The sequence below is a fragment of the Haliotis rufescens genome, unplaced genomic scaffold (genome assembly GCF_023055435.1).
Source record: "Haliotis rufescens isolate VD_foot unplaced genomic scaffold, xgHalRufe1.0.p SCAF_4, whole genome shotgun sequence".
Lineage (NCBI taxonomy): Eukaryota > Metazoa > Mollusca > Gastropoda > Lepetellida > Haliotidae > Haliotis > Haliotis rufescens.
The window spans coordinates 21,326,403-21,462,928 of NW_025964112.1; the positions used below are offsets into that span (position 1 = coordinate 21,326,403).

At 40.4% G+C, this 136,526-nt stretch overlaps 1 protein-coding gene across 7 annotated transcripts; it reads left to right on the forward strand.

The window, feature by feature from the left end:
* Positions 1-739: 739 nt before the first annotated feature.
* LOC124132153 (disco-interacting protein 2-like) lies at positions 740-101,427 on the forward strand. Of its 7 annotated transcripts, none has more exons than XM_046495877.2 (42): positions 740-929; positions 41,458-41,532; positions 42,785-42,874; positions 45,086-45,211; positions 54,950-55,183; positions 57,025-57,159; positions 57,641-57,696; positions 58,299-58,359; positions 59,674-59,747; positions 60,129-60,252; positions 61,032-61,123; positions 61,444-61,569; positions 62,117-62,240; positions 63,372-63,472; positions 64,127-64,229; positions 64,657-64,721; positions 65,041-65,134; positions 66,274-66,393; positions 66,907-67,021; positions 67,514-67,653; positions 67,999-68,135; positions 74,427-74,507; positions 74,908-75,035; positions 75,700-75,784; positions 76,579-76,677; positions 77,517-77,658; positions 78,634-78,669; positions 80,236-80,348; positions 81,533-81,613; positions 82,115-82,238; positions 84,180-84,221; positions 84,409-84,548; positions 84,814-84,975; positions 85,377-85,507; positions 86,041-86,132; positions 86,799-86,875; positions 87,447-87,617; positions 87,985-88,104; positions 88,553-88,627; positions 88,972-89,146; positions 93,645-93,768; positions 94,584-101,427. In XM_046495877.2, the coding sequence occupies exons 1-42, from the start codon at positions 845-847 to the stop codon at positions 94,834-94,836; spliced, it is 4,728 nt and encodes a 1,575-aa protein (XP_046351833.1). In that variant the 5' UTR covers positions 740-844; the 3' UTR covers positions 94,837-101,427. The 7 variants fall into 7 exon arrangements, with proteins under 7 accessions (XP_046351833.1, XP_046351832.1, XP_046351836.1 ...); XM_046495876.2 differs by lacking the exon at positions 78,634-78,669 and adding an exon at positions 79,227-79,265; XM_046495880.2 differs by having other exon boundaries at positions 77,517-77,649.
* Positions 101,428-136,526: the final 35,099 nt, after the last annotated feature.

Below are 136,526 nucleotides of genomic sequence, written 5' to 3' on the forward strand. Positions count from 1 at the left end.
AATACGTTGAACGTCAAATGGCGAATTAATTAGTCACTGGCGCAGTATATAATTTATAACAGAAAACCTGTATAAAATGGTACTTTTTTCTTCTTCTTTGGGTACTTATTTCTTCGATTGATAAAATGGTACTTCATTCCAAGGAGTAGGGGGAGGAGAGGAAAAGGAGGATGTCATCATTAGGGATTATATGAACAATAATGATGAAAACACACAGCATTAATGATCACCAGCATCCATTCATCAGCATGTTTATATCACACATCCGTCGATGCTCAGTCGCGCTTGGGTGATCTTTATTGTCATGTACCTGTTGTCAGATTAATTAGTTACACAATACAATCAGGAGTCATCAGCAGAGAAACAGTGGAACCGCGGGCGTTATGGCTGGTTATTGCATAACTATACCTGTAATCAATCTCCTATAGTATACATGCTTGCTGTATATTGTCAGTACAATATGTAGTGTTTACCTCATATACATAAGTAGCACGGGATGTTTATATGGTCGATAATTCGCAGTTGTTATTAATATAACGTATCGACATATATTTAACCATTGTTTGGACTTAATATCATATGCAATCGATCAAATCCACCTTTTCATTTAGATGTCAGTAATTTTTTACTTTATGCAAATGAATGATTGGTCTAAATGGTGGGCGACGGTGTCAGAATTTCACTAGGCTGCTGTAAAAGAATTACACCGGCTTGTCAGATCTCGTTCGAAATCGCGAGACTTAGGTGTGGTGGAGTACCCAAAATGGCGACGGGGATCAATCATAATTCGAAGATGTAATGTAGAAGACACAACGTTTGTTTTAGTCGCTCAGTAAAAACAACTATGGCTGATATAGAAGTGGATATTACCCTACTCCCCGAAGATGTCAGAGAGAAGTTGGCAGAACTCGATCTTGAGCTCTCGGAGGGTGAGAATGTGGAAATTTATTTCAATGTTCGCAAACCGTGGGATCGGTTTTCATAATTTTTTAGGGCAATTCGTGCCCTCCTTTTCCATTCTTTTGTTTCGTGCACATGAAGAATTTGTCGCAGTGTTTTGTACACACAAACCTAATATATGCTAACCCTATGACTAATACAACCACGCCAGTATGATAATTCAGTGCCAGTGACAAGTCTCACGAAAATGAGGCAAACGATAATTTGCGAAAAAATCACATCCTTCAGACAGTGGACTGCAGACATATTCCCCATATTAGCAAATTCAAGACCATCTAAGAGATAGTTAGTAAGTCGGATATGCATGATGTTTCAGCTGCACCCTCTACCTGATCCTGGTTAAACCTAGACCTAGAATGACCCTATCCAGACAACAACAGTGAACTCACACTTGAACATCAGAATCATTGTAAACAATGGTACTCTTCAGATCTGTCAAAAGTTGATGTCTAGCAGTGTGACAATCATTACAAGTTTGCATCTACAAATTGGATTGTTTGTTTACTGTGAATTGAAAATAGGATTACAAATCTATGATTGTCTTCCCACACAGGAAATAGATTCATCATCATAGCCACACCTTGAGTGGAAGCTATACTTGTGTCAGGTTGATACATCTGTCATATGATGAATATGTTCCTTGTACTGTATAGGATGGTAAATGTTCAGTATTCTGGGGGAACTACATTATTATCAATGTCTGAATTTTTGTACATCAGTGTTCAGAATGTGGTATTAAATTCAAGAGGTCCTTGTCATGACCCTAATATTAAAAAAAAGGTTTTAGGGGTCTAGATACTAACAAAACCTCAAGGAACCCATCTCTTCCCCCCTTTTATTCATACACTATGAATATTTAAAAGACATTCAGGTGAAATATGCTGATATGTATGATATGATAATGAAAATAGAATCACTGTCCCTCACCAACAGGAGTACTAACACTACCAGGCTGTAATTTGTTTTGTTCAGGTTGTCTGCTGGTCTGGAAAGTAGTTTTCATTTTCAAACAGAGGCATCTTTGCCTCTCTAATACTGTATTCATAGTTTCAAGCTACTGAAACTATATCAGTAGCTGTGATTCCATTGTTCTTGGTGCACCTATTTCCTCATGTATCATATGCACCTTTTGCAATAGACGCATGTAGGGAAATCACTCACTTTGTAAATGTTTATGCATGAAAGTATCATTCTGTGCAGAAAACATTCAAATCTTAAATTCATCCTCACCTTGAAGTATTGACATTGTTTGAAATTAGAGGAGGCCACTGAGATTTACTGCTATGATATTTGAATCTAGAAAATCCCAAAATCTTTATTATGTTGACATTTATCATGTTCATGCTTAATTTCGACCTTTAACATGTTTAAGAGGCATAATTTGTAGTAGGTTGGTGATATTATACATGTAGTTATAGGACTGTTATTGGTTGTGTTCAAGTGGAAAGAATACAATGGAAAAGGAAATATATTTGCGGTTCTTTGAAAAATATGTGTGGTAATATTTGCTGAGTCAATTACTTTCTTGAAAACATGTAATGTTTGTAGTCATTGTAATTGAGGATGTGACTTACAATTGTATTTTCAGTATCTATAGTGTGAGGCAGACCATTTGTTATTATTACTTTGCTGAATTGGCATTTTCATTGAATGGATACAAGCCCCGTCCCATTGTACAGTTTCTTTGGAGTACTTTTGTTCAAGCAGAAACAACCTCCTTTGTCATGAAATGAGACAAGTTGCCAAGTCTTTACTAAAACAAAACTATTGTGTACATTGTTAAACTATCCAGGTTCATATTTAAAATTTATGAAAAAGTAAACTAAATGCACAAACCTGATGTAAAACACATCTACAAAGTTACTGAACTGTAATGATAGATACATGATACTGAAAGGCTTGACTGAGTTGGTCGATGGCCCTGTGGGTTTGTTTTGACACTTGATCTAAACCCCTCATGCTGTGTAGACCTGGGTTGACTCTATGAAGAGATTGTGCACACTCGGATGATGTTGTAATGTAAATAGTTCCCATCTTTGAGTAGACCAGATGTGTTCCAACTTGAAGGCGTGATATCATATTCCTGAGAATTTCACATTGGGTGGAGAATATATTCTTTGGATTTGTCAGTTTATGTACACTTTAACCATTATTTTAATAAAACCACATTGATGTTTATGCACCTTTACTTTTAAACCTCATCATATTGATTTGATGGACCTGCTTATGTTTCTATGATTTGACAGTTTTTACATACCTGTAAAACAATCTGAAAAAGCTTGACATAAATCAAATGTAAGAAATATATATGCAAATTGTCGGTATATTTATCTTGGCCATTACATGAAAGGGTACACTGTTAATGGGACTACCTGTAAGCCTCAGGCATGTGATCCTGTGACCTAATTATGTAAACACCAATCAGTCTTGTGTACAAAAAGTCATTATTGTTCTTACATGTGTTTCATTGTAACTGCCTAAGGCTGAATCACTTAGAGTCCATGAAAGTTCAAAGGGAATCAAATCATTTGGCTCTTGGAATGCAAACTTTCATCAGGATGCTTTGTTGTCACTAGGATATTTATGGTCATGTACATTTCAGATAAGTTTCAACAAAATGAGGTCATAGTTGTGTGCAGTTACCCGAGTGCACAATGTATGATTGTATGTATGCGTGTAGGCATGGATTTATGGATGGTCAGAATGACTTGTTGACCCAAGACAAACCATTAGCCAAGTTGATCCTGACTTAACATGCTTAAGACATACATGTATGTTATGTTGTAACAAGGATGTCTGTAATGATGTCAATATCACGCATACACACACACACACACACACATTGATTTCACCCCTTCCTGGTATGTGCATCCTCCGGACCCACGTCATCAATCTTCATCGTTACTGTGGCCACTTGAAAGCATTCTTTCTCTGGTCAGGCCAGACTAGCCCCCCTGCTCTACTGGACAAGCCTGTTAGCTGTCTGCCTTGCTGTCTGGTCAGTACTGTTGTTTTCATGTCAGACTGACCACTGGTCACTAGCTGAGATGTACAGTTTCATATGTACTCTTGTGTAACCAGAGCTACCATTCCTGTAAGCTGTTGTCAGAGAATGTAAGTGAATATTGCTATTTTGGTATCTTGTGTTTTTGTGTAATCAGCATGATTTATTGCAAGTCAGTTGTGTTTTGGCCACCTTGCTGCTAATTAGGAGATACAGGATGTGTAGTGTGTGTGAAACTTGCCAAATCAGGGATGATATAGGGAACAGCCTGGCTCCAGCTCTGGATTGGGAATACTGGTAAGCCTTGTCATACCCTTGCTCTGCCAATCGTTTAATTAACTCCAACCAATTGGGACCAGATAATTGGCAAAGAAAATACACAAGATATGTGGTACATTCTTTGTCAAAGGTCTTTCATTGTTTAGCAGATTTGTACCAAGTCTAGACTGAATATACACTGGTCTTTGACTGTTTGAGTCACTTTTGGTGTCTTATCTAAACCTTCTTAACCTTGCCATGTTCTCTATGTTACCTTCTGTTCAGCCATTACCTTATTTCTTGCCATCAGCATATGTTTTAACTAGGCGTGGTGAATTGGTTGATGACGAGTCATCGTAAATTGACTAGGTGGATTGTTGTTCATAATATCCTTCCCTGGATTGATAGGTCAGACTTGGGTTGCTGACTGGTTGGTCTGGTGTAGATGCAGTTGCAGTTGCAGGTAGTCGCAATGTAGCTGTTGTGCAGCTACATTAGTAAACATCACTCTCCCATTTAATACACTGTTTCTTGAATCACAGGATCAGGTTGAGTCCCAAATGGGCTCTTGAGTTCTTCAGAGGTTTTCATGTGTTACAAGTCACGGTGGTGGTTGGATCTATTGATTGTATACATAACTGGTCCAAGTATTTCATGATTGTGGTGTGCAAGTAGCTGCTTGGTTTAGTGGGAAGACAGTGAACATTTCACTTCTCCATGTTGGAAACAACTGATTCTCTTATCTTCAGGAAGTTGTGTTCCTCCAGAATGGTCCACCTTCTATTCCTTGTTCTACATTGTGTGTGGTTGTACCCAGATAGCGTTGATCTTTCCTCATGCACTTAGCCTCTGGTTTGCCTGCCCCAGACTCAAATTGTTTAGGTTGCCATGCTATTTCTGTAGCTAATGTAAACAACATTCACAGACTTGTGTATAGTGTTCAAAATTCAATTGTGGGTTCTAGTCTCTTTGAAGTTGTTTTACTTGGGTATTATAATCATAGGATCCCTTAGTCTTGAATAGGTAGACATGTTAGCATCACCAAGACACATTGACTGTCCCTAGTTTTGAATGCTAGTTTGAAGGAACTTGATCTGTTGCTTTAGAGGTTAGACACAGGAACTGGCCTAGTGGGGATTCCTTAATACATTGAGGCATGTCACTGTGCAGAGTTGCCTGCCTTAGGCCTCCCAGGATCCTACTTTGGGCTTTCTCCTCACACTATGGTAACATTGAAATACTGTTGAAATTATTATTAAAACCAACCAACTCACTCACTCAAAGTTTTTAAATATGGTTGATGACTAAAACTTGCATTTATCAAAGATCCAAGAAAGCAGGTCAACTGCTGTAGGTCATTCTATCAGCAAACAAGGTTATTAAAACAAGTCCCACCATTCCGCAAATAATGTAACCGATTTGTGTTTAGGGTGAGTCTAGTAGAACAATATACAAGGTCATGTAACATACTTGTCTCGCCTAAATCATTTCCTTGCTCAGGATCTTGAGGTCAGCGTAACAAACCTGAGTTAATCAGACGGAGCAGGTCAGCTGAGTGTACAAGTCACTCTGCATCAGGGATGGAGAGAAGGTTTGTGTCAGCAGGAATGTTGGTGCCATACAGATGGACATAGTTTTAACCCTGCCACATTTGTTTTTCTGGTGGCACTGTCATGTTTTGTACATATGCTACCTATAGTGTTGATGTGGTGCTAAATAATGTCCAAGGCCCCACCTTATTTTATGGTTTCCAGAAAAACAGTAGTTGTTTTGTGGTCATAGCCTAAATTCATAATGCTTATGTATCCTTACATGCCTTAGAGTTGTAGTAATTACTCATATATTGAACTTTTCCTGACATGATATTTTTGATTTTTTTCCTAATATGTACAATAATTTTGTTGAAGACAACTTTTTGTTAGATTTCTGCTATATCATTACCAAATTTGAATAAAATCTTCAAGATGTATTAGAATACAATCAATTTCATAGAAAATTAATATGTCTATACATCATTATCAGGACTTTCCTGTCACTTGTATGTTAGTTTCTAGTAAGAAACTCCTGCCAGCCAATTTGGTTTGGAATGCTTATTCTGATCAAATACAACACTGTTTGCAGTGTCCTGAGATGACATTAATGCATTTGAACAGTCATTATTCAGTAGGATCACAGTTAGTTTTTGTAATTGTATCTTTTTACTTTTCAAACAAACAGAAGAGTGAATCCTATGATTGTTATATACTACTCAAAAGAAGTTAAGGATCACTCGATTCTTTCATAATCGTAAAGTAAATCTGTCATGACATGAAGATTAACTATAGTAATATGAAAGAATCAGGTGATCCTTAACTTCTTTTGAGTAGTATATTTTGTGTGGGTCTTGGCTCCTATCGACAGACTCAGTGGACCCATGATTGTATTGCTCAGCCTGCCATGTACCGTTGATCCATGGCTGAGGTCAGCTGTAACTGATACAGGTAGTGGAGAAAAGAGTGTTTTGAGTAGTTTGCTGAAGGTTTATGGCTACAAGGTGTTATCAGTTGTATTTAGATGATAGCCTTTTGTGTTTGGCTTTCTTTCATTCTTTCTTGATGGTGAACTGATAGAGTATTTGAGTCATTCAGCCTTTGTTTTTTGTAGATGGATTGCTTTGAGCTGAGAGTAACAGATATTATAGATACAGGTGTTACTTGAGGACAAGGTGTTCTTATGGTATAGTCTATTAGTCTGTCTGAGTGAAGGTTACTCATGTTGTGGCAGGTCTCAACAATTAAATGTAATCAACTCTGAAATTAAGGTATGAGCCAGAGCCACCGCTTTGACCAAATGTTATTAGTACTGCAAATAATTAACGTAAGTCTATGTTAAAGATTAGTGCTAAGATTGTGAAAGTTGGCCGAGGCTAGTAAATGGTGTCTCTACTGGGGATGACTATCGGGGCATTTTGACTAAACTTGATTTGTTGAGTCTGTGGTAAATTGACCCTTGACGAAGAAATACATACATGTGACAAGAGTCTAGTGTTTCCAAGTGCAGTGATGGTTGGTGGGTTTGCATATATATGTGGCTTATACAACACCAAAGTCTCAAGGGTAAGACTAAAGAGGATATATTTGACTATTCTTTTTGCATGAAATTTATCTCATTGAGTGACGGGACACAGCTGACATTTTCAAGTGTGGCAGAGTGGGCCTGAAGATGAGATAAATATGTCATTTGACTGGAAAAGTCAAACGTCTTCATAATCTGACTGTGAAAACCACTGCACCATTGATGCACTGAAAGTGGTTCCATTATAAAGGGTTATTTCATGTGAGTTAACTATCTATTTTATATTTTCACATAAATTTAGTATTTCGTCTCCATATACAAAATAAAGGGCATTAACTCATGCTAATATTAGCATGCATCATAATGGCAGGATATCTGCCAGCTGATTGTTGTGCTGAAACAATGGTGATAACACAGGAGCATGTTGTGCATGGGGAGACCCTGTGACAGTGCATCATGGTGACTGGACAAAATAGTGCTGGCAGGATACTCTCATCTGGGCAGGACACGTGAAGTGTCAGCAAAATGTTGGACAAATATTTGTCATTTTGAGTAGTGGGCTTGTCATTCATATGACATTTGGTGACTGATTTTGTTAACATTTCAACATGAAACAGTGCCTTGTAAGGTGTAAGGTACCCAACTTAATGTTGGATCACTCAACAATGTACATGATGTAAGCAACTTGCTGTCTGAACATACGCCTCATTTATTAACCGAATACAATACAAACTGTTAATATATGATATCATTAAGATCAATAAGTGATGCTGTGTTTGCTAATTAATCTTTAAATATTGGCACTTGAATTTCATCTAAAAAGCTTATATTCAACATTTAACACTGTTACATAATGATTGAAATTAATGCACTTAGTGTAATATTTTACACATATGGTACTGTCAGAGTTTCCAGAAGTATGCCATGCAGGGATATAGGTACATAGCTGCAGATGAAGCATGCCAGCGACCAAACTCTTGAGATCTAGTTCCTGCAAATGTCAAATACTCTGATTGCCAAATTACTGAAGCAGGTGGATCTACTATTACTACTGTACTGTTTGTCTTAGATTGCTTGTGTGTTGTTGAGGAATATTCAGTTTCACTCACTCACTCACTTGTTAGACCATGAACATGAATAATTACGTTTGTGTCTCATCTGAAGCACATTTTCAAAATCACCATGTGTTTCCTCTTTGCTTTCTATCTGTTGTCTAAGAGTGGAGGTGTATCCCTCAGGCGTGCCAGAAAACAGTGATCATCCGGGGTTGAATACCAGAGTCGCCCTGATTATACTAACTTCTAGGTTTGTCCATGTTGTCATTACCTTGCTCGGTAGACATCGCCTGTGCTGCATCACTTTGGGGTTTCTTCCGACATCTAATTGATACACCTTGATTTGCCTTAAATGCTGTTCAAAGAGACATTAAGCCTTACTTATATGTTCATGGTCTTTTTAGCCTGAATAGGAGTGTATCATTATATCATGAACAGTCACAGTGAAGTGGGTATGGCAGTACATCAGAGGTTTCGGGAAGAGACTAATTTTATGATTGTTAATTTTATGATAGTGAGCAAGTGCACAGACATAATATTGAACATGTTACCTTCTCATGTCTTTTGCTACTCCTGGCAGAGACGAGTCTGCCATAGCAACATTAGGTCATTATGACCCACTTTTCATGTTAGTCTTGTCAATGGTTTCTATTTTCACTCTGTAGTGCTTCTCAAGTTTGTGGCTTTTATGGTTTTGTGAATGCTTTAGGTTGAAGTGTCAGAATGGGAATTAAATGTCATTGTCCATTATAAGATGTTTTAGCTGTTTCAAGTTGATAAACCACTCTGGTGTACATGTTATGTGGTGTCAGGAATAGTTCAGCACTGTTGCTGAATGGCTTGTATTGTGAGTTTAAGGTTTTGTAGCTGAGAGTGTGAGCTTGTTGTCATGTCGTCATGTCACACCTGAGCAGTGCAGCTGACACAATGCCACCAGTGCAGCTGACTCAATGCCACCAGGGCAGCTGACACAATGCCACCAGGGCAGCTGACACAGTGCCACCAGTGCAGCTGACTCAATGGCACCAGGGCAGCTGACACAATGACACCAGTGCAGCTATAGTCAGTTATAGTCACTGTATGTCAGTTATAGTCACTGTATGTCAGTTATAGTCACTGTATGTCAGTTATAGTCACTATATGTCAGTCAGTCATAGTCACTGTATGTCAGTTATAGTCACTGTAAGTCAGTCATAGTCACTGTATGTCAGTTATAGTCACTGTATGTCAGTCATAGTCACTGTATGTCAGTTATAGTCACTGTATGTCAGTTATAGTCACTGTATGTCAGTCATAGTCACTGTATGTCAGTCACAGTCAATGTATGTCAGTCAGTCACTATATGTCAGTCAGTCATAGTCACTGTATGTCAGTCAGTCACTATATGTCAATAAGTCATAGTCACTGTATGTCAGTTATAGTCACTGTATGTCAGTCATAGTCACTGTATGTCAGTCATAGTCACTGTATGTCAGTCACAGTCAATGTATGTCAGTCAGTCACTATATGTCAGTCAGTCATAGTCACTGTATGTCAGTCAGTCACTATATGTCAATAAGTCATAGTCACTGTATGTCAGTTATAGTCACTGTATGTCAGTCATAGTCACTGTATGTCAGTCTGTCACTATATGTCAGTCAGTCATAGTCACTGTATGTCAGTTATAGTCACTGTATGTCAGTCAGTCACTATATGTCAGTCAGTCATAGTCACTGTATGTCAGTTATAGTCACTGTATGTCAGTCATAGTCACTGTATGTCAGTCACAGTCAATGTATGTCAGTCAGTCATAGTCACTGTATGTCAGTCAGTCACTATATGTCAATAAGTCATAGTCACTGTATGTCAGTTATAGTCACTGTTTGTAAGTCATAGTCACTGTATGTCAGTCAGTCACTATATGTCAGTCAGTCATAGTCACTGTATGTCAGTTATAGTCACTGTTTGTAAGTCATAGTCACTGTTTGTAAGTCATAGTCACTGTATGTCAGTAAGTCTGCTGTCACACAGACCCAAAAAGGAAGTTTATTTTTGCGTTATATTACTCTAGATGATAATCTTTCATTGAAGTACAAGACATGGTGTTTTTGATGTGTCTATTTGTTCTTAAGTGTTTCAAGATTTAATAATCTGGATTAGATGCACTTGAGGACAGGTTGCCAGCCTTGCCTAATGTTTTAGCTAATAAGAGAGAAATTAATCATTGATTCTTCAACCACAGGAAGTAATTACTGGTAGTTTCGCAATGAACATGTTAATGCATATAACAAGCATATAATTAGCTCTTCATATGCAACCATCTCAGCAAACATGACGCACACTCGCCTTGAAAAACACTGAAATCTATGCCATATGGATTGTCGCACATTTTAAAAGTGCATGAAATCTGTTTCTCAAATATTAACATTTGCTTTTGTATGTTTGTTATCTTTCAGAAAGTTGTTTGTTTTTTAATCTGAAAGCAGAAATATGTGCATTTCACAGGAAGAGTGCATGTTGGTGTTTGTTCTCAAGTTTAAATGATACACCTAGGAAAATTAAAATACACGTTTTTGGAGTTCTTTCAAAAACACCATGAAGGATATATTACCTTCACTATCTTTGAGCACACATGTAATTGCATTTCACATAAAAAACAGAACTTTTTTGTCTCAAGATTGAAACTGAGAGGGTTTCAGTGAAAGTTACAACTGTAGACTGGTCAGAACTATACATCTTTGCCATATATATGTCATATCTTTTTAATTCTTAGAAGTACAGTGAATTTGTATTATATATCATTATATCATATCATGTTCACACAGATACCACAAGGGGGTATATACTTGTTATCATTCTGTGAGGTTTACTGTTTAGTTGCTGCAGATGATAGCAACATGATTGCAGGATTGTTGACCTACATTTGCTGTGATTGGCTTGTAGCCATTTTTCTGGAAGGTATGGTGTCAGTGAAGGACATGCACCATATTTTCTAAAAAAAATGGCTTTTAAATACAGTGTTTGGTTCATCTGAGTATATGGATAAATGTTCAATATATCAGATACACTTCTCAAATTGTCTCAAGTGCTTTTTCATTGTAACTGTTGAAATATTACTGAGTGATTGTTGTTCTGGCATACTCAGCAGGGAAAGATTCAGCCACTAGTTCGTTAGTCCAGGATTTTGAAAATGGGGGACTAGTTGTATGTCCCCAAATCTAAGCCACTAGTCCGAAATGAACTGCGGACTAGTTAGATTTGACAAATGGTTTAATCCCTTCTCTGTAGTATTGCAGCGGTTTGACAGTGGCCTATATCAGTGTTTAAAATACCCGCCTGACCGAGACGATCTATTTTTCTGGCGGACAATCATTTTGGAAAAGTGTCACACCGGGCAATTATTGTTTTCCCTAACTTACCTAAGCAATCTAGATTTAAATCAATGTATGAGGTAGATTAACTGTCAACATTAAACACATTATTCAGTCACATCCACGTACAGTGATCCCTCAATACAACGCTATCTATGGGGTCCAAATAATTGATGAGTGTAATAGACGAACAGCCGTTTAAGCAACCATGGTTGTAGGGGGTGACCAACACAACAGTGCTCGGCCAACCTAACGATCTATGCCTTGCCTCGCACATTGCAAATCAGAATTTGAAAAAAAGACATAGGAGTTGTTTATGGTTCATAGTGTAAAAATAACTATATATCCGTCATTTATTGGTTGTTTGCCATTATTTACAAGCCTTAACTATCACCATCAATGTGAAAGTTGTCTACTTACCTCAAAATATCAATCGATAATGGTAGCAACAGACGCTGTGAGTAAAGAGTCAATCATATTCCATTACACAGGTACAGAGTGTTTCAGTCTTGTTGATTAATCGTGCTGTTATTCCCTTAAATAAGTTAAAATACGGAAAACACTGTATGTATGTTAATATCAATCTTCTGTCCTCATACTATAATTATGTTACGCTTTTTTTACTTTTGTTCATAAGTCTAGAAATTTTGGACTGGCAAATTTTTTTCTGGCCTGGTAACCTTGCAAAGTTGCCAGTCCGGTTGTCTGACTGTTTTGTGTCTCATTGTAACTTCCCAATTCCCATTTTATATGGCATTGGGTACTGGGGATTCTAGGGCAGAGTTGGTCCCCACTAACCTTTGCTTGTCATCACAGTCGACAAAAATGGATTGGGTGATCAGGCTGTTTGACTTGGCTGATGGTGTGCCTGAGTTGTTGTATGAGTTGTTACTCATGCTTTCACTCACTGGTTTGCCTGGTTGTACAGCATTCACTCACCAGGGGTAGATTTAACAACAAATTTGTATATAGCCAGCAGGGCTTTCTCCTTTCAAAAGTTACTGGCCCTTTTCCAAACTAACTGGCCCACAACTAAATGATTGAGGCCACGATGTGGCTGAACCTGAGGTCACGATGTGGCTGAACCCGAGGTCACATAGCAACTGAGTTACCAGGGGGACCACGAACATTTTAGAACTCCTCACCCCTAAAACATCTTTTCCTGCCCTTTGAGATTAAATCTTGGCTCCCATTTGCCTCATTTTGTGGTGATTTATGAGCAAATATAAGATAGCTTTGCAATAAATCTAAATCGCATAGAACAATCAAGAACAAAGTGTGGTTAATTTCACAATAAAACATTGTTCTATCATGATGTCATTTCTGGAGAGTCGAACATGTGCACGCAACTTGATGAAGTCGTATATTGGACAATGTTATTTTTGAGAGGGGAGTGAGTTGTTCCCCATAGATGTAGTAGGGCAACATAGATAAAAGCTTTGAACGATTGCATTCAAGAGTGGGCAAGTGAGTGAGTGAGTGAGTTTGGTTTAACACTGCTTTTAACACTATTCCAGTTACATCAAATCACGGCGTATAAGCTTAATGTGGGAGGAAAGCTCGAAGTGATGCAGGTCTCAGATGTTTACCACTTCGGTGAAACCCATGAGCACGGGTATGGTGCTGACAAACCTAGAAACATAATTGGGGCGAACAGGGATTCGAACCCACAATCATAGGTTTCTGGCGTGCCCTAGGGACACAACTCTGCACAACGAATCATGGCGCCTTAGACGACTGGGCCACCCGTGCCCCCCAAGAGTGGGCAAGATATGACTATCGATATTGTGAGAATCGACACGGTAATCAACATGAAAATTGTGAGAATATCCAAGAAATACCAAACTTAACCCCCCTGTTCACTAAATAGACTTGTCTGACATTACCGAAGTTGGATTGTATTCCAGGAGTAATCATTATTTAGATATGGGTATATATTTTTACATTTTCTCATCATCCTTTAAGAGGCCGTACATAGTGTTGACATCCCATATAAGAAATAAACAATTCCCACTCACAGTTTATTTCTTAAATAAAGATGTTGTTGTACGCAACATTACAGAATGGCCACCGGTTGTGTCATTGTACAAAGATGGCACAATGGGCCAGCAGATAAATCGACCCCTGGCATGCTCACTTTAATGGATGACTCTGGTGACTTCTCCAGACAATAGCAGAGGAAAAATGTCGTACCAGGATCGACTCTCCTTTTGGCAGAGACATCTTATGAATATGAAAAGGGTTATGTCGCTTTTATTCAATACGATAACTGCCTGATAGTTATTTCAAGTTGTGTGTTGTCAGTTTTATGTGCTTTAAAGCGCCCAACGACAATCCCTGGCTCTGAAGTGACTTCTAGTTAAACCATGAAATCTTCTCCAAACATGAAATCAATTGCTTATCGATAGCCTTTTATTCTGCCACATACTTATCTCCTCAAAACTCAGTCGCCTAGATTACAACTTAAGTATTATCATCCACATCAGTTAATTATTCACAGATAAGAAGCGAGTACAAACAGGTTGCAACAACCCTGATTCATTAGGGCAGAGAGAGCATGTCTATTTATGAAATCTTAATGATGTCTCTGTCTTTCGTGGCAGGCTGTTCTGTACTTTGTTTATTTCTGTAATGCACATGTGAAGACTGCACCACTTGTCTGCAGCAAGCCTCTCAGCTGGGAGTAAAATATGCCATTGTTATCAAGCTTTGTGATGGCTACGTGTTAGGGGAGTAGACGGCCGGTTGTCAGGGAAATGGGGGAACAGAGGCTCAGGGTTTAGGTAGATGTAGGTGTGCATATTTTTAAGGTTGAATGATTGGTGTACACACCTTCGCCTTCTATTTAGTGGTTCATGCAAGAAGATGAGCTCATTAAACCTTGTATACTCTGCGGGTGACACATGCGACTACTCTCAGAGATGACTCTCACTGTACCCTGACAATATGGATCATTGCTCATGAATCCAGGCCACAGAACATAGTACATGTTCAATGATTAGCTGCCATATAACTGACATAGTCATTAAACTCCAGGAATGTAATTTGATGTAATTGCTTGATCACCCTCAGATATTTTTCGTTATGGAGATTCCCTGGATAAAAGATGTATGGTTGTATTGAAGGCTTACATAGTGACTTGTCTGCTGGGGCCAATCTGAAGATAGGCTTCAATCCTGTTTCTCACTAAGCTGCAGTGTAAAGCTACTGCCTGTAATTAGCCAGATCACTAACACATGGCAGCTATCTGACTTTGTATATATGTGTACTCATTCTGTCTGTGTGCTGTAATTGATCATCACAGCAGAGAGGACATAATCCATCTTGCATACACCGCTGATTGATTTTGAGGGGGTAAGATAAAGGACTTAAAGATGTATATCAAGCTCTAGATGCATATAATGCTTGCTTCTTTAAACTTTGAAAGTATCTTTTGGCTTATGTGCCCATAAAATGTTATTTTGGGGACTGGAATTGTAGTGATGTATGTGTAAGTGGCTATCTAGTTATAAATAGAGGCAAGTGACAGTACCTTACTGGGAGACGATCATATTGATCCAGAGCATGTTTTTATGGGTCAGTCCTGATATATTGGACATACCTTGATGTTCTGATAATGTATTGTCTATCTCAGGGTACAGTCAAATATACATCTTACATGAAACGCATGTGTGGCATGTTGTCCTAAGACCTTTACTGTTTCCAACATGTGGGCTATGTTTCACAGCTAAGTGTATCACATTTCCTGTCTCAAAACAAATCGTTCATGATTCACTTGACTTGATTTTGTGATTAAAAGGTACAGACTCAGTGTATTGTCTGTGTTTGGTCAGCAGTGAGGTAATATTTGTGAACATTAATATTTTTTCTTAATTTGGAACCACTTGCTCACAGCATTTTATAGGAGATGTAGTTCTCTATCAACTGGTCAATGCCTGATCAAGACAATCCTTTCTATTGTTTTTTGTAGCAGCTTTGATGAAGTACACAGTAGTTTGAAATGAGGAATGAAAGTCAAGGGTTCTTTGTCATGACCCTCATGATGAAGATTATGGATGTAGGGGCTCCGTGGATTCAAATACCATGACAACAAACGTTCAGATCCAAAGACCCCTCTTAAATTCTAACATGGAGATATCTACCCTTGTCTGTTGATCCGAGTGCAAGATGTGGCCAGTATTCTTGTTGATCTTGGAGTCATGATTGGTCCAGTGGTCTGAGGACACCACAACCTGCTCTCCTGAATACTGTCCACTGGCCATACCAGGATGTGCTGCTCACAGGTTCAATTCCTAGATTGACATCAACAATTTTCCCAACAATGTAATCTTTGGTTTCATTTAAGTATCAGACCGCCTCTGTGGTTAAGTGGTTGGGAGTCTGCCTGGAGAGCAGATGGTCTGGGGTTCGATTCCCGGCCACGTCATACCAAAAGACGTTAACAGATGGTAATTGTTGTTATCCTGTCTGGGGCTTGGCATTTAGGGGCTAAAACAAGAACTGGTCAGATCAGTCTGTATACTGTGTCTGAGTTGAACTTTGGCATGGTATCTCACTGGGCTTTCTCTCTCTCTCTCTCTTTCGCTCTCTTGCTCTCGCTGTTGGCCTAGATGACTGCCATGTGTAGAAGCAAAACTACATATGGAAAGCGATGTGATAATTTTCTGTCATATTGAAACGACCCAGGCTCATGCAGTCTAACAATTTTGTGCTTTGTGTAGTTTCAGAAAATAAGGAAGTAGGAAAGTGTCGTTGAACTCACGTGTGTCAAACCTATGGCTACTCAAATTTTTTGAGGACAAATAATCTGTTATTTTGTGAAAGTTATGCTATTCATTTCTAATGGTCATTTATTGTGAATAATGGCTCATCTAGTAACATTAAGACACTGTCCATTAGCAGTGAGTGAGTGAGTGAGTTGGGTTTAACACCGCTTTTAACAGTGTTCCAGTTCTATCACAGCGTCCATTAGCAGTGGGTCTATCCAATTATTTACCTTGGTGCACTGTTGTATCATGAACATCACTTTAGTAAAGTCTGCTTTTTAGTATTTATATTTTACAAATAATCAGTGATTTACCTGTTCTATGGATTTACAAATCCTGGGGATTCTTTGTACGACAGTTTGGATGTCCGTAGCAAGTAAAATATGTAAGTGTCATGCCATAATAACTTATTATGGGTGGGAATTTGCTAGTTTGAATCAAATGTACTGATTGAGTGATGAAAATCTGTCTGACTCATCGATTGTATTAGAAGAGAAATATATCAAATAATATGTGTAGGCTTCAATTCAATTATTAGTTTCAATGATTTCAGCATCCATACTTTGTTTCCATTGGGACCATCATTGATATTATTTGCATAATTTCATAAGTTGTAAAGTTCATAATTTTTAAATGTATCGGACGCAATAGTTTTTGTCTGATAAAACCCTGAAAGACAAAAAGATTTGTGTGGATTAGTTTAGTCTGAACAAGAAGAGTGATTACTAAGTGTAATTTTCCCAATATGTCAGTACTGAACATGCTGAACAATTACAACAAATTTATTTGATACAAATTTCAAATTCTAATGATTATGTTAAATATTAGACATGATATATTCAGTTTAGAAGGGTGTAACTGAACATTTCAGATGAGGAAATGGCCTTATTAGATTTTCAGAATCATCGTTAACATATTCATCACACTATTTTCTATTAGCACCAGTGCTTAAGTGCCTCTCCTTGAGCCTTGGGATTTGTTAATCAGATTTTGAGAACTGAAGGCCCAATTAAGCAGTCATTCTGTAAGATTTATGGCCTTGAACAGGATTTCAGTCATCCTCCATGGCCCCCACAGCATGACTGTTTTACGTGACCCTTAATTATGCACAGGTGAAAGGTTGTATATGCAGAGTTCGAAATAAGATAAATTGTCTGGCTGCCATCAGGACCCAGAGACTTAGAAGCTGCAGGCCCTGATTCAACTCTTCAGGCCTTCATTAAAAGAAACTGCAGCCTACTGTGACAAATAAATAAACACGTAATTTACTGCAGGCCATAAGGACCCATACAACTTTACTATAGCCTGACACGATATTCACCTGCCACGGGCCTACGGGCAGGCGCCTATTTCAAACACTGCGTATATGTACTGTTACTGATTGGCCAATCATATATCAATATTATGTGTGCATGATGGTTCTGTATTTATGACTGGATTGTAAATAGTTAGAGAAGCATGGTCCAAGTTTTTTATATTGCATCGTGAGATAATATTATAATTTTCTCCATGCACTAAGCATCCTAAATACTATAAATCGTGAAATTAATGCATCTCCAAAAGAATGCGACCACTGGCCCCTAGCCAAAAATGTGACTCAGTATGAATGCGACATCCCCCTCCTCTCAAGCAAATGTCTTATTATTGATATAAATGTGCTGTTTATTAATGCGAACAAAGACCAAAAGCATTTTTCGCATTTAATTCATGCTCACGTTAATTTCAAGATTTACAGTACTTTAAAGTATGTTGTGTTCACTGATAAGCAAGGATGAGGTCACATTAAGTGCATATGTATTTCATAAGATTTTAACAATGTTATATTTTGTTTTCTTTGTTCACATTGAAAGTGTCATGTGTTACTATGGAGATTTCCTCATGCAGACTGGTTGCTGAATGTCCTTGTGCACAACACCTTTATCATGTTTATCATGCATTCTCTTTGCTATCTATTCTGGATCTAGTATTATTAGCTTAAACCAATGTTGGGTGTGATGTTTTTTTTAAAGCTTTTTAAAGCTTGATATTTGAAGTAAATTCTGTGAATGAACGTTAAATTTTGTAATCAATTAGAGCTAAATAAATAGGTGAGTAAGTGAGTGAGTACAGTTTTATGCTGCTTTTAGCAATATTCCAGCAATCTCACATTGTGGGGACACCAGAAATGGGCTTCACACATTGTACCCATGTGAGGAATCAAATCTGGGTCTACGGTATGATGAGTGAACGCTTTAACCACTGGGCTATCTGACCGCCAAATAAACATGTAAATTTGTAACGGGTCACATTGTAGAATATTATATTTTGGAATCAAGTAGTAAACGAAAACAGTTTCATCACAGGTTTGATCAATGTGTATTCTGTTCCCCCTGACCATGCAGACTGCTGTAAAGAATAATAGTTGTTTTTGTCTATGGTTGAATGCATTATTTATTAAACAATGGCAGATGTTTTTACTGTTTATATTAATGGATACAGAATTGAGGATTTACGCTGGGTTTCCATCAATTTATTATGATGGTATTTTGCTAATATAAACTCTGTGGAAATCTGTAAGGAACTAAAGCATACGTAAACATCACATTGTTTTCTGACATGGAAAACATAACTTATATGAAGGAGAACAAATATATTCATGGGAAAGCGCAGACATCAATCTTTCTGGTGGTTTTGTTGTAGCAAGGTTTCAAACAAACATGTTTCAAAATGTCTGACTTGGTGGAGGCTGTCCTCACTGACAAGCTGGACAGTGGTTTTACAAGTATGAGGTCATAGCTTACATCAGCATTATAAACAGCCCTGCAATCCCAAATTTGTTTCCAAAGGCTGTCCCAGATGAAGCCTGGGGTGAATTCCCTGACCAGTCTAGCAAGACCAGGACTGGAGCAGAGCCGGCCCCTGTTGGTACAGTGTAGATATAATTGCTCTGTGAGTGAAGAGGTTAGCAGACCAGAGACTGGAAACGGTCATGTTACGGTTTGTAACATTTCCCCTTGACAAAACAGTTCCCTTGGTGTAGATAATAGTGGCACTGTTGTGTGTGGTGCTATCTGGAGATTGTGTTGCTGGATGGAAGGCAGATAGTGGGGTTAGATGGAGGGAGGGGTTAGATGAGGGGTTACATGTAGGAGGTGACACGTTGTAGGTGCTGACAGATGAGATTAGTCATTTGGGTGCAGTATGTACATCTGTGTTTTCCTTGTCAATAGCGATGCATGTCAGGACAAGCTTACCTGTCAAGTATAGGATAGTTTGTCAGTGTTATGAAAAGTTAACAATGTAATTGGGATTGACATGGATGCAGGGCTTGCCTTTGTAATGGTTTGTTTGTTGTTTCACACCACACAAAGCAATATTCCAGCTATATGATTGGGCCTGTAAAAAATCAGGTGTGGTCCAGACAATCCAGTGATTGATATTATGAGCAAATCCGCACCTAGGGGTACAGTGACATGCAATCACCAGCAGACCACTAAGTCTGACCAACTGATCCATTATGTTGCCTGTTACAACCAGCATAGGCTGCTAAGGACCTGCTATTCTAGACCTGGAAGCCCTACGGGGACCTTTGTAATGAAATGGGAGAAATAGTAAGAACCAGGATTGTTGTTTGGAGTACTGTAATGTCATTGTTTCTACCTACCTACCATAATCAATCATCTAATAAGTGATGATATGATCAATACTTGGCAGCTCGCCCTGTATTAGTGAAAGTGGTTCAAAATGGGAATGTTTGATTTTAAAATGATATTCAACAATATGTTTAATCTATCTATAATCACAATAAAAATTATCCATAAAAGATGGTAGTTTATTCTTTTATGTGCAAACAGTCAGGCTTTTTGGCTTCGAGGAGTTGGTTTTTAATAGAGAATTATTTTTTTGTATGGAAACAGGTGCAATGACAAGTAAATTGTGGAAAGTATCAAAATATTAGTAATCTAATATTATTGAAGTTTATTTTTAGACTAATAACAAGCTTATCATAGAGTCACCATTAGTTAAGGTTTTGAAAAAAATGATATTTTGTCACTTAAATATAAAGGATCTTTCATGGCAAAGATGAGGTAGATAAAAATTCACACTTTGTTCTGGAATTAACCTTTCATTTTAAGTGGTTGGCATTCTGATAACTATGAGGTAAGGCCTTTTACTTTTGGCCATTACAATCTGAAGCCCTGTTATTTGTTGCTGGTAGATGTCAGGAGATCAGACCGCCAGAGGTCATTGTGACCTCAATAATTTTTTATCAATATGACCTTAGGTAACCATGACAATAAATATCCTGACCTTTATAAATTTTGCACTGCAAACTAATAAAGGACTTGGGTTTGAGTCTCAATGGATCCAGTTGTATAGTCAGGTATGGGCATCTCAGTGAAAAGTGATTGAGATTCCTGTATTCTGCAATACATTGGGGTTGGAATGGCATATTGATGCACCAGTTAATCCAACACTATATGTAATATTGATACAGGGGTGGAGAGGTGGCTTAGTGGTTAAGGCCTTTGCTCTTGATGCTGAGGCCCAGGTTTGATTCCTCACATGGCTATAATGTGTGAAGCCATATTTCTGGTGTTCCCCATCGTGATAATTCTGAAATATTGCTAAGTGGTGTAAAACCATGCTCACTTACATATTGATACTGACACTTTCATATTGATACTGACACTTTCATATTTATACGCTCAGTTTGTTTCTAAATGATAAAGATGCATGTGATCAGTGATTACTACTTACAAAGTACAGCACATACTCCTATTGTGGTATTTATCATGTAATTAGACATGCCATATATATCAGTTTAACTAGATATTTCAACAAGACATGTATATCAAACGTTGATTCAAACTGTGTCTGCCTAGAACCCTGCTGCAGGTGTCCCTTTAAGAACATAATAATTCATGTAGTTATCTACTATACACAGTATGTGTGAATATGGACTATCAGCTGGCCTGACAGGCCATTGACATACATAAACAGCAGGAGGCTGCTATTTCTGCTGGCCATGGGCCAACAGGCCAGCAGTTCAGTTCACCCCTGATTCCTGTGTAGGACATTGTCATTAATATTTAAATCTGAAATTTTGTCCACAATTGATCAAGTCATTCCCCATGGTTTCTTATCTGACTCTGAAACTGAACTGTAGCTATGTCAAAGTTGATAAAGACGATGTGTTGATAACATGATGTAAGCCCTTTCTGGCCATTTTAAAACAGGTTTGCCATTCTAAAAACAACAAATTTACTATGTCAGTGTTTACATTGTACATGAACATGATGAAAGTGATTTTTGTATGGGATATTATCTTATGGCATTCCTCTGTACTGTATGAGCAATATGAAGTAGGGTTTAGATGGAGCTGACCCGAGGTCACAATGAGGTCAGCAATGCCCATTAACACTCAATTTGGAGCTTCAAGTTATCTCCATGTGAGCTGGTTTCCTGGTAGGAAAAATCGCTTTGAAAAGAGCAGTGTGCATGTTTTATGACCTGTTCTTTCAGTCTCCAGCTGAGAGAAATAGTTGATAACTCATTGCCCTGATGACTGGGTCACGAGAAATGTACAACACAATGAACAAGGCCATGTGGATTTCACTCACTCCAGACTACACAGTTTATCTGAAATAATTTGGATGAGCATGTTGTGCAGTTGTAAACAGCAAATGTAACCCAGATACAATCTTGTGCTTGTGTTCTGTTTATGGGTTTATTTTCATCATGAAATTTTTTTTATAGTCAGTTGCAGTCTAATTCGAGGAAACTGACATATGGATCTGTGAATATATAGTCATTGTTATACAAATTATGGACAAATAAATATTTTGGTTTAATCATTGTTATGATGATAAATAAGGGGGTTATTTATATCATCATCTTCAAGGATTATCAAAACTGATAAGTGATTTCATACATTTGCAACTCTGTTGTTTTGTCAAAATAAATGTTTCAATTAGTTTCTTCTTGTACACTATTATCATGATCATAGAAAGTAAATAACATGAGATATGAATCCCATAAATGATTCACAGAAATTCTTTTATCAGACAAACTTTGAACGACACTTTTTGATAATGATAATCAAGGAAAAAGGATTAATCTTTATTTATTCATGTTTTCATCCATCAACTTCTTACATTCATGTCACATTATCACCATGACAACAGAAAATAACCAAATTATGAAAATAATATGTTTTTCTATTCATGGGGTATCTAGATTTGCAAAATCATTTATTTTCCAATTCCAAAGAAGGACACTGATCAAACTGATTTACATTGAGAGAGGTTAACAGCACCCACAGCTGCATGCTCCGCAATGCTCCACATTGCTCCACATTGCTCCATGTTCTATGATACAAATCTGGAGGAATGCTCAATGACACAGTAACTCTGTTCAGCGTTGATGGTACTATGACCAGCCCTACAGATAGATCAATAGTGAGATTATTACCTACCCAACATACCAATTCGTAGAGGAGATACTAACAGCAAGTATTTATATTGGAATGAATGCAGTTCACAGTGGTTTTCCATCGTGCATAGGAATAACCCATTAAGCAGGCATATGTTGCAAGATGCATGTGTGGTAGTGATGGTGAAATTGGTAACATTATGGTTTTTCAGTACCAGGCTATTTGTGATGGCTTGAGTATGGCTGGAGACACATTGGGGCATTGTTTTGATCAATTACTCCCTAAACATAGTCCACCTACTTGCCATTTTGCAGCATTCTTGCCTAGGTTTGATGGTATTGTAACTCAAGTAGTACCATTTCCACCACTGTGAGAACACCACTACCTGCTTAGTGTGAGAATCTTGGGTGTGGTCCTCTTTAGCGGAAAATTGACATTTTTGCCAGATAATTAGTTTTGGCTACAGCCAGTTTCCTGCAGTGATAAGGTTAGTTTCTACTGGCCACTTAGCCACATAGTTTTCAGTCTGTGCCACAGTAGTCTGCAGCCTCAAACACATGTTTTGGTATGTTTTCAGTATATTTAGTCTTAGTATATTGACTAATATGATTTAGTTGTAAAAGCCCAGAAGAAAAAAGTTTACTAGGACAAGTTACTAAAGCTGCAGTACTGATGTTTGTTTGGGCATTCAAAACACCCAAGGTTTGAAATTTGAACCAATTTTGTTTCTCATTTGTGCACTATCAATATTTGTCACAAGGAACATCTATTGTGCATCATCAGCTGCAAGCAGAACCACACTTGTCAGTTCCTGTCTTCTGTAGTTCCCGTGTCATGTCTGTGACAGTACAGTCATGCCAGCATCATGCTGGTGTCATGGCTAGTATGCTTGAAACTGAACTTGATGATTAATGATTAATTTGATTGTATTTTTTATTAATGTCTCAGAGTTTTTAGTTTGAATTGAGCTGGATTCAAGATATATATTAATTTGGAAATATAGAAAGATTGTTTTGTGCAAATGAGGTTCTGCAAAGATTCTTCTTATTGATGACAGGGTTTGTTTGACCAGCAGTAAGCCTCACTCTAAGGCTCTACTTTTTCAGTTGTTAGAGGGATGACAAGGCTCAATATAATTATAGCTCAGTATTGTTGACTGGAGACTGAGGTTGTTTCAGCTGAATGGATAGAGACATATCTAACCCAGATTTAAAGCAGTTTAGGTTTCAGTACAATAACAACATTTATCATCTTGCAATGACCTGATGATGCAGTTATATTGATGCACATGTTATGCAACATTCATATTTGTCATTGAATTCAAGCTGTAAAATATATCTGTGCCAGGAAGGTCAGATAATGTCAGCTAAGTAAACCTATGAAGTCTTGGAAAGTGTAAGCTTGTGTTGTAGTGTATAATTGGGTATTTGCATCTTGGTGTATTTTAGGTGAACTGATAGAGGTTTGTAATTATACTGCATTACTTCTGATGGGCTTCAAGTATTCAAGATTTAATTTGATAGCTGGCACCATGTTATGTTAACCTATGATTAAATAAACTCTTCTGGCTGCAATAAGTACATACCTTTTTATGTGGATATGATTGGCTGATTCTAAAAGAAGTTGGTCTTAATGCACTTTGGGTTCACTCACTATGCCCATCATATGAATAATAATTGTGGAAATTCAAAATTATTTGTAAAGATGAAAAATACTTAATATTTTTGGGAAATTAAAAAATAGAAATTACTTGAACCATTTCTATTATTTGTCTAGGTCTCTTCCTCTCTATTGGTTAGTGTGTATGCAGAAACCATCATGAAGAAAATTGGACTATGCAACATTTCAATTCCAGTTTGAAGGATTGTCAATCAATGCACATGGAAGCTGCCTGCAAATCTGTGTTGGTGCCAAAAAAGGAAATAATCGACCAAGTCATAAAAATCCAGCAGAGGTATTTTCACAGAAAATAACATCTTCAAACTTCCGAATGATTGGTGGAGACTCGGATGCGTTCAGTCAGAAATAAATATATTTTGGTGTTTTTAGCGCTTTTTCCAAAACATTTTGAGTGATTCACTGGAGTTATTGATTGACCCAGTTACGTTTGTCTGGGTGTAATCACATGTGACTCCTGCCCATCTTTTATAGGTGATGCTAGCTGGGTTAGTTTGCTTTAGTTTCAGATACGTTTCATATTCCTGTATAAGCCATCAGAAGCTAGATCTCTTGATGATCAACATTGCCGCTGTGTACAAATACAGAAATATTTGGATTCCTGGATTTATCCGAGCCTAGGTTTTTGTTACTAATGTTGAAGTTTGCCTTCATTTATTGGTATCAGTCTTCACGCCCAGGTGCTTTGGTATCAAATGCAATGTTTTTCGTAAATGATGAATTTAATTTCTGAAAGTGATCTCAGTCTGCTCTCAAATCTATTTTAGAATCGTCAATTGATTGCATCAATCAGTCACAGAGAATTGTTGTAGTGGATTTGGACCTCGGCTTTCTGTTTTATCCATAATTGTCCCAAGTGATACTGGATTGGGGAAACTTGTAAAGGACATTGCTATTATTTCTGTCTGTCTAGACGAGAGATACATTGAAAGGAATACTTCTTTATGATGCTATTGGAGATGGTGTACACTTGATGTGTGTCTAGTGCTGCAAGGAATATGCTGTCATTGTTGACAACAAACACATTGTTTTTAGTGTGATCATTGGCTGGCTTTGGAATCTTTAACATCACACCTCTAGGAAGTCTCGCATTAGTTGAAATTCTTAAATGTTTTAATGTTAACATGGGCATAACTTCATTTGTGATGTTTTGTTTGTTTTCAAATAGGATTTTTTACAGTTATTAAAAAAACCTATTAAATGAATAATTTGTTATACGTTTACTATCTGAATGAGATATTAACACTAGTCTACTACTGAATGCTAAGCTTGTGGCGAGTAAAATATTCAAGAGGCTAGAAGAATGCTGAAAGTAATCGCCTCACACAGTAACCTTGACTTTACCTTCTCAGTGACTGCCAAACAGTAAGTGATTAGTCAACTTCCAGCACTGACCATTCAGCTTACATCATTACAAGTTGTACTGAAACATTCGTGCAGAGTCAGATTTGTGGAGTTGCGTAGAGCGATGCTCATGATGTCAATCACTGGATTGTCTGCTCCAGACTCGATTATTTACAGAATGGCATCATTTAGCTGGAATATTGCTGAGTGCGGTGTTAAACTACACACAAAGAAACAAAGAAACAAAAAAATTCAGTTGTCTCCCCAGTCGTAAACCAATGATTTGCTTACATCAAAACAGGTGACATGATATTTGTCTCTATAGTCTACGTTAGATGGGGGAGTCAATATTATAAAGGGAGTTTAAGCACCCCTGTGGAGAATCCATGGCAGAACATATTCCCAGTCCCCTAAGCTTGTTACTGCAGATCTAAATGAGGAGTGGGTGGTCACAATGTATGACTGTTCATGTCACTAGGTTTACACAAGCTTGAAAAGACTGAGTTCGGCAGTATCTTGAAATTCCCTGAAAAGTCGTGAAAAGGCATTAATTGACCCTCATTGTTACCACTACTGTTAAATATATTTATTCCTTGATAATTAGTGTTGAAATGTTGTGTGTGGACCTAGGACCTTTATGTATTTGCATGGTTTGGATGAACAGGGAACCATTCTGACATGAAAGTCATCTCTGGTCGAACATGTTGGAAGAAAACTTTGAGTCTTGAAAATTGTGATCATTGGCTTGAAAAGGCCCTTGAAAGACTGTGATGGCTCAAGGATGAACCATGTGTAATCAACCACTCAGATTCAATTATGTATAGAGTGTAGGGCTGGGACGAGTCCAAATTTACTACCCAGGTACCTGCCCCCCTATTACCCGCCCCTACCTGCTGTAGGTCATAACTTTGGCACAAAATGTTCAGTTGGGAATTGTTTTACCGGCGCCCTGGCAAAAAGTGTGTAAATATAGTATAAAACGATCTGATTGTTTATACACTGAAGTTGACTGAAGCTTTGTCTTTACTCAAACAGAGAAAAGTCAGAAGAAATGTGCCCATAGTCAGAAAGAAATGCGAACATTGTATTGTTATTGTCATTTAACCATATATCACGTGACTAACCACGGGTTCGGGTAGTCCTGTGGGTACCCGGGTCCTACTCAGGACCCACCCACCTACCCAAGTTAACCATCCCAGCCCTAATACAGTGCAGTGATACAGCTGGAATAAAAGACTCATTACTTATGTTGGTCTTTGCTGAATTTTCCACAAGTGTATTTTTTACCTTTGTAATAGAACTGATTTCTCCTGAGGATGTGTTCAGCTACTTAACATTTCTTATTTTCCATTTGGGAGAAATGTAAGACATTCCATTTTCATAAGCAAGTAATTCACAGAAGTAACTGTTTTAAATGAATGTAATATTTGAAAACATCACTTTCATAAACATGATTGATTATCGGCTAAATAGTGTTTGTTTGTTTTATATCTGTTACATGGAGGTAAGCACTTCCTCCTAATTACTTGTTCACAAGCAAGGAGAATAACTGAAACAGTTATGTTGTATTCAATATTTGTATTGACTCACAAACCTACTTGGTGCAGAGCTTTCCTTGGAGGGATTGCAGTACTTGTCTGATGTACGGTACTTGTACAACACTCAGGTGTACACTTTGCATTTGGCTTGTGTAAATATATATGTTTGTTTTATTGATTCTATATATTTATTTAGCCCTTCCTTAAATTTACATAGAAGAGAACTTAAAAAAATAATAATTCATATTCATTTATTAAAAAAATTAATTACAAAATATATGTTTCCGCATTTTCATTTAATGTGTAATTCTAATATACACCGACTGATATGACCACAAAATGTGACTGTGACATGCATGTCACATTACTTCAAGGAGTGTGTTCACACCATCAACCCCTAGTTTGTCTGTTTGAGCCTTGTGACAGCGTGGAGCAGCGTCCTTAGACCCCATCATGTAACTATCTGCACACCGGAATACATATTTCAGCGTTGAAGCCATGTTTGCTAACAGTTGTGACACCATAGAGTCTTCCATTTTCTGTGTCAACATTGGGTGTGTTTACTTATGGGTCCTACACTTGTGCAGTGCATTTGTAAGGTCCTAGTTTGCAGGGTAGGAGAGCCAGTCATATAGTTGTGACAGTATCACACACGGGGGAGCCACAGCTTCACTGTAGATCAATGAGGCGTTCAGGAGATCTATGAGACAGCTTGACACAAAGAAGCATATTCTAACACTAACAGTGTTGTCAAGATTCTGCCCAAACTTGTTTGGTGTTTGTGTGTTATTTAGGACCTTGTATGGCCACGGTTCACAGATCAAGGCTGTAGTACAATGTGTGTAAAACAGGAAGGAAATCACCATGTATAAATATGCAAGAAAAATTGGGAAATAACTCAATAAGTTCCATGTACTTCCCGGTGTCACTGTGGGTACGGCCACACTAACAGATGGGATTCGTCAAAATTAAATCAAACAAATTTGAGGTTTTTGTTTTTCATGTCATTATGTTGTTTTAGTCCGTATCTAGATTTTTAGAGTTTAATTATGGTAATCATAAATTTGATCTTATTAGCTTTTGCCAGCAATAGACCCTTGAATGACTAGACATAAAGATTAAAGAGGTGCTTGTCATGAGTGTGGACTGAGTTGGTTTGCGTGGTCAGGCTCTGTCAGAATTGTAATTTAAATGAGTTAGAGGATGAATTCAAAATTATAATGAAATGCCCATGTTTTAATGATTTGAGAAACCTTTTTGTACCAAAGAAATATTTAAGCAAATTCACATCCAAATGTTTTGTTTATTTAATGAATGATTATGATCCAACTATAGTAGAAAACTTGTTAAAATTTTGTAAGGCTTCACTTGTAAGGAGAGCATGTTATCATTAATATTAATTACTGAACACTGTTATCATTGAATTATTCAGTTATGGCCTGATGAGACTCGTACGAGTTGAAAGCGCTAGCCTATTAAAACTGTGTTCAATCTTACTCCACTTATTTAATTATTACCACCCACCCACCCACCCACCCACACACACACACACACACACACACACACCATAAACCGCCATATCCCTTGATATATATTTTGTATTTTTGTATACTTTGTATATGGGTCTGAGGCCTCAAGTACAAATAAAGATTGATTGAACTTTCCTGATTGACTGGCTTCTCTTGTCCAGACTTGATTATTTACAGTCTGCTGTGATATGCTGATTACAGCATGAGACAACAAATTATGAATACCAAATTCTTGTTAATCATGTTAATATCAGGAATATGAGGCTAAGGATGCCTTGACATTAACTCCAAACACTGCTTGTGAAACTAAAACAGTTATGACATGAAGTAAAATGCATGCATGATGAGTCTTTGATATTTCCAGTTATATAAGCAACATCTTGCAGGTATTAGGCTATTACGTTTCAAAGTCGATACAGGAACAAGCCATAGATCAAATTCACAAACAATGGTAAATCGTGCCACCTCTTCTCCTTGAACGAGCCGAGCTCCCCTTTACATATGTATTTGTGTGAATGAACAAGTTCATCTGGAGACATATCTAGACAGCAGTCTGTGACTTTAGCCACTTGTCCAAAACCCCAGCCTAGTCAAATTCAGTGTGGCCTAGTAAACTTAGCGTAATCATAGTCCATATCAAAACTCAAAATATACAAGAAATGATACTAAGAGCCAAGACAGGACAAGTAGACTCACGGGTGTTTGGCACAGACTGAGACAGACCTGATTCTTTATTTACACATTGATGGGATTCACATGGGGGTAATAGCTGACAATTAAGGAATTTGACATGTGATTCAGATTGTCTCATGAATATTCTGTGCATTGTTCAATCATTCCACAGTTTGACCTGGGATGTTTTTGACATGGTGAAGGTTCATGTCCTTTTAGATTATGTCTGCACTGAGATATCTGACACACTGAACCTATTTAAGTTTTGCTGTTGGAAAAGTAGGACACACTGTGACCCAGTTGCATGCAGCAGCGTAGAGTGATCACTCTGAAAATAACATATAAGCAATACTCGAAATACATCTTGTGGATGTGATTCTGGTTTCTTTACTCTAATATATATTTAAAGAGCCACATATTTTCTATCATTGTTGTTTTTGCAAATTCTGTGTCAGAGATATTTCATCTACATTTATCATGTTCATGACTGCATGTTTAAATTCACACTAAACACACAAGCCCAAATTTACTGAAATTGCGCCAATGGGTGTTGCAGAAGCAACTGGCCTGAGTGTATATTGTGAGGGTAACACTGGTTACAAGAGGTTGTTATAATTAAAGCAGGGGTATAGTGCTGAGAAACAAAGGGTCATAATCACTGTATCCTGGCCTGGCTAAGGGATGCAATTCTTCATAGCACTTTGAACCAGTGGGTCATCCATGTCCCCTTTTAGTATTGAAAACTTTCCTGACAATGTCATGCTGCCAGATTAGAGTGACTAACTCCTGCAAATCACCTTGAATCTCACCTGTCATTTACAACTAGGTGCATTGTCACAAAACTTGAGTTCAGAGTGTCTCACACACCTGGTTGCATCGCGGACAAACTGTTGTTTACTCAGACATGTGGAACATGTCGTTATGCTGTCTGCATGTTGTCCAGCACAGTGTTGTAGATGATATACTATAAGCTGCTGTATAGCAGATGAGGGTCAGGAGAAGATTGTGGGGACTGCCTCTCATGTTCACTCTCCTGTTTATTTTGCATCTGATGGGCAAACAATGCACATAAGATTCATTTTAAGGATGCTGAAATAGGAAAATATTTGCAAATTCTCTGCCACTCTGAAAAGGAAAAAAACAACATTAAGCATGTTTAGAATTCCAGTTCGAGTGCTCTAATGTTGAACAAAGGTTTAGATTGGCCGCCTTGACATTGCCTGTGTATCTTAGCAATTCGGTGCATAACGATTTAGGTGATGTTATTATATCCCTTTAAAAACAAATTTTACTTTGTTAATCTATTACACTGAGTGCAGTGATTGTGGCCCAAGCGATTTTTGTTGCTGCAGTTTCGAGTCCAAACTGTATAAGCTGTGTAATTCAAGAAGAATAAATTTGCTTTGCTTTTACACCTGTGTAGTGTTCTATATGTAATGTGAATGAATCAGGATTTTGTGAATCAGGGTTAATTTGTTCATGTCGCTTGGCATCTCGGGACCGCATTCACCTATTTAAACGAATTAAACGGATTCAGGCAAACCTGGTTGGGTTGTGAAAAAAGGGAGTTTGTTCTTTGTTGAAAAACATCCCTAAAAGCACACAGCGCAATAGTCCGAACATCAGGCTTCGGGACAATGGCCTGACCCTGACAGTGGTAGGTCTGTAGGTAGATCTGAGGACGGTTGGCAACAAGGTAGGTGAGAGTAATAGGTGGGGTGGAAGGTCTTGCAGGGGTGTTCTGGAGGTCAGCTTGATAGAGGAGGAAGGTTTGAAGAAACGTGAGACAGATAGTCAATATGTTTGTCTTTACTTGTTAGTTTTTTTGATTAAAGGGAACTGTCACTGATCAAGCTGGACCAAAGTATTGATGTATTGGTCCTGACCTGTATTTCACTTCAGTGTTAATTGATTTTCAGTTTTAGGTGTGGTGTTAAGTCCTTGTTTGTCACAGGATTCATTCATCCAAATGCATGTACCTAGAAAAATCTCAACATATGAGTGAGGGAGAAGGTGGGGGTGCAGTAGTGCAGCGTTAGAAATTGGCGCTAGTCCTATAGTCCTTGCCAAAGTGCCCAATGGTAAAGGTATCATAAGGACTAGTAGAAATTTGTCCTTTTTAAGGGTTTTGCTATATGTTATCATTATAAGGACTAGTGGATGAAAACTGTTAGTTTCTAACCCTGTAGCGGGGTAGGTGTCTGCTTTGGGTGGGTTTTTTTTGTTTTGTTTGTTGTTTAACGCCGTACTCAGCAATATTCCAGCTATATGACGGCGGTCTGTAAATAATCGAGCCTGGACCAGACAATCCAGTGATTGATAACATGAGCATCGATCCACGCAATTGGGATCGATGACATGCATCAACCAAGTCAGCGAGCCTGACCACCCGATCCCGTTAGTCGCCTTTTACGACAAGCATAGTCACCTTTTACGGCAAGCATGGGTTGCTGAAGACCTATTCTACCCCGGATCTTCACGGGCCCTTTGGGTGGGTGCATGGGTGGGTTAACACAGCAATCAGCAATACTCCAGCTTTATTATAAAAGCCACATCGGGTTAGTAATCAAGTCTATTTCAAGTAGATCAATGGTTAATAAGATGATTATTCTGACTATCACATGAACTATTTTTACTAATTCAAGGATTTTTAACCTCTAAAAAAAAAGAAGAAATACCATAGGAAAGGCCATTTGAACCAGCAATCCACTACCACCATTCTACCATGTAATCATGGTTCTGAGTACCCCGTTTACATAACCAAACTAATTGCAGTGTCTGCACAGTGGATACAATTAGAGCCGGTTATCAATGCTTCAAGTTGACCTACTTTCTGCCCAACAATGATTGGATGTCCTTAAATATAGTCTGGAAGCATGTGGGTGGAGATCAGTTTAATTATTTTCATTGCCTAATTGAAATTGGATCCCTACCTTTCTATGTGCTAGAGCCACTGCAGTATGTGAAGTACAACCAGTAGCAACATGTCTGACTAATCCCCAGCACTAACATCAGTCCAGGGTGATACTGCCAGACACTATCAAATGTACTGTGCATTGCTCTATTTGCTGGTAGCACACTGTCAGGCCCAGTCAGGGGCCATCATTTCACTGATGAGGTCAGATACAGGAGCTGGAATGGGGAGACAGAGGGTTTTGTGTTGAGGAGAGGGTTGTGTGTTGATTCTGAGGGTTGTGTGTTGATGCGGAGGGTTGTGTGTTGATGCGGAGGGTTGTGTGTTGATGCGGAGGGTTGTGTGTTGAGGAGAGGGTTGTGTGTTGATTTGGAGGGTTGTGTGTTGAGGAGAGGGTTGTGTGTTGATTCTGAGGGTTGTGTGTTGATTCTGAGGGTTGTGTGTTGATTCTGAGGGTTGTGTGTTGTTTCTGAGGGTTGTGTGTTGATGCGGAGGGTTGTGTGTTGATGTGGAGGGTTGTGTGTTGATGTGGAGGGTTGTGTGTTGATTCTGAGGGTTGTGTGTTGATGCGGAGGGTTGTGTGTTGATGTGGAGGGTTGTGTGTTGATGCTGAGGGTTGTGTGTTGATGCTGAGGGTTGTGTGTTGATGCTGAGGGTTGTGTGTTGATGTGGAGGGTTGTGTGTTGATGCTGAGGGTTGTGTGTTGATGCTGAGGGTTGTGTGTTGATGCTGATTGTTGTGTGTTGATGCTGAGGGTTGTGTGTTGATGCGGAGGGTTGTGTGTTGATGTGGAGGGTTGTGTGTTGATGTGGAGGTTTTGTGTTGATGCTGAGGGTTGTGTTAATGCTGAGGGTTGTGTTAATGCGGAGGGTTGTGTGTTGATGTGGAGGGTTGTGTGTTGATGCTGAGGGTTGTGTGTTGATGCTGAGGGTTGTGTTAATGCTGAGGGTTGTGTTAATGCGGAGGGTTGTGTGTTGATGCTGATTGTTGTGTATTGATGCTGAGGGTTGTGTGTTGATGCTGAGGGTTGTGTGTTGATGTGGAGGGTTGTGTGTTGATGTGGAGGTTTTGTGTTGATGCTGAGGGTTGTGTTAATGCGGAGGGTTTTGTGTTGATGTGGAGGGTTGTGTGTTGATGCTGAGGGTTGTGTGTTGATGTGGAGGTTTTGTGTTGATGCTGAGGGTTTTGTGTTGATGTGGAGGGTTGTGTGTTGATGCTGAGGGTTGTGTGTTGATGTGGAGGTTTTGTGTTGATGCTGAGGGTTGTGTGTTGATGCGGAGGGTTGTGTGTTGATGCGGAGGGTTGTGTGTTGATGCAGAGAGGTGTGTTAATGCGGACGGTTGTGTGTTGATGTGGAGGGTTGTGTGTTGATGATTGTTCTGTGTTGATGCGGAGGGTTGTGTATTGATGCGGAGGGTTGTGTGTTGATGCGGAAGGTTGTGTGTTGATGTGGAGGGTTGTGTGTTGATGCTGAGGGTTGTGTGTTGATGTGGAGGGTTGTGTGTTGATGCTGAGGGTTGTGTTAATGCTGAGGGTTGTGTGTTGATGCGGAGGGTTGTGTTGATGCGGAGGGTTGTGTGTTGATGCAGAGAGGTGTGTTAATGCGGAGGGTTGTGTGTTGATGTGGAGGGTTGTGTGTTGATGATTGTTCTGTGTTGATGCGGAGGGTTGTGTATTGATGCGGAGGGTTGTGTGTTGATGTGGAGGGTTGTTTGTTGATGCGGAGTGTTGTGTGTTGATGTTTGTTGTGTGTTGATATTGAGGGTTGTGTGTTGATGTGGAGGGTTGTGTGTTGATGTGGAGGGATGTTTGTTGATGTGGAGGGTTGTTTGTTGATTCTGAGGGTTGTGTGTTAATGCCAGTTGTTGTGTGTTGATGTGGAGGGTTGTGTGTTGATGCAGAGAGGTGTGTTAATGCGGAGGGTTGTGTGTTGATGTGGAGGGTTGTGTGTTGATGATTGTTCTGTGTTGATGCGGAGGGTTGTGTATTGATGTGGAGGGTTGTGTGTTGATGTGGAGGGTTGTTTGTTGATGTGGAGTGTTGTGTGTTGATATGGAGGGTTGTGTGTTGATGTGGAGGGTTGTGTGTTGATGTGGAGGGATGTTTGTTGATGTGGAGGGTTGTGTGTTGATTCTGAGGGTTGTGTGTTGATGCTGAGGATTGTGTGTTGATGTGGAGGGTTGTGTCTTGATGTGGAGGGTTGTGTGTTAATTCTGAGGGTTGTGTGTTGATGCTTAGGGTTGTGTGTTTATGTGGAGGGTTGTTTGTTGATGTGGAGTGTTGTGTGTTGATGATTGTTGTGTGTTGATGTGGAGGGTTGTGTTTTGATGTGGAGGGTTGTTTGTTGATGTGGAGGGTTGTGTGTTGATTCTGAGGGTTTTGTGTTGATTCTGAGGGTTGTGTGTTAATGCCAGTTGGCCAGTTGTTGTGTGTTGATGCTGAGGGTTGTGTGTTGATGCCGATTGTTGTGGTCTTATTTTTCCTAAATTCTGAGGTATAATTTCAACATTGCTTCAAGTGCAATAACACTCGTAGTAAAACTAACCATTTGAACCTCTTCCTCTTTGTTCAGTATTCAGGTCCTGTTGTCAGTGAATTGCAAATTACCTCTAGACAGTCATGACATTAGTTGCAACTATGTTAACATGAGGACATTTTTAATTTGGAATTTTCACTGACATATGCTGCAGACTTAGGACCGAATGTTTGACCTCTCAGCATTTAGATAAATTCCCAGGGATGTTCCTTTGTGGGCTACCGCTTTTACCATTAGGTAGATAGCACTCTTGTTGCAGATCATTTTTATGGACTAGTGGAAATAATTTTTTAAAAACTTCTCACCCTGTAGTGCATGTAGTGTAAGGTGAATGGGATGGATGGAAAGGGAATTGGTAATTGGTCAGACATTTTTGTGATTCTGTTGCCTGGGCAAGTATCTTGGCTTGGTGTAGGTGGAGATCGGCTAGGATATAGGTAATGAGTCAGCGATGATGGCCTGAACTGTAGACAGTCAGCTGGAGTGAGGCTGCAGGGATGCAGTGGAGGGAGAAGATAGTGAAAGGGAAAGTTGTTAGTAAGCTTTTTTTTAATTGTCTGATCGCTCTTACTGTCCATTCACTTGGATTCTGGTTTGAAATTTTGATTTATACCTGTAATATAAAGTGTTTTCATAAATATCAAGGTATAAAAAATATCCACCTGAGTCTGTTATTATTATCAACATACGAACAAAACTAAAAAGTAATCTGTGTTAGCAGTAATTCCTCTAACGTTTTACATGTCATTTGAGAACTCCAAACACCACATACATTTCTTTCAGAACTCTTTTTTAACTTTTTTCCAAACAATGATACTTGTAAGCATGTACTTTAGGTCACTTTATGAAATGGGTTTGTAAAATATAATAAAATATTTGGTTACCACTAACCTTAAGGTTTTAATATAAATTATTCATAAACCAAACAATTAACATGATTAAATCAAAAAGTTCAACTCAATTTCAGTGACAGTGACAGTGATATAGAATTCCTGAATGGAAGGAAATCCTGTTTAAAGGTGATGAGTTTTTATCCTGATTAAATTGTGAAGACCTGTTGATACACAGCTGAAATGAGCAAAACAAACACTTAGGGATGATAGCCATGATAACATGACTACACTGTGACTTGATGAGCTCAATAATAGTGTCCCGTTGAAATGGAGATTCACAGATCAGTGTACATTTTAGTGCCATGTATATTCAAGTAACTATTGTGTACATGTAAAGGCTTCAACAGAAGTGAGGTGAGCAGGCAGAGACATTGAGCCAGGCATCTGCAGCCACTGTGGAGAGGAAGGAAGGTACAACTAATGTGTTGTGCCCACCAGTGATCATGGAGGATATTTGTATGCGGAGAGATTTATTGTCTACATTGTACATGTTCCAGTTGTCAGATACAAGGATATATTGAACCTGGCTTAACAGGGGGACTCAGACATCTGAGGCGCCATATTTCAATGTGTGTGCCAAAAACCTATGATTGTTGGTTTGAATCCCAGTTCACCCTGCCTATGTTTCTAGGTTTGACAATGTCCATGCTAGTGGGCTTCATGAAAGTTGAAAACATCTAAGACCTGCTTCACATCAGGCTGCCTCCAACATCAACATAACTCGCTGTGATAGAATAAAAATCCTGTACAAAGCAGCAATAGACCCAACTCACTCACTTCTATCACAATGTATTAACAGTGATACACCTATCAGCATAATCAGGCAGTGCCAGACATTTTGATTTAATGACGGGGGGGGATATAGCCATCAGTATGTCCGTCTGTCTGTCCGTCTGTAATCATTGTTTGTCCGGAGCATATTTCCTAAACCATACAACCTAGCTTCACAAAACTTGGTACACTTACCAATCAGGCTCAGTAGTAGTGCCTTTTGCTATTTAGATATTTTTAGAATTTTTTATTTTTGTCGTTTCCATGGAAATATGATGAACTTAGGAAATTTGAGGGTAGTGCTCTTGTCCGGAACATATTTCCTAAACCATACAACCTAACTTCACAAAACTTGGTACACTTACCAATCAGGCTCAGTAGAAGTGCCTTTTGCTATTTAGAGATTTTTAGAATTTTATATTTTTGTCGTTTCCATGGAAATATGATGAACTTAGGAAATTTGAGGGTAGTGCTCTTGTCCGGACCATATCTCCCGAACCATACAACTTAGCTTCTCAAAAGTTTTTACACCTATCAAGCAGGTTATTCAGTGGTGCCTTTTCTATTAAAAGATTTTTTCTTTTTTTTTCTTTTTTCAATTTAAATTGAAAATTGATGAACTTAGGGTAATGTACTCGCCTGGAGCATATCTTCTAAACCATGTGACAGAGATTCACCAAACTTTTTGCACATATCAATCATGTTCATTAGTAGTGCAGTTTGTTATTTATAGTTTTTAATCTTTTTAATTTGTAGCCCCTGACATATGATTCTAAGGTGTACGATTTACCGATATCATATACTATATATGATGTGAGCTACATAACCTAGTACATTCTCTTTATGCCTTTGTGTCATGAGGCTACTACAGAGCTATTCATATGCGAATCTGCGAAGTTATTGTTATTACAATTTCATGAGATCATCAGAAAGTGAGCTACATGAACCGATATTTGATAACCTTCATTATATTTCTGGTTTTGGCATCAAGGAAAAAGATTTGTTTGCCAATCTAAATACATTTGAAGGTACACACAGTTTACCGACATGCCACGTCGGGGGGGGGGGGGATATGTCATCTTCGGATGACTCTTGTTAGTATTGTACTAGACTAGTGGCTGAAATCTCCGACAGCACCTGTACCTCCGCTCTCCCTCCTGTTACCCATCCCTTTCGGTCCACACATTGTGCTGGACATGGAACCTAACTAGATCAGTTTTCGATTCATTCCCTATGGCTCCTGTGTGAAGTGGAACTAATCGAGTCTGAATGTTAATGATATTACAATATGCTGCAGGTTGACATCCTTATACCAGACGAAGCCACCGGCAATGTATATTGCTAGGTCTCAAGTGTTGGGTTGTATTTATTTGTGTTACCTACTTGAATAGTAATTCATTTCGACTATCAAGCACCAGTGAGTCAAATGTATGCTTCTTCTGCCTACCTTCCTTCATGAGAAAGTTTTGGAAAATCTCAATCAGTCATCAAATTCTTGTCAACAGTTTCTTAATCATGTTAATGATATTAAGTGCAAGATATTGGTAAAAGCAAATTCTTAAAATAAAAATTAGCTTTTCTGAGTTAATACTTTAATTTCAAGTTTGAACAACAAACAAGACTTACCTGATCCTGCTGGTATGAATTTTTGACAAATTGTCTTTTGTTGTTATTCAAAAATCCATGTATTTGAACACCCACTTTCATTATAAGTGTTGAGTGATCCAGTATGAAATGACATATTTAGATTTTATTACCAAAGTGCCAGAATAGTACATTAAATGCATTCTAACCCCCAACACAAAATTGCCACAACCTGTATGTCAGTGTCACTCTGCTGGAACTTAACACTCTCAATGGAACTTAACAAGAAACCAGTAAAAGCTGTTGTGCAGGACTATTTCTGTGGGCCAGTTCACTTTTGAATTACTTTTGTACAAAATCAACAGTTTTACTTATATGTGTAAGAGAAATTGTTGTCCATAGTAATGATGACAAAGATGATTAACAGTTTTGAAGTGAAGTTGTACCCAGTAGGATGAGATGGTTATGTGACTGTTTACCTTTGGGCACCTCACAGGCAGCTTGGGTTCCATACTGCCCAGGGAGCTCATAATGAAAATCTAGTGCACATTCAGATCCTTTGACCGGGATAATAATGTTGCCATTTGATTTGGCACATAATAATAATAATAATAATAATAATAATACAACAACAGTTATTTTAAAATCAGGGCTGGGTGTCCATTAATAGCATGTTTACCATGTTTACTATGTGAATTATTGCCTGTATAATTTTACACCTCAGTTATGCACAAAGTTAATGCACTTACACAATGTATACTGATAGTAGATGTTAATATGAAAATGTTGTATTCAAACAAATACAATTTTATCAGAGGATGTGTTTAAATTCACTAAACTTTTGTTTGTATTAGTGCATATGTGTGTGTTCAACTGTTCAACTGTGTATCCTTCAAATTAGGTACTGGTTCACACCTATGTCTCTCTGTTTCTGATAAATTAAGAATGTTTCATGTTATAATATATCCAGCACATGAGGCAATATTGATGATAGTTGTCCTGCTGGTACTTAGTGATAGGCTATTTCAGTTACACAGATTTTAAATGTATGACTTCTCAGGTCAGTCTGCACATGCATACACATTACCAAAAGGTCTTGTGTTGGTAGATACTTCAGTAATGTGATTAAATATGTTATTGATCGATTAATCGATTAGCTCTGATTAATTGTATTCATATCATGATCAGTGATAACCAGAAGAACTTCACCCATTGCTCTTAACATGCTTAACACCTGAGTTGTAATTCAACTTCTGGGACTTGAAAGGGTTCTTTTCGTGATGTCTTCCAGTTGATTCTATGATGAGACTTGTGATATTTGAGAAGTAGGTGTTATTGATTGCCGCCATTGCTTTGTCCTGCATCATATCAAAGATATCTAATCAAAAATTATTCATTAGAAATTTCACAGTAGACATTCATACAAGACTGATGGTTTCCGTATGTGGTTGAGGTGGGCAGGAAGTTTAGTTTTGCCCTCTGATGTTGACACAATGTCAATACAGAAATTTGTACCCTTTGTCTGAAATGTTAAGTGAAAATATTGCATTCATGTTAGATATATTTGGAGTTAATCTTTGAAAATGTGTAGAAACTAGCACAAGTCCTGTAGTCTGAATCATTATGCCTTGTGTTGAAAGAAACATAACAGTTTATTACATTATTGCGTGCAGTTTAGTTGTGTAAGATCAGAGAAAAATAGCATTAGGACATTTCTATGACTTTGTCAACTTCAGATAGAACATTCTTCTATTTCAGTACCAAATTTGAAAAGAAATCTGTAGAACATTCCCCCCCAAACGTCAGTCAATGAACTGAGCTAAACGTGTTAAGGGGGCATGGGTGGCTCAGTGGGTTTAGAAGGGGACTGTGCTCCACAGTTTGTTGATCATCTAAGTCTTGGTCCCAACATTGGAATTATTGCTGCCATGTATGAAATGAGACATTGTCTTTGTGTAATTAGGGTTCTAATTAACAGCCAGACTGATTGACACATAGATTGTCAGTTAGAAGACAAACAAGTGGGTGGTCACTGGTTTGATTTGAATGCAACTTGCTATGACTAACAAATGGCTTGAGACTTATGCCCTTTTTAGGTGCTCACTATAGTAGTATCGTGAAGGGTATTTGTGGTTCTATGCATCCCATGGCTTGTATAAAATGACTGTTTCAAAAAAACACATAAACCCAGAGTGATAATGCTATGATGAATTTATCTTACTGACATGCTACAATCTGCTATTGCAAAAGAATTAAAACAAATTGAAAATTGATAGAAACCAGCTGTTCGATTGAGCTGAGGTTAATTTGTGCTGTGTCACGGGACTTTTATGGACTCGTATGCAATGTGCATCTTTTTACTTCATAGCAGGATATAAGTTATAAGGGATTTATGTATGGAAATCCATGTGCAGCCTTTTTCTATGTGGCGGGGTAAAAGGATTTGTGCTACTGCTCAGAAACTGATTTCCCTCCAAGGTGTAATACATAATATTTTATGAAGATCACCTGAAACAGTCAGATCCCAACATTGTGACATGGAGGTGAGATAATACCCATTGTTGGCCAAACATAGCTCTTAATATCATTTTCAGTACAATTTAGTGTGCTTATATAGATTTTTATTAATTGAGGTTTTAAAATGAGAACTCGCCCATAAGACACTTGATGATATGAACATATATCCACACAGCAAAAGAATCTGAATACATGTACAGCAAAAGCATGTGGAGACATGAGGGAGAATGTGTCCCCAGCATGCCATTGTCTAGTCTAAGAGACAAACTAAATTGGGAACCCGTGGCAATGGGTCCCGTGCAACTTGAGCTGGTCGTAAGAAGTGAGTAAATGGATTGGTTGGTCCGGCTCAGTGACTAGGTTGATTGTGTCAATGATCGTGTCAATGTGCCAAAATATGGCGTATATTGTAGCTCAATCACTTGATTGTTTGGTTTGTCATATAGCTGGAATATTGCAGAGTGCGCCGTTTAACAACAAACGCATACACCGCAAAACCAACAGTGAAAAAACAAAACAAAACACGACACAGAAATGTTGTTAGGAAAATACATGATGCTGATATGAAATGTGCAGTTGTTTACAGGCCAATATCCAACTACTGTCATGTCCTGTTTCAGGTGACATCACACGGAAAGGTTATGAGAAGAAGAAGACTCGTCTCCTCACACCATATATGAAACAGCAGCCTCCAGGTAGGTTTCGTTGCACGCTGTTGCTGCCGCCGCCACTGCTAATCCCAGTACTGCCGCAGTTCACTTCCCTTTCTTGTTATTTAATATTTCCTGTAATTTCTGTACTAATAACAATTTCCATTTTTTTTAATTTTTGGTTTACTTTTAGCAGGGAAAATAATGCTTCATTGCTTCCTGCGTGACTTCAGAACTGATACTAGCTAATCAGTCACCACAAATCATTGGAAGAAACTGTCAGTTTTATAGAAGAATGAAACTATCCTATCACATGTTGGACAATATCACACTTTCTGCATATACAGTAATTATTTGGTTATTTTTTATGCAGATTTTGTGTAATTGCTCTTGATGTATTTCAACTGTTTTCTTAATTGACATCTGTGACTAAATCGTGTTGTAATAACTGTTTGAAGCATTAGATTATAGCAATATTGTACTCCTACAGTTTTCAGAAGGAAAATTTATGAAATAATCCCTTGGATGAAACAAATTTCTGAGTTAATAGAAGAGGATGATTCTTTGATGACAAATTTGAATAGTGTGAATAGTGCTAAGTCCAGTGTAAATGCATGTTGTGTACAGTTCCTGTAAACATCTGCCTTGCATGCACGGGGCATGCCGACACTCTAGCTGGTACATAGCTGTGGCTCCACCCCATCCTTTCAGTGTCATCTCATCATCAGTGCCAGGATTACTGGATTCTTACAGTAGTGTCAAGTGTACAGGGAGGAGATATTGGTCTTTCTCTTTTCAGATAAAGAAAGATGGAGAATATTTATACAGAGATGTCACAACATGGTTTTTACCGATATTTTTTTACAATTATGTACAGTTTGTTTAAGAAAAAATAGCATTTTAAGTTTGAATTTATAGTAAATATTTTCTATTGGTTTCGTAGGAAAGTTTGTGATTTTTTAAATAGGATTTCAAATGTGGATTCTATCTCTCGTCATTACCATTCAAAGGAAAAAGATAACCAAATTCTTACTTATTGGAAGATATATGTTTTTAAAGAATGTATTTCTTTGTTCAGTTATTTAACTACCTTTGAGGACTTTCTTATGGCACTGTACCTCCTGATACTCCGTACGTCTGTAATAACATCCCTGCATACTGTATCTGCAGAGACAGGCCTAGGTTTGAGGTACGTCAAGAGTTAGATGCCAGTTGATTATCAAGCTGAATAAAGAGAGTTTCTTTTCAGTTTTGTCACAGATTGATTTAACTGAAAACTTTTCCTGAATTTTTGTAGGCCAGGGGCCTAGCGCTCCAAGCCCCTCAACAGCAGCACAACGTAAAGCTCAACGTCGCTTAACTCGAGAAGATAATCGATATCATTCCGGTAAGCAGGGAGGCACCTGTTGTTACTAGTATCAATGCTAGCGTACTAGTATGAATACTGATGTAATGTATAGCTAGTGTGAAAACTTTAATGTCATTGGTTGAAGGGAAATTGGTATTTTCTCAGTTTCTGAATTTGTTCAAATAAATAGGCAACTATATGTTTTAGTCATTTCTAAGGTCATGACAGACATTCTAACACTTTTAGATTTGGACAGAATACGTTTCATGTTCTCTTCATTGAACGGCATTGATTTTTCAATTATCTAACAACTAATTGCTATGTGGCAAATTACTAGAACTTTGAAGTATGTTTCAGTTTACTTTGAGTATTAACACATTGGGCCAAATACTAAACATTTATGTGTAAATAGCAATTCTTGGTATATGTTTATTTCAAACAAAAACTATTGTCCTCATTTATTGTTGTTTACGTTTGTCCTGTCAACTTTTGTTTATGGAAGAATGGCTTAAATAAGACACAAATTAAATCTCAAAGTTGAGAGCATTTGTCAAAATATGAAATTCAATTTGATATTGAAGATACTGATACATATTTGCAACTTTAAATAAAACTTAACAACAAGACAGTATTAAGGTATTTAAGAGCCTCCATCTTGCTTGTGTGTGTGTGGCTTTAGAGACAGACACTGAGATTGGTAGTTGATATTTAGTGAGATGCCATGGAAACTATGTGTGTGGGTGTTGACTGTTGAAATGTTGGTATTTCTTGTTGAAATTAACACTTTGTTCTCATTTGGTTTTCATTGATTGCAACAAAAATGTGTGAAACATTCTGGTCATTACTGGCTGAATAAAAACTGAAATGTTCACTTTGGGGGATATTAGAACTTTAAACCAAATACTGAATTTTGAATTTAAATTTCAGATTTTCTGGAAATGATTTTTGATTTGATGTGATTGATAACTTGATAATTATTACATAGCCTGTTTTAAAATTTTTGGTGATGAAGTGTTCATGTTGTTTTGTATTGTACTAATATCATCCATCTTTGTGACAATAACTCTGAATTTTGTCAAATTTATGTATGGATATAAGTGATATAAAAAGTTGAGACATGTTTTTTTATTGAATATGAAACTTTTCTGTCCCTTTTTCTTCAATCAACTAACAAATAGATTGTATGAATGTTGGATGTTAGTAATTGACATGTGCAGGAAGGAAGAGATAAACATGTTGTTCAATGGGTACACATTTTACTTAGATTACATAGATCTACAAGATTAATTGACTTCTTACTTCATTTTGATCATCATTCTTGTGCATGCTACCTAAACAATGTCATCATCTTGTACATGTATGTGGTTGTGGGTGTTCAGCTGCCAATCTACATTCAGCTTTGGCCTTAATATATATACACATGTATTCTCCATGTTACTGCTCCCATTCTAGTCTGTAGGAAGGGAGATAACTCTTCACGAGTTAGGGTGAAATATTTATTATTTAGTCAGTTCATTGTTCACTGTTGACATGTTGGATGATTTTGTGGATTTCCTCCCACAATAAGCTGACTAGCCGTGATTTATACCCAATTCACTTACTTATTTGCTAAGGGATAAATTTTAACAGAGTTAACATTGCATTCTTAAATGTCTTGTAGGAGACTCAGATAATTTGTATGGGACTTACCATATTCAATGTATTACCCTGCTCCAATGAGCGCCCCTGACCAACTTCTCGACCAGTCCGTAAGTAATCATTATCATGATTATAAGCTTCCCCTACCAAGACCAAAATTTTCATGACTGTCCATATTTTCTTTTATCACAGATTTTTAACAGAAAACAGCAGTGTAGAATGGATATATTTATGCTTAGTAGCTATTTTTTAAAACATTATAGTTTTTTCACTACTGCTTGATCACTGACAACAAATTTAACACATTAAGCATCTCACTTTGTCAATTTTCTGAGCACCTGCGGTGCTTATTATGGAGATTATGGTATCTTCTTCATTAAAGACCAGACAACCAACAGAAAAAATAAACCTATGTTAAATTCTATTTGTACATGGTTTTGAAGTTGACTTATTTATGATGTTAGATCTATGTGTGGAGAGCTTATTGCTGATGTTCAGCATGGTTCATTGAAGACCCTGCTTATGGTCTGTCTGCTTGGTCTTTGTCTTACAGTGTGCTGTCCTGGTATAGTCTGTGTGAATGGTTTTCTATTGTATGGTGTGCCATTGCAGAGATTCGAACAGAGGCTGTGATGCAGGCTTTGGCGATGCATAATAAGCGTGTTCCTGTGATGCCATTGCCGTCTAAACGGACATCGGTCAACTACCATGGCCAGCAGAGGAGAGAGAGACATGGAGGTAATTTTCAAACAGTCTTTCAGTTTCCCCAGTAACTGCTCTAGAGGGGAGACAACCAGCTAGGTACTGGTCAGCCAGGTCCATCAGGTTAACTGCTCCAGACAGGAGGACTAGGCACAGAATTTGGGGCTCTTATATTCAAATTATGTTGCACCAAACCTCAAAGACCCAAGCACCCCCCTAATGAACACTAGAATTAACCTGTGTTTACAATATACAACATAACCATGGTAACAGAATTAAGAATATAACAATGATGTAATAATGAGTACGCTGATACACATGCTCATGCCATTACAGATCAGTGTGCAGTCATGTTGTATTCTCACATCCCTAGGGATTGACCTGAATCTTTAAATCAAAAGCAAGCCCTGTTTATGTGAGGTGAACATAATTTTTTATTAATTTCACGCTTGAGTCATTCAGTATGTACTTTTGTTGGAAGCGATGCATCAAATGACCAAATATCTTGTGAAACTTCACATCACCTCAGTTGTCCAATGGGCTGTAACGATACACTATATCTGTCTCGGCTGTAGCATCACATCAATATGCAATGTAACACATACAAACTTGTGTCCATCACCAAGGGGGAGAAGAGAGGCCCAACTAAAACTTGGAGTATTTTAATTCAATATGAAGCCATGTTACACATCACCGTCTATATTCTTGTATCATTTTATAGTAATACCTGCTGAGCCCATTTTTGTATCCCAGCACCATCATATGCCTGGAATATTTCTAAAAAACTCAACCCAATGTATCCGGATGCCAGCATGCAGATAGCTGGTGACAGGCTAGAATTTATGATCAGAGCACACCCAAAGAAGGAATTTTGTTTCATTCTAAAGACTATGATAAGATAATGTTTACAGTGATTGTCCAGCTTTTCCTGTCAAACTTTATAATGTATTTGTAATGATTTTAAAAGTGTAGTACTTCCTGCCTTGCACTTTTGTGAAATGAAGCAGCCTTTGACAGTGAGTGTGGCCATGAATAACACGTGATTAGTGACACTGCTATTTGTTGTGCCACATGTCTCACAGATATAAGCCATGGCGCAAACTAACTCTATTATGCCTTCCTCAAAGAGAAAGTATTGATTGTAAGGCAATGAAGTTATTGCAACCTACTTGCAGATGAATGGCATATTTCACAGGCAACTCTATTCATTGAATTGGAGAATGCATTGCACATACATTGTGTGATTGGATATTTTCATATAATGTTTTCAAATGGTAGTTTTTCTTAACCTCTAGAGTTTTGAACATTTTATTAGAATGTTGGGGAAAAGAGGATATGTTTTATTGCATGGATTATATTTTGAAAAGTAGATCTAATATGTTTTGTGTGAAATTAAGGCTGTACAAAAATAGTTTTTAGATTCTTTTGTTCTTATTGATCACTGTTGATTAAATCCTTTTAGTGATTAGTTCAAAATAATATCCAGCCTAAATAAGGATCATGATTTTTTACTTCTCGGATACAAGTATCGATCACACTCACACACTAAGTAAAAAATATGGTCTTTACAAAAACATGGTGTTTAACATATCTGAAATATGTAAGTAAGCAGTGGCACATGGATCAACTGCACACCTACCATAGGCCAACCTGTGGTGATTCTGGGTCAGAAGAGGTCCACAGCACACCATGCAAGTTGTAAGAAGGAACTAAAATGAGGGCGGCGGTGGGGAAGGCCAGTGGTTAAAGCGTTTGCTCTTCACGCTGAAGACACGGGTTCGATTCCCCACATGGGTACAATGTGTGGAGCTCATTTCTGGTGCCCCCGCCATGGTATTGCTGGAATATTGCTAAAAGCAGCGTAAAACCATACTCACTCACTCACTGAAAGAAGGATTGGTTGATCACAGTGTGTGACTTGGCCTGACAGTGTGTCACTTGACTGCATGGATCATTGCTAGTGAGGTCCTGGGGGAAGGGTGGCCTTGCCATTTTTGATGCTGCATTTCGATGTTCAGAGATTACATCCCTTAGTCGTGCCAGAAAACTTAGATTTTGGTTCAACACACATTTACTCTAATTGTGTTTCTAAGTTTGTCAGCACCATACCTGTGCTTTTGACTTTCACCTAAATTTGAATGTCTGACTTGCATAACATGAAGTTAACATATTATGATATCACCAAAATATTGTTGGCATAAAACCCTACTCACTCACTTATGCTGGTCTTATTGGATTTAAAAAGTATCTCATACCTTTGGTAGCTTGAGACCTAATTCAGAGCAGAAATATCAGGCAAACTCCACATCACAGTTACTTTGGTAGTGAATAGGTACACATCAAACATAATTTTTGTAATCTGTATCAAGCAATTTTATTTTTTAATGTGATTTGAGAACTATACTTTATTTGATCAGAATTACTCAGTTTCCTTATTTTGAAGATTTGTTTTGTTTGACCAGTCTGCAACTGTAGCCACCAGTCTGCAACCTGAGTCTAGTAAAATGATGTTCTGTCTTGTATTTATTTGTTTTTGTTTGTTGTATAACACTGCGCTCAACAGGATTCCAGTAATATGACAGTGGTCTGTATAACAAAAGCTGGACCAAACAATAGAGTGCTTGATATCATCAGCATCGAGCTTGCAATTGGGATATGATGACATGCGCTGAGCCTGACCACCCGATCCACTTACCAGTAGTTACTTATGACAAGCATAAGATTGTTGATATTATTATTAATTTCGGTCTATTAAGCTTAGCTAATAATAATGATGATAAATGTTAATGATAAAATGAAAACACTTAAAACTTCTGAAAATGATGCTAAGAACTGTGTACATTCAAAAGAACTTGGCACATAGTGCTTGACTTGATCAAATCAATTGAATTTCTTGAGAGCTAACTGTTTTGCATTCGTGGGTTGGTGTCATTGAATCAATTTGTCTGAATAAGGTCGGAGGTGAAGGTCACTCATTGAAGAATCTTTAAAGTTGCAAACATTGATTCCTGTTATTTGGAGACAGTAGATTTTCACTCTGGTGTGAAAAATATTTTGTGATCTTCAGCAAATGTCCTAGTGGTAACTGATCATCTGAATTGTTTGGGAATTTATATTTTAACTGTTTGTCATTTGATTTGAAAGCATGTGCTGTGGGATGCTTTAACAGATGTCTTTGTTTTTGTATGGAACTAATCAATACATTGAAGGAATTAGTTAGAATCTGAAATTTACTACCTCTTTGTGACTTACTTAACATGGTCTTATTAATGTGATGTTGGCATTAGGCTTGAGATTTCTTCTTGAATACTTAATGGAGCAAAATGTGATTGTACTGATAATGCAGATGTTGGGCAAAATGATCTGTTAAATAAAATATTAACATCTGGGAAAATATTGATTTAGACACCTGGGAAGATTTAGACACCTTTGTGTGTGATAGGCCAAATAACAATAAAGTCTGTCTCATGCATGAGAAAACCTTTATTTTTATCCTTCAATTTTTTCATCTGAAATTGATATTGGCTAAATGTCCTGTCTGACAATGTGCTTATGGCCTGGCAGGGGTAACATGTAAGTCTTGACTAGCTGAGCAATACTGGCATGTTCTTAGTTTCTGCCCAACAATATAATGTGGAGAGTCGAAAGCCTTAAACAAGATCGGTAACCAAACACAAGGCAATGATTTTTGTATGGTATTTGACATTTTGAGGCAAAAGAAATATCTATTAATTTGCTTGATTAATAGTTGAGCACATTGTATGTTCATTGATGAGTTTGTTAATGTGATTATTACCCAGCTAAAAAATGCATTTGTGATGTAGCATCAATGTCTCTCCTTGATTTGTAATATGTTCAGTCAGTAATCTTATCATAGAAAAAAACTAATCTAATCTCTTTAAGAATGTGGATGTAGATAGCTTAGCCTCCGTGAAGGGAGACCTCAAACAAAGTGTTGACAGTATATTCTGCTATGTGTGTTAGGTGTGTGCCCAATCAAGTCCTGGTGCCCTGTGTGTAGTTTTCTCAAGTATTGATCAGTGTGCTTTTGGCTATCTCCACACAAGCTGATGTGCCAGGCAGCAGGGGACACTTCTTGTTGGACATGTCACTTTCAGGGAAGTTCATATTAGTTCGAGATTTGTATTTCCATACATACCGTGTATGTATGTGCCATAGTTTAAACAGTATTATTAAGATATATAGACGTTAGGTCAATTATGATATTGTCAGGGCACAGTCCAGGGTTTTACAGGATGCAGAAATGAAAAGAATGGGTGCAGAAAGAAATATTGTGCTTCCATCTGTAATATTCGTTGTACCAAATTCTTCACGCGGATTATAAAGATTCTGTAATAAAGTAATTATCAAATCTTTCAGTACAGGACAATACACCATTTCATTACTTTACAGGATCCTCATTTTTCCTGTTAGGACCCTTGAAATTAATCATTGGAATCACCTAGACCTCCAGTTTTCTAAGTCAAGTAAAACCCTGTCACTCCCTGAAGTATATGTTAGGCCATCCATAGTATATTTTGGTTTAAACTTGAGAGGGAGAGGTCATTATAAATAAAACAAATTTCAGAAAAAAAGAAGCTTTTGGCTAAGACTACAAACAATAAGTTGTTCAGGTTGTGATTGGTTCCCAGCAACCTTTGATGGCTATGATAGAAAAGTTAATGGATTGAATGATAAGGCTTGGTGACATGGTTGATTGGGTGTCCTTGTACCCCGATGACATGGAATGCTGCTTGATACTGCATGTAAATGTCCGGTCCACACTCAATTATTTACATGCCCTCATCATGTAGCTGTATTACTGCAGTGTTAAACAACAAACAAAATAATGTTCATGATACAATGTGGTGAAGCTCATTTCTGGTGCCCCCGTCATGAACAATTCACTCATGTAATCATTAGACACAGGACCTGATAGGGGGAGCTAGATTTTCAGGCCTTTAAATTAGTGCAGATGCAAGTTAAAGGCTGATGTAAATAACATAGGAAATGTTAGTCAAGTTAATGATAATCCAATCACCAGTTGGGATAGATGACTGATGGGTTACCCCTTTACTGATGCAAAGATCAGTTATAGGTGTCCATATGTGACATCATGCCTTGTGGAGAAAGATAGCAATAGAAATGATTGATAGGTTGGAACAAGCTGATTATGACCAATGTTCAGTGATAAAATCCAAACCTTTTCCAAATCAATTATATAGGGCTTATTAGTGTCAGGTGATTGATTAATTGGAATCTTTTATAATTTTATAGGTCCGTATTCAAGATTAAGGTGAAAGTGATAGGGTCCTAAACCTGATCCTATTGTTGACAATCAAAGATTAAGTTGTCTCTAGTGTAAAACACTAAAGCAGAAAACCACAAATGTCCCACTATCAAATTGAATTTCTAACACTGTATATATAATAATATATTATGGAAATGAACTTGTATCACACAACGATAGCCCTATGAGGATAGGTCCCCACTACTTGAGTGGCTGGAATAACCTGGTGTCACACACACAATGATGGCCCTGTGAGGATAGGTCCCCACTACTTGAGTGGCTGGATTTACCTGGTGTCACACACACAATGATGGCCCTGTGAGGATAGGTCCCCACTACTTGAGTGGCTGGAATTACCTGGTGTCACACACACAATAATAGCCCTGTGAGGATAGGTCCCCACTACTTGAGTGACGGGAATTACCTGGTGTCACACACACAATGATAGCCCTGTGAGGATAGGTCCCTACTACTTGAATAACTGAAGTGTGGATTGTGTGGTCACAATGGCTGGTCAATGAGGATAGTACATGGATTAGCACCACAATTCTACTGTGTTGTTCTACCTGATTGGGCTTGATTGTTGCTTTCCCTCTCCAAGACTGGTTCTCCTGGTAACATTGGTAGCCTCCCTGACTTCATCTGGTATAAAATGCTAATGCATTCTCTCATATCAAATTATTTGACCTAAACAAGCTCCTCAAATAAATTTTCCCTCTGTGTTAATATGTTGTTGTTTAAATGCATTTCGTCACTCTTTCATTTCACTTCTCCAGTGTAACAATTATTCAGTATCATGATCAGAAACAGATTATTATATTAATTTAAGAGAATGAGATCAGTGAGGATAATAAAGATCTGTTTGATCGGATATATCAATAAATTCATTATTCACCAGTTCTTGTTTAGATGAAATAAATATCTATGCACATACAACTTCCGTAACAAAACACAGAGTTGTTGCCCCCTCAGACTTGATAATGCCCCATTAATCAATTAGACACCTTTGTGTCCTTCCGTTTTAAATGAAAGTAAATGTTTATAGTTATAAAAAACATTTCTCTCCAACCTTTCGTCAACAGTTGAGATGTCAGAGAGCGTTGTATCCCCACCTATGGGAGATGTAGTCACTGTTTGATGTTAATATGGCTAATAGCATGTAATACGAAGACGAAACCACGATCTAGTAAACTGAAGAGCTGCCACACAGAGAAAGACTTGTTTTGTATTGATCTAGGAACATTTTCTTTTGCCCTGACCCAAAATGGCCTCATTGTAAATGTTTGTAAGGATTTGCTCCTTTCTTGGTAAACTTGTTCGTTTACCATACCGTTCGGTTAGAAAATTGTCTGCGTTAGTGTTGAAGAGGAATTTGGAGATGGGAATACCATTTTGTAAGTAAAACCTTGAAAATATGTCCAAATGTGTCACAATTCATTTATAATTTTTGTTGAAACAAAATAATGTATTATCTGGATACTTGTTGACAGTGGTCTGTAAATATTAGGGCAGATTTAATGGTGCATGATGTGCGTCAATATTCTAGGTCTCTTGATGAAGACGATTTTTGTCATTGTCTCCTGAATTCCTTATGGTTGTGTGAGTTCTCTGTAAACATTTGCTTGTTGATAGAAGACCAGTATTTGAAAATATCTCATCCTTTTATTTTTGTAAATAGTAACAGTTTTAGGAAGTGCCCCCTGGATGATGATTGAACAAATTAAACGACAAATTTGCCCATTATCGCCAAAGACCACATTAGGGTGAAATATTAATCCAAACTGAAATGTAACTGTATAATTATGTATCAAACCTTGATTATATTTATATCCAAATTAGATCACAATTTGAAAAATGGATATTAATTTATATAAACTAGAAAATAGACTGTTTCAGTCTAGATTGAAACAATGGTTACCCATTGTAAATAGGCCAGTGTAAAACTGTTTGATTCAGCTGAAATTTGGATTTGGGATTTTATCTACAATCATACTTATGTGGACACAGATTTGGATAGTGGTTTAAACAATATTTTGTTTTCTTCTAAATGGATTGATCAGCAGGCACAATGCCTATTTGAAGACCTCTCCGATACAAATATATTTACATGAAATATCATAACACTGTGGAAGATATAATTGTCAACATGAAATATGTATATATAGATGCATAAGAAGTGAAAAAGAGTCTAATATACCAAAGGCTTTCAAAGAATCTGATAGTTCCTCGGTCAGCAATATGGTCTACTTGGGATAGAACTGATTATATTTATAGTGGTGGTGACTAGTGCAGGTGAAATATTCATTGCCAGGTATGGTAGCCTGTATCCTCACCACTCATATTAATAGTGGTATCATGTAGGCAAACTATCCAAGGTAGTGAGTGACTGAGTGAGTGATAATGCTGCCCAATCTTGCAGCTGTTCCTATCATATAGAAACAAAATCAGTAATTATGATGCTGAAGATCACAAATTTATAATCAAATATAACTTTCCAGGTAATACAATGACTTCAAATTAATATCTACATTTTATCATAAAGATTGATTTCTTTAAAATATGCGTAAGATCTCAACAGCAGGCTACTATTAACATAGGACAATTGCCATATGTGAAACCTAATCCAGTACTTGCATCAGTTGAGGTGAAGTTTTCCTCGTTCATAAATGTCTGTGAAGCATAATGCAGTTTTGTAGATAAGGCATGTTATTAATTACTTGGTTAACAGATCAATTGACATTTCAAAACATGTGGACCATATTTCAAATTTTGAGTTCAATATTAATTTTTCTAACTGGTATATTAACTACCGGTACTTTCAGTTTTGAAAAACTATATGTGGGTCAATAGTCATGATTGTCAGACCAGAAGTAATCCTTTCTTATGTCACACTGTCAAACATGGCATATGGCTTACTGTACTTTTAAGAGGTTACTTAAAGGTGTGCCCTGTCTATATTACACAATTATCATGACATATAGTTATCGTCTGCAAGGTTTTCACAACAGTCAACACAAATAACCACTTCCGTTTGAAACGCAAGACTTAACTATTATTTGTGATATTCCGCCAAAATACGGACAGACATGTATATATTCAAATGTGTTTCATGCAACCGTAACCATTTCATCTGAAAATAACAGTCAATGGAAATCACTGAATAATGTTTTACAACAGGAAGTCATTTTGCGATAGTAGAACATGCAACTAATGGGAAAACTCTCTCATTTCACAGTTTAATATTGTCAACACATGAAATCAAAATTAACATGAGTACTTTTGATGAAAAGTGCATGGCGGCACTTGTAATATCTAGCCCTGCATTAATAAAGTGACACATTTTTATCTAAACATGGAGTATATGGTCATGTCAGGTTCACTGAAACAATGACATATATATATATATATATATATACACCAAAGCTCACAACAAACAATATAATTGTGCACTAGATTTAGACAATACTTCTAAGTTCACCCCAAGTTCTGCATTGAGTGTGCTTAGTTAGTTTTGTTTACACGAGTTGATCAAGCATCAAGTCGCCAAGCATGTATGACGGCGTCTTTGTTCATGGATAATCTTGACAAATAATCTTATAATTACAAGGCAAACACTGCCCATCTATGTTGTAAAATAAGGTCTAGTAACTCGTGTATCAACACTTGGAACTTAAACATTCTTTGTCGTTGACCCCACCAATGCCATCTGAATATGCGTTATTTGGATTAGTTTTTATGTCGTGGCGCAGTCCGTCCGTCCATCCGTCCGTCCCACAGAGGGTACTAAGCTCGTGAAATCAACTCCTCCTACAGTTTCCAGAGAATATCCCTGACACTCTACACACAAGATGTCGACATAATGATGATACGCATATCGCAGTCCCGTTTCATTTTGACTAATATTGACAGAGTTACTGCCCCTGTTTTACGGAGCTTCATTTGCCTAATTGTGAGAGAGGGTTCTAAGCTTGTGAAATCAACTCCTCCTACAGTTTCCAGAGATTATCCCTGACACTCTACACACAAGATGTCGACATGTTGATGATACGCATATCGCAGTCCCGTTTCAATTCGACAAATTTTGACAGAGTTACTGCCCCTGTTTTACGGAGCTTCATGAAATCTACTCCTCCTCCAGTTTCCAGAGAATATCACAATATCTAACTATAACTATAACTATAGTTAGTTTCCTTGTATAAGGCTTTTGTGGGTGAGCTACATCCTTATGGCATTAGCATTCAGACTGGATTACTCCAGACAAAATGTTCTGCACAATTTGTTTCAAATGCAGTGCCATCTACTGTTGTTATTTCATAAAATACAAAGAAAATATAAACTCATTAAAAAAAATTCATGCGGGGGATGTTGTGCTCTCAGAGCACTCTTGTTACTCTTTAATATTGGAAATAATAGGCTATGCTGATTAGGCTTCTAGTTACCAGACTTGGCCTTCAGACATAATTCTATCTCTCTTGTCACTTTAGATTCCTCGTCTGATGACGATGACAGTGTGTTTGACGAGGAACATTCCCGGGGCTTCCAGCGAGGAGGCAACAGCCGTGACAGTGGTGCTAGTTCCTCCTCGTACTCAGATGCTGGTGCCTCCCCTCATCACCAAGCCCAGGAACGTCCTCGCAGTCAGCAGTTCGGCAACTTCATCATCCCGGGAAACACAGCCAGACATGCTCTAGCAGATGTCATGCAGAACTCCAGACATTGTGAGTTGTTGGGATTCGAGGATAGTATAGGTCCTTATTACCAAGTGCTTACTGGTTAGCATGAGATGGTTACATAGTGCTCATGCTATCAACAGTTTGGTTCCCTACCCCAGACTCTTTATTTGTAGGCAGCTTGGATATAGCTGGAACTGCAGCTCAAAACATTCATTCATTGAGTTGAAATTGTGTAGATTGCATTTTTTCTAGGAATGAGACCTTTAAATTCCCAATAAGTAAAAACAGCAATTATAATAATCAAAGAAATTTGGTTCCTCTTCCTTTAGATAGGTCTATTGCTCTTGCGGTTGCATATTCTGATTTGTTGATGTTTGGGTAGCCAAGTATCGTATTTTCTTGAGTATAGTGCGCACCGATGTATAATGCGCACCCCCCTCTAGCGGATTCAGTATTTTGGAAATATAACAATCGAATATCAAGCGCAGAAAGAAATTACACCATAGATCTACCCCTTCAGCGAATTACGGTAAACAAACGGGTGATGAGAAACTTGGTCAGTATAAATTCGAAATTTCAGATAAAAAATCACCAGACATGTTGATTTACCGTTTAAATTGTATTTTTTGTTCTGCTAGGCATTGTTTTAAATCCAGGGATTAAGATTGTGTTGTGTATTTTCTCGTAAACTAAGCCGGAAACAGCAATCAGGTGTACATTTTCTTGGAATCAACTGGTGATTCAGTCAAGACACACCCAATGATATAACTTTACAGGATTTTAATGCAAGGATCTTCAAAAATTGTATCTGAAACTATTTATTTATCAGGAATAATATATTCAAATATCTTGTTAATTTAGTTGCAGCTTTAAACTAAACATATTTAAAATGATAATAACCCTAAGCGAAGCAACTGATCGCTATTGCCGGGTATTATTTTTTACATGGAACCAGTCTGACCAGTCACCGCTGAGGCTCCCGGGTACGTGATCGCGAGAACTACGTGTTGACATAGAATCGTCAAAGTATGGCATTTATGATATATTATCCATTCTCTGTCAACTAAAGTTTGTTTCAAGACGTCAATAGCTGTAATCTGATTGTGGTTGCTGTTAAACAGGATTTCGCCGAAATAAATTAAAATAATATTGAAAGGAATTTTGAATAAAATTAATGAAATAAGGTACAAACATAAGTCCAGATATACAAAGAACACTTTTTATAGCCAGACTGTGTAATTACATGATTAATTTGCGTACTTGAGTATGGATTTGTTGACATGGTATTTCCCGTGTTACGTGCTCATGGTAATGTCTTTCCATGGGGAAAAGGACCGCCTCCGTTGTCTAGTGGTAGAGCGTCCGCCCGGAGAGCAGAAGGTCTGGGGTTCGATCCCCAGCCGCGTCATACCAAAAGACGTTAAAAGATGGTACTTGTTGTTACCCTGTCTGGCGCTCGGTATTAAGGGGCTAAAACAAGGACTGGTCGGCTCGGAGTCAGTATACTGTGTCTGAGTGGGGTATTCATGTTAAACTGCGTCATGGTATCTCAGTGTCCTAGCACTATAAATCGGCATCAGTCCGGACTAGTACAAGCAGCCACACACACACACACACACACACATACACGTGCATGCATGTCGCTATATAAGTGCAATAATCTTGGACGGGACGTTAAACCCCATTTCACCTTCACCTTCCATGGGGAAAAAAAAAATCAAAACATTATTTCGTGTATAATGCGCACCCCCTTCTACACAGCTGTGTTTTTGGGAAAAAAGTGTGCACTTTACTCAAGAAAATATGGACATTTTCTTGCCTTGGAAAAGGCTTGTGTTTTCATCCCACATGGTCACTCACTCTATCAATGGTTTATTTACTTCTAGCACATCATATATCCCAGCCGCCCGATGTGACCAACAACGCCAAGAGTCTCCGCCAGGCTGACCGTGTTGGGCGCTACAACCAGTCCTCAGTCCGCATCACCACCACCGGCAACGTCACTGGCGTTGAGGATGATGGTACCAATATATGCTTTTTAGAATATGGTGTGGGCTCATATTGATAACAGCATTTGGGAGTGTATTCAGGTTTAATTGAAATTTGACACATGGATGTAGAGAAGAGGAAGATTAAGACCACAATGACCACTGAGTATGGACAGTATCTGGACATGAAGAGAATTGGTTGATTCCATGTGGCCTATCCTCAGTGACCACACTGTTGACTAGTTTGCCTTCAATATGCAGTTGAGATATGTATAGGTGATATCACTCATTGTCTTCAAAACTTGAAAGTCAAACGTTGAAAATGTTTAGGTTCTAATGAACACATCTTAGCGTTTTGATAAATGCAAACATTTATTTTATATTGCAATTATTGTTAGTTAAGCAAGTCCTGTATTTCTACGTGTTGATGTATATAAACTTCATCCTGGTTGTTCCCCAGTGAGGTTAGCTGGGAAAGATGTCAATTTTCAGCATGATTTAACTCACCTTGCAGGGCCTAGACACGGAAAAGTATCAGCAAAGATTCAACAGTTACTAAATACTCTCAAGGTAAGAGTCTGTTTAGACGAGTCTTGTTTTCCGTAATGTGAGGTAGGTCACAACATCAGAAAAAGAAAAAGGAAGATTTACTTTCAGAAGTCAAGTTTTCGCTGCTTCTTTAAAACCTGATAAGATGTGGATATAATAATCTCAGAAGATGGCTGGGCAAGACACTCATAACGGGGAATAAAAACTATACTGAAGTGAAAATACATTTGAAAACTCATCCCTTGTTTGACAAGCAGGACCAATGAAAATAGAGTTGAGATTGAAGGGAATAAAAAAAATATTGACATTTATCTGATAAATAGTTTACACAACCCCTGTTTTATTTGAAAACATCTTCTGTCAATGTTTACCACCCTGTGTAATGAGAGGTACTCTAAATATCAGCTAGACATGCGACATGTACTTCTGCTCTTGTTCAGTTCCATGTTGTCAGACCAAGGAACCATTGCAGATATTTATCATGGTTTGATTAATAATTTAATCATTTCCTTTTAGTAAATTTTTCCAGTGTAGTATCTTTTACATGCTAATGGTGGTTGTGTTAACTTTGAATCTGGGCTCTGACTTGTGTTTGAAGTGGTATGTGCTTCTTCTTCTTACAGAGACCGAAGAGAAGACCGCTGAAGGAGTATTTCATGGACGAAGATGAACACACATTAGAAAGTGAGATCCTCAGTTCTATGTTATTTGTGTTTCATGTAGTTTAAGTCTTAACTTTGTGATTATATATGTTGTCATCTACATACAGGTTGACTTCATTTTTAAAATAAATAATGGTTTGAGTATTTTGATTTAAGCACTTTCGATCGTGGGGTTCAACGTGAAGTATGATATATTCAATGATTATCACTTGAAGAAAATGTTGAAACTTGAAATTTTAGCGTATGAAACCAATGCATATTTACTCTGTCAGTGATTTGTCCTGATAATGAACGCAATGTTTTATAAGTTGTGGATATAAGTAGGAATGCTAGAAAAAGAAATGATACCTCTATACTAAATAAAATTAATCTCTGGGAATGCTGACTGTGAAACTGTGTGTGCTGTATGGTACTGTGATGCTATATGGCAATGTATTATTCTGACTGATGCAATGGGAATGTATTATACTGACTGATGCATTGGGAATGTATTGTGCAGAATGATGCAGTGGCAATGTATTATGCTGACTGATGCAGTGGGAATGTATTGTGCTGACTGATGCAGTGGCAATGTATTATGCTGACTGATGCAATGGGAATGTATTGTGCAGACTGATGCAGTGGCAATGTATTGTGCTGACTGCAGTGGCAATATATTGTGTAGACTGATGCATCGGCAATGTATTGTGCTGATTGATGCAGTGGCAATGTATTGTACTGACTGATGCCATGGCAATGTATTTTGCTGACTGATGTCATGAGAATGTATTGTGCTGACTGATGCCATGGCAATGTATTATGCTGACTAATGTCATGGCAATGTATTATGCAGACTGATGCAGTGGCAATGTATGATGCAGACTGATGCAGTGGCAATGTATTATGCTGACTGCAGTGGCAATGTATTATGCTGATTGAAGCAATGGGAATGTATTGTGCTGACTGATGCAATGGGAATGTATTGTGCTGACTGATGCAATGGGAATGTATTGTGCTGACTGATGTCATGGCAATGTATTATGCTGACTGCAGTGGCAATGTATTGTGCTGACTGATGCAATGGGAATGTATTGTGCTGACTGATGCAATGGGAATGTGTTGTGCTGACTGATGCAATGGGAATGTATTGTGCTGACTGATGCAATGGGAATGTATTGTGCTGACTGCAGTGGCAATGTATTATGCTGACTGATGCAATGGGAATGTATTGTGCTAACCGTGAGGTTTTGGGTGGATAAAGCTGACTGTGATGGCATGTCAGTGTATTAAATAGACTGTGCTGCTATGGATATGTATTATGCTGACTGTGTGCTACGTATTTGTTTTATTGTTCCAGTGCCTACTGCTGATCCTAATGCCCCCAAACCAGAGGGTAATGAACTAACACCAGTACCAGGAGAACAGCTAGTAGTAAGTCATAATCAGCACTCAAACACTATTGTGACTGTGTCGTCTTCTTATTTATCCTATTGTGATTATGGAAAAACACAAAACTCAATATCCTCTCTCTTTGATGATTTCAGTGGGACCTGATGTTTTAATGGGATGAAGATGAGCTCAAAAAACTTTCTTATTTTTAAAAAATTAATTATTTTTTTAACAAAATGACTTTCAGAAATTGCCATTAACCATTTGGCCAGTCAGGCACCTTCTAAATTCAATACAAGTTTATGCCTTCCTACTGCCTTAAGCTGACGAGATCTACATGGAATACTGTTCATAGCGGCTTTAGACCCTACTGATCAACTCACTCACTGTTGCATGTACTTTACATAGTTCCCTCTCCCCCAGATCCCGTCGGGCCTCCCCCACAACCTGGAGGCTGCACTGCAGAGATATGGATCCTCCAGCTTCAAGGCCAACGCCGTCACTGTGCTGGACCAGCATGGGAAACCTTCCTACAATCTCACATACGGTTAGTAGTATCACCACACAGCTACCATATTAGTCCAGCTTGACAAGGGAACAAGGTTCTCATGCTGTACTTGAAGTCATCATGGGAGGCTATGTTAAAGGTCAGCATCAAGCTAAGAGCTTTCAGACCTAAAATATTATGACAATGAATTCCCTTCTTCCACACCATTGCGATTGATAACTTATAAGTGACATTGCTTTGACAATTGAGACAATACTATTTGTGTTTGAAATTTTAAAAAACGTGTTGCCTTGGCTCTTTGTTTACAAGTAGCTCTGGCATTGACTTTTGTGTAGACATTGTGTGCAATGTAAATAGTGGTATGGAGTCATGTCAGTCAACAAGCTGCTGAATGATGCAGTCAACATTTTAAGCTCAACATGAAAAATCCAAATGTTGTATATTAAGAAATATTCTCATGTGTCACTTTCAAGAGTAAGATGCCATGTTCATTCAGAGTGATGATTATGTTTTGAAAAATATATTGGTTTTTGGTGTCAAATCTTCCATGAGGATTATATGTGATCTGTTACTTACTGTTTGGTAAACATTTTGTTCTCAAGAAAAAATGAAGGGTTCTTCAGCTTGGAGGCTGCTCTTTGGACTGATGTAACTGGAGTGACACATTCCCGGATTCATTTTGTTGTTTATCCTGCACAGAGTTGAGTCCAGGATAGACTAAGGTTCCCCCGAAACATTTACAAGCATGCCACTCACTATGAGAGATCTTGGATCCATGTACTGAAAACAAACCTCACTTAAATGTTTCTTTGTTCCAGGCAAGCTCCTGAGTCGGACTCAGAAAATTGCTTTCAACTTGTTGCACAAAGTAGGCCACAAGGAAGGAATGAGCATAAAACTAGGAGATAGGGTGAGGCTGGCATACATTCAGCTGGGCTCCCTGCATGATAGATGCTTGAAGCTGCTTTCCATATCCGTATTGAATAAATGTATTTCAATGCCAACGTCGTCCCTTGCAAACAAACACAATTTGGCATTCATTTCATCCAATGCAGTGTAAGAAAATATGAATGCAAGTCAAGTACAAGTAAAATAATATTTTGGCAAGTGAAGGATTTTCAGTCATTTGTTTGCCTTTTGCCTTCCTTAATTACTTGAATGTCAGAAAATATTTTCATTGAATGTGAGTTGAACACTGTGTGAAACACTGATTGATGAGATTGTTGACAGGTGGCGCTGGTGTACCCCAACAATGACCCTATCTCCTTCATCTGTGCATTCTATGGCTGTGTGATGGCGGGCGTGGTGCCGGTCCCCGTCGAGGTTCCTCTTACAAAGAGGGTCAGTGATAGACATGTAAGATCGCACTGCATTTGTGCTTTTTGCTTCTTTTCTTGTCGGACATTTTAGTATGGAATGATAAGGCTGTGAGTAGCTGGTTGTCTCCAGATTATAGAGATTTGTCGGAAATGAGTGGTGGAGGTAAATGGTTTGTGTAATTACCTAGTATACCAAAATTTGATAATGATCATCTATTTGTGTTTCTTATTGAGAAAAAGAAGCATTAAATAAGCATTATGAGCAGTATTGTCAGCAGTATTAGACACCAGAAGAGATAGCACTTGTATGTTTGTGTCACATTAGATTAGTTTTGTGTAGTCACTTAATGTCTTAATATGTCTGCTGCTGTGTCTGCCACTGCACTTAGTCAGTGTAGGTCGTCACAGGTCAAACTCATTCTGAAAATCGAATTCTTTCTCCTCCAACAGGTGTCATATATTAAATCATTGATTATTGAATGTATTGTCACAGTTGAGTATTTGTTTGTTGATATCATGTCATTGATAAAATGTGTATTTCATGTATTAATCTTCACATACTCTAATGGTTGCCACGGCTACAGGATGCAGGAGGGGCAGGTGTTGGCTTCCTGTTAGGCAGTTTGAGTGTCTGCTGGGCACTCACATCCGAGGCTTGCTTCAAAGGGCTTCCAAAGTCCAGTAGTGGAGAGGTCATCACTTTTAAAGGTAATGAGGACACTGACATGTCATGGGCAGCACCATATAAAAGTGGAATGTAGTAAAACATCCTTTCGTGGGACAGCAGCACCCTAGACAAACTGGAATAGAGTAAGACATCCACTCACATCGGGATACGCACCACCCCAGACAAACTGGAATAGAGTAAGACATCCACTCGCATTGGGATACGCAGCACCCTAGACAAACTAGAATAGAGTAAAACATCCACTCGCATTGGGATACGCAGCACCCTAGACAAACTGGAATAGAGTAAGACATCCACTCACATCGGGATACGCACCACCCCAGACAAACTGGAATAGAGTAAGACATCCACTCGCATTGGGATACGCAGCACCCTAGACAAACTAGAATAGAGTAAAACATCCACTCGCATTGGGATACACAGCACTCTAGACAAACTGGAATAGAGTAAGACATCCATTCGCATTGGGATACGCAGCACACTAGACAAACTGGAATAGAGTAAGACATCCATTCGCATTGGGATACGCAGCACACTAGACAAACTGGAATAGAGTAAGACATCCATTCGCATTCGGATACGCAGCACACTAGACAAACTGGAATAGAGTAAGACATCCACTGGCATTGGGATACGCAGCACCCTAGACAAACTGGAATAGAGTAAGACATCCACTCGCGTTGGGATACGCAGCACCCTAGACAAACTGGAATAGAGTAAGACATCCACTCACATCGGGATACGCAGCACACTAGACAAACTGGAATAGAGTAAGACATCCACTCACATCGGGATACGCAGCTCCCCAGACAAACTGGAATAGAGTAAGACATCCACTCGCGTTGGGATACGCAGCACCCTAGACAAACTGGAATAGAGTAAGACATCCACTCACATCGGGATACGCAGCTCCCCAGACAAACTGGAATAGCATGAGACATCCACTCGCATTGGTATACACAGCACTCTTGACAAATTGGAATAGCATTAAACATCCACTCATGGGATGCGCAGCACTGTAGTCAAAGTGGAAATATGCCAACACAAACACAGACATATATAGTGCATTATGTTACCTTAAATTCTTGTGTGTGACAGGAACAGGGGAAGTGAGGCTCTTTACCTTGATGCTGTTTGTGTCTTATTTACAGGTTGGCCGAAGTTGAACTGGTTTGTGACAGAAAATCTGAGTAAACCAACCAAAGACTGGCAGCCACCCTCCAAGGGAGAAGATGTGCCAGCATATATTGAAGTAAGTATTGGATTTGATATGAAATTACCATTACATGTAAGGGACATGGTAAGTTGAGTAGACTGAGTTTCATCCCTTTGCAGTACCAGGATCCACTGATCATAGATTTGAATCGCCAAAGAACCTGTTCCTAATACACCTAGTAATAAACTCTCCCTGAGTTTCGGAAACCCTTAATCACTTAGGTGTATCTTTCTGTTATGTTGTTGCAATATTTGTCACATTCTTAATTTTGTAAGTGAGGTTTGACTCTGTGCTTTAAGATGGTGGTGTCACCTCAGGCAAATGACTTTGTACGTAATATGCCTCTGTTCACCCAGCAGTGAATGGGTACCTGGTAGGATTAGATGGTAATGTGACAGTTAACCTTCTAACGCCTCACAGGCAGCTTGGGTTGTATACTTCCCGGGGAGCTGAGAATGGAAATCGAGTGCACACTGACCCATTGACTTGGGTAATGATATTGTAGCGCTGTGAGCATCCACCTATAATAATAATAATAATAATAATAATAATAATTAATAATAATAATATGCTGGATAAGCTCAAGCTTGATGCTCAAGAACCATCTTCCAATTTTGTCTAAAAAAATGAACGTAAACTGTGAAAAAAGTGAGTACATCCATTAAGCCTTGATCATCGGTTTCCTTTCAGTACACAATAAACAAAGACGGCAGCACAGTGGGTGTAACAGTCACAAGGAACACCATGTTTTGCCATTGTCGGACTCTGACCGTCGGCTGTAACTACTCCGAGGGTGAGCAGCTGCATTGCATCAAGTATTATAGGACATGCCTGTTGACTTGTTCTACCACCACCTCCATTGACTCCAAGCTCCTAATAACATGGTCTTTTGTCATGTACCAACTTGTACAAAGCAAACTTAGCCCTTAGACTGTTGTTTGTGTAGCTTAAGGTACAGGGATTGATCAGCACATTGTTTATTTTAAAAAAAATTCTTTCCATTATCATGATTTTATCAGATCTCTGTCAAGAAATTAGCGAAATATATTATAACTGAAATGGATTTTGATGTAATAATGTTTTCCAAAAATTAAACATTTTTGGTTGAACAACTATTTTGAGAATTTTTGTAATTTGATTTCTTGGTTCAGATAGTGAAATCAGCCCTGTTAAAATTGTGACAACTTTATGAAACTTTATGCATTTGTTTTCTGTTTTAGGCGAGGTGATGGTGTGTGTGCTAGACTTCAAGAGGGATGTAGGGCTGTGGCACGGAATCCTCTGTGTGAGTAGAGAGGGAATTCTGTTGATGAGACAGGTTATTTTCAAAGTTATGTGCAATTCATTGTTGCCTTATTATTACAAGATGGCTACTTCTCATTGGAACTCCTGATGAGCAGATCAGCATCCTTTAGCTGTATAGGAATAGAGTTTGGGATTTTAATCCCGGTTTCACCCTTCAATCTATCCTTGTCTGTTCCTAGAGGTTTCCCCCAACTGGTAAATGTCACTTTCATTTGGGTTACCGTTCTCCATACCCTGTCACGAGTGATGTACTGTTCAAATTGAACCTCAACTCATTCACCATTTCTTTTGTTTTTCAGAGCGTATTTAATGGAATGCATGTGATATTTATTCCCTACTCCCTGATGAAAGTGGACCCAGCATCCTGGATGAAGATGGTGACAAAATATAAAGGTAGACTCTTGCAGAACTTTGCTGTTCAGGCATGTGTTGTTGTTTTTACTTGTCTTACTTTCAGAAATGTTGAATACACTTATGATTATGAGAAAAGTAACATTGTTTTTCATGACAAGTCTGTGAATATATTTCACTAGTATAGTTAATAATATCAAGCTATGTAATGTAAGTTGTAAATAAGACAGTTTGTGTGTTAAAATTGTTACTGTTGCTTACTGATTGACATGGCAGATATCTTGGCTCCAAGATAGTTGTAATACTGGATGTGGAGCTTACATTTTTACCCTACCTACTGTAATGTTTAGTCACCTTAAAAAATTAATGTTTTGCTGTTTTGACTTAATTTCAACCACAGACCCTGTGTTTTTTAGAAAAAAGATCTGTAAACCAAGTAAAATAAATAGACTCTACTGTCAGACTCCACATGTAGCAATACAGTGGGGGAGAGAACAGGAGTGAATAGCTTACTTGGGGTTAAACAATGATTGTTGGGACACTGAGTGAACACTCCACCCACTGGAATCCCTTGATGCCTCTTGAAGGACTTTGTCAGACATGATTGATGTGTGGCCGATAGGTATTGAAACAGAAGGCACTCCATATTTAGGAAGGATTTTGTGATTGAATAGGTTATATGTCAAAATTCACAATATTAGAGTAAATGTCCAGTGGCTGTATCCTTTGGCTATAGAATATAGGTAGAATATTGCTGGGATGACTCTCACTGCTGTTGAAAGCAACATTCTTCCACCACATCTACGTCTCAGTACCTGATTGTTTGGAACCATAAGATCCCCCAAGTTGGAGTGATGACAGAATCAGCGAATCACATATTTTGTCCCAGTTTCTAATGGCCTCAAGTATGACATCAGTAAAATTCCAATCAAGTGTTACCAGCCTAGGACCCCCATGTTCATGCCATGGACCCACCCAATATTATTACTGAGAAACAGTGGACTTACAACAGACTGCTGCCCCCTTCAGAGCAGCGATGCATGGTCAGACAGTCTGGAATTGTGTTGAATTTCATGACCTGGAGTGAAAAGGTTGCTGCCCTGCCATGGATATAGTGAGAGATGGTTGATGGCTCTGAATGGTGCACCAGCTACAGCTGACGGACATGTTTGTTGTTGCAGCATGTGTGGCGGTGGTAAAGTCTCGAGACATGCACTGGGGGTTGTTGGCGCAGAAGGACCACAAAGACATCAGCTTTACCTCGTTACGAATGCTCCTAGTGGCTGACGGTGCTAACCCCTGTAAGTATATTGGTAGTCTTTCCATCATCCTACAGTTGCCAAATGTGTTCTTCTTTAATCAGTCATATTTATTGTGACCATTTTTACGGAAGTGTGAATTAAGATTTCTCATCACGTCTGCAATATTTCGTCAATATAATGATGCAGCTTATACATAATAAAAATCTAAGTAACAGAAGTAACTGTCTCTAAGTAACAGAAGTATCATTCTCTAAGTAACAGAAGTAACAGATACTAAGTAGCAGAAGTAACAGATTCTAAGAAACAGAAAGACAGTCAAGTTAATGTCACAAATTATAATTGTCAGGCATAATTGGTAGGTCAACTGTAAAATATGTTTTGACAACTATATAAGCTGCTTTTAATTGAATTATTTTATACACTTATTTACAACTTGTTTACTAAGCCTATTTTTGTTAACTACCTGAAATTCAAACATGGCTGAAATAAGATCGACACAGACTTCATGGAGGCAGTTTTAATGTTTACTAAATGATCTTTTGTTTGTTGCAGGGTCTTTAACATCCTGTGATTCATTCCTAAGTGCTTTCCAGGCCAAAGGCTTGAAGGCCGATGCCATCTGTCCGTGTGCTAGTTCCTCAGAAGCGCTCACCGTCTCAGTCCGCAGGTAGGAGCTGTTTCCTGGTGCTGCAGAAAGAAACCTTACTGTATACATGTCTGGAGTGTCCCTTGCTCGCATTAATAAAGTGATGTATTTTTATATGTATTGGGGTATATTGTCAAGCCAGGGTCACTGCACATGGGCGGAAACATTGACAGACATCTATATAACACAGCTCACAATAAACAATGTAATTGAACAGTAGTTCATTTGTTTTTATAGTTCAAAGGCAGGGCTACTCACATTAATTTCATGCTGCATTTTAAGCTAGGGGAGACACTTCCATGATTACAGTATTTACTGCTGATGAAGGATTAGAACTGTAAAGTACAACCTGCTTTGTTTCTGTCTCAACTTGTCGCCTTGTACTAGCACCAAAGAACTAAAAGTCTGGATGTGAAATGATGCAATTGTTAAGAATTTGAAGATACTGATGCTGATTAAGGACCTTGTGTCATCTGTTTATCTGTGATGATGTATTACCCTCTCACCCTATAGGCCGGGGAGAACCAGCAGCAGTGCTACAGGGCGGGGCATCCTCTCCATGCAGGGGCTCAGTTTCGGGGTGGTGCGAGTTGACAGTGAGAACAGTCTCACATCACTGACACTACAGGACTGTGGACAGGTCATGCCAGGGGGTACGTCCAGCGGGGAAACAGGAAAACCTTTTTTCAGTGATTCATTATATGTCTGAACGCAGATATACAAATACCCTAACCATATGTTTTGGAAGCGTTTTATGTTCTGCTATTAAGAATGTAATGAATGAAAGGCTATTGTTCATCATATGTGTTTTGTCCTGACAAAATCATCTCCTTTGATATGAAACTTTACACTGTTACGTATTTTGTATATTGTCATGTTCTTTTGAAAGTGATATTTTTTAGATATTACAATCACAAAAATTTTGACAGTTATTATTGCTGATTGATCAGATATGGAAGCTAAATGTACATAGACACACACACCTGTTTCTGTTGTAGCTGTGATGGTGGTGATTCGGTTGGAGGGTGCCCCCTACCTGTGTAAGACGGACGAGGTTGGGGAGCTGTGTGTGTGCTCCGGCTACACAGGGGCGGCATACTGGGGACTTCAGGGACTCAGCACTGCAACATTCCAGGTACTGGGACACACATGGGGTTTAATAGTGATGACACATGTCTATTATAGCCAGGTGTTGAATGAGGCCATGGAAGTAGATTTACCCCAACTGTTGCAAACCTTGTGTCAACCTTACCATTGCCTCATATTGAAGCAAACAGCAGAGTAGATGACAGCAATCAGTACTTGTGGGTATCCCACTCACTAAACATGGAAACTAAACCTCAAAGAAGTCATTTGTATTTATGGATGATGGAGGAATGGTGTGTATACAGATTCGTTAAGCATTGACGATGGTCATCTCAATTTGGGTGTCAATAATATATATTTTTTAACTTATCCTGCATTACTCCGTATTGCATTTACTGCTATGTTTGACAGAGAGACGAACTGTGTGAGATCCAGCTGCTGAAGAAAGTTGTCCCAACCAGCCCAGGAGGCAGCGCCCTCTCACAGTCGGCACGTGACCCGGAAGTCATGACGTCACACCAAAAGACATAACTGCTTTGTCACCTCCACGGACGGACGTACTTTGTATCCCTTGTGGAAATTAAAGCTTATTATTTGTTTTTTATATTTTGCGTGTTTCTACATTCATTATATGCTGCTACATTGTTACCTGTTATGGGCCGTGACCTTAGGGTCTTCCCATTCGTAAATTGTAACGTTTATCGCTCGTCTGTGGCTCACGTCACAGTAATTTACGGGCGCAATGTTGTTCCCGCCATTTTGTTTTCTTTCCCGCCATTTTGGCCATTCACCACGTGGCCACGTAATGTCGTGTTCTGCGTTTTGAATTCTCTCTTTGGCTTGGGTAATACATTACATTTATGTATGTTGTTTTGGTGTGCTTAAAGCCTTGCCTTTTCGCTACCTCTCAGCGTAATTGTTTCTTCTCATAAACTTCAATATAATACGAAGTTTATGAGTTACATTATGTCTCCCGTACTCTGTGGTTTTGCCACATGGTTACGTGTTTGCTTAAGGCTTTGCCTTTTCACTCCCTTTTAGCGTACTTGTTTATCTCATAAACTTTAATAAAATATACTGTTTTTGAGTTACTTTATGCTTCCCATACTTTGTGATTGGCCACACATTATGCTTCCCGCACTTTGTGGCTTTGCCACTTAGTTATGTTTTGCTTAAATTCCAGATTTTCTGCCTTGCTGCACTTGTTTCCGCGGGAACAAATCTGGTCGGGGCCGCCCCTTTCTGCCGTGATTGTACGACGCCCTGTACTTTCACAAGGCAGTGCCGATGTTGCAGTCATTCGTCGCTGTGATCCTTCAGCTCATGCGAGTATCCAGGACACACCTCGCTCAACGTGCTCGTCGACCCCCACCTACGTTGACGGCAGCAGCGCTCAGCGGAGCTTCACGGCGGCTCCCAACGTAGAGTCTGCCTCCCATGGCACGACATACGACCGTTCACGGTCTCCTACTCCACTGGCGGCTCCAGCGCTCCCAACGTAGAGTCTGCCTCCCATGGCACGACATACGACCGTTCACGGTCTCCTACTCCACCGGCGGCTCCAGCGCTCCCAACGTAGAGTCTGCCTCCCCTGGCACGACATACGACCGTTCACGGTCTCCAACACCGTCAACGCTGATGTCTCCGGCGCCCCCGGCGCCTCCGATGACTCGGCGCCTCAGGCGCCTCCGGCGCCTCTGATGACGCGGCGCCTCCGGCCCTTTGATGACTCGGCGCCTCCGATGTCTCGGCGCTCCCGGCGCCTCTGATGACGTGGCGCCTCTGATGACACGGCGCCTCCGGCGCCTCTGATGACTCGGCGCCTCCGATGTCTCGGCGCTCCCGGCGCCTCTGATGACGCGGCGCCTCCGGCGCCTCTGATGACACGGCGCTCCCGGCGCTCCCGGCGCCTCCGGCGCCTCTGATGACACGGCGCCTCCGGCGCCTCTGATGACTCGGCGCCTCCGATGTCTCGGCGCTCCCGGCGCCTCTGATGACTCGGCGCCGCTGATGTCTCGGCGCTCAACAAGCTTCATGACAAGCTGATGACTCGGCGCCTCTGATGTCTCCGCGCTCCGGCGCCTCCGCATCCTCTGATGTCTTTGGCGCTCAACAAGCTTCAGATCAACAAGCTTTATCAAGCTCAGATCAATGAGCCGACCATCTGATCTTCTACTGCGGCTTAAGGGGCACCATCGGCAATCGCCTCCCCGGCGCCACTGCCCTCTTCTCTTGCTGCCGTCTCATAACTCGTCACACGGAGAAGCATGGTGAAACAACTGTCGCCGCTCCTGTCGCTACTCTCCCGTCGGTCTTCGGGATCGTGACTATCGTTCTACTTCCTGGGTGGAATCATTTCAACCAATAGACAGTTGGTCTGATTCAACTTGCCCACTGAGACGTTATCCATAATCCTGTCGTTTAAAGCGCTATGATTCCGGAGAGATGACCTGCAGGTTTCCATCAAAACAGAGCGTCATGTGAACAGCGTCTGTATCAGATTCGACGACGACATCCACTTACAAAGAGTTTACTTCGTCGACATCGCAGACATCAACGCTGTTCTACCCTACCCTAGCGCCAGCGTTCCTGAGAGAGACTCTTCCTCGGCGCTCCCCGGGTTTTCCACGACGCCCATGGGGTTCCGTGTTTTATCGCAAAACTCGGGTACACCACTTGATCGTCTCTCACACAGTTCATTGAGGATTGTCTGTGTGTGGAGTTTACACCTCAGTTCCGACTCCAAGGCGGTTTTCTCGGCTACTGCGCAGAGTGATTTACATGTCACGTGTCAAGTACTCGGACTGTCAACAACTCCGACCGGATTTAGGTCAACTTACCATGGCAAGGGGTGCCATGTATTTCTACAGATTGGTTTCCATGTCTACCTGTACGCTTGGTGATACCACTCAACCAGGCGCCTGTCGCAGTCCATCCATGCACGGATGTTGGAAACAATAGACCTCCTCTACCAACACGGCTGTCACGAGGAACCTTGTTTCATCAACCCTTCGCTATAAGAACGATAGCGCCTATAGGCGTTCAAGGGATGGAAAAGATCGCCTTCCTTCGTCTGGTTTGATCTTTTCGACTACGACACCTTCCTATCTTCCGCCTTGACTACCGGACACAGTGTCGATTTGATACTTAAAGTCCCTCGGCCGTCCCACTGACCCCTGTTGCATACCTGCCTCGTATCGTGTTGTCGTCCTCCATCGTCACCTCGATATAAGAACAGGAGTACTTATACGCCGCTTCAGGGATGAAAACGATCTCATTACTTCGTGCAATGGCCATATTGCCTCGACTTCCTACTACCCGGTTACGTCGATGCCCCGGCGGTCGATTGTGAAGCTGGTTTACTTCGTCTACTTGAGGTTGGCTCGAAGGCGATCACACCTTTTTCCGAATCGTACCGACGGTACGCAATCGCAGACCCCTGTTGCTGACGACCTCCCCTGCCACCTTGTCAGTGGCTAGTGGCCCACGCCAGCCCACATTGTGACCACCTGTGATCCAGAGATCAACACCATTGGCACAGCAACAGCCTCGAGATAAATGCTTATCCAGGACGGCACTTGCTGATAGTGCATTCTCGGTCACGCCCTGTTGATCGTGTCCACTGACGACGTCACCGTAGTGTGGTGTTTGCGGACCCAGAGTTCTCGCCCCTCTCCCGGCGCCACAAACTCGACCGGCGCCCCCGAGAATCACCATCTTCGGCGTTCCAGGCGCCTCAAGCTCTCCGACGCCTCACGCTCTCCGGCGCCTCGGGCCAGACTATGTGAAACGGTCGACACCCCAACCCTAGATCTGTTTGCCTCATATCTGAATGTGGCCAGCTGTCGTCTTCCATTCCACCTGTGCCGGATACGACCGCTGTGGCAGTCGAAGCCTTCCATCGTTCCTGAGAAGGATTACGCGCGTACGCTTTTCCGACTCCGGTTCTCCCTCCCACGGTTCTTCAGAGATCCAGGCCACTCGACACCTGCCATTGACTTTGGTCTCGCCTTATTGGTCAGCCAGAAGTTGGGTTATCGACCTCCGAAACATAGCCAGAGACAACCCCTGGAACTTCCGGTGTGGTCCAACCTTCTGCTCCATCCACACGGTCTGTTGCCACACCCTCATACCCGCATGTTATCGTCTGCACGCCTGACACACATGCAGAAAGCCAAGGGCTATTCGGCTAGAGCGACCAAGGCTATTGCTTCAGCCCACCGTCCATCTACAGGGGGACTGTATGCTGATAAATGATGCTTGTTCCAGGCATTTTGTTCTGACAAACACCAGGATCCGATGACAGCGTCACCGCAGATCCTGGATCAGTTCCTTCTGTACTTGTGTAGCACCCATCGGTTGAAGGGCTTACCACCCCCACATACCTGGTCGCCATCTACTCCTTTCTGGCCATCCCGGACGATCGGAGAAAGACGAAAATTCCCGACCTACGGGCCTGGCTGCGCTCGTTCAGTCTTGAAGACCTGAAGACCAAGTTCGGACCGCCTGCGTTGGATCTGAATGTGGTCTTCAATGCCCTTCGAACCACTCCCCTCGTCTTCCTTCTTCGACCTTAAGTAGAAGACGGGTGTTTCTACTGGTTTTGACTACTGCCGCTCGAGTCCATGTACAGCACGCCCTCGACGTCTCCCATGCCCGGTTCGAATGCGGTACCCAGGGCGCCGCGTTCATCCTGGACCGTACTGGGACGTCAGCGTAAAGACTCAACTCCCAGGACAGCCTGATAGATCATTCCTTGTCCCCTCCCCCCTCGTCCAGTGTGGGTGCCGAGGATGAGGATGAGCGTCATTATGCCCAGTAAGGGCACTGAAGGTTATTCTACGATCTAAAGACTGCCGCAAGTCTAGGAAACACCTTTTTCTGCCGGTCTCCCCTTCGTCGCTGTCGTTGGTCAGCCGGAATACTTTTCCCTGTGGCTCCGGGCGGTCATCCTTAAAGCGTATGAGCCGCCGGATTGGACCCTCCCCCCAAAGGCTATTACCTGAAATAAAATGAGATCAGGGCGATCGTATTTACACTGGTCCTTCACGGTATACTGTTCCATCCCGTCGTTCAGGGAAGCCTGTTCGTGGCGATCGGACACCGCCTTCACCAACCACTACTTCCGTGATGTAGCCTTGAAAGTTGTCGCCGGCGTTCACAGTTTTGGTCCCTGGTTGTAGCCCAACAGGTCATCTATCTCCGACGCCACTGATTCTCCGATACCCTGAGCGGGGCCCGTCGACCTTTCTGGTGTTTATCACCCCAGACGAGACGGCTCTCTTGCGTTCCGCATTCGCTCTTAGGTCAGTTTTAGTTTTGGGTTACCCGACTCATTCTATTGCTGTCACCTATCCGGGTTTTACTTTTTGCATCAACTCTCGTTTCCTGACGACAGGAATGGTAGTAGATGTGGACACCGGCGCCGACGCCAACGCCGCTTCTCTGGTACCTGAGCGGTGCCCGTCGACCTCACCGGTGTTCCTTGCCTCCAGCCTAGAGGGCTCTCCTGCGTTTCGCATTCGCTGTTGGGATTGGTCGTAGATTTTGCCGCCGACACCGCTGATTCTTCGATTCCCCGAGCGGGGCCCGTCGAACTCTCTGGTGTTTATCACCTCAGATTAGCTCTAGGTTCTACTGCGTTTCGCTTTCGCTCTTCGGTAAGTTATATATTTTGGCTACACGCCTCATTGTATTTCGGTTACCTATTCGGGCGTTTCGTTTTTGCATCGACTCTTGTTTCCTGAAGACAGGAATGGTCGTAGATGTTCCGGTCATCACTTGTATGCGGTGCGGATTCATCGGACCTTGACGAGGGTTTAATATGGTTCACATCTGCAAGTATGCCCACCGGCCAAGCCGTCTGATAAAGATGCAATACGGAGTAATGCAGGATAAGTTAAAAAATTTAGTAAAATCTAAATATTTTTTACATTTGTATACTTATCCTGCATTACGAAGTCTAAGTGCCCTCCCTTTCGCTACGCTACCTCCCCACGAAGTTTCAGATGTTATGTTTAAAGCAGTTATGTCTTTTGGTGTGACGTCATGACTTCCGGGTCACGTGCCGACTGTGAGAGGGCGCTGCCTCCTGGGCTGGTTGGGACAACTTTCTTCAGCAGCTGGATCTCACACAGTTCGTCTCTCTGTCAAACATAGCAGTAAATGCAATACGGAGTAATGCAGGATAAGTATACAAATGTAAAAAATATTTAGATTTTACTAAATTTCTATCCATACTTAAGACAAAGTTTCTTTGAGTGTTTGAAAATGAAACATCGTAATGCAAGTTATCTTGGTCTGGATGAAGCAGATGTTTGATGTGATGGTGTACTTTTAGGTTCAGCCCCTGCACAGTGATGGCCGACTGGCTGCAGACAAGATGTATGTGAGGACAGGGCTCATTGGATTCCTTGGACCAGTAAGTAATGCTGTCTTTGCACATTCCTTTTAAACTTGTCTTGAACCAGTCTGTAGAAACAGAACCCACAAAAGATGGGACAGAAATACGTATGTGGTTTGATAAGTGTTTGATCAGCATTAACCAGTCACCAAACATTCAGAGGATGTGACAGAATAGTGAAAGTAGTAAATGTCTTCGACCTGTCACTTTCTGCAAGTATTAGGTTAACACGACATCTGTGTTAGGGTTATGCCCGATGTCAGTCACTCTGTTTGTTTTTACTGGCAACTAAGACTGGATTTTAATCCATCTGGGTACACAGTCCTTGCTTGGATAGAATACCTGGTAGAGACTTGAAGTATGGCATTGAGACACTGGTGTGACTACCCTGTACATACTGCTGCTGTGTGTTTTCCAGGGCGGGCTTGTGTTTGTGTGTGGCAGCAAGGAGGGACTGATGCAGATAGCAACTAGACGACACAACACTGACGACATCATAGCTACTGTGTTAGCTGTGGAACCTATGAAGTTCATCTACAGGGGCAGGTAGGAACATATCTCCCAGTTAGCTGGATGAAACTCATCTTACAAATTGTAAAGTTCATGCCATTATCACATGCCTGATAACTGTCTATAACAAACATTTGTGTATGTTTTGTAGCCTTAGTGTTCAAATCCCATATGTAGATATACCAGTCTTACCTTGTGATTTGCTGGTTCCTTTCAGTGTTTTGTAATAGTGTAGGAGTAGATGTCATCTCCCTTGAAAAGGGACATAGCTAATGATTATTGCTTGTTTTCTTAATCAGTTTGTTTCTGAGGCTATGAGCTTTCAACTTTTAGTTGATAGGAATTTAATGATTTAATTTTCTGTTTTGGTGGGTTGGCAGTGGACATTTGATAGTTTTGGTTATGGAAAACATGAAACTAAAGCAAAAAATATTTCCTAATATAGGGGCACGGTTGGCCCTGTCGTCTAAGGCACCGCAATTCGCTTTGCTGAGTTGTGTCCCTTTGTGTCAGAAACCTATGAATGTGGGTTCGAATCCCGGTTCACCCCGATTATGTGTCTAGGTTTGTCAGCACCATACCCGTGCTCATGGGTTTCACCAAAGTGATAAACGTCTGAGACCTGAAAAGCGTTGCTAAACCCAACTCACTCACTCACTCACTCACAATTCCCTAATATGCATGTTGAAACCTGTTTCAGGATTGCGGTGTTCTCTATCAGTGTATTGAAGGATGAGAGGATCGTGATCATAGCAGAGCAGAGGCCAGACTGCACAGAGGAGGAGGTAGGACCTGACACCTGTCATGGACAATCAGGGGTTGGCAGTATGGGGCACTTCAATTCTGTGTGCTTGGGTCCATTCATTAGTGATGCCAGGATCCATGAATCATGAGTTCAAATGCTAGATTCCCCCAGATTATGATCTGCCTCCTTCTTGCTCATACTTGTGGTTTGCAGCAAAGTCGTCAACTTTAGTCTTTTTGTTTATAGCTGACACACTATATATACAACTATTGTTCTGTCTGGCATTAACCCCACGTCACTCAGTTGTACTACACAACCTGTGTTTGGAAACTTAACTAGAACTTGAGTAACTTTAATGTACTGAAATATTGAACAGTTGTATTTAACTCTGTCTATGTGTAAATGTTTGTGTTCTGTGGCTAAAATTAATAAACAAAACAAAAATAATAATTTGAGGTTATTATATATATGTAGCTGATGCATTGATACCACAAGCCTGTGGTTTGATCCCAATGATGTGTTTGCTATATAGTTGTGTCGGTTGAGCTATCTCCAGCTATCTACAGGGGCTGGCCTCCCTTCCTCCCCTCTCTACCCCTCCACACACACACTTACACACACATGCCGAACTAGGATAAACCATTAATAGGAAATGTGATCTGAGAATTTCCCTGGGTCAGAGTCCTGTCAAAGATGTGTCCTACTTTCTGATAGTCATTTTCCAGTTAGGATTCTGGTAGCCAGGCCTTGATTATTTCCGGTGGTTATGCTATAGGCAGAGTACTGCAACACTGTGTGATTCCTGCTGCTGTATGTAGTGTATATCTGTTGCAGAGCTTCCAGTGGATGAGTCGAGTCCTCCAGGCTGTGGACAGCATCCACCAGGTCGGCGTCTACTGTCTGGCACTTGTCCCACCCAACTATCTGCCAAAGGTGAGTCAGTATTGATGGAGGAGCTCGGGCACTTGCTTACTTACACGTGTAGTGACTCATTATACCTGGTACTATCTGTGATTTAGGCCTCTAGTTGAAGCCGGGTCTACTAGAGTTTCTTTCAGTCGGATAAACAGAGCTAATAATAGCCCTTATAGTAACACTGAATGTACTTAAAATATTGTCATGAGACATGTTGGGGTTGGTTGACTCCGAAGGTTTTGGCAAAGACTGGTGCTGATGAAATTAGGATTTTGTGTTCACAATGATGAATAGTACTGTATTGGCAACAAGGCCAATTCTCACTGTGAATACATCCGACCTTGGTAGTCATGGCTACATGAGTTTCCTGCTGTATAGAACTATTGAGTTTCTAGCATTGCATACAAGTTTGACCAAATTGCAGCACTTGTATATTACAGCAGTTTGTCATTTCCCCTACATAACAGCCAAGAAGTTAGATTGTTTAAGGTTTTATATTACTTGTAAAGTGCTGATGTCACGAGTTATCTCCCTTTGCATAAAGATGTTTTTAACTAGGGAACCATTTCATCATTGTTCTAATTGTACCAGAGTTTCAGGTTGGTCCATATTTTAGACTACTGCCATTGCTAATATGTCCAATCAAATATGTATGAAATGATGAAAAAGTTTTGAAGCAGCGTTTCAATAGCCAAACTCCACTGCATGTAATGTGTGTTTGTATTGATGTATGTATGGATGGGTGGATGGATGCATGCATGTACAACAACAACCAAACTGTTATTTCATGATTGATATTCAGTAAATTTCTACTCTGAGATTGAAGTCATCTCAATCAGTTTATCTCTGCTTTACAGACACCGCTGGGAGGAATCCACCTATACGAAACCAAGAAGAAGTTCCTGGAGGGCTCGTTGCACCCAGCCAATGTGTTGATGTGCCCTCATACCTGCGTGACGAACCTACCCAAACCTCGGGAGTTCCACCCAGGTATGCAAGGTGTGACAATTCCCAATTTTCTTACCAATACTCACTCTGCACAGGACACCTCTGAGAAGAAGAAAAACTATATCTGAAAGTTTTATATTGAGTTGTTTTTCTCAGTGATGAGTGACAAGAGTATCATGATCTGAAAATCGAGAAAGTCCACTTGACAGCTTACTGTTTGACTACTCATTTGAATGTAATGCCATATTTATTCCTCATATTATTCCTTATTCAGTTTCACATTTATCATGATCAGTCATATGATGCCTGCACAGAATCTTCTCAGGAATCTATATAAAAGAAATTAACTTTTATTTTAAAATTGTCAGCGTATATGAAGGTATGAAAAATATAGGTATATCTGTTTTTCATGTTAATTTTATTTAGTAAAATAATGTAAAGTTCACCAGTCTAGATTTGTAATTGTCACAAGGTGAAATCTACATATAATGATCATCTGTCCGAGCTGTCAAATGGATGTACATACACTTGGAATCTATTTCTTAAAGGTGGCCTATGTGGTAGCTGTGGTTTTTGCATGTGATACATTCCGTTTCATCAGTCCCTATTTTTGTTGCAAGGTTAACCTGAAATACCAACAGTGCCTTGGGAAACTTGCTTAGAACTGATACAGTGTAGTTTCTTCCTAACAGTAAATTCTGCTTTTTCAAGTTTTCTACTGTATGCAACATTCTCTAAATGCTGAACTAGTTGCACTTTAAAGGGCTGTGTTGGTACTTCAAACTGAATTAAGAATGTCAGCTAGTTAGCAGTTTTCATTATTTTGATTTGTAACTGCAATTTTGATTGATTTTAATGCATATTTGTGTGATATGTTTAGAAATATGCTCTGGGGCAATTTGAATACACATATATAATTTTAAGCCTGGGACATAAGTACAAACTATATTTTGATATATTGGGTGGAAGGTATTTTGAAAAGAATTATGACATACGTTTTTGACAACAATTAATCTTTATATCTAGTTATTAATGACCTGAAAAGTCTGATTGACAGAGGAGGTAAATTAAAATTGACTTGCCGCATTTTGCATGATAGCAAATCCCTGTTCTGAGTCCAGTCTTTGTTGTGTATAGTTTGTATAGAATGCGATGTTGTTTGATGGCTTTGCAAAACCCTGACCTGCTAATCCACCCTCAGTAATCTAGTAATCTCAGTCATGGTCACAAGGGTAATATATCCACAGCCCTATCCTCTCTTGTTTTCTACAAACCTAGATAATAATATATATTTTCCTATCTTTTTTCATTTTCCCACTTTTTAGATCTTTCCACTTTCCAGATAGATTGTTAGACCATAAGATATAATATTGTCATACATGTCAGTAATGATAATATAAGAATAGTCTTCTTGGTAGTATTTTAAGGAATAAATGGTAAAGTGATGTCATGCCCTTTTGTTAATTTCATAAAGCATTGTTGATTGCAGAATGTCAATTTGAAGCTTATACATAACTGCATGCTGATGATATGAGCATAGATGTTTGCTTGTGTGTGTTTCATCTCAATGGCTCACCTCATTTCCTTTGCTAATTCTTTGCTCACATTTTCTCTGGTAGCATTTGACGCCAGCCCGGCTGACCTTCCATTTCACAGTGGTGAGACTATAGTTAATCCTGACGTCGATGTCGCCTATCGATAATTCAGATGTCGATATCACCTTTTGATAATTCTGATGTCGATATCCCTTTTTGATAATCCTGTTTGTCAGTATCACCTTTTGATAATTCTGATTTCATTCTGCCCAGACTTGATGCTGTTGTTCTTAATCTATCCATGAGGCTGATTTCTCTGTCTATCCTCACATCACTGACAATTAACCCTGAAGATGAAGCCACTGTTGACGTTGATGTCACCTTTTGAAAATGGTGATGTCGATGTCGCTTGTTGTCGATGTCCGATGACATGTCACAATGCAGTTGCTCTTGATGTTATGTTGCAGGGCGTGGATATAGCACTTGCACATTCTCTACACGCCAAACTGCCTCCAAATGTGTAGCCACAACTAGATCTAGTTAACATTGCTTGTACAAAATGATCAATTAAATGAAAATATTCTGAACTATTGAATGTAATAAGTTCAATTTCTTCAACTTTTTTGCCAGAAATCAATGTATAACTTATTTAACTGACGTTTACTAGATTTATTTCATGATGTGATTGTTTATCCCTTTATTGTTTCAACAACAAATTGGTATGTGGAGATCTTTAAGCTCAGACCTCCCTCCACAAATCCATCATAGCACCATGTCTGTTGTTACTTCCTTGTAAACATATGCCAGTCATCAATCTAAGACGGCTTTGTGGAATGGGGAACTGATTGACCATTACCTTTGTGCTTTCAAAACCATTGTATATTGTGTACCTGTACTTGTGAATACTATTGATGTGTGTATCTCTTGATAGCCACTATCCTCAACCTACTCCTTGTGTAGTTTCCTAAATCCTTTGTGATCAATAAAGCTAATGAAAGTTGATTAGAGTCAGATTGTGTCTAGCTGCTGCCATTAAGATGTTCCTCTGTTTTTGTTGTGCTCAATATTCATGCAGCATTTTCTGACTTTTCAGATGTGACCCCATCAGCAGTCCATGTGGGCAACATTGTACAGGGAGCCCGCATGGCGTGGGCACAGGGGCGTGATCTCGGGATAGGAGAGGAGGATGGGGATGCTTCTAGGAAGGTGACTGGCGTCATGTTTTGAAATATGATGTAACCATGACAGACAAATTTAATAGTAACTACAAACTTCAAATGAAAAACAAAACAAAACAAGACAAAACAAAATCTGTAAAACAATAACAATTACCATTGGTCTGGCCTAGATATTGACTCAATAATAGGAATACCTCATTGTAACATCTGACATTGTTCTTCAGGCATCAGTGTGACCCTGTTTGTTGTATGTGACAGGTGACATGGCTTCAGTGTAAGGCCTGATGTGACCCTGTTTCTTGTATGTGATAGGTGACATTGATTCAGTGTAAGGCCCAATGTGACCCTGTTTGTTGTATGTGACAAGTGACATGGCTTCAGTGTAAGGCCCAATGTGACCCTGTTTGTTGTATGTGACAAGTGACATTGATTCAGTGTAAGGCCCAGTGTGACCCTGTTTGTTGTATGTGATAAGTGACATTGATTCAGTGTAAGGCCCAATGTGACCCTGTTTGTTGTATGTGACAAGTGACATTGATTCAGTGTAAGGCCCAATGTGACCCTGTTTGTTGTATGTGACAAGTGACATTGATTCAGTGTAAGGCCCAATGTGACCCTGTTTGTTGTATGTGACAAGTGACATTGATTCAGTGTAAGGCCCAATGTGACCCTGTTTGTTGCATGTGACAAGTGACATTGATTCAGTGTAAGGCCCAATGTGACCCTGTTTGTTGTATGTGACAAGTGACATTGATTCAGTGTAAGGCCTGATGTGACCCTGTTTCTTGTATGTGATAAGTGACATTGATTCAGTGTAAGGCCCAATGTGACCCTGTTTGTTGTATGTGACAAGTGACATGGCTTCAGTGCATGGCCCAATGTGACCCTGTTTCATGTGACAAGTAACATGGCTTCAGTGTAAGGCCTAATGTGACCCTGTTTCATGTGACAAGTAACATGGCTTCAGTGCATGGCACAATGTGACCCTGTTTCATGTGACAAGTAACATGGCTTCAGTGTAAGGCCCAATGTGACCCTGTTTGTTGTATGTGACAAGTGACATGGCTTCAGTGTAAGGCCTAATGTGACCCTGTTTGTTGTATGTGACAAGTTACATGGCTTCAGTGCATGGCCCAATGTGACCCTATTTCAGGTGACAAGTAACATGGCTTCAGTGTAAGGCCTAATGTGACCCTGTTTCCTCTTTTACAGCACCAGTTCCTGACAGAGATTCTCCGATGGCGATCACAGTCCACACCTGACCATATCATGTTCACCATGCTCAATGCCAGGGTTGGTATCTTTTTACATGTGTAGGTAACAGATATGATGCCTGTAAATTTCAAAAGTGTACTCCACACAATCGCCTTTCTGCCAGGTGACATTGATCAAATAGACATAAGTCTTTTTGTATTAGCCTAAGCGATTAGTATTGTGGCATCAGTTGAGTCTATGGTGTTAAGTAGGTTGAATGGTGGAATTCAGTGATCAGTTATCTGCATTCTTTCATCTACTGGTCCTCAAATCCTAATTTTCGATCACCATTAAACTTCACCCACTTCAATGTGAGTCAGTGAGATCATCTAGTGCAGATCAGTCAAAGATTGTTGTCTTACAAACATATAATGCGGCTGGCAGACCAATCAGAATGCAGGACTCTAACATCACGAGCTAGAAGAAACATTTGGAGTCTAGAAATAATCTGTAGAAATCCAATTTTCTGCTCATGATGTATTGAGACACACCAATTGTGTTGTGCAAACCATCTATATTTTGTGATGGTTGTTGTTTCAGATGCAGCCCCATCTAACTGTTACCTGCTCCCAGCTACACAAGCGTGCAGAGAGAATCGGCTGTCTGCTGATGGAGAAAGGAGGGCTGAACACAGGCGACCACGTGGCACTCATCTACCCACCAGGTAACACATTAGTCTGTGTCTTGTGTGTCATGTACCCACCAGGTAACACATCGGTCTTTGTGTCATCTACCCACCAGGTAACACATCAGTCTGTGTGTCATGTACCCATCAGGTAACACATCAGTCTGTGTCTTGTGTGTCATGTACCACTACATAACACATTAGTCTGTGTCTTGTGTGTCATGTACCCACCAGGTAACACATCAGTCTTTGTGTCATCTACCCACCAGGTAACACATCAGTCTGTGTGTCATGTACCCATCAGGTAACACATCGGTCTTTGTGTCATCTACCCACCAGGTAACACATCAGTCTGTGTGTCATGTACCCACCAGGTTACACATTAGTCTGTGTGTCATGTACCCACCAGGTAACACATTAGTCTGTGTGTCATGTACCACCAGGTAACACATCAGTCTGTGTGTCAAGTACCACTACATAACACATTAGTCTTTGTGTCATCTACCCACCAGGTAACACATCAGTCTGTGTGTCATGTACCACCAGGTAACACATCAGTCTGTGTGTCATGTACCCACCAGGTTACACATTAGTCTGTGTGTCATGTACCACCAGGTAACACATCAGTCTGTGTCTTGTGTGTCATGTACCACTACATAACACATTAGTCTTTGTGTCATCTACCCACCAGGTAACACATCGGTCTTTGTGTCATCTACCCACCAGGTAACACATCAGTCTGTGTGTCATGTACCCACCAGGTAACACATCAGTCTGTGTGTCATGTACCCACCAGGTTACACAATAGTCTGTGTGTCCTGTACCACCAGGTTACACATCAGTCTGTGTGTCATGTACCACCAGGTTACACATCAGTCTGTGTGTCATGTACCACCAGGTTACACATCAGTCTGTGTGTCATGTACCACCAGGTTACACATCAGTCTGTGTGTCATGTACCACCAGGTTACACATCAGTCTGTGTGTCATGTACCCACCAGGTTACACAATAGTCTGTGTGTCCTGTACCACCAGGTTACACATCAGTCTGTGTGTCATGTACCCACCAGGTTACACATTAGTCTGTGTGTCAAGTACCACCAGGTAACACATCAGTCTGTGTGTCATGTACCCACCAGGTTACACATCAGTCTGTGTGTCATGTACCACCAGGTTACACATCAGTCTGTGTGTCATGTACCCTCCAGGTTACACATCAGTCTGTGTGTCATGTACCACCAGGTTACACATCAGTCTGTGTGTCATGTACCCACCAGGTTACACATTAGTCTGTGTGTCATGTACCCACCAGGTAATACATTAGTCTGTGTGTCAAGTACCACCAGGTTACACATCAGTCTGTGTGTCATGTACCACCAGGATACACATCAGTCTGTGTGTCATGTACCACCAGGTTACACATCAGTCTGTGTGTCATGTACCACCAGATAAAACATCAGTCTGTGTCATGTACCACCAGGTTACACATCAGTCTGTGTGTCATGTACCACCAGGTTACACATCAGTCTGTGTGTCATGTACCACCAGGTTACACATCAGTATGTGTCTTGTGTGTCATGTACCCACCAGGTAACACATTAGTCTGTCTGCGTCATGTACCACTAGATACAACATCAGTCTGTGTCTTGTGTGTCATGTACCCACCAGGTAACACATCAATCTGTATCTGTGTGTCTTTGAAAAGTGACAAGATGATGCGAACATCAGACTTTCACAGAGACATGCATAATTTTCAAAACAAAAATTTTAGAACTGAATAAGTACCAACTATGGTTGGTGCAAGAGTGATGACTGAGATCATTGACCACTAACAACTAACACTCAGTTACCATGCATGCCGATATTGGCCCTGACATGCTTGTAGTCAGAGTGATTTGAGAGTTGCTGAACTGAATTTAAGTGTCAAATACGTCTGAATGTAATCAGTTAAATAGTACCTTTTGTTTCTGTCTGTTTCAGGAATAGAGCTGATAGCTGCATTCTATGGTTGCCTGTATGTAGGTGAGTCAACAGGCCACATAGTTCACCTTCTATACATTTAACATCGTATATTCTGATAAAGTGATACTACATCACAATGTGTTGTTGGTGTGATGATTACAAGTACCAATCTTGTTTCAACATTTTGATTTAGCCGTGTATGTGACGTAGGTGATATTTAGTAAAACCCTGATGCTGTTTCTGCCAGGGTGTGTGCCAGTGACGATACGCCCACCCCACCCCCAGAACGTGGGCTCCACCCTCCCCACTGTCCGGATGATTGTAGAGGTCAGCAAGTCAGTCGCCATCCTCACAAGCACATTCGTCATCAAGCTCCTCAAGTCCAAGGTGTGTACATCATGTTTCGCTTGCTTCAGCCATATGAATGTTTATTTCCTCAGACTGGGAACTTTCTGATCTGTAGTAGGCAACCATATTAAACATGGACAGATGTCAAACTATCTAGGAACATTAGGTAATTTGAATTATGAATTGCACACTCTAGTTTGGTTTGTGAAATGGGTCCTGCCAGAATAGGCAGGTAGCTGCAGACCATGGGTGAGGTCACATTATAGTTCTCTTTGTGATGATTGTAAATGTTTATGTCATACAGGAAGCAGGAGCTATTGTTGAGTCCAAGACCTGGCCCAAGCTCCTGGACACCGATGACCTTCCCAAGCGGAAACTGGCTGCTGTGTACCGTGCCCCCACCCCAGAGATGATCTGCTACCTTGACTTCAGCGTGTCCACCACGGGCATGCTGGCTGGTGTGAAGGTGGGTCTGCATGGGTGGCCAACTCTGTTCTCACGGCTCTCTTTCCCATCAGCCAGATGATAACTCATTCTCTATAATTTTTGGGAGATACACAAATTTCATATTTGCAGGTGTTATTCAGTATTCAGTGCAGACAGATTGATCTTTTAAAGCCTCAAGCTCACATCTCTTCCAAATGAGGTCTCTGACATGATACAATTTGGGTGAATGCTATAAAACATCTTATTTTTTTCTGGTAAGTATTTATAAAATGCAATAGATGATGGAGTTGTGTGTCCTAAATTTGGGATGTGGAATTTTTGCAGCGAGATGGCCATGTTTAAATGTTTTTCAACCAATAGTTTCACACTTTCATTCATTTTACAATTTCTCAAGAAGCAAATTGTTCCTCTGCCTTACAGATGTCCCATGCAGCTGCCACTGCTCTGTGTCGAGCCCAGAAACTCCAGTGTGAACTATACCCGTCCCGTGATGTTGCACTGTGTCTCGACCCGTACTGCGGCCTCGGCCTGGTCCTCTGGTGTCTCAGCAGGTAGGTGCATGTACACAGCAACAGGCTACTTTCCAATAGAACTAAATAGTGTTGATAGAGCCTGCATGGGGGATTCAGGGGCAGAATAGCTTCTTGATTTCAGTGATATCACTTCTGGATCCACAGGATCCACTGATATGAGTTCTTGCTGATACAGGGTATATAACATTAGATCTTATGATATCAGTTCTTGCCAAGGCAGAGTATTTACACTTGATCCACTGATTTCAGTTCTGGCCAGTACAGGGTATGTTGCACTTTGTCCACTTATACCAGTTCTTGCCAATGTGGCATATACATGTATAACGTTGGATCCACTGATATCAGTTCTTGCCAATACAGTATAATACCCTGGATCCACTGATATCAGTTCTTGACAATACAGAGTATATTGCACTGGCTACATTGATATCAGCTCTTGCCGATACAGTATATATTGCACTGGATCCACTGATATCAGTTCTGGCATTAACACTGTTTGAAATGGTTGTTGTATTTGAGGCCCTGGTATATGAAGTTGTTTGTGTTTCCAGCGTGTATTCTGGCCACCATTCCATCTTGATTCCTCCGTCAGAAGTGGAGACAAACCCAGCAGTGTGGCTCTCGTCAGTCAGTGTCTACAAAGGTGAGTTTGGGGCTGGACCCCATCAACCTGGACCTGGAAACCAGACATTCAGCTCAGAAGTACGACAAGAATCTGTGCTCAATAGACCTGTACTATCTCACTTTCTTGTCATGAAACAATAATGCCCCATGAGGGTAGAATTGTCGAGTGTAAAAGCTTTTCAGTATTTGCATGTGCATTTTGGAAATTCTCAATGCTGACTGGTCAGTTGAAGAGATACAATGCAGGAGAGGGTGTTGTATTTCATGTGGGACATTGCTTCATTGATATCTGACATCCATTATTCAAGAGGTGAACAATAGTCCTCCCACTTCAAGCTGATGTGATATAATTGGAATTTTGATTAAAGCGGCGTTAACCCAACTCACTCACTCACTTTCTTAGAAATGACAATGAGTTATCTATAGAATACACTGCTGGAAACGTTGAATTATGGATTATCTCTCTGTCATGACCATCCCTTATTCCTCGTAGCTCTTAACTCCAGTCTGTGACAATACTTTAGTGCCTATACTCACCCAAATTTGTCTTTTTGTATTATTTCTGTAGATTTTGGTGTTAATAGACTAGTGGCTTAAGCCTCAGACTGTTATCCACTAAGCCATTTTTTGTAGTTTTTTATAGTTTACATTTTGAAGGTAGTTTGACATTTTTGATTCTTTTCAGTGAGAGACACCTTCTGTTCGTATGGTGTGATGGAACTGTGTACTCGCGGCCTGGGGACATCCACATCGGCTCTCAAGGTAAGAGTTTCCGTTACTACGCCATCATTGTATTCAGTCAAAAACAAGTGTCTTACCTGATGGAGGTAGTGGCTAGCCTTGTAGGTAAAGCGTTCACTCACCATGGGAAGGCCAAGGTTCCATTTCCCACTGGAATATTGCTAAAAAGGTGTAAGACTTACTCCCTCACATAGCTGATGGACTGCGTTTACTTGCCCAAATGATACTTGGTTAGACTCTGTAGGTCTGTATGATGAGGTGTAATTTTACCTTGCAGGAGAGGCTGTTGTATATTCATGTGGGACAGTTATTAGTGCTTATATTTACAAGCAGTGATCAGTTTCTTTAACATTGTCATCATTTGGGTCATAATGGTTTTAGAATCTACCACAAAAGTTACGATAGTTTTAATAAAGAGGTTGATAATCCATGCTGTCTTAACATCAGCTACATATCCAGCTTTTACTTGCAAGTGTAACATCAAGCACTGACAGGTACTAAGGTACTAATATGGATGTGTCAGACCCAACCCTCTGACGCTAGCTATTCCTAAGTGTTTGTAGGTTTCAGCACTGATGTTGCTTTGTTCCAGGCAAAGGGTGTGAACCTGGTTTGTGTGCGGGCATGTTGCGTGATTGCAGAGGAGCGGCCGAGGATACAGCTGACGACATCCTTCACCAAGCTGTTTGCCAGCCTGGGACTCTCCCCTCGGGCTGTCAGCACAAGCTTTGGCTGCAGGGTCAATGTTGGAATAGGTCTACAGGTAGGTACTGGTATTCCATACATGCTTGATTGGGTGCTGATTGCTTTAGTTGTCAGCTAGTTGGAGAACCAGTTGTTTAGGTGTTTTTCAATTATTTGTTTATTTTATTTTTTTTAATTCCAGATGTTTTTTTCAACTTGTACATGAGACTAAAGAAATTATTCTTAAATGAGGCTGTGCATTGATATGTCCTATAGGTATGCTGAGTCATAGAAGGGAGTTCCTGAATGACAAATGATCGTGTTCAGTTTTACAATCTCTGTCTGGTATTGTGCTCAGGTGATGCCAAGATATTTTCTGTACAGGATTGTGTTGAGAAATATTTAAGAATATTCAGATCCATAGTAAGAAAGGCATTTATTTCCAGGGTGCTTCATGTCCAGAACCAACAACTGTCTATGTTGATCTGCGCGCCCTCCGCAACGACCGTGTGACACTAGTTGAGAAGGGCAGCCCTCACAGTCTTTGCCTCATGGAGTCAGGCAAGGTAAGCAGATATCTCACACACTTAAAAAATTCTCTGCTTCATGGAGTCAGGCAAGGTAAGCAGATATCTCACACACTTCTCTGCCTCATGGAGACAGAGTAAAGTATCCATGTGGGGCTTCCCGGTGTAGGTCACCACAACCTGTGCTGGTGGTAAGAGGCGACCAAAGGAATATTGAATATGGTCGACATTGCTTGAGAGCATTTCCTTGTACCCAAGTGGCATGGATTTCTGCTCACGATATCGGTCACTGTATTGTCTGGTCCAGACTTGATTATTTACAGGCCGCCATCATATGGCTGAAATATTGCCAAGTGAGGCGTAAAATACAAACCAGCAAATTAGAGTATGTAGATATCATATGAATCACTTACAAGAGTTAAGAAATTAGACGTTGAAGTATTTTTAGTTGTGTCATATGGTTTCCATTATATTTGGTATCCTTCAGCTGCTGCCAGGAGTGAAGGTGGTGATTGCTAACCCTGAGACTAAAGGCCAGTGCGCTGATTCCCATCTTGGAGAGGTATGTCATGCTCACTGCTACCTTACCATTAAGACACAGCATCGTAGTACCTATTTCCTTGTTAAGCTAGGATAGTGATTCCTTTACTGCTTTGCAGAAATGAACACGACTTTGCAAACTTATGTAACTTTTGACATGTTTTTATGAATAAATATGCAGGTTATAGATGTTGTCAGTGTGGTTTATTATGCCGTATACCTAATAACCCTAGTGTTATGCTGTAGGTTGTTTCATGTCTTATTACTTCTTATGTCTTGTTAAAGGTATTGTGAGTCAGAGAATCATTTTGGTGGTTGTAAATGATGCCGTGTTGTGTTGTGTCATGTTTTGTTTCTGTTTACCAGATCTGGGTGAGCAGTCCCCACAGCGCTACCGGCTACTTCACCATCTATGGCGATGACTCCCTTCACCAGGATCATTTCGACTCCAGACTTGCCACTGGAGATACGCAGACATCGTATGCTAGGACAGGGTTCTTAGGCTTCATACGCAGAACAGAGCTCACACAGTCAGATGGAGGTAGGCAAAGGTCATCATCATGTCGGGACTTATCACCAATTGTGACTCTAGGTTAGACTTGGTGCTAGTACCCAGTGCTGTCTCCAGTGGAGATTCAGGGTAACTTTGGTCCTCGTACCCAATCCTTGTCTCTCGTTGAGATTCAGGATAATCTTGGTCCTTGTACCCAGTGCTGTCTCAATTGGGGATTCAGGGCTATTTTGGTCCTGGTACCCTATGCTTGTCTCCAGTGGGGATTCCAGGGTAGCCTTGGTCCTGTTACCCTATGCTTGTCTCCAGTGGGGATTCCAGGGTAACCTTGGTCCTGGTACCCTATGCTTGTCTCCAGTGGGGATTCCAGGGTAACCTTGGTCCTGTTACCCTATGCTTGTCTCCAGTGGGGATTCCAGGGTGGCCTTGGTCCTGGTACCCTATGCTTGTCTCCAGTGGGGATTCCAGGGTAGCCTTGGTCCTGGTACCCTATGCTTGTCTCCAGTGGGGATTCCAGGGTAGCCTTGGTCCTGGTACCCTATGCTTGTCTCCAGTGGGGATTCCAGGGTAGCCTTGGTCCTGGTACCCTATGCTTGTCTCCAGTGGGGATTCCAGGGTAGCCTTGGTCCTGGTACCCTATGCTTGTCTCCAGTGGGGATTCCAGGGTAGCCTTGGTCCTGGTACCCAATGCTTGTCTCTAGTAGGGATTGTAAGGTAACCTTGGTCCTGGTACCCAATGCTTGTCTCTAGTAGGGATTGTACGGTAATCTTGATCCTGGTACCCAATGCTTGTCTCTAGTAGGGATTGTACGGTAACCTTTGTCCTGGTACCCAATGCTTGTCTCTAGTAGGGATTGTACGGAAACCTTGGTCCTGGTACCTATGCTTGTCTCCAGTGGGGATTCCAGGGTAGCCTTGGTCCTGGTACCCTATGCTTGTCTCCAGTGGGGATTCCAGGGTAGCCTTGGTCCTGGTACCCTATGCTTGTCTCCAGTGGGGATTCCAGGGTAGCCTTGGTCCTGGTACCCAATGCTTGTCTCTAGTAGGGATTGTAAGGTAACCTTGGTCCTAGTACCCAATGCTTGTCTCTAGTAGGGATTGTACGGTAATCTTGATCCTGGTACCCAATGCTTGTCTCTAGTAGGGATTGTACGGTAACCTTTGTCCTGGTACCCAATGCTTGTCTCTAGTAGGGATTGTACGGAAACCTTGGTCCTAGTACCCAATGCTTGTCTCTAGTAGGGATTGTACGGTAACCTTGGTCCTGGTACCCAATGCTTGTCTCTAGTAGGGATTGTATGGTAACCTTGGTCCTGGTACCCAATGCTTGTCTCTAGTAGGGATTGTACGGTAACCTTGGTCCTAGTACCCAATGCTTGTCTCTAGTTGGGATTGTACGGTAACCTTAGTCCTGGTACCCAATGCTTGTCTCTAGTAGGGATTGTACGGTAACCTTGGTCCTAGTACCCAATGCTTGTCTCTAGTAGGGATTGTACGGTAACCCTTGTCCTGGTACCCAATGCTTGTCTCTAGTAGGGATTGTACGGTAACCTTGGTCCTGGTACCCTATGCTTGTCTCCAGTGGGGATTCCAGGGTAAACTTGGTCCTGGTACCCTATGCTTGTCTCCAGTGGGGATTCCAGGGTAACCTTGGTCCTGTTTCCCTATGCTTGTTCCTAGCGGGGATTCCAGGGTAACCTTGGTCCTGTTACCCTATGCTTGTCTCTAGTGGGGATTCCAGGGTAGCCTTGGTCCTGGTACCCTATGCTTGTCTCCAGTGGGGATTCCAGGGTAGCCTTGGTCCTGGTACCCTATGCTTGTCTCCAGTGGGGATTCCAGGGTAGCCTTGGTCCTGGTACCCTATGCTTGTCTCTAGTAGGGATTATATGGTAACCTTGGTCCTGGTACCAAATGCTTGTCTCTAGTAGGGATTGTACGGTAACCTTGGTCCTGGTACCCAATGCTTGTCTCTAGTAGTGATTGTACAGTAACCTTGGTCCTGGTACCCAATGCTTGTCTCTAGTAGGGATTGTACGGTAACCTTGGTCCTAGTACCCAATGCTTGTCTCTAGTAGGGATTGTACGGTAACCTTAGTCCTGGTACCCAATGCTTGTCTCTAGTAGGGATTGTACGGTAACCTTGGTCCTAGTACCCAATGCTTGTCTCTAGTAGGGATTGTACGGTAACCTTAGTCCTGGTACCCAATGCTTGTCTCTAGTAGGGATTGTACGGTAACCTTGGTCCTAGTACCCAATGCTTGTCTCTAGTAGGGATTGTACGGTAACCTTGGTCCTAGTACCCAATGCTTGTCTCTAGTAGGGATTGTACGGTAACCTTGGTCCTGGTACCCTATGCTTGTCTCCAGTGGGGATTCCAGGGTAACCTTGGTCCTGGTACCCTATGCTTGTCTCCAGTGTGGATTCCAGGGTAACCTTGGTCCTGTTACCCTATGCTTGTTCCTAGCGGGGATTCCAGGGTAACCTTGGTCCTGTTACCCTATGCTTGTCTCTAGTGGGGATTCCAGGGTAGCCTTGGTCCTGGTACCCTATGCTTGTCTCCAGTGGGGATTCCAGGGTAGCCTTGGTCCTGGTACCCTATGCTTGTCTCCAGTGGGGATTCCAAGGTAGCCTTGGTCCTGGTACCCTATGCTTGTCTCCAGTGGGGATTCCAGGGTAACCTTGGTCCTGGTACCCTATGCTTGTCTCCAGTGGGGATTCCAGGGTAGCCTTGGTCCTGGTACCCTATGCTTGTCTCTAGTAGGGATTGTACGGTAACCTTGGTCCTAGTACCCTATGCTTGTCTCCAGTGGGGATTCCAGGGTAGCCTTGGTCCTGTTACCCTATGCTTGTCTCTAGTGGGGATTCCAGGGTAGCCTTGGTCCTGTTACCCTATGCTTGTCTCCAGTGGGGATTCCAAGGTAGCCTTGGTCCTGGTACCCTATGCTTGTCTCCAGTGGGGATTCCAGGGTGGCCTTGGTCCTGGTACCCTATGATTGTCTCTAGTAGGGATTGTACGGTAACCTTGGTCCTAGTACCCAATGCTTGTCTCTAGTAGGGATTGTATGGTAACCTTGGTCCTGGTACCAAATGCTTGTCTCTAGTAGGGATTGTACGGTAACCTTGGTCCTGGTACCCAATGCTTGTCTAGTAGTTATTGTACAGTAACCTTGGTCCTGGTACCCAATGCTTGTCTCTAGTAGGGATTGTACGGTAACCTTGGTCCTAGTACCCAATGCTTGTCTCTAGTAGGGATTGTACGGTAACCTTGGTCCTGGTACCCAATGCTTGTCTCTAGTAGGGATTGTACGGTAACCTTGGTCCTGGTACCCTATGCTTGTCTCCAGTGGGGATTCCAGGGTAACCTTGGTCCTAGTACCCAATGCTTGTCTCCAGTGTGGATTCCAGGGTAACCTTGGTCCTGGTACCCCATGCTTGTCCCCAGCGGGGATTCCAGGGTAACCTTGGTCCTGGTACCCCATGCTTGTCTCCAGTGTGGATTCCAGGGTAACCTGGGTCCTAGTACCCAATGCTTGTCTCCAGTGGGGATTCCAGGGTAACCTTGGTCCTAGTACCCAATGCTTGTCTCCAGTGTGGATTCCAGGGTAACCTTGGTCCTAGTACCCAATGCTTGTCTCCAGTGGGGATTCCAGGGTAACCTTGGTCCTAGTACCCAATGCTTGTCTCTAGTAGGGATTGTACGGTAACCTTGGTCCTGGTACCCAATGCTTGTGTACAGTACATTCACCCTGTGAACCCACTCATCTGATGGTAGATGACCAAATGATGGAAACACAGATATGTTCATACACCCAAAACACAAGTGTCAAAATGTGTGGTGTCACCCTGGGCAAGTGACTTAGTTCAAATATGCCTCTGTTCACCAAGCAGGTTATCCAATATGTGAGGTGGATATAAAAACCCTCTAGTGTCCGTAGGCAGCTTGGGTTGTATACTCCCCAGGGAGTTGAGAAAGATAACTGGAATACACGTGGATCAGTGGTCAGGGAACAAATAAACCACATTTGAGCAGATACCAGTACCAGGATAAGTGGGTTATATATGTGTGGTATAGTATAATAATATCATATAATATATTAATATGATATAATGTGATATAATGTGATATAATATGATAGTGATAATGTATGTGTCCACTAGATCCTTGGTACCCAAGGCTTGTCCACCATGAGGATTCCAGGGCCCAGTGTTTGCCCCATAGTGCCCAGTTGTAAGTGCAATCAAGATCAGCCCACCTTTGTTAACAGTGTGTCTGGTTGTCAATATTTGGCTACTAGTTTCCCTGCTCTAGATTTGATTACACCGACTGCCATGAGTTTGAGTTATTATGATGTGAGCCCCACCCATTAGCAGGAATAATTAATGTTCCCAAGGGCAAAAATGTTTGCATCAATATTGCTTCTTTGTTGCCACGTAAGTGGTCTTTGATCTTTCTGTTTGGTTTGAAACAGCTTGCACTATTATCAATGTGTACACACTTCTCAACTAGCTATTACCTTTTGTTTTACAGAGCGCCATGATGCTATCTTTGTTGTTGGAGGCCTTGATGAGACCATTGTGTTGCGAGGCATGAGGTACCACCCCATAGATGTAGAGACTAGTGTGCTTCGAGCGCATAGGAAGATCTGTGAATGGTGAGTATTATTTCACGCAGTCATAAACCAAATAATGGCACTGTATGGTTAACTATGAAAGTCTGTGGGGCCTAAGGGTCACCCAGAGATCTTAAGATGCGTTAGTTTGCTCTGTAGACTTTCATTCCTTAGCTGTACCAGGATCCGCTGATTTTTGTGTGCCTAATTATGTTCTGTGTTTTGTGGCACCTTACCTGTGCTTGTGGGTAATCTTAGGTTGTAGATTTAGTGTGTGCTTTTGTCCCTGTTAGGATTTTGGGCAGAATAGGTTCCCAGTGTCCCATACTAGCTGTGCTGTAAGGGCCAACTGATGGATGATTGAGTGGTCAGGGGGATTTTATCTCCATTATGAGTTAGTTGTTCATGCTTTCGACCACTTGTTTACCAGACCGAGGCACAATCATTTACAAGTTAATGTAATTTAGCTGATGTTAGTATTGCTAACCATGGCAAAAACAGCATTCACTAATTTTTAGTTAATGATTTGATGAAGTTGATGAATTAGTTTCTTGCTGTAACAACAGTCATAAAGAAGATAATATGCATGTGATTCATTTATTAATATCAATAGAACATGGCACTGGTGTGTCTGTTTGTTTTCTTGGTACTGATGCCATTCATAATGGGATAGACATTTGCCTCAATGTTTCATTGTGGTCAAGGTACCAAGGGATTACATAAGATATTAAACTTTTGGAACTTTTGTGTAATGTTAGCGTGTTATCACTAATGAAATCTCTTCAGTAGGGACTGGTTTGGACACAGTCAGCAAGTATATGGCTAGACATCTGTTGATACATCTCCTCTATTTCCAGTGCTGTGTTTACATGGACCAACCTGCTGGTGGTGGTTGTTGAGTTGGATGGAAACGAAAATGAGGCTCTTGACTTAGTCCCCTTGGTAACAAACGCAGTATTGGAGGAGCACTACCTTATCGTGGGTGTGGTTGTCGTGGTTGACCCAGGGGTCATCCCGATCAACTCCAGAGGAGAGAAACAGCGGATGCATCTACGAGATGGCTTCCTGGCTGACCAGCTCGACCCCATCTATGTAGCTTACAATATGTAGGCAACTCAAATAGCTAGCCCAGACTTTGACAGGTTTACCTGTCTTGACCCTACACAATCTGGTTCTTTCAGTTAGAAGATGGAGTCATTTATTTTTTATTATATGGAAGATCATGTTGGATCTCAAAATACAGACTTGATGATAAACAGACATTGAAACCAACATGAGTAAACTGGGTCCAGAAAGGAGAAAAGTTCAACAATCATCAGCGATTAAGTTCCAACTTTATTTACAAATTTCTCAAAGTAACAGTAATGAATATGAAGTTATCAAGTGGAGAGAGGGTTCCACCTATAAAGCAAACAGGAATGAAAGCAGTGGCAAATGTATACAAGAATGGGACATCTCGGGTGTGATGGGTCTGGATGCTGAAGGGCACATGCTTTTGAATTGCTAGAACCTTGGCTTCAAGACAGTGCCCTCAAAGCTTCAAAGTAAAAGAGAAAGGTGGTATTGTACGAATATGTACAAGCTTAAACCTGGATGGATCGTGATGAGTCTGAAGTATACATTTATCAAAGTGAAATAAATGTTTTGGCTTGAGTGATGTGCTGTATGGGCCCCATTTAATGATGCTGACGATGTGATGAAGATGTATTTTATGAGATGAGACATGTTCACAAACATGCAGGATTGATTTCCTCATTTATTTGGGACCCATCTGTGCTGTCCAGAAATAGACAGGTCAGTGACAAGGTGGGATTTCGCTATTGACGTGCGGTGATTGCTATATATGATACTATGTGCTTGACATTGAATCAGTAATCTGTCTGCAATATAGGTGTGTACATTACATGCTTGAAATGAACATGGTGATGGCAGAGATGTTTGGGTGAGCAGTATATGGAACGTTGAAAGGGACGTGAGAAAAAGACAATGAATGATCGTTGATGTGCTCTGATGTGAGGAGAGTTTGAGTGACAGTTCCAGTCGAGTATGGACAGATCAGAGTTGAGAAGGAAATTGAGGAGTGTTTTGTTGTCCTGGAAATTAAAATGTTGGTAAATTTATGACAATAGGAAGAGTTGTCACAGGTCATCACTTGTGGTCCATCTTGATGTCTGTGTTAGTATACTAGATATTCAAGATTGACAGCTAATGACAAGAAATGAACTAGGTCCTGACTTAAAGATACGACACTGAAAGAACATATTTTGGTTATTGCTTGCTAGTACCACACTCATAGTGAAAAATAGACTAACAAATATGCTTTCTAAATATGCAAGAGTATTCAGTAGAATTTATTATATCTAACTGTATATATACAGATATGATTAACATGAAAATTAGGTTTTAGATCATCAAACTTAATTGTTGTTTCTTTGAATTTTGAAAATATATCTTGACTTTCTCAGTTCCTTTTAGCATGGTGTCCAAAGAGATGGAGCTAATGCCAAATTCATCATCTGATCTCTCAATCTTGTATTTTGTACATGTAACTAGCATGAAAATAACTGTATGCCACATGATATTGCTTAGGAGATTGTGTTGAAATATGCTTCCGTTTAGCTATTCTATGTGATATTTAGTTTATTAGCTGAAACCATTCTTACGACTGTGGTGTTAAAAAAATCTATTGTATGTGATAGTGCAGTCACAAAATTTGTAGGGTGTAATACAAGGGGAGCTAACTCTGTAATCCTAGTCACTATGCTGTACAGTGCTATTGTTGTGTCCCGGCATAATCGGTAGAGTACCCATGCAGTGATGCCATTAATAATTTGGTGTGTATGGTTTGAATTGCACCACGTTATGCATGTTTTTGATACTTTCATTACTCAGATTATATTTTAATTTGTACATAAAAATAGTAGATGCTTATGGTGTTTATTTCACAAGCTACCACAATCTTTCTGTACACAGTTCATCTGTTATCTTTAACTTATTTATGTCTATTCCTGCAGTTCAGGATATCAAACTACTAGAAGTAGTCTACTTTCTTCCTCACTGTAAAACATTAGGTGGTAACTTTTAGGGTCTACCAAAACATGAATGACAGCAGTTTTGATATGTACAAAAAATTGTATAGAAATTATATTCACTTATTCACAAGACATTCACATACTGACATTTCAATGAACATTTCATTAAAATCATGAATTTAAACCTTCATGCATGTATGTGTGTTGTGATACAATTGCATGCTTCGTACCAAACTTATGCACAGAAAGAACTTTTGTGCATTGAATCTCATTAAGCTCCACAAATATATATCACAATCTAAGAAAATATTCCTGTACCAGTTCCTCATCAGTCGTCATACATTCAGTGAACGCGTCATTGAGTTTGTGCATCACATAACTGAAGATGCTAAGTATTAACAGAGTTTGCTGATGCTCAGATGTGTGTGTTCTGCAGCCTGCTTCACACCACCCTGGGATTAGATGAGGCATTACCTGACATGGACAGAAATAGAATTATAAGAATCAAGAAGAGGAACCAGTAACAGCTCTTCTCATGTGCATGAAGTTTTCACAATGACCTGTTACGAAAATACTTTAAGAGCAACTGTTCATGTGTAAATGTCAAATGCAATGGGGTGTCCTAGCGCTTCAAGCAATGGGCACAACGTGTGAAGCCCATTTTGGTGGTAATGATAAAAGTGACATAATTATTTTCACTCTGAAATTGAGATAAACAACTTTCTCTTTTAATTCCAAGTGGAAAAGTATTACCATGTCATAACAGTGTCGTAAACAGTCTCTTGTAAGTGTATTATCAAGTGGTCGATGATTGGCTGCAGTCATTTCACTCTTGCTATGACGAGGAGTTACTGCCCTTCCCTAAAGTTTGGCTGCTGGGTGGGAACTGTTTGAGCAAAGAGGTGTATGATTCTGTTTCGGTGGGTAGAGGGTTATGTGGTTCCACATCCAAGGGTTGGTGTGATGCGAGAGGTGCAACATATTTACTTGGGTTTAAGGATGGATGACGTTGCTAGATTCGTTCCAGTCAACCAAACCACACACATTCATATTTATCTTTCCATGTATGTGTCAGTGTTGTTTCATAACCATGTGAACACAACTTCCAAAACTGTTTTAATGTCAAAGAACAGGGTTTTTCAGTTTTCCTTACTTATAATCAACCTGGGGCATTCACATAAAGCTGACGCAAGACTATTTACATTTATGTTTGCTGTCAGTCATCAGGAATGGATACAGTGTTTGAGATTAACAATGCAAGTCAAGGGGACCTTGTGACAACAAGTTAGCAATTGAAGATAAATGGGTCTGTAGATATTCTATGGCAGAAAACGACCCCAGGACCCTTAATTTCAAACACTGCTGTATCAGATTCATCTATGGTATATTTGTCGAAGGAACACCTGCAGTTATATTCACAATCAGTTGAAGCACACCACACAGAAACATTATCCATTATTCTTGACAGGGTGCTACACCTCCTCCAGAGGGAGATTTAGAGTTCTCCTGTCTGTACCATATACACATGTAGATAGATCTAGACTAAGGAGGACTGATTTCTAATACTTATCCTATAAAAGAGGAGAAAAAACATGGCCAGTTATCCACTGTCTTGCTTATTCCAAACTATTCGCCATTAAGCCAATTTTATGCTCAACTGTAACCGATTTTTGTGTATTGTTTAGAATGTTTTTTTTGCAAGCCAGCATGTTTTTTTTTCCAAGTGTCTTGTTTCATAATGTCATTAATCATTGTTTTATTTAGTTTGTAAAAAATTTGTGCATACATGCCAATGTATATAGATGCTATGGGTGATTGATAGAGAGTGAGAATGCTTCTACCAGACGACCATGGTAAAAGAAAATATTTGCTTTTATCATGGCGGATGATTGATAGGTTTAACTGACTAGATTATGCTAATTATTCTTTAGGTATACTTTTGTGATGGAAAATTTGGTTCTTGGAAATAACACTTCCCAGAAGAATTTTTAATTACCGGTACATTAATTTGATTTAGTCGTTGAACGTTAACAAATCTTAAACTGATAATCACGTACATGTTTTATACATTGTCTTCATATTTCAGCCACTTTTCATAATATAACAAAGTCACAACCTTTCTCCTGCTTTTTGCATATTATCAAGCTAGACAATTTTGCACATGTATGCAAAGTTCCTGTTCCTTTTTACATTCCTGAGTAGTCCCATGTTATATTTTGTTCCATAAGCTTTCAGTGTTAGTAAGCTGAAATCTGCAGTATTTTTTTCTATTTTCAAAGTTTTCTCAGTGCCTCCCATCAGTTATATTGCATTCTGGTATCTTGTAATGTTCATGTTGAGGAACAGTTACCTCCCTTTGAATAGACTTGATTGACAGGAGAAGCTATTTTTTTGGATGCAAAGGACTCTAAAATGTATTCATGAAAATTCAGATGCAGCATCACATAACATCAATCATTCATACTAAAGTTTGCTTAATATGAAATAGTTTGCCAAATTAAAAGAAGCTCATGGTGTGCAGTTAATATTGATTCATTGCATAGATGGTGTATCAATTCACGAGATGCTGTATGGAATTTCACGTTTTTTTAAAGAAGAAAACATTTTTTTTATGTTGACTATATTCAATGTTGTGTGGTAAGTGTATCTTTGTTTCATGAACACAAGCTTCGGTTTGGATGTTAGAAGAATTACTAGCTAAGATGCATGCTGAATGCTTTAAACCACTGTACATATGAGCTCAATTCAAACATGATTCAAGATATTGATTTATGTAGCGTCAAACTGATTACAAGAATATTTCAAGTGATTAATTCCTTGATTTCTTTCACTATCTTTCAAATTTGCCATATTTGATAAAAGCAAAGTTTTTTCCTCTCAGTATGCCCTACATGTGAAATATGATGGATATCTTGTACTTCTCAATGCGAATGAAATGAACGCTTGACGTGTGTGTGTGTGTGCATGCTAGAATCTCATAGAGTGTGTATATAGACATGTGTAGGTTATATTTGGACGTACTGCTATTGACAACTTGTAATGTATAAAACTTTAATTGTGACAGGTACTAATGATCATTTCATGTTGTGCATCGTTTTTGTTCGTTAATTATGTGAGTAACAAGTTTTTGATTTGATTATTGGTAGGAGTATGTTTTTAACTATTGGATAAATAATTCAGACATTAAGACAAGGGTACAAGCCCATGTAGGTTTTTCCTTTCTGCATATTGAATAGAGACATTGTTAAATATGTTTCATGAAATGTTTACATCAGCATCCGATGGGATCAGGAAGTTCATCTGCATGTAGTAGACATGTTAAATCAATAGAGTTTTTCAATTTGTCTTTGGTAATTTTAACATCTATTTTAACTTTGAACACATAATGTTTTATTACTTTCTCACGATAACATCAGTATTTATTGAAGTTTTATTACATTGTTAAATCTGTACACTGGTTATTTAGAAGACTTATAATTGTTTAGACATTAAACACTGTTTAAAAGTCAAGTTTATAATGTTTGAAAAGTTTGATTATGTAAGTGAAATGTTCCAAATAGCCATCAACATCTTATATGTTTATTACATATTAATATTTTGCATTTTACTGCAATTTGTTTACACCAATATATAAAAAACTAAGAAAATATTTAAGATTACTTTTCTTGTCAGTGTTAGAAATATTCGTTGTCCAAATAATTGGAAGTGTTAAGAAGTATACTTTGGTTATGATTTCCTAGGAGATACATATTAATGGTTGACTATGATTGCACAGCTAGCAACACACAAAGCTTGTATATGAGAATAAAGTGAATGTACATATTTTGTGTGACACAAAATACTTATCACCCGCTAGTGCAATATAAGGTAACAATCGGTGATGGAATTTCAAACTAGGTAAGCCAATTCCACTGAGGATTATATTAATGGGAAAGAAAATGGTTTGTTTCTCTTGGTACTGTTTCTAGAAGTGTTGGTGATTTGGATAAGTTTAGAAGACAAGAAAGTAAGAAATATGAGCAGAGTTTACTTTTGCCAAAACACTGAGTTCTTCTCTGTCATTTAATTTTTTTAGGTTCGGAATATATCATGGTTTTCTTACATTGTAACTTGAACTGTTTTCCTTATACTTACTGAATTATGGTATAATTATATTTACAGTCAGTATTTTATTTTCCCTCATATTTTATGTTTTTTTTATGCTAAATAATCACCTCAGTATTACATGGGAGTATGATGAGAAACAAACCAGATTCTGTCATTTAAGCCATATGCTTTTCGCGGTATATTAACAAATTACCTTGCCTTTGTAAAACAATACCATGAGTTTGAATGAACAGTTCAAATTAGTTTTGAATATGCTATGCATTACGATAAGTTGAACAAATTCACTTCCATGAGATAGCACTTCCACGGTGCAGTATGTTTCCCTTCAGTGAAGATGCCCTCATGGTCTGACCCTTGGGGTCAGTGACGTGGCTTGCTAGGTCAAGGGTCATATGAATATGCATATTGGGTCATCTTGCTGTGTGGGCAGTAGAATAGCTCTGTGTTAATCTGCTGTCAACTATACATTGTTTGTAAAACTGACTTTTGTATTGTGTACAATATTCATGACCAGTGCTTGGTACTTTTCAATTTCAACTGGAATAAATCCAATTTGCATAAAGAGCTTTTGTTTTTTATTGATTTTAGAACACCAAAGTGGGCAATGGGACTCATGTGTTAAGAATTCTTTAGAATGTGGAATTTGGCACTTTTATGTGGAGACAGATTAAGTATGAGCCCATTGTTTAAATTGAGATGTGTGTGGGTTTTATTGAGCTGAATTGTTCAAACAGCAATGCATGGCCTGACTGAGCTAGGAAGCATGGAGACAGATGTTTATTGTGGTTGTTAGTTTTGGGATTTGGGGGTGGGATTGTCTGCACTGGCCAAATCTATATATTACATCATACTGAGGTGGTAATTTGTGCTGGTTGGAGCTCCTGAACATGAATAGTGTTGGCCCCACTTGCAAGGCCTGACTTCAGGACTGAGGTTGGACAGTGCAGGTACCACTTGTGAGGGCTGACTTCTGAACAACTGAGGATGGATAGTGCAGGTACCACTGGGGAGGACAGACGTCAGGACAACTGAGAGCAGATAGTGCGGGTACCACTGGGGACGACAGATGTCAGGACTACTGAGGCCGGATAGTGCAGGTACCACTTGTTAGGGCTGACTTCTGAACTACTGAGGATGGATAGTGCAGGTACCACTAGGGACAAATGGACGTCAGGACAACTGAGGGCGGATAGTACAGGCACCACTGGGGACAGACGTCAGGACTACTGAGGGCGGATAGTGCAGGCACCACTGGGGAGGACAGACGTCAGGACTACAAAGGGTAGCGAGTACAGGTACCACTGGGGAGGACAGACGTCAGGACTACTAAGGGCGGATAGTGCAGGCACCACTTGGGAGGACAGACGTCAGGACTACTGGTGAGGACAGACGTCAGGACTACAAAGGGTAGATAGTACAGGTACCACTGGGGAGGACAGACGTCAGGACTACTGAGGGCGGATAGTGCAGGTACCACTGGGGAGGACAGACGTCAGGACTACTGGTGAAGACAGACGTACGGACTACAAAGGGTAGATAGTACAGGTACCACTGGGGAGGACAGACGTCCGGACTACTGAGGGCGGATAGAGCAGGTACCACTAGGGAGGACAGACGTCAGGACTACTGAGGGCAGATAGTACAGGTACCACTGGGGAGGACAGACGTCAGGACTACTGAGGGCGGATAGTGTGGGTACCACTTGGGAGGACAGACGTCAGGACTACTGAGGGCGGATAGTGCAGGTACCACTCGGGAGAACAGACGTCAGGACTACAGAGGGTAGATAGTGCAGGTACCACTAGGGAGGACAGACATCAGGACTACTGAGGGCAGATAGTACAGGTACCACTGGTGAGGACAGACGTCAGGACTACAAAGGGTAGATAGTACAGGTACCACTGGGGAGGACAGACGTCAGGACTACTGAGGGCGGATAGTGCAGGTACCACTCGGGAGAACAGACGTCAGGACTACAGAGGGTAGATAGTACAGGTACCACTGGGGAGGACAGACGACAGGACTACAAAGGGTAGATAGTACAGTTACCACTCGGGAGGACAGACGTCAGGACTACAAAGGGTAGATAGTGCAGGTACCACTGGGGAGGACAGACGTCAGGACTACTGAGGGCGGATAGTACAGGTACCACTGGGGAGGACAGACGTCAGGACTACTGAGGGCGGATAGTGCAGGTACCACTTGTGAGGGCTGACTTCTTAACTACTGAGGATGGATAGTGCACGTACTACTAGGGACAAACGGACGTCAGGACAACTGGGGGCAGATAGTGCAGGTACCACTGGGGACAACAGACATCAGGACTACTGAGGGCAGATAGTGCAGGTACCACTGGGGAGGACAGATGTCAGGACTACTGAGGGCGGATAGTGCAGATTACTGGGGACATACGTCAGGACAACTGAGGGCGGATAGTACAGGCACCACTGGGAACAGACGTCAGGACTACTGAGGGCGGATAGTGCAGGCACCACTGGGGACAGACGTCAGGACTACAAAGGGTAGATAGTACAGGTACCACTGGGGAGGACAGACGGCAGAACTACTGAGGTCGGATAGTACAGGCACCACTGGGGACAACAGATGTCAGGACAACTGAGGGCGGATAGTGCAGGCACCACTGGGGAGGACAGACGTCAGGACTACTGGTGAGGACATACGTCAGGACTACAAAGGGTAGATAGTACAGGTACCACTGGGGAGGACAGACGTCAGGACTACAAAGGGTAGATAGTGCGGGTACCACTTGGGAGGACAGACGTCAGAACTACTGAGGGCGGATAGTACAGGTACCACTGGTGAGGACAGACGTCAGGACTACACAGGGTAGATAGTGTGGGTACCACTGGGGAGGACAGACGTCAGAACTACTGAGGGCGGATAGTACAGGTACCACTGGTGAGGACAGACGTCAGGACTACACAGGGTAGATGGTGCGGGTACCACTGGGGAGGACAGACGTCAGGACTACACAGGGTAGATAGTACAGGTACTACTGGGGAGGACAGACGTCAGGACTACTGGTGAGGACAGACATCAGGACTACACAGGGTAGATAGTGCAGGTACCACTGGGGAGGACAGATGTCAGGATTACTGGTGAGGACAGACGTCAGGACTACACAGGGTAGATAGTGCGGGTACCACTGGGGAGGACAGACGTCAGGACTACTGAGGGCGGATAGTACAGGTACCACTGGGGAGGACAGACGTCAGGACTACAAAGGGTAGATAGTACAGGTACTACTGGGGAGGACAGACGTCAGGACTACTGAGGGCGGATAGTACAGGTACCACTGGGGAGGACAGACGTCAGGACTACAAAGGGTAGATAGTGCAGGTATGACTAGAGAGATGATGAACCCGGAGCATTTCCGATTAGGAGTAAGAAGCCTATGTCATGTCCAGGTAATTCACCAGAATGTTTGCAAGTCTCTCATGCCTACAGGCTATGTGACGTGTCGTGAGTCGTCGATCATCTGTATTAATATAATGTATTTTATAAACATTTTCCTTTGTGGTGGCAGTTGAAGGCCTACCTGATCTTGGATCCTCTTCTCGGCTCTTTCTACCCTCTTGACCTACGCTGCCCTCCTCTTATCAGTTTAAAAGGAAGGCACATCATCCCCTAAAGAAGACACCATGTCCGCAAGGATTACTGTTGAAGGTAGCCCTTCCCTTGGAGATATGATAATGCGACAGCCAATTTTGTCCATTTTCACTGACAGAGAAAAGCTAGTTACTTTGATGCCCGCATAAATATGCTGCCTGGTTGTAAATTTGGTACAAATTACCATATGCAAATTCGCTTTAAATGCTGTCAGTGACACTTGATAAACACGAGGTCAATGTGACAGGTAAAGGTTATTCCATCCGACGACAGGACATTTGTGGTCCCCATGTTCGTTCCGATGGACCATTGATCCTCCGACATGGCACTGGAAATGTATTGAAGAAAATCTGACAAGGATGCCATGGCAACAACGATGAAAAAATATTTTGGGCAACTTGTCAGACACATTCAACTGATAATCTTTATTGGCATCGGAGTCAGCATGGTCCACGGTGGATTTGATTTTTAGCTCAACCAGACTCAATCTCAATGCGCGTTTATTGGATGGGTGTGATCTGTCTTTCATTCTGATAGTTCTGCTGTTTCTGCCACCTCTGAGCCACATAAACTGGAGCCTTATATGCCATTATGGATAGGTTCAAATAAACGATGGAATTCAGTCAACTTTCAGTCCAAGCATTTATAACTGGACCTTTCAAACACAACCTCCCCGTCTACTACTTTAAGTTGCAGATCAGGATAGATCTTGCAATTAGGTAACCCTGCTTGATAATAGAAAGGAACATAATGTCAGGAAAGTTTAAAACGGGCTTGACGCTTAAACAGAATTAGTATTTTCTCGGCATGTCCGCTTGATGTACGATGGCAGAACCATGTAACTCAGGTAGTAGATATTCATCACTTACATAAACATACGAATACGTATGTGCTGACAGACCAAGGGTTGTAATCAATACGAGTCCGGAATTCGAACCCACGTTTAGCGGATCCTGACACGTCAAAGAGACACCACTCTGACCCTTGCAACCTTCACAATGAGTACAAGGAGCTCCGTTCATGTGAGTGAATCTCACAACGACGTGATAATCAAAGACACATGCAATTAATATACAGACGACTTACCATGGTCCTATGAAGTTTTCTTTCATTAAGACAACTAAGATTAGTATGTGCATTTCATTCTTCTTCAGTAAATGGTTTTATTAGAAAAGTTTCATATTCTTAAGGGTCTTTTCTATATTGTATATTTCCATCTTTAATCTATGACTTTTTGTCTTAAGACATTCATCTGCATTGCGACTTAAGTCATTTAACTGTCGGTATTTATAGAACACACATATCATTAATACGCGACAGTGTAGGCTACAACATAGTAATAGAAGTATTATCACAATCTGCATTCATAAGGAATATTTCACTGCGGTCCTAAAAGCCAGATTGAATCATGTTATTTTACGTTCAGACGGAAAGGTTAAAACATTTTATTGTCAAATTTCATTTGGTTACATTTCAACTTTACTTGGCGTCAGTATTTCGAACTCAAAAGCATCGTCTCTGACCCTCTCGCGAACGAAAAGATTAGCCACTGCGGCACACGACGACAAACGCAGGTCGTAGAGTGAGTGAGTGGGTGATTGTGAGGGTGAGTGGTTGGGTTAAAAGGGATGCTCAAAGTTAGACCAAGTCGCACACATCTATCACTTAGGTGCAACCCATTAGGGCGGCTGACAGAAAAGGCATCATAATCGTGGCGCATCAAATATTTCGAGTCCACGGCCAGCGGATCACAGCACGGCATTTACTGACGTGTTTAAATCAAACAGAGATGAATCCATTCTGATAATGTGCAACACAGATTTGTACAGGTTCTACAAGGAAGTTGATTTTGCAAGTGGTCGTCCACCATCTTGGCTTAAGTCCATTTGTACAGGTATTCCATCTCGACACAGTGGGATTTTCCAATATAACTATGCATTGATGCAAATGTCACCAAGATGTCGACATATAAAAAAACAAACACTGCCATGCACTTCTCAGATTAAACTTGGGCAATGCTCGCCGGTCTGGTCCGAAACTGTCGGGCAAAAGAAAGCATACCCCCATGGTTGATGGTGGCTAAAAAATACAACAAACAAGAAAGGGTTATTCGATTGGTATGCATTTGATACGGGTATCATAGTTGTGTTTTGGACCTTAGGTTTGTAGTATTTCGGTGACTCTTCAGCTTAGTAATCTTTTTATAACATGTAATTTTTGATGAAATCCAGTTTTCAAGTTTATACTTTCTGTTACCCGGCAGTTTGTGTCAGGTCTAGGTCATGATGAAGCAAATAATTTTCTACATTTGTGCAACCGAGACATTTTTTCGGTGAAATTAGGATAATCACTAAGTTTTACCTTGTACACAATAAAATTTGAGTCCTCAGACAAACTTAACTGGAATTGAACTTGCTAGGTCTTGCCAAACTGCCGAGCCAAGTTCTTCGTTAAGACCACGGGAGTACAAATACCATTTACAGGAGCATATGTCCGGGTTAGAAAAAGTCCCCAGCAACGTACGCTGGTCGTAAGAGGCGACTTAATGGATCGGGTAGTGAGATTCGGTGACATGGTTGATGAATTGTCAGCGTCCCCCGACGGCGTGGATCGTTGCTAATCATATCAATCACTGGATTGCCTGGTCCAGACTCAATCATTTAGAGACCGCCGTCACTGCTGAGTGCGGCGTTGAACAAAAAACCGGAAACAAACGGCAGCATATGACCCAGCTGCCAATGTCCCTTTAAAGGGTTTCTAGACTTGGGTCGAGTAACATTCCCAGAATGTTTGAAAGTTATTCCAAAGCGTATTTAGTATTTACAAGTCTGCTATCTCAATGTAAGCAATAAGTTAACATCATAATTACGCAGTGACAATGTCTCAACTTCACGGAGTGCACTAATTACAGGGTCTAGACCCTTCATGAAATTGGGCGCCAGATCGCGGGGCCTTGTCTCCAATGGACTTTATTTGACGCATACATGTATGTTTGCCAAGAGAAATAAAACCTCCTGTTCCTATGAATTCGAATGCTGGCCATTACTGTTCTTGAAAGACATTGAATAAGAAGTAGCAGGCAGCTGTAGATATTAGGGGCGAGTTGACGGCCTGTATTTTCTTCAAGGCATCCCCGCACAAGTTACCTCCCTTTAGTACATAATGCTTGATGAACACACTATTTAGCATCCTCGTCACCATTCACTTTTCTCCGATCGGCAATTTTTGGAACGACATGAGTGGCCACATGTACACCCATCGCGATCCACAACATATCTGAACAGAGGAAACAAGTCGATGCTTTCCGTTTTAGAAGATAATAACATTGCTTGTCAAGATTATTTAATATCTGCGAGGGGACATAAAGAAGCTGTGCGGTCAGGGAAGACATGGTTGCCGGGAATTGTCCTGTCCTATGTGGTTGGTAGACTTATGGGACGGAGTCACTCTGGTGTCTGTTGATGGTAGATTTGTTGGACGGAGTAACTCTGGTGTCTGTTGATGGTAGACTTATGGGACGGAGTCACTCTGGTGTCTGTTGATGGTAGATTTGTTGGACGGAGTCACTCTGGTGTCTGTTGATGGTAGATTTGTGGGACGGAGTCACTCTGGTGTCTGTTGATGGTAGATTTGTTGGACGGAGTAACTCTGGTGTCTGTTGATGGTAGACTTATGGGACGGAGTCACTCTGGTGTCTGTTGATGGTAGATTTGTGGGACGGAGTCACTCTGGTGTCTGTTGATGGTAGATTTGTGGGACGGAGTCACTCTGGTGTCTGTTGATGGTAGATTTGTGGGACGGAGTAACTCTGGTGTCTGTTGATGGTAGACTTGTGGGACGGAGTAACTCTGGTGTCTGTTGATGGTAGATTTGTGGGACGGAGTCACTCTGGTGTCTGTTGATGGTAGATTTGTTGGACGGAGTAACTCTGGTTGCTGTTGATGGTAGACTTATGGGACGGAGTAACTCTGGTGTCTGTTGATGGTAGACTTTTGGGACGGAGAATCTCTGGTGTCTGTTGATGGTAGACTTGTGGGACGGAGTAACTCTGGTGTCTGTTGATGGTAGACTTGTGGGACAGAGTATCTCTGGTGTCTGTTGATGGTAGACTTGTGGGACGGAGTAACTCTGGTTTCTCTTGATGGACTGGTGGCCAAATCGTTTCATCTGAATAGATTCTATCTATCTGATTTCTACTTCAAGTCACGTGTTCATGACTTCAAGCCAATTGATTATTTGTGCGGCGAAATTGCCTATTCCGTTTTTCAGAAGCCTTACCTTGCGTGTAACCTGTGCTCGTGCCGCTGTCATGTGTTTTTGTTAAATACGTGATTTTGGTGACAATATCTCCACTGGAACCTTTCTAGTCATCATTGCCCAGCAGTCTAAGCAAGTGTCGCGCGATTCACAAATAACAGACTGAGATGATATGTGCAACCTTTGGTACATTACAAAATGATATTGAATGCGCATGCCCCGCACCCGTTTAGTCATCCTATTAGCGTGTTGCCGTGACACTAATTTCTATCTATTTGAGGGGAAGTGGAGTGACCTTGTGGCCGAGTTACCTGGTCAGGTCCGACATCCGGATTTTATTCCCGAGAAGGTGTGAAGCCCATTTTACGTGTCCCCCGCCGTGATATTGTTGGAATACTTATTAAACCGCCGTAAAACCTTACCCACTCACTTATCTAGAGAATGTATCCAATATGTAACCCGTTAGTTGATTACCTACATCTCCACACCAGCATGCCCATAAAATGTTTTAGAGGTTTCAAGCCCAGTCTGTGTTCAGAATTGCTCTAGCTGCAAGTTGCTTCTTTTACAGGTCGTTGTATTTCAATGGACAAATACTTTGCAAGGTAGTTTATGAACACAGATCAAAGCTGGCGCCGACATGGAATGATGTGCTATATAGATCAGTATATGTGTGACTCTTGTTCACTTACCTACGTGGCAGTTTACAGACAGCTAGAACAGCTGATGGGACTTAGCGTGTTTCAGGAGTTCAACTACCGTGCGAGTGCGCGACTCATCATTCGGCGTGTTCCGGAATTATACGATTAGTCACGACGGGACATTCCACTTAGAACGCTGAATCTTTTGTCGGAGATACTATAAGCTCAGCCAGGCGTGCTGATTAGTAAAACAGTATGGATTGAGGGGGCATCTCAAGACGAATGATGAATTGTATTCAGCCATAGATTTCGTCATGATGACTTGGTTCACGTCATTCAACCGTGGTAAAACCGTCACGGCCTCATGATCACAGCTTGTTGCTGAGCATATTGAGTTCACAAATCGGAAGACGTTATAGTTGAAAATGATGCAGGAATTGTAATAATGATTCTAATTTATCACCATCAGTGATTTTTTTCCCCCCGATGTCAGGTATGTGTAAAGTCGAACTGCACCTCCTGGTTCTGGTAGCTGAAGTGTTCTCTCGGCCCGGGTTCAAATCCCCACATAGGTATAATGTCTGGGGTCTATTCCTGGGGTCCGCCGCCCTGTTGTTGGAATATTGCCACAGGCGGCGTAAAACCATACTCACTTACTCACTAGGCTGGGTTGCAGATGGATCTTTTTGGTGGCATGCACGGATTCATGTAGCATGGGGACCTGAGTCGCACGAAGGCGTGGTGATGCCGCTCGGCGTGATGACACAGAGCTGTAGGAGGTAACAATGTAAAACGGAAGGTCCCACGTGGCGGTGATGATGATTGTAAGAGGGCTGGTAAAAAAGTTCTAAGCCTAACAAACAAAACCAACAATTATGAAAGTGTTTTTAATTATATTTTTCAACATAATCTCCCTGCTTTTCAATACACTTCTCATATCGATAGTGAAGCTTTTCAATTCCGGTCAGGAAAACGTTGTCTTAAGCCACCGTGAAAAACAAATTCAAGGCAGCTTTGAGGTCATCACGCTATCCACGAAGGTGTTCTTTCAGTTTAGGAAACAGATGCAAATCACTTGGTGCCAGGTCTTGCGATAATGGAGGGTGAGGAAGCTCTTCGAACCCACATTGTTGCACAGCAGCCTTTGCAAGTCGAGAGATGTAAGAAGAGGCATTGTCATGAAATAATATCTCCAGCAGTCAGCATTCCTTGCCGCTTTTCTTTGATAGAATCTCTCAGGCGATGAAGCTAATCAGCATAGTACCGTCTTTTGACTTTCTATTAATCAAGAAGGATCACTCCCTTTGCATCCCAGAACACAGTGGCCAAAATTTTCTGTACTGATCTTGAAGACTTGAATTTCTTTGGTGCCGGAGAAGTGGAATGGTGCCATTCCATGGATTGACGTTTTGACTCGGGATCATAGTGACCCATGTTTCATCACCCGTTACTAATCTCCTTTTGAATTTGACGAAATCCTCCTCAATTAGCTATACATTTTCTCTGGCAATGTCGGTTCTTTCCCCCTCAAGATCAGAATTTAGAAACTTTGGCACCCAACGAGCAGATATCTTATTCATCTGTAAATGTTCATGGATCCATGGCTTAGACCTATGTCTTCCTCAAGTTCAGCAATGGTAATACGTCTATCTGACAGTACAGGTTCTTCTATCTCCTTGATTGACTCTTCATTGATGGACGTTTAGGGACGTCCAGGCCGAGGGTCTTCATCAAAGCTTGTTCCCCATACTGTTGTCATGTTCTCTTTGTTATGGCCCATAGTTGAAAGTAAGTCAGGCTTAGACCTTTTTACCAGCCCTCGTATATGTGAATGAGTATGGTGTCACGCCGCTTGTATCAATACTTCAACAATATCACGGCTGGGAACATCAAGAATTGATCAAATGTACTAATTAACCTTCTAGCGCCTCTTGTAACTAAATGTGCAATGCTCCCTGGCGGTCTAACATGAATCTGTGAATGAGAGTCCCGTGAACATCCGGGGTAGAATAGGTCTTCAGCAACCCATGCTTTCCGTAAAAGGCGACTATGCTTGTCGTAAGAGGCGACTAACGGGATCGGGTGGTCAGACTCGATGACTTGGTTGATGCATGTCATCGTATCCCAATTGCGTGGAACGATGCTCATGATGTCAATCACTGGATTGTCTTGTCCAGACTCGATTATTTACAGACCGCCGTCATATACCTGGAATATTGCTAAGTGCGGCGTCAAACAGACAGACAAACAAACAAACAAACAAACAAACAGTGAATGAGAGGGTGCATGAGATGGCAGTTAAGTAAATCGGAACAGTTAGAAACCGTTCATTCAAAGGGAGAATAGGCGGCCCAGTCGTCTTTTGCCCCGTAATTCACGTTGCATACTTCAGTCCCTTCGCCTTTTCAGGATCCGCTGATCCGCCCTGATTATGATCCGTGGTTTGTCACACTTTGACACACAGTGAAATACTGTTACGCGGCATCACTGACGCTAACTGCCAAAATAGCTATACTAAGGTGGTTAAACGTTTGATTTGTAGGCCTACTGATGTGGGCTCTCCGTGACAGTGTGAATGTTTGACGGGAGATGTTGGTCGGCTCCAAGACTTCGCTGACTCGCCATATATCTCAACAGTCACTGTCGCCGTGAGACATATGATCGCAAGAGTGTTGCTGGCGGCTCTTCAATCTGTTCGCGTAGAAATCTCTCTTCTAACCATTCAGGTCCCCCAACATTTGGCAGAACTTGACCATCAATAATGCGTTACCGACTTGACCTTAAAGAAACAACTTGAACCGTCAGCTGAAATGAGTCCTAAACGCACGGGCTAAATACCGGCGAATCAGATCACACCCTTGGGGACAAGTATCATTACCCCTGCAACAATTCGCGATGCTTGTTCCTGATACCAGTAACGTGAATCAAAGTGAGTGAATGTCTTTTTAAGCCTGATTCAGCAATACTCCAGACATATCCGTCCTGCAAATAATGGGCCAGACAAACCAGTAGTTGACGCTCAATCGACCATATATACATCTACAACTCGCTGTGCATAGTTACGTCCCTTTCATTACCAGGATCCGCTTGTCGTGAGTTCGATTCCCAGGTTCACAAATTATGATGATTCGTGTGTCAGCATTATGCTCCCGGAATTCCCAAATTGTATGCATCTAAAACCGATGTCACTTCCGGTGTATCACCCATATTAAGTTCATAGATCATAAGTGAAAAAATGATTGAGAGCAGCGTTTAATCCAACCCACTAATTGCATGTATTCATTGTCAAACATAATTTTCATATTCTGATATACTATTTTTGTACACAGAGAAGCATGTTTACAGGTTAAGCATGTTTGTCAATTCATTTCGGTAGCTGGAGTAACGCTCCATAACCTGAATATTCGAGAAGACATCATTCTAAAAAAGTCAAGAACGATCAGATAATCTTCACCTTGAAGGCCGGAAACATTGATCTATTCGAGTATTGAGTTGTAACGTTTGAATTGATCAGACAACGATATTTTTCAAAAACAAAATCTTAAAGCAAGTGATCCCCTATTAACCTATTGACCTACGTCGAGTGGGCTGCATACTTTCGCAACTTTGTCTTTTACTTGTTCTCACATACACTTCCCACAATAAACACCCCCTCCCTCCCTCACACTGGTGACTAACTACCACCGTAACAGATATATGATTGACCTAATCCCACTACGAATTACCTGAATTTGACCCACTTTCTGAAACATACACCAGATCATCATGACTTTGACATCCTTGATGAAAAGGCCCGCAACGCCCACTGTCCGCCGACATGAAATTAACACATGCAATAAGAGACAACCGCCCCAGCAGCGAGACAATATACGATGTCGACCAGCCGCGCCGTGACAAAATGCCAAAAGAAGAATTCAGGAGGCGAGTAAGGCGGCTTTGCTCAAATATCACCGAGTTCATTCTCTGGCGAAGGCAGTGTCCGTTTGACTGTGACTTTTAAAAGTATATTGAACTCTTTCGAGTATTTTAAAAAGATCTGTAAAATTATGAAGTTAATATCGATTGGACTGAAACTTAACACTTCAACCCTAGTAACGGGAGATATTTACGTTTCTGACAGTTAAGCCGAACGCCAAATTTTAAAGAAATGACCAAACAATAATGTCAGTTGAAATATGGCCGAAAAGGATAAATACAAATGTATGATAGTGTATTCTTATTAAATTCTTTTCCTTGGTTCTTAACTGTTCAATTTCCCAAATAAATCAATACTGTCATTTTTAATCAGAATGCGACTGATCGGTTGTAAGATTCTGAAAACTGAATAATCATTATTAAAACTAAACATATTCAATACGTCAATGTTAAGGACGATTATTCATAATATTTCAGGAATGTGATCTATTCCCAATAGTGTGACATATGACACAACAACAAGCCTATCATTTACCCGTGTCAATAGAAGCCAATTATTAAAGTTAATATGAAATATATATTGCTTCTTTAAGGCTAAGAATTTATGACGTGTACATTCCTCCTATTACTGTCAGATAATAAGCATATGTGTGATGGATTTCACAGGGCATTGATTCCCCGATGTCGATTTCACTACATGCTGCGGTCCATCCGTCATCCACCAAATGCCTCTTTATCCAACCTTGACACATCCACAGCGCTAAACAGCCCTCCAGCCGCCAACTTACTACCTCTAATGCCCATCTCTAGTAAACACAAACGCTAAGATCTACTCAGGCGACCACGTGGTCAGTGAAATAGACATCCCTGTCATTGTCAAGGGGAAGAAGATGGGGAAGAAATACCGGTAGGGATTTCGCTTTTCTGTAACTGTCAGTTGGAAATGAAGACCCTCATCACTGAACCCTGGGACTTACTTTGATGACCATGGCTTGCCGTTTATTGACCACAAGTGACCAGGCTGCAAACGTTGATTTATTGCGAGAGGCGGAGGTGGAGCCGTTTGGTGGAATTATGTCATATAGTATGTTGGCGTTGCTTTGCTGAGCGAGTTTACTGGCAGAATTTCTGTGTAAGGCTGTCGATGACTTCCGTCAGTCAGCGCCCGACATCGATCTACACAAGCACCAATTACACAACCGCTGCTGTAGATTGTTTGACATGATAAGTAAACTGTAAACAAGCTATTGTAAACTGTTTCCATAGCTACAGTTGTAGTGTGTACTGCTATTGCCGCCGCCACTAGTGATGTCTCTGTTGTTACTACTACTACTACTACTACTACTGCTGCTGCTGCTGCTGCTGCTGCTGCTGCTGCTATTTCTACTGCCACTGCTGCTGCTACTACTACTACTACCACTGATGCTACTTCTACCGTTGCTGCTACGTCTGCTGGCCTTACTGCTACTACTAATACCACGACTACTATATCTAATACCACAAATACAGCTACTATAACTCCGCGTCTATATATGACTTTATGACAGCCACTAGTACCACAACGGTAACGCAATTACGACTGTTTACAACAAAAGCTAACCGCCCTTTACAGAAGACATTTAGCCTGTAATGCCAGCCTCATGTCAGTAATAACAAAAGTCACGACATATGGCGCGTACAATGCCGGAACCACGACACAGGCAGCAAATGGACGTTGAGGGACCCGCATAATGACAGACTGTCAACAAACATATTGTCAGAGACAAGGCCGAGTGCTGACGAATTAGGGTTAACGCGACGGACCATTAGTGGTTAACCCTGCTCTTATGAGCTTAACAAAAACCAAACAGTCTCCGCTGTGGGATCGTGCTAGGAATTATGTAGTTCACACGGGATCGGGGACAGATAGCAGCGGTGTTTATGTTTGCATTTGTGCTGAAATCACAAAGTTTGACGTAAACAAGATAATACACCACACGTGGATGGGGCTATAGTGTTATCGCAGATTGTCATGGACTCTCACGTCATTCGTTGTGACTCCCGATAGGACTTGGATTGTGTTTGTTTTATCTTGTAGTAGACTGTATGTTTCATTGGTGCAACTAAAACGACCTGACTTATTGTGAACCTTCGTACCTGGTGGACTTTGTTGGATTCTCATGCTATGGATCACGGGTTTAGACGCTCCGGACCTGAGTACTATGCATGCCACAATAGCACTGTCCTTTACCCAAAGACATATTCAATCGCCCATTCACTTAATCACACAAATAGATACAATCCTCTTAAAGCCGAATTCACTCACTTATGCCACATCAGTTAATACAATCCTTCTGGAAAGTTCATCCATTCCATATCAATTAAATACAATCCTTCTGAACATTCATCCATTCACATCAATAAATACAATCCTTCTGAACACACTCACCCAAATAAGAGAGAATTGGCCACCTGACACTGGAATGAAGAACGGACATTTTGTGACAACACACACCATGTTCTACGGAAACCTTTTAGGGCCATTTGTTGTTGTTTTAATTTTCTTTTCAAGATGTTTATCTTGAAATTTCAACTTAGTATGCATCTTGAAATTTCAACTTAGTTTCTTGAAATTTCAAGAAAACAAATAAAAAAACAAATGGTCCTTAAAGGCTTCCGTAATGTTTTGGGAGGTGTGGGTGTGTGCGTCGAAGAAGTCACTTTAGTTAATTATATCTACAACATGGCCTGTGGAACATCAGTACATAGGACGAAGGCTCGGGTAACAAAACCCACTTCTCACACCTCTGACGGTACCTACATTCGACCTGCACTGTCCTTGAGGGTCATGCACCGTCAGTCATTCTCTGACCGTCCACGGCCATGTGTCCGAACCTTTTATTAAAAACACCATACTTCTCTAAACTACATGCATTGTAGAATCATTTCCAGTAGTGCAGAAACTACTTGACCATTGCCAGTGGACAGTGTAGTTACATTTTGCCGAGAAAACATCGTCCTTATAACGTGAGAAATTACTTGACCACGTTAAGTGGACATTGTAAGTCTGCTTCAGCTTGGTAAACAAAGTAATTTCCCACTGTCCAGATATCGAGGTTGACTTGTAACCCGCAATGTCCCTATTGTAGTTATTCATCCATATCATGAGACTAGCTCGTAAACACGAACTTATACAACAACAGCCTAAATCCCATGAGACTAACTTGTAAACACGACCATATACAACAACATCCTAAATCCCATGAGACTAACTTGTAAACACGACCATATACAACAACATCCTAAATCCCATGAGACTAACTTGTAAACACGACCATATGCAACAACATCCTAAATCCCATGAGACTAACTTGTAAACACGACCATATGCAACAACATCCTAAATCCCATGAGACTAACTTGTAAACACGACGTTAAGCAATTAATATCCTATATCACGTGAGGCTAACAACAACGTTATACAACAACATTCTAAATCCCATAAAACTAACTTGTAAACACGACGTTATACAACGAATATCCTATATAACGTGAGCCTAACAACAACGTTATACAACAACATTCTAAATCCCATAAAACTAACTTGTAAACACGACGTTATACATTGAACATCCTATATTCCATGAGGCTAACAACAACGTTATACAACAACATTCTAAATCCCATAAAACTAACTTGTAAACACGACGTTATACAACGACATTCTAAATCCCATAAAACTAACTTGTAAACACGACGTTATACAACGACATCCTAAATCCCATGAGACTAGCTTGGAAGCACGACGTTAAACAACAACATCCTAAATCCCATGAGACTAACTTGTAAACACGACGTTATACAACAACATCCTAAATCCCATGAGACTAACTTGTAAGCACGACGTTATACAACGACATCCTAAATCCCATGAGACTAGCTTGCAAGCACGACGTTATACAACAACATCCTAAATCCCATGAGACTAACTTGTAAACACGACGTTATACAACAACATCCTAAATCCCATGAGACTAACTTGTAAGCACGACGTTATACAACGACATCCTAAATCCCATGAGACTAACTTGCAAGCACGACGTTATACGACATTCTTAATCCCATAAAACTAACTTGTAATCACCACGTTATACAACGACATTCTAAATCCCATCCTTTGTGATCTCAGTGAACACGGGCAAGGTGTTTAGAGACATGGGGTCAGGATCAGAGTTCGAACCTACCACCAGCGGATCCTTGCATGACCAAGGAAAGCAACTCAGCACATTGAATTGTGACGCTTGGGATAACTGGTTCCTCCATACTCCAAGGAGTGTTGCATTCCTCATGGTTGAAAAGGAATATCTTAGTATGCATATAGTATCAATACAAAAGGTACTGGAAGTAATGGTTTTACATCATTGGCATCCTTTATGGTTATGGCGCTTCTTTTAACGTGCATGTGGATATCCTTTATAGTAATATTCAAGATCTGTTAAGACCGGCATCGTGTCTCTATCCCGACTTGGATAGCCCAGTTTGGTATCGGACTGGGTTTATGACACCAAAAGAGATTTTTCGCAAGACATTTACTCAAAGGTGGATTTTGTAGGAATTGTTTCCTTCTCTCTAGAATGTTGAATCCAGCACTTTACATTCTATTTACGTGGAAGGATTTGGAGACAAGTTTAACAGCATTGGAGAAGTCTGGCCTCTTACCCCGAGATTTCATCTGTTGTGGGGGTGGCTGGTGTCATTTTGAGTACCCGATAAAGGTTTATCTGCGTTCATTAAATGAAGTTTGCTTTCGAATTCTGACCGGTATTAAAAGAAGAACATCTCCTACGTATACTTAAACAGTGAACAGTTAACTGTATGTTTTGACGCTCAGGAGAATATTTCAACACTATTTTATCCGCCTCAATCTGTGGCACATATACATCGATTTAGTTACCTAATGCAAAAAAGTCCACGATAAGCCGATTGATTGCTACCGATGAATAAAATGCTTAAGGAAAAATCGATGGTGTTACTTGATTTCAGAGAAATTATATCGCCCGAACTTTTTCTGTTACCATAATAATGGCGAAGTAATTACATTCATATAATACGAAATGATATATTGCAAATGATCTTGAAAAATTAACCCTCTAAACCTTAATTTCTTTTTACCGGGGGTCGTAATGTTGTGCAAAAACCCGGAAGTGATTTTAAAACATTCCGGGGATTACGATCGTTGCAAGTCAAAGCATCATATGTGATGATATTAAATTTGTTTATGATATTTCCGTTGAGACTACAAGAGAAGAAACACATAAGAGTGATACAAAAACACCAGCTATGAATGATTACAATTTTAACCTCTTCAGGAACTTCTGTAAAATTAAAGCTTTGACATTTTTGTTCCAGTAGTTGAGAATGTGGTTGATTGTTTAAGAGAACATGGGTGAATGTTGAGAGAACGTGATTGATTGTTTGAGAGAACATGGTTGATTGTTTGAAAAAACATGGTTGAATGTTGGTAGAACATGGCGGATAGTTTGAGAGAACGTGGTTGATTGTTTGATAGAACATGGATGATTGTTTGAAAGATCATGGGTGACCGTTGAGAGAACACGGCGGATAGTTTGAAGGAACATGGTTGATTGTTTGATAGAACATGGTTGAATGTTAAGAGAACATGGCGGATAGTTTGAGAGAACATGGTTGAATGTTAAGAGAACATGGCGGATAGTTTGAGAGAACATGGTTGATTGTTTGAAAGAACATGGCGGATAGTTTGAGAGAACATGGCGGATAGTTTGAGAGAACGTGAATGATTGTTTGAAAGAACATGGGTGACTGTTGAGAGGATATGGCGGATAGTTTGAGAGGACATGGTTACATTTTGGGAGAACATGGTGGATAGTTTGAAAGAACATGGTTGAATGTTAAGAGAACATGGCGGATAGTTTGATAGAACATGGTTGATTGTTTGAAAGAACATGGCGGATAGTTTGAGAGAACATGGGCGAATGTTGATAGAACATGGCGGATAGTTTGGGAGAACATGGGTGACTGTTGAGATGATTGTTGAGAGATAGTGGATGATTGTTGAGAGAAAGTGGATGATTGTTGAGAGAGCATGGATGATTGTTGTGAGAACGTGGATGATTGTTGAGAGAACGTGGATGATTTTTGTGAGAACGTGGATGATTGTTGAGAGAACGTGGATGATTGTTGAGAGAGCATGGATGATTGTTGTGAGAACGTGGATGATTGTTGAGAGAACGTGGATGATTTTTGTGAGAACGTGGATGATTGTTGAGAGAACGTGGATGATTGTTGAGAGAGCATGGATGATTGTTGTGAGAACGTAGATGATTGTTGAGAGAACGTGGATGATTGTTGAGAGAGCATGGATGATTGTTGTGAGAACGTGGATGATTGTTGAGAGAACGTGGATGATTGTTGAGAGAACGTGGATGATTGTTGAGAGACCGTGAATGATTGTTGAGAGAACGTGGATGATTGTTGAGAGAACGTGGATGATTGTTGCAGGAAACATGTTTCCAGGGCTAAGAGCTTTCTCACTTTCAAGTACCCCCACCCTGTCATACCCCAGATCGAGGGACAGGAAGTAGCCATGAGACGTTGTGTAGGTATAATAGAGAATACCTGTTTTCATGTTAACATCATAAATGCCTATGAAGACTCATTTTCTAATGATGCGTTTTTTTCTAAACGGCGGATATATATTTGATTGGATTAAACAAGTTTCACTTGTGAAATGAATCCCTTTGACAATTCAGAAACAACAATAAACTTTATAGATGCAGTTGTTGAAGCTAATAATGCTGCATTTTAGCACTTTTTACCGCAGCCCGACAGTAGCCTGTGCCTACGCTTCTCCTATTACAGATTCATGACGACTGCCAGTATATAAGTGAGTATTGACATGGCAAACAAGTGGTTGATTATGTGATTATGTGATCCGTGGAGATGTCGGGTACAATCGGTCCCCGGGAAACAGTGCATATCTTAGCCGACTACTGAGATTACGATGTTACAAGCAGTCATCAACAGCCGTATGTGTCCCACTGTCCTAGAGATATTTATTTACAGGTTGCCGCGCTGTTGTTGGAATAGTGTTGACGTGAAAGCAATACTTATTCTCTCCCACGTGCTTCAGGATGAATGTTCGTGTGACGTGTGTTCGTTCTAGTAATTATCATTCTGATTATGAACGCCCCTGTAAATAGCATCTATGCTACCGAAGATAACAAAAACATCACACGCTAGATGACTCTTTCAACCCAGTAAACTATCTATTTCAGTTGTGTGGATGTGTTGCTTCTCAAAACTCCGCTACGTCAAATATTCCATTGGACAATCCAGTAGTTCATTCTGCGTGTGCGTTTGCGGTTGCGTTAGATTGTTGTGCGTGTCCAGTACAGAATGAACACCTGTATATATTTTTCAGTTTCGGCCGGTCTTCATGTCTGGTTTGTCGTTCGCATGACTCCTAATTCCAAGGTTTTATAAGCCGACAAACAGTTCCGTGCCTAATTATACTCGGTGTCGGGTATCGAAAAGATAAACACCACCCAGAAACTTGATACCACCTCATTTAAATATCAAACACTTTCCTAGGCGACGAAGCACGAGTATTTACTCATCTACTTGTATTGAAACAAGCAACTATTTCATATAAAAGCAAGAACGAACTGGATCAAGTCCCATCACAGAGAAACTATTAACTAATCAATGCCGTAAAGCTTCCTTTAGCTGATGTGAGTAAAAGGGTAGATTAATTCCGGAAAAATATTGATTTTGTATTTTTCGGCGAAGAGTTCTCTACGCAGAGCATGCATTCGAATACCATCCCATAGTTAAAAGAAACACTCCGGGTTCGTTTTTTCTCCTTCAAAGAATCCAAAATTTACTTGAGATGCAAAACCTCTAAGAAGCAAGTCTGAGTGGGTATTGTCTTCGCATTAACGCCCAGTAATGTTGCTTGAGACATAATTCGACGGTTTTTAGCTTGGATTCCACTTAAAAGTAGGATTTGCATGCGAACTGGGATTCAAGGAGGCCGACAACCACACCTGCTCCCGTCGTGATTTGTTACGACATGCTGTCATCGGGTCGTGTTTGTGAAGAAAAGTTTCAGCCGAAGCTCCTAGCTTTTCGTACTGAGTACTAACCACGTGTTTAGTCTTATAAGACAAAAACATCCGTTTTTCATGCAAAGGTCAATATGGTATTAAATTTAATCCGAATGTGTAAACTATTTACGACATTACTTCACCGATCGATTTATGGTAGGAAACCTCATGCTCGCCGGGGAACCGAAGTAAAGAACACAATACCTTGTGGAGACCTGGCATGGATTATTCTCAAAATTCGTAAATCGGGTCCCAATGTCTTGTTTTGACAGATGACGAAGAGGAAATAATTCAAGCTGACTGCTCGGTTTTATTTTGAATAACTTGAAGAACTTTTGATGAATGTTTTTCTTTATTTATTCTCCTATGTTAATGCAATGGTTTTCGGACACGTTGAATTGACTAATGGCAACAAGCAACCAACAGTGTTTAGCGGGACAATTGATATTCTTCAAGACGGACCCAACAAGTCTTTATTTGGGTGTGTTATTTCAGGGAGCGCTCGTATATCAAATGTGATGCATTGTTCTTGAGATCAGGAGTCCCTAATCCAACAGCCGCCAGGAAGACATATGGTGACGCTTTACATTTGGATATCCATTAAATAGGAGGCGTATTACGGCATTAGCACACATGCTACTTCCGTGGAAACTACTTCTACTACACCAGGGACCGCCTGGGGGACTATGAATTATGTTATTAGAGTTGCTAGTGCAACGTCTTCTGCTTTGATGGCTGAAGTTGTTTCTGCTGGAATTATTGCTGTTTTTTCTGTTGTGGTATTATTGTTGATGTTGTTAATGATGTTGGTATTGTTGTTGATGTTACTGATGTTGGTATTGTGGCTGATGTTGTTACTGATGTTGGTATTGTTGTTGATGTTACTGATTGTGGTATTGTTGTTGATGTTGTTACTGATGGTGGTATTGTTACTTATGTTCGTATTGTTGATGTTACTGCTGTTGGTATTGTTGATGTTGTTACTGATGTTGGTATTGTTGTTGACATTGTTACTGATGTTGGTATTGTTGATGTTGTTACTGATGTTGGTATTGTTGCAGATGTTGTTACTTATGTTCGTATTGTTGATGTTACTGCTGTTGGTATTGTTGATGTTGTTACTGATGTTGGTATTGTTGATGATAAATTGTTACTGATGTTGGTATTGTTGTTGATGTTGTTACTGATGTTGGTATTGTTGCAGATGTTGTTACTGATGTTGGTATTGTTGCTGATGTTGTTACTGATGTTGGTATTGTTGTTGATGTTAGTGATGTTGGTATTGTTGATGTTGATACTGATGTTGGTTTTGTTGTGGATGTTGATACTGATGTTGGTTTTGTTGTTGATGTTGTTACTGATGGTGGTATTGTTGCTGATGTTGTTACTGATGTTGGTATTGTTGTTGATGTTAGTGATGTTGGTATTGTTGATGTTGATACTGATGTTGGTTTTGTTGTTGATGTTGATACTGATGTTGGTTTTGTTGTTGATGTTGTTACTGATGGTGGTATTGTTGCTGATGTTGTTACTGATGTTGGAATTGTTGTTGATGTTAGTGATGTTGGTATTGTTGATGTTGATACTGATGTTGGTTTTGTTGTTGATGTTGTTACTGATGTTGGTATTGTTGATGTTGTTACTGATGTTGGTATTGTTGATGATAAATTGTTACTGATGTTGGTATTGTTGTTGATGTTGATACTGATGTTGGTTTTGTTGTTGATGTTGTTACTGATGGTGGTATTGTTGCTGATGTTGTTACTGATGTTGGTATTGTTGTTGATGTTAGTGATGTTGGTATTGTTGTTGATGTTGATACTGATGTTGGTTTTGTTGTTGATGTTGTTACTGATGGTGGTATTGTTGTTGTTGTTACTGATGGTGGTATTGTTGTGCAATTCACTGTGCAGAGTTGTTCCCTTAGGCACGCCAGAAACCTATAATTGTGTGTTCGAATCTCGGTTCGCCCTGATCATGTTTCCAGGTTTGTCAGCACCATACCCTCCCTCTTGGGTTTCACCGAAGTGGTAAACGTCTGAGACCGGCGTCACCTCGGGCTTTCCTCCCACATTAAGTTGACACGCAGTGATATAACTGGAATACTGTTAAAAGCAACGTTAAACCCAACTCACTCACTATTATTGCTAAAGTTGTTATTGATGTTATTATTGCTAAAGTTACTGCTGTTGCTCTTATTGCTGAAGTTGTAATTGTTAGCATTAATGTTGAATGTTGGCTGTTGGTATTGTAACTGAAGTTGTTACTCTTGGTAATATTGCAGAAGTTGTTATGGGTGGTATCATTTGTTAGCTTGTTGCTTTTGTTGCTATTTACTGTTGTTGCTAGTACTTCTACTAAAAGTTTCTTCACTAACTACTACTAAGACAATAGGGCGCTGACGCAGCTTAGTTGTTAAAGCTTTCACTCTTTGTGGTCACCCGAAGACCCAGGTTCAATTCCCCACATGTATACAAAGTGTGAAGCCCAATTCTGGTGTCCCCGGCCGTTATATTGTTGTAATAATGTTAAAAGCGCCATAGAACCATACTCACTCACTCACTAAGACAATGAGTAGATAGTATCTCCATTAACAGTTACTGCTTCTATTAAAGCTGCTGCTGCTGCTATTATTGCTACATTTACCGATGCACTTGTTTCTACTACAACTTCTACAACTACTACTACTCATAGTACTACAGCTGCTCCGGCTATTACTATTTTACGATCACTATTGCCACTCTACCACTACTACTGTTATGTTACCACTACTACGGCTATGTTACAACTGCTCCTATTTTCTACTACTTCCACAACTGTTGTTACTACTACTACTACTACTACTACTACTACTCAAACTGGTGACCATGTACTATTACTACAGGTATACTACATAAGTTCCTTCATCTCTAACCGATCCTGCTACCTTCTCGTCTACAACAGCGTGGTTCAGAAGCTGCGGTCACTGGTCGATCAGCTCCGAGACTAATAAAAATAATCCTCACAAATTAGAATTATTGTTACGGTATTAACACCTTTTATGGGACCAGGGAAAATCGAGCCGCCCTAAGCTGCCGCCTCATTGCAATTTCTCCTCTTTAATTCCCGCAATGCATAATTAAAAACCACAGATTACGTGGGATGCCTGCACGGGTTTCAGCTGTCATTTATCCGCCATTTCTCTCTTTTGAACAATATAATTCAAAGCGTATTTCGCGTCCACCATGAGCAGAAATCACTAAGAAACCCGAAACGCAGTTGTGTAATTTGATACAATATTCATGAAATCTTCTCCACGAGAACCCAAAATAGCCTCTCAAGTGTCCCACTTCACGAGTAGAAGAACGAATAATAAGATCCAAGACAGACCGAAAATATTACACTTGAAGAAAATGGCCTGGATCAGGGAATTATATAATACTTGAAAAGGTTATACATGTCGAGTGATATTAGCTACTAGTCTACCCCTGCCCTGACTGACTTATGCTTATCGTTCGAAAATTTAATGCATACGTAATGAAGAGTGCTGGTGCATCTTTTAGTTGCGATTTGGACTCGGACCGAGTTATTGTTGTATTGTGTTTGTATATGTTAAACTTCAGTGCCGGATGGCGTGTGTTGGCGACAATTTGCACTTATCCTGACTACCGAATGACAGAAGTTCATTGGTTTTGAAAGTTTCATTTTAATTCGTGTATCACCGCAACACATTTTGTAGAGACACAAGGCATCAGAAACATATCCTTGGTTCAAACATGTACAATTTATAGGACTGAAGCTGACACTTATGTGAAATATTATATTCTGCTTTCAAGAATTTCGGTCGACTTTGAAACGTTTGCATAACGTTTATGTTTGCAATACCAATTGCCTGGCAGGCTTTGGTTTCAAACGAGAGAGGGGACTCCATCTTGCGGTGACGCTTCTGAAGAAGAGGAGACTAGATCATAAGGTCACCAATTGAAATATGATACTTGAATTAGAATATGTTCTTTCATTATTCCACTAAAATGTGTCTTCAAAGAAGTTTGGAGCCAAGACCGATGATTCACGCAATGAAGTTATGTGGAGGTTGGTGTTGGGTGTAGGGATCGTTAATATCATGCCATATAAACCTGGATGAGGTAGCGCAAAGTCTGCAAAAGAGCATTATAATAGATACAACTCATCAGCACATCACTGTAGTATCGGTCACCAAACATGCGAGCACGTACATCACATACATTTGCATGACGTGCAATCCACCGACGTGTGGGCATTGACTTGACCGATACATACTACCAACATGGGAACGTTGACACGACAGATACTTGCATCACACCAACAAACATGCGGACACTGACACGACAGATGCTTGCATCACACCACCAAACATGGGAACGTTGACACGACAGATACTTGCACCACACCACCAAACATGCGGACATTGACACGACAGATGCTTGCATCACACCACCAAACATGCGGACATTGACACGACAGATGCTTGCATCACACCACCAAACATGCGGACATTGACACGACAGATACTTACATCACACCACCAAACATGCGGACATTGACACGACAGATGCTTGCATCGCACCACCCAACATGCGGACATTGAGACGACAGATGCTTGCATCATACCACCCAACATGCGGACATTGACACGACAGGTACGTAGACACCCACCAGTATCCCAAATGCGCGGATAGATGCTCATGATTTCAATCACTGGATTTCATGTCCAGATTCGATTGTTTACAGACCGCCGCCAGATAGCTGGAATATTGATGAGTGCGGCGTTAAACAACAAACAAATAAACAAACCAAACATACACTGCAATTACTCTTGACCACATATAACAATTATTCTCGGCTACATCTACTACACCACTTACGACTACATATACTACAATAATTACTCTAGTCTAATAGATGACAAGAACAGATGGTCAAACCTGCGAAGTAGTCCGTGACAATTGACCCTTGCTCAGCCCTTATAGTCCTTAGGTGATCGGAGGCGAGTCGTTGCAATGTATTCCCAACACTCTAAAACTAAACACTTCGTCCGACGTGCCGGCAACTGACATCTTTTATTAAGAAAAGAGATTACTTCCAGGATTACGCGGAAATGGATTTGTTAGATTATCTGTCTGGTACTGACAAACATTTATGTTTAATGAGCACTTCTTAGGACGACAGAGCAGTGCGCCATTTCTGCCTAATGCCAATAGAAAGAGATCACTTTGTTTATGGGGAGGCTGACTGTGTTCACACTAGCCAGTCTGTCTTAGAAACTTAAGAAATGTGCTGTATTTTTCACATCACCAAATAATATCATTATAAAGTGGAAATTCGTCCATATTAAGAGAGGAACCGTTGTGTTTGTCAAGCAGTGCCCAGACACAATTACGATCATATAAACAATAAATTAGATCTGAAGTCGCGGTTAGGGGAAAGAAGGCTGTCCTGTTTCTTTCTATATTTGTCGTATCAATAGTCTTCATTTAGTTTTTGTTTATTGAATTATACCATTAACAGAAACGGGAAAGACGAAAGGACGTGATTATTTGAGTGAGTAAGTGAGTGAGTGAGTGTGGGTTTCCAACAATATCACGGCGGGGAACACCAGCAATCGGCTCTTTGATGAGGTTTCCAGAACGATGCCAATAAGTGTGTAGGTTCATATCAAATGATTTTCAAAATGAGCTTTCATAACAAGGCTTAGCCTTGTCTAACATACTCGTGTGGACAGATAATACTTTAAAAGACATGTCCAAAAGACATAAAAGCCGACGAATAGCCGACAAATGGCAGGTGAGGTGCCATTCCAGGTGAGGAACAGGTGGTTATAAAAAAAGAGTTTTTTAGATTGTTTTTGCATACTGAATGTTTATTATATTAGTTATTTTCAATCCCGATCATTTGGTAAAACCCGTCCTGACGTCACATGACATTGGACAAGTTTTGAAGACTTGGCGGGTTGTTAGGGTAAGCTTGTCAATTCAGGTTGAAATATACAATGAATTTAGAAAGAAATGTGACTGAAAAAAAAGAAGGTTTTATATGTGGCCTAAGCTGCAATAGCTATCAGACCAAACAACCTGTTTAACACCTGCTCAAACCCAAACTCGAGATTACTTTTCATGCTCGTATTCATGAAGAATTCATCCAAATCATTCGCCTTAATGTCTCTAATGGACCCCGTGAAACACGTCAGTCACGTAGAACACGTTCTCGAAGGATGGAACAAACCACATTCAACTCGGGCTTTGTCAGGATGAATTAATACAACACACGCTCTCCTGGGATGAATTATGAAAAAAATGTATAAATTCAACACATGCCATGATGAGACGAAAACATTCAACATGCTCTGACAAGATGACAACGTTCAACTCATGCTCTGATATGAATACATTCATCACACACTCTGATGAATACGCTGATAAAGACATTCAACACAAGCTCAGATATGACTGTACATTCATCACATCCCCCGACAGGATGAACACATTCAACACAAGCTCAGATATGACTGTACATTCATCACATCCCCCGACAGGATGAACACATTAAACACAGGTTCAGATATGACTGTGAAATTCATCACATCCCCCGACAGGATGAACACATTCAACATAGGCTCAGATATGACTGTACATTCATCACATCCTCTGACAGGATGAACACATTCAACACAGGTTCAGATATGACTACATTCATCACATCCCCCGACAGGATGAACACATTCAACATAGGCTCAGATATGACTGTACATTCATCACATCCCCCGACAGGATTAAAAACATTAAACACAGGTTCAGATATGACTGTACATTCATCACATCCTCTGACAGGATAAACACATTAAACACAGGCTCAGATATGACTGTACATTCATCACATCCTTCGACAGGATGAACACATTAAACACAGGTCCAGATATGACTGTACATTCATCACATCCTCCGACAGGATGAACACATTCAACATAGGCTCAGATATGACTGTACATTCATCACATCCTCCGACAGGATAAACACATTCAACACAGGTTCAGATATGACTGTACATTCATCACATCCTCTGACAGGATGAACACATTCATCACAGGCTCAGATATGACTGTACATTCATCACATCCTCCGACAGGATAAACACATTCAACACAGGTTCAGATATGACTGTACATTCATCACATCCCCCGACAGGATGACCACATTAAACACAGGCTCAGATATGACTGTACATTCATCACATCCTCCGACAGGATAAACACATTCAACACAGGTTCAGATATGACTGTACATTTATCACATCCCCCGACAGGATGAACACATTCAACACAGGCTCAGATATGACTGTACATTCATCACATCCTCTGACAGGATGAACACATTAAACACAGGCTCAGATATGACTGTACATTCATCACATCCTTCGACAGGATGACAACATTAAACACAGGCTCAGATATGACTGTACATTCATCACATCCTCCGACAGGATGACCACATTAAACACAGGCTCAGATATGACTGTACATTCACCACAACCTCCGACAGGATAAACGCATTCAACACAGGCTCAAATATGACTGTACATTCATAACATTCCCCGACAGGATGACCACATTCAACACAGACTCAGATATGACTGTACATTCACCACAACCTCCGACAGGATAAACGCATTCAACACAGGCTCAGATATGACTGTACATTCATCACATCCTTCGACAGGATGAACACATTCAACACACGCTCAGATATGACTGTACATTCATCACATCCTTCGACAGGATGAACACATTCAACACAGGCTCTAAGAGGCGGACCATTTGATATTTAGAGTTTGGGGGGAGGTGAGAGTCGTGTTTTTTTTTTAATTTTTAGAGGCCGAGTGAGATTTTATTTTCTTCCGAAATAAGAGCTGAGATATTTTACGTCACATATTTCATATTCAACAAGCGGAAAGACTGTTAAAATGTTCTCACTGTTCACTTAAACAGTACATATGTAGGTGATTTTAAAACCGAACAATGAAAATAGCGGTAAAATAAAACATTTATATATAATAAAAGACCAGTTTTACAACACCATGCATTTTGTGCAGCAAAAGCCCAGTGTGCAGTTTTCACCAGATAACTGTCGAGGAAGCAGGGTGAAATGGTTTAGTGTCGAATATAATAGCTACTGGAAACTGCCCCGGAACATCCACACTAGCCACTTTCACCCGCTACATTTGTTCAGGAATGGTTCAAAAGCGGACTCCCCCTTGTGGCGTCACTAGCCATGCTTGTTCCCTACTATGGTCCACATCCTTGCAGTGTTCTCACCACACTTTTCTGTCACAGAAATCACCTGACGAATGATTATGTTACTGTACCATGTCATTCATACGTAACTGCGAATTCGACGTCTGACGCCTGGAACCGTTTTCAGTTCGCGCCATATCGGCTCATTCCTCACCACTCAGTATCTTTGTAGAATACGGAATGAGACGAGTGTGCCAAATGGCATGGGGCTCAATCGTAAGTGAGGCACGATGCCTACCTGTCACCTTCGTAAGAATCTGCGCACACGGTTTCTTTGATACGTATGGATTTTCGATCTATAGTTTTAAGGAAATTGTTTAAAGCAGATGGGATTTTAACTTTCGTCAGCAGTCTTCTCACATGTCACGAACATTGAAACTGAGACAGCCTGTCATATTACCCCAATTTCAAATGATACGGTGTTAAATTAACCGATTATATATATGCCTAAATTGTGATTGTATTGATAAATATTTGTAAAAACACAGTAATGTTGATGTGTCTGTACGCAACTCCCAAGACCATGTGTTGTCACAAGTTAAGCACATTATTTGAAAGTAAACACATCTAAACCCCACAGCCTTATTTGCCTTGACATTTGGGTAAGGTCAGCTACACAAGAAAACACAAGAACCTATTAAAACACAGGTATCTCATTTTACAATGTGAGCTAGATCTGGGCTACTGATGGGACCATCAGCGCCCTGAATATGGATAAAGTGGTTTCTATTAAACGAAAAAACCCATTATTTCATCAGTAAGCTGCACGAGGCTTAAGAACCCATATCTATTTGAACTTTAAGTAAAATAATCTTTGAACGCGGCCTGTGGAGCAAAGATATTGACTGGGCAAGGCAGGAGCTCCTTGTTTCAAACAACTGGCTTTTAGCCGCTTTGTACGACGTTCTTTCTATGTTGTAATAGCTTAGCTGTTTTTTCTCTGAGTAAAATGTGTACGGCCATAATTCATCAAACCTTTATCCACGAGGGAAAAGAAAGGGCATCCATTCGTTGTTTGTGTATTGTTGTTTGAAAGATATACTTTCGAAAACATATCTTGGTGTTTTTGGTACCTACATTCTGTTGGACAGTCATTCTCAATAATAAGAGACGTTCGCTGTCTTTACAATGTACACGGTATAAAAATGAGCGAGAAGTTACTACTTATGTTCTAATTGACATAAAACACATGTGTCTTAGTAAGAAGTATTCTAGTTATATGACGGCGATCTATAAATAATCGAGTGTGGACCTGACAAGCCAGTGATGTCCACACAAACATTCATTTTTGTACTACACACCCCTGTCGTCTTGCTTGGTTATTTGCACCCTTAGGAGGGAGCTAGGAGATGAACCGCAGCGGTGTATAATGTGTCTGAGTGGAGTATCTATCTATTTGACTTTTGTTTAGTGCTGTGATCTGTATGGTATCGGTAATAGAGCTGTATTACGTTCTAAACTAATGACACACATATCATTTTACTAAACTAGTAACGTGCAGATTAAATCATCAGTTAGTGACAAAAAGATTATAGCACTGAAAACGTGACACACAGATCACAACATTTAACTAGTAACACACATCCCGAAGAACTTAACTAGTGACGCTTATCACAGCTCTACAACAGATGCAAACGAACAAGATCAAATTTAGTATCTGACTAACGTGTATTGACTTTAAAACATACTACTTGCAGACACATGGCATCAGGTGTCAAACATCTGTAGCGACAACCACCACGTAACTAAAGACCCGACACATATGATGACAACAGAAACAACACAAACATGAAGAAACACATACCATACAGGACAAGCCTAGAAACATTGGATGACATAAATAGCAACAGTATATGAACGCAATCGTTAATACAAACATGTCATTACAAAACAGGCCTAGAGATAAACACATGAACTCACACATAGAGATAACGTAACAATAAGACAATCGTAACGATAGACATGTCACCACAACACAAACTACAAACCAGACATCGTCACATCCGCAAAGATCTACAGCATATGCCACAAACGTAAAGTGAGTGGGTTCAGCGCCTCTTTGAACAGGTGAGGGGAGGTGAGGTGAGGTGAGGTGAGGTGGGGTTTAACGTCGCGTCCAAGATTATTGCAATTATATAGGGACGTGCATCTATGTGTGTGTGTGTGTGTTTGTGTGGCTGCTTGCGCTAGTCCGGACTGATGCCTATTTTTAGTGCTAGCTCAATGAGATACCATGGCGCAGTGAATACCCCACTCAGACACAGTAAACTGACTCCGAGCCGACCAGTCCTTGTTTTCGCCCCTTAATGCCGAGCGCCAGACAGGGTAACAAAAAGTACCATCTTTTAACGTCTTTTGTTATGATGCGGCCGGGAATTGAATCCCTGACCTTCCGTTCTCCGGGCGGACGCTCTACCATTAGACCACGGAGGCGGTCCTCTTTGAACAGCGTGATATGGTGATTCGAACCCACGGTTATAGGTTATAGGTTATAGGTTATAGGTTTTTTGCACCAACATAAAGACAAATACTTTGTCAACACAATCGCTCAGATTTAACGTAACAATAACACAGCCGCAAAGACAAACATTTTACCACAACACAAAAGTGAAGACAAACATGAGCGACCTACATATACGTCACTCACTTACAGAAGATGACGATAAAGGAAGTTTATTGGTTTATTTTAAATATCAAAGTTGAAAGATGAAACATTTTTGTTACATAAGCTTTCATAGAATTTTGACGAGGCATGTTTATAGCCCTGGCACAATATCGCGGAGATGCGGCAGGCGGCTAAGTCCACCCAAACTCCAAATGGGGAAATAGTTTCTTTGAAACTGCAGACATTCAATAAACGTAGAGAGTTCTTCTTCTCAAGAGGACTTCCATTTGAAACACGACTAAGAACTTAACCTTTTGCAATCCATTGATGTAGAGAATGGAATGTGCTTGTGAATGTTAGTTTCAGATGGTGATCATGATAGTGAAGAAATTTGAATGAAAAGAAAATATAGTAAGATTAATAAGTTTGAATTTAGGATCTAGCCGGGCGAATATAACATTTCGAGGTTCTCTATGCACCAGTTAATAGGATTACACGTCCATGAGATAGCCCGAGCTTAACGAGGACGTGTTCTTTGTTGGAGGATGAGTGAGTGTGTTTGGTTTAACGCCGTATTGAACAGCGTTTCCGTTATACCACGGCGTGTTTGGGAGAAAGACCGAAGCGAAGCAGGTCCAGAACGTTTACCCTATTGGTGAAGTCCACGAACATGGATAGGGTGCAGATGAACATAGAAGCATGATCAGAGTGAACAAACAAACTTGTTACAAATAAGGTAACACCATCTGGGCAACCAATGCTTCTATAAGTTTAAGGAGTGAGTATGGTTTTACGCCGCTTTTAGCAATATTCCAGCAATATCACGACGGGAGACACCAGAAATGGGCTTCACACATTGTACCCATGTCGAGAATCGAACCCGGGTCTTTGGCGTGACGAGCGAACGCTTTAACCACTAGGCTACCCGACCGCCCCATAAGTTTAAGGAACCTAGGATGAGCGGAGATACTTGATACTCGCGTCACATTTATGACATTTATATAAAAAATAAACATCCGTAATTTTACATAAACGTATCAACTGATGCCTGAGATTGTCTTAATATGTATGAACTCATGGGCTCATTTAGTGAATCGTGCATGAAAAGATGAGAACTGCCAGATTTGAAATATTGTATTTAATGGATTTAAAATGTTATTCAATGTAAAAAAATCATTACTGATCATTTGGTAAAACCATGGTATTTCATCACACAGGGTCCTAAATGCTAGTTTGATATAATTGGAGGTCTTAAGACGCGTGATCACACTCACCACATTTTACTGACTCCGAGCCGACCAACGCTTATTTATCTTCTAAATGCAGAGTGAGTGAGTGAGTGAGTATGGTTTTACGCCGCTTTTAGCAATATTCCAGCAATATCACGGCGGGGGACACCAGAAATGGGCTTCACACATTGTACCCATGGCGGGAATCGAACCCTGGTCTTCGGCGTGACGAGCGAACGCTTTAACCACTAGGCTACCCGACCGCCCTCTAAATGCAGAGCGCCAGGCAGGGTAACAAGCACCATCCTTTAACGTATTTTAGTTTGCCGCAGCCAGGGGATCGAACAACCGACCTTCCGCTCTCCTGGAAGACGCTCTACCACTAGACCACGGAGGCGGTCACCACTCATGAGTGTGTTATAACTAGTGTAGTCAATAAGTAGTGAGTTGGATTTGAACCACTCTTTGATCAATATTTGGACATTCTTGAAACCCACGAACCGTAAAGCCTAAGTCACACTTGCGTTAAATAACGTACTTAAGCGTAGAAAAGTCTTACGTAGTGTAACGTATCCATACGTGGTTCATCGTATCTTTCCGTGGCTATCTGTGTTCATAACGTAGCCATTAACGTGACAAAAACGTACTTAGGGAATTATCTGTTGTCCATGCACAACAGTGAGTGAGTGAGTGAGTGAGTTGGGTTTAACGCCGCTTTTAACAGTATTCCAGTTATATCACGGCGTGTCAGCTTAATGTTGGAGGAAAGCCCGAAGTGGTGCAGGTCTCAGACGTTTACCAGTTCGGTGAAACCCACGAGCACGGGTATGGTGCTGACAAACCTAGAAACATAATCGGGGCGAACCGGGATTCGAACCCACAATCATAGGTTCTGGCGTGTCCAAGGGACACAACTCTGCACAGCGAATCGCGGCGCCTTAGACAACTCAGCGACCCGTGGACCCCCATGCACAACATATAGCCACGTAAGCTGACATTTTTGTTAACGTAGTAGTAACTTAGTTGAATGTAGTTAGATGTAGTTTGACGTAGTTATAACCATAGTCTACTGTAGCCAAACGTAACGAACATCGTCGTTATCAAGGCATAAAATATCTACGAACAACTACGGTAAACTACATCTTAGTAGGGGCACAAGTCCGTCTAACTTCGTTGAACTTCACATGACCCGGTTATACTACACTACACTACATTTACCTGATTGACATTAAAGACCGTTTTAGTACAGTGAACTAAGTATTTGTACAGTAATCTACGTTTTGAAAATGCTATATCACGTCTTGCTAGGTGTGCTCTTAGCACATGTAAGTTAAAGTAAGTTAAAATACGTTTGAATAAGTTAAACTAAGATAAACTACAGATAACTAGGTAGCAAGTATGGGTTGATACACGTGGTATTTATAACCCATGATGACATCAGTCTGATCATTTGTGGTCTGAACTCTGCAGACACAACATGAGTGATAGAAGAGTAAATATGATTCGGTTCTGGGCTGTTGTCAACAAAGAGCTGCTATGTTATGCCCAGTGTCTCATGCAATTTGAAGAGGACGAAGATAAGCAGAGAAAACAGAGAAGATGGTGGGGTCGTGACTGGCTTCTGCGCAGATCAAGCCGTGGTCAGTATGACGCCCCGATGGCAGAATTACAACTTGAGGATCCTGAAGCTTTCATGAACTTTCTGCGCTTGGACATAGCCATATTCCATGAACTGTTAGCAAGTGTAGAGGACCGTCTCACCAAGATTAGGACCCGATGGCGTGATCCTGTGTCTCCTGGACTCAAGCTGGCTGTGACATTAAGGTTCTTGGCTACTGGAGACTCACACCACTCACTGATGTATAATTTCAGACTTGCTCACAGCACCATCGCAGGGCATCGCAAGCCTAGGTTATGAAGACTCCTATCGAACCCCAAGATTGGTTAAAAGTGACAGAGCGATTTCAAGGAAGATGGCAATTTCCACATGTTTTGGGTGCTCTTGATGGCAAGCATATCGCCATAAAAAAGGCCTCAAATTCAGGCTCTACGTATTATAACTACGAGGGGTTCTGCTCCATTGTATTAATGGGCCTGGTTGATGCAGATTCCGATGGATTCAGGTTGCTGATGTTGGGTCTAGCTCCGATAGCCAAATATGGAACCACTGTGCCCTCCACCAATCAATACAACAGGGAATCTTGGGTATACCAGATGCAGAGCCTTACCATTTGATGATGTCGATATACCTTATTACATCATTGCAGATGATGCCTTTGCCATGCAGAGTTGGCTAATGAAACCATTCTCTCGCCGGGGACTGGCACACAATGATCTAGTATTCCATTATCGCCTTTCAAGAGCTCGCCGTGTGGTTGAGAATGCCTTTGGGTTACTCGCAAACAGATTCAGGTGTCTGCTTAGCACTCTCTCGGTTAGGGTAGATACTGCATCTTTGATAGTGAGAACGTGTGTGGTGCTGCACAACTACCTGAGAGAAAGAAACCCCTCCAATGATGTCATGATCCTGGACAAGGAAGATGCGAACCACAACTTGGTACCTGGTGCCTGGCGGGACACTGCCAACTTGGAGGACATGAATCACATTGGGGTAACCGTGACACAGTAGTAGCCAAGAAGCAGCGGATCTACCGACACAGGGTCGGTTCCATGGCAGGATACACATCTTCGCCAATACTGAATCGTTGTTGAACGTCCAGTTAAAGGGTTTTTACTCTTTTAAGTTGATGCCATTTAACCAGCTTTCATTAAAATATCAGACCTGTGCATTTGTATTTGTTTGTGTCCTTGAAGTTTGGTTATATTCAAGGCTAAACAAGAAGAAACAATAATGATGTTAGAAAAATATATAATTTACAAAGTAATTTCACACCTTTCTTTTCAAAATATGGTACTTGGAATTAATGATTTTGAAAGAAACTCTCATGTGAAA

Bases quoted from the DNA above. Each gene is read 5' to 3' on its own strand.
- LOC124132153 (XM_046495876.2), top strand. From the start codon at position 845: ATGGCTGATATAGAAGTGGATATTACCCTACTCCCCGAAGATGTCAGA. The intron at 67,654-67,998 runs GTACGTCCAGCG...TTTCTGTTGTAG, and splicing joins TGGACAGGTCATGCCAGGGG to CTGTGATGGTGGTGATTCGG. The intron at 84,549-84,813 runs GTGTGTACATCA...TATGTCATACAG, and splicing joins TCAAGCTCCTCAAGTCCAAG to GAAGCAGGAGCTATTGTTGA.